Raw genomic sequence first — 144,179 nt, 5'->3', positions numbered from 1 at the left:
TTCACGTTAGGATATGTTGGATTGAACATTACTTTCTAAAGGACTTATATGTTTTTGTTTTTGTTTTTTGCTTTTATCCTCATCCATCTGTTTGACTGTTTTTGATTTGCACTGATTGTTTTTATATTTTTTCACGTGATTCACTGATTGTCACACCACTTACACTTATTACTATTTCAACTTACACTTATTACTATTTCAACTTAGATCATATTAGGTCACACCAATTGTGTGTTTGTGGGACACACACGAGATTTCCATTTTTATTTTTACCGCTAACAAGGTTTAGCATCTTTTTCACTACCTCGAGCGAGGTTTAGCATTTTTCTTTTTTGCATCACCACTACACATCACATTTTCTAAATAATCTCTGGGTTGATCGTTACAGCTTTACCTAAGAACACACAGAGATTGTTTGGTTTAGCCCCTAACGAGGCGACCCTCACCTGTAGCAAGGTGACAGAGGATCAACGATCCCATTTAGAAGGGGGATCGGTCCGCTGAGGCGTTACTAGAAACCGAAGTTTTTTACCAATTGTTTTTATTGTATTCATTTATTTTAAGAATGTTTGTTTGACTGTAACATGGATCCATGCTTGTATTATTAAATTGTTATTTTTTTATAAGTACTTTGAATATCAGTATCTTATTAGCTCTAGACCCAGCCTATTAGGCGCTTTGGTTCTTTTACTCAAATATAAATAAATCACTATTAGACTTGTCATAACTTTTCACAAAAATGTATCACCGTTTATTAGGTTTTCAGCAATATAGGGGATTTGATGCTGTGTTTGAACTGCCTCTGCACAGAGCTGTCTGGTTTCAGACCTTAATCAAATGTTTGGGCAAGTTATCAACCACAACCCGACTAATTACTATATGGTTTAGAGTCAATAGCTTATTAGAACTGTTGCATCTATTTGCAAGTGAATTAAAAAATAGTTAGGCGTTAGAAAAAATTAACATCCCTCCCTTAACATGTTTCGCCGTTTGGTGTATCCCCTTGTGGATTAGGTATATTGATGATATCCTATTCTTATGGGAGGGATCAGAATCTGAATTAAATGCATTTCTAAACCAACTGAATAATAACAATATGAATATTAAACTCACGTATCAGAAAAGTCTTACTGATATTTCTTTTTTAGACCTACAAATTCACAAAGAAACCAATGGATATTTGAGTACAGATGTATTTAAAAAAGAAACAGCCGGGGGGCGGAGCTTGGAGCCGCACTAAGATGGAGCTGTAACCTAAGAGCTCCGTAACATACTGCTCAAATTTACTACTGTAGAAATCAAACGAAGCTTTCATACTCTAGGAGTTAATCACTGAGGGAGAGGTGACCACGGAACATGAAGGCTGACAGGTGATTCAAGCATTTGCAAACCGCACGGCACCTGAAATCAACTGCAGCGGTGAGGTGTGAGCCACCCTCTTGGCCATGAGGCGCAACTCCCGACACACAGGAGAAACCAGCAGGCAAGCTGACTAAGCTGCAGGAGGTACAAATGCACCAGATATATTAGACATAAGGATATGCTCCGACATACAAGTAAGCAACATCGGGTCTCCCTGGTCACGACTACATGAACATAAAAATGTTGAAGGGAGGGTGAAACACCAGGAGGAAAAAAACCTAACAGGGGTGTGTATGATAATATGCCGCAGGTCAGTGAGGAGTCACATATAACAACATTAAAATAGAGATGCTACACACAAAGCTTATTCCACGTAGCTAATAGCAGATAACCCATCTTATAAGAACACAAGTTACTTTTAAAAATGGAACTGTTGATTCTTGTTCCTCTCTCTCCTGAAGATGATTCAAGCAGAAAACTGATGATATATTAAGCCAATATGATTCCCACAGCAAAAACTACGATATCATAAAAAAGTACTAAAAGAAAGTTACGCTGCAATACTACAAATACACACAATAAGGGGACAAAGGAGAGGGACACATTGATGGAAATACAATATAACTAAAAGTAGAAAATCACACAGATCTTCAGCATAACTGTTCAAAAGACCTGATTTATTGGGAGGGAAAAACAAAAAAAAAGGAAATAAAGAATTTACCTATATAAGTCACATTTCTATGCTATCTCTAGTTTGAATGTTAAGTTGGTTGCTGAACTCTAATCTATAGAGGTGCATATAAACAGAGATCCCAGGAGTTATACTAAACCTGGTTGTGAAAATATTATTAAAGAGGCAACTGTCTGGAGGCTTAATTGCATCACAACAGCAAAGCAATATTTACACGCCAAATCCTAATATCCAACATACACACCCCTTGCCACAAACGCACTCAAAAGCGCTAGCCACAAGCCAACATATACCTCAAATCTACACAGCAAGCGTTGTACCCTGCCACTTATCAAATCACGCCAAATATGTCGGCCAGGAAACAAAATAAATCCTCTCAAGGGCCCAAAACACCGGCAGCTGCCTTGGTTTTTCAAACCAGTAAGGGGAGAAAAATGACAGAAAACACCAGCAGTATCATAGAAGAAGATGTAGATTCAGAAACAGATTCTCAGATTAATGAAGATGAAACTACCCCCATCACGAGAGCTGATCTCAGGACCCTGGTGTCCAAACAGGACATTAACAAGAACTTTGACAAGCTTTGGGACAAATTTGATTCATTTCAGAATATGGTCACCAACAGCCTCACAGAAATTAAGCAAGACATCACAGAACTAGACTCTAGAGTGGCTACGTTAGAGGAATCAGAAACCGCATAACAGAAGATTTAACTACCCTTAACCACAGTCTAACCACACAGCAACAAGAAATGAATGACATCCAAGATAAGTTGGAAGATCTCGAAAATAGAAGCCGAAGATGCAATCTACGGCTGAAGGGAATCCCAGAAGCGGTGTCTGCAGACGAGTTACCCAACTATCTACACCAACTTTTTCAAGCAATCACAGGGGAGGTAGATGATGGAAAATTTCAACTGGAAAGAGCCCCCAGAGCTTTAAGGGCTAAGCCAAAAGAAGACGCACCACCGAGAGATGTGGTTATCAAATTCTTCACATTCCCAGAAAAGGAGGCAATCCTCGCAGCTGCAAGGAAAAACCCTACATTTAAATTTCAGGGAACAGTAATTCAATTTTTTCAGGACCTCTGTGTCAAAACGTTTCAGAGAAGAAGCCACTTGAAACCGCTTACTACACTCCTGAGGAAACACCAAATAGTGTACCAATGGGGATTCCCCTTCAATCTACATATCCTACACAAGGGCAGAACGCTAAGCCTTAAAGACCCAACAGAGATTCCAGCAATCTGCAACAGTCTCCAAATAGAAACGCCAGAATTGCCACAGATGAAAAATGGGACAGAGACACCACAACAATCTTCGAGATCAGGACAGCCTCAGAGGCAAAAGTGGATGAAAGTGACGAAGAGGAAAGCCAAGAAATGAAGACCAGCACTATACAGCTCACCACAAGGTGTGTTATATTTGTTCTGAAACTGATAAAGAGAGCAGAGAGAGATGCTACTTTTTGCTCGCTCTCCTCTATCTTAAGCCGGAAGGTGGAGATGCATTGGTATGTATCGGTGCTGCCCTCAACTTCACTTATTAGAGACTAAGATAAGGGATTACCTAGGTAAGGATGCAGAACATAAGACTGATGTTCCAGATGAAAGTAACTGAACATTAATAGCTGATAGACACGGCAAACCAGGTCTAGATAACGAAAAATATGTTTAGTATGATAATTCAAAATACTCTTCTTTGCTTGAAAAAGGCTACCTAGCAGTAGGGGCATAACATACTCACTTGTTGTTCATAGGTGAGGGGGGGAGGGGGGAGGGGATTTTCTTTTTTGTTATGATGAGAAGGTTATTGTCTATTGACAAATTTGTTTTTGTTTTTCATGCCTGTTCTCTAACACTAATATACCTGCTCACCCGAGTGGGGCGGATATTGAAGCACATATACGCAATGTCTCTGGTTCGATGTAATGAATATGACGGCAGAGCTGGGGGGGGAGCCCTCACTTCAGAATTGTAAGTAATGACAGGTGACATAAGACTTGTTTCACACAATGTACGGGGCCTCAACACAGACCTTAAACGCAGAATGGCTCTGAACCAATACTCTAAGCTAAAGGCTAACGTTATCTATCTACAAGAAACACATTTCACTAAGGGAGAAGTACCAAAGTATTGGTCAAAAAGCTATACCCAACACTATCATTCCACCACTGATACAAAAAAAAGGGGGGTGTCAATCCTTTTGCATCACTCTTTGGGTTTTGTAGTGGAACAGACAATTGAAGACCCAGAGGGAAGGTTCCTGATTCTGAGAGGAAGGTTAAGGGATAAACAAATAATTTTAGGCAACATATATGCCCCAAATGAGACACAAATCTCCTTCTTTTCTCACATCGCTTACTTATTGACTCAATGGTCACAAGCTAGGATCTTATTAGGGGGAGATTTTAATATATCAATGTATACATTTCAGGGCACAGACAGGCTAAAGCTAACTCAGAAGCAGATGAGACACAACTCACTGGTTAAAAAGATTAAGGAGACCCTTTTATCACACAACTTAATAGATTCCTGGGACACTTTATATGGTAAAACCACAGACTACACCTACTACTCTCACGCACACAAGACCTACTCCAAATTAGACTATGTATATTTGAGTCAGATATGGATCCCAGACTTGATATCCTCTACCATACACGCATGCGCTTGGTCGGACCATTCCATAGTCCAAATACACATCAAAGAGACATTCCATGTTAGCTCAGCACGCTCTTGGAACTACGACCCTTATGTATTACAAAACCCAACTGTACACAATTCCATAACTTTAGCTTTATATGAATATTGGGAATTAAATGTAGGATCCACCTCCAACTAAATTAATACCTGGACAGCACACAAACCCTTTATTCGGGGATTACTCATTAAAGAGAAATCGGCCATTACCAAAGCAAATAGACAGCGAATTGACTCTCTTCAGACCCAGATAGACACACTTACTAAACTACATCAACAGAACTTAGCGACAGAAGTCTTTCAGGAATTACAGACTAAAAGATCAGAATTAGCAACTATCATGAACAAAGCAGCGGTTAGAGCAGCACATAGGCTGAAAGCACAATACTTCCTCTATTCTAATAAACCTGACAGATTCTTGGCTCATAAGCTTAGAGAAAAGACTAAATCCTTTGCAATACCATATCTTCTGAAAACAGACGGCACAAGCACCTCGAATCCTCAGGAAATAGTGGAAAGTTTTGCTCAATATTATGCACAATTATATGACGGAGAAAAAACGGCACATAATGACCACACTAAGCAAATGACGTGCAAATTTTTAGCGCGAAACTCAAACCCATAGATGACAATGTCAGAGACGAATTGAATGCGAAGGTGTCTGCCAGGGAGGTACTTAACGCTATCAGAGACCTGAAGCCTGGAAAGGCAGCAGGTCCTGATGGGTTCCCAGGAGAATATTACCAACTTTTTAAGGCTACCTTAATCCCACACATAGTGACACTTTGCAACGACATATTACAAGGCAAGGAAATCCCAGACGAAATTCTTCAAGCTAAGATAGTGGTGATCCCTAAACCGGGAAGGAACCCAAAATTGTGCCAAAATTATAGACCCATATCATTAATTAACCAAGATATAAAGATATTCACGAAAATTTTAGCAAACCGGCTTAAAATACACCTACCTGGCCTGGTTCATCCGGATCAGGTGGGATTCATTTTGGAAAGAGAAGCCCCAGACAATACTAGACGTATGATCTCCCTGGTGGATTACTTAAACAAAACACGGACGCCTTCTCTGGTCCTATCTCTGGACACGGAGAAGGCGTTCGATAGGATAGACTGGGACTTTATGTTTGAGGTTCTAGACCGACTGGGATTTAGGGGCCCATTTATACAGGCTATTAGAAGCATATATTCACACCCCACAGCACACATCAGAGCGGCAGGCTATCAATCCAAACTTATTAATATACGAAATGGTACAAGACAAGGCTGTCCTCTGTCACCACTCTTGTTTGCGCTCTGCATAGAGCCGTTGGCAGTGTCAATCCGTTTAGCTCCAGAGGTGCATGGCGTTAGGATAGGGGAGGAAGAATTCAAAATATCTCTATTTGCTGACGATGTCCTTCTCACCCTGACAACACCGTTAACATCTCTCCCACATTTATATCAAATACTCCAAGACTACTCTGACATTTCAGGATACAAAATCAACTTAGACAAGAGCAAAGCATTACCTATCGCACTCCCAAATCACACAAAAAAATTAATTTACACTAACTTCGCACTTAAATGGGTAAAAGAGGCAATGAAATACCTAGGAATTAAACTATCAAGTGATATGACAGAACTATACTATATAAATTGAACTATGTTCCACTATACAAAACAATCAGGCAGGTGATAAAAACATGGAAAGCCGGTGGTTTTTCGTGGTATGGTCGATTATCGGCTGTTAAAATGAATACTCTCCCAAGACTTCTATAACTATTCAGGACCTTACCAATCAAAATCCCTTTAGTAGACCTCAATAGACTACAGACTGACTTGATTGGCTTTATAAGGGGCAGTAAGAAAGCTAGAATTCCTTCCCATACATTACTTCGCCATAGGCAACTGGGAGGGGTATGGGTTCCCAATCTCATAAACTACTACCAGGCAGCGAGACTAGCGCAGACCACTTTACTAGGCAAGAAACCAAATGACCTTAGATGGGTACGAGTAGAGACACTGATGGCAGGCTGCAAACACTCAGATGATGTTCTCTGGGAGAAACCGGGACATATTTTTAATAAGCCACAGGCTTCTAAACTAACAGGAGAGATGATGGCACTATGGAGTTCGCTATCTACCTCTCTAAATCTACTACCAACAGACTCACTGAAGAGACCAATTAGGACTCTTATGCACCAAGACTTCCACAATCAGATGGGAAAATGGGAGAACAAAGGACTCTACAGAGTGGCGGACTTCTTACATAAAGGTAAAATAGTTACATTCCAACAACTGCAAGAAAAATTACAACCAGAAAGGCTACATTGGTTTTTATACCTACAAATAGCATCAGCCATACCAAAAGCTATAACTCGCAATGCCAGACAAAATCTGACTACACTAGAAAGATACTCCAAATCGAGTATTAGACACAAAAAACTTATTTCTCACATATACATCTCAATACAGATGGCCAAAAACATTTCTAAGACTCCATTAATGGAAAAATGGGAATTAGGCACAAATAGGATCCAATCCAAAGAAGATTGGGAAGAAACCTTCTATACTGCAGGGAAGGGTCTGATCAGTGCAGACTTTAAAGAGAATTGTATTAAAACCACCTTCAGATGGTATCTTACACCAGTAATTACATCGCACTATAATCAGAAGGGCAACAAAAATTGCTATAGAGGGTGTACAGAGACGGGGACTTATATACACATGTGGTGGGAATGCCCCCAGATACAACTGGTATGGTCTAAGCTATCTACACTACTAAGTGATGTTCTGTCTGCAAATATAAACTTGACAATGTCCCAAGCGTTATTGAACGAACATATTAAACCCTTTAACAAAGCCATCAACACATTTATACGCACACTATGCACAGCTACTAGGATATGTGTGGCCAGATACTGGAAGATAGGGATCCCCACATGGGGAGAAATAATAGAGAAGATCAAAGCCACATATAAGTTGTCCGAATCAGCCTCCTTTATACAAGCAAACCATGACCAATTCCTAAAGATATGGAATTACTGGATCCTGAAGGGATATTAAAACATTACTGATAAAGAACTAAAACACACAGACATTAAAGAACACAGACATTAAATTAAAGTTACAAGGGGACATAGGGCACTGACTGTTTATGAGAGACCCTTGTATAACAAAGAGGGGGGCTTCCTCCCTGGATCTACGGCAGGAGATTGAATGAGACAGGCAAGTTACAGTTAAAGTTTATGTTTTGTTTTGTTGTTTAATATTTATTGTTATTATATACAGTTGGGGGGGGTAAGAGGTTCAATTTATGTATTGGAGAGCTATAAAGGGAGGGAGATGGTCGTAATGTTACAAAGACTTTTTTGCTTCTTGGATGATATACACTCCTCTCGCTTTTGGAAGCTATAATAATATATGCAGACATACAGACATACGGAATACTCGGGTTGAAGCTTTGCTAAAATTTTATTTTCGCAATTTTGACATCACATGAACTCAAGCCTACCAGGCAAGGAACTGAAGATTTCTTTTTGAGAGGTGGGAGGGACAAGGGATCTTACCTGAATGAATAATATGTGATGTAAATTTTATATGTTCTGCAATAAAAATAATTTCAACTAAAAAAGAAACAGCCACTAATAATGTACTCCATTCAACCAGTGCTCACGCGCCCAATACAACTAAATCTCTACCAATTTCTAAGAATGAAACGCAACTGCTCTAATGATAAATTTGTTTAAATTAAGAGCATCTGAATTGCAAATAAGGCTAATCGCAAGAGGTTATAGTAAAATATCGATTCAAAAAGCCAAAAGAAAAGCTTTCAAAACCCCCAGGTCAGATTTATTGAAGGTCCGAAACAAAAATCCTGATAACAAAACTAGATTGGTACTAACATATAATGACCAATCCAAGCAGATTGTCAAATATAATTCAACAAAATTGGCACATATTACAAGCAGACCCACAATTAAAGGACCAAATTGGATCAAGAATAGAAATCAGCTACAGAAGATCCAGAAATTTGAGAGAGATCTTGAGTCCAAGTAATTTTGTGAAAAATTGAAAAAACTAAGAACTACAGAACAAGGTTCTTTTCCTTGTGGAAGCTGCCCAACCTGTCCAATATGATTAAAAAGAAAAAAACAATCACAGACAGATTTGAAAAACAACACCAAATTAAAACCTACATAAGCAATAATACGGTTGGAGTTATTTATGCTCTCCAGTGCAAGTATCCCTGTACCTACATTGGAATGACGACCAGAAAATTACATACAAGAATTATGGAACACCTTCGAAATATACGTAATGCTCCCCAAGATCTGTCTAAAAACAAAAAAATCACGTCTGTAGACTCACACTTTTATCAAAATCCCTAATCTAAAACATCCGAATTAGAATGTTATGGTGTACAAAAAATATCTTTGGGCTTAAGAGGAGGAGATCTGGAGAAAGCATTATTAAAAGCTGAAACCAGATGGATTCACCTTATGGATTGTGTAAATCCAAAAGGTTTAAATGAGCAGAATAATTATTCAATGTTTATTCAAAAGAAGTTGAGGCGAACCAGAATTAGAGTGGAAGTCTGTCACTTATGCTTAAAATGTAAAAAATTTGATTATTTTGAACATAATTTATGACGTGTTTTTCTAAATCATGCACATTTAGAATAATCATAACCTTGAGTCATAAATGAGTAACTAAATATAAATTATCTAACCATAAAAGTACCAATGGAATAGATAACCTTTGAACAAAACTGATTTTAACAAATACATATATTTCTATACTTAATATGAAAATTACGTTTTTTTAGACTCAATTGTTCAACACTCTTAATTCTCATTTGGTCCTTAATAGATACAAGAATCCTAATCTCAAAGTATTTTTAATATTACCTACATATGTAGGTACAATATCTCAACATGAGGACTAATATAAACATTGTATCACAACTAAGACCTTTTGTTTAATATAGAAATTCCTACAACATAAAGGTTACAAAGATCTAGGAACCATTTGATAAAAATAGATTCTATATATATTTCTTCACACTAAACTTATTTCATATCACTCTTACAACTTTGGTTATCACATTATGGTCTTCACTGTTTTAATTTGCAGTTAATTTTTAACGCACATAAATCACCTGTTTATACCACGATTGTCCATCACTTACATATGTCCTAATATGTCATCACATCTAATTCATTATGGAATATAATAACAAAAGAAACCCCTATTTAAGAAAATTATCACATCTTTTATTCCAGTATTCACATCACTTAATTTCCTTTACCCACTCCAGAATTTGATTTTTTTGGTGAACTTCTGGATATCACACCATTTTTCTCACTCTTTGAGACATTTTTACACCCCTCTCAATGAATCCATGTACTTTGATTTCCTTATCAATCCATTATTTAGCTTTATTGTAAATATTATATCACAGTATACAAAGAGAGCTACTTAACTAACATTCTAATAAACCATCTGAAAAACTCAATATGTAATAACTAGATTGACTTCCAAAACATAAATATTTCTTAAAGTTCGAATTTCTAGACAGAGTGAATAGAATTTTTGTTGTAATAATGTCTATATATAAACAATAAATAAACAAGAAGATTCTGCAGATGTCAACAACTGATAAGCACCCTGGATGAATTTATCTTTCTCCCCCTCCTTTTGTATGTACTTATTAACAACAAAGATAAATAACCAAAATACAGAGATTAGAACAATTCAATAATAGTGTTATTGTGAAACAACACTTTAAACTTGGTTAAATAACGTTTATAAGAAAACGTAAAATAATTAGATATGTACACACATCTAATTCTGCCAGATTTCTAATTCCACTCTTAAGGTCAGACGTATCTGAATGCCAATCAAACCTAAAATGATAGGGATTGGCTAAAGATGATATTTGGGGTGGAGTAAAGGTGATATACACCCGCAGACGTCGGCCCGCGTCACCTTTTGAAAAAGCCGATACACCAAACGGCGAAACATGTTGATTTTTTCTAACGCCATACTCTTTTTTAATTCACTTGCAAATAGATGCGACAGTTCTAATAAGCTATTGACTCTAAACCATATAGTAATTAGTCGGGTTGTGGTTGATAACTTGCTCAAACATTTGATTAAGGTCTGAAACCAGACAGCTCTGTGCAGAGAGAGTTCAAACACAACAGTCTCTTAGCGGGAAAATCAAATCCCCTATATCGCCAAAAACCTAATAAACGGTGATACATATTTGTGAAAAGTTATGACAAGTCTTATAGTGATTTATTTATAACTTATCTATCTAGATTAAGAAACCTTTGTAACGTTTTAACATAAACAATGTTAATATTGTAACAGTAACCGCTATACAACATTATTTATTTGCAAAGCATTACTTGATCCGTTATACAAACTGATCTTTAATACAAACACTTGTTTATAATAGCGATAATCTCTATGCAAAGCATATTAATTAATGTAGATTTGTGGACCGGCTTAAACATATGAAATTAACCTAAGTTTAGATGCCGCTTTCATAATCGCTATAGAGCTACATTAGATCTTCCGACTTTGTTACATTTGATACACAGGAATCCACTGAAGTATATACATAGTCTGTATTTAAGATACTACCATCACCAGTACAATCGTTATATAGCGATATCAAATTATCTGATCTTGATAGAATTGCTATACAGAAATCTACCCAAGTACACACTCAGTTTGCATTAAGATATTAATATCATTAATATAAATCGCCATACAGTGATATTAGATCATCTGACTCTGTCAGACTCAATACACGGTATTCAACCAATGTATATACACAGTTTGCATCAAAGATATTAACATCTTCAACATCATCTTTACATAGCGTCATTAGATCATTATTATCAACGTTACAAATTAAACAACTTTTCACAAACACTATAATAGCCATACTGACGATATATTATAATTCTCTAATCTTTTTTTTTTCAAGAAAATTTTTATTGAGTTAAATGATACAGAGAATACAACAAAAGAAACATTTTTAGACAGTTTCGCAGTGACAAAATAAATGGCTGAAATAACAGGAGTGACCAATAGTTGAGAATATCTAAGCATTCAACGACGGATGGTGGTCATCTGAAAAACAAATGATGTCATATCCTCTGAGCTTTACAAAATATTCTACAGTTTTCCTTTATTTTATTACTATTATGGGCACAATATAATATAAGTTTAAGCAGATAAGAGGCCAGACCAGAAGGTTCTGGTGAAGAGAAGTGAAAGGGGAGAGGTCTAGGAGGGAGAGAGGAAAAAATAAATAAAAAAAAGGGACAAAGGGGGGGGGGGGGGCTCATGACATACGATTGGGTGGGGGGGAGAACATGCAGAGGCTTAGGCAGGAAGTAGATCGGACGAACCAACACTATATGGTTTTATTCCAGTATGCCAACATAAGCTCATGTTGGTCGAGTTTGTGAGTTTTTAAGTAGTGATATCTCTCAAGCGACAGCAACTCATGCACCTGATGCCACCACTCTTGTTTGGTGGGAACCGTTTGTGATTTCCAATACTTTGGTATAATTTTCTTAGCAGCCGTCAGCATCAGGAGCAACAGCGCTTGTTTGCCCTGGCCAACTATTCGAGGCAAGGAACAGAATAACAGGATTTCCGGAATTGAAGTACCCAATACTTCAGATATTGCTTGAAATACTGCTGTCCAGTATTCTGTCAGGTGAGGGCAGTCCCTCCACATATCGAGGAGGGAGCCCACCTCCCCACACCCCCGCCAATAGGTGTTAGTCGTTCTGGGGAACATTTTGCATAATCTCGCTGTCGTCAAATACCAGCGGGTGACAAGTTTTAGATGCATTTCTTGTATCTTAGCTGATACTGAGGAGCGCTTAATAAGTCTAAAAGCCCTCATCCATGTCTCAGCGTCCAGGTCATGGTTTATCTCCCGCTGCCAGGATACCACATATGAGGGGAGAGAGGCAATAGTAGGTATGACCATAATTTTTTTTTTTTTTTTTTGAAAATATTTTTATTGAAGACAAAGTATTAATCATACATTTCACAGCATTTAAAAAAAAAATGAAAAGGTAAATAGTTGTTACAATAGTAAAATGCAGTATAATAAAGATTGTACATTCAGTCCTCTTTTTCTTTTTATGCTTCTGTATAATTTTTAAAACATATCTGAAACTCAGTAGTAATGTCCACAGGATATTTGTAGAAGTAAAGATAATAACTAACTGATGTCAACATTAATCAATCTCGTTAAGAACAAATGCTAAAGCCATATCACGCTTGTACAGTTGGCATACAACAATGTTAGTCTAGTTGGCTTGAGAGTATGCCTGTTACTAACACTTGTGTCCTTCAAAGTTAAAATTATATAAAGGTTTATTAAAAGCTCAGGTGGTGTTGTGTTTTGGCAGACGATTTCTCATCTTGGTAAGGTTTCTGCTCTATTTGATTTGTTCCCTATATTGTGTCCATTCCAGCAACATGTATTCATGGATATCTATGGTCCCCCTCTGCATGTGGTGATACCTCTCTAGTTGTATCAGAGTATCTACTTGTTTTTTCCACTCTGTTATGTTTGGAACAGCCTTTGTTTTCCATTTTTGTGGTATGAGTAGTTTTGCGCTGTTGAGCATGACCAACAGTAAGGCTCTTAGCGCCTTGTTCTCAATTCTAGGGAGGGAGAGATAAAGGAGTATTTTAGGGTCGTTTGGGATTGTCTTCCCCACTGCTCTGGAGATGTGTGTGAGAATCTCTACCCAATAGGTGTCTAGGTCAGGGCAGCTCCACCAAATGTGTGCCCTCCTCCCCACAGCCTCTCCAGCACTTCCCATTCACTGTTTTGTATATGTGTTGTAGCCTGCTGGGTGTAAGATACCATCTCGAAAGAAACTTATAACTAGACTCCTGTATCCTAGCTGAAATTGAGGCCTTTTTCGTGTCTTCAAATACCCTCCACCACTCTTGGGGTGTAATATCAATGTTTAGCTCCCTCTCCCACGACTTGGTGTATGAGGGGAGCGTGTGTTTGTCTGGAGTGAGGAGTGTTCTGTAGAGAAGGGATATGGCATGTCTAGTGGGGGTGTCCCGTGAGCACAATGTTTCAAATGTTGTCAGTTGTCTGGTGAGTTGTTCCCTGTGTTGGTGTGTGTTAAGAAAATGAGACAATTGAGCATGTGAATACCAGTTCATACCTCTATCCTCGAGTGTTTCCCATATTTCTGTCAATGGTTTGAGCTTTTTGCCCGAGAGTATGGTCAAAAGTGACCTCCCTTTTATTGGCGTCCCTCTCTCCCTGCATGGTTGTCTGAGGTTCCATGGTAATTCCGGGTTGCTGCATATAGGAGTCAGGGGGGAATTTATAGAAGATATGTTCGTTGAGGTGTTAAGTAGTTTATCCCACGTGTTGTAAAATGCAGACAATAGTGGGTATTCTGTCACTGCTCTGTGTCTATTGCTCGCACTCAGCCAAGCTGACATGCCTGCATTATCGGTTTCCATAATGTCACAGTCCAGTTGCACCCAGCATTTCTGTGTGTCATTTTGGCACCACTCAAGGAGCCGTTGCAGGTTGATAGCCTGCTTGTATACAGTCAGGTTGGGTACTCCAAGTCCTCCCCTATCCCTTGGGTAGTACATTGTGTGTTTTGCTATTCTGGGTCTGATCTCTCCCCAGATGTATCTTTTTCAATATGCGCCTGAAGTTTGTCTAGGAAGCCTAGGGGGAGTGGCACAGGAGTGGTCTGCAGTATGTATAGGATTCTAGGTAGGATGTTCATTTTTATGACATTAATCCGGCCTAGCCAGGATATTTTTTTATTTTTCCAGCTAGAGAGATCTGCCACGATGGCGCTCTCAAGTGATTTATAATTACTTTGAAATATTATCTGTGGGTCTGAGGATATGTAGATTCCCAGGTATTTCATTTTTTCTCGTTGTCTTCTAAGGGGGCAGTTACATAGCAGCTTATTTAGTATTTCTGGGTCGTAAGTAATGTTGAGTATTTCAGATTTTTTAAGGTTCAAGTGGAAGTTAGATATCTTCCCATACTCTTCAAATATATTTAGGGCTTCAGGCAATGCGGTGTCTATGTTGGTGAGGATGAGCATAATGTCATCAGCGTATAGGGCTACCTTATATTCTGTGTCACCCACTGTAAGGCCTGTAACTTGCGTGCACTCCCGCAATTTTTGGGCGAGCACTTCTACTGAAAGGGCAAATAAGACTGGGGATAGGGGGCAACCCTGACGGGTTCCATTGCGAATTATGAATTTATCTGACATGAGATTGTTTACCTTGACCTGAGCTGTAGGTGCTTCATATAACGCAAAAATTTGGTGTATAAAGGTGTCACTGAATCCCATGTGTCTAAGTGTTGCTCTGAGGAACTGCCAGTGGACCCTGTCAAAGGCTTTTTCAGCGTCTGTGGACCCAAGGACCACTGGCAGCTCTTGTTGTTGGGCATGTGTGGTCAATTGCAAGATTTTTAGAGTATTGTCCTTAGCCTCTCTTCCCGGCACGAATCCCACCTGGTCAGGGTGTACTAATTTGGGTAGAAATTTGTTAATTCTCGTGGCCAGGATCTTTGCATAGATCTTTATGTCCGAATTGAGAAGTGAAATAGGGCGGAAATTTTCGGGTCTGTCTGGTGTTTTGCCTGGCTTAGGGAGTACCGTGATGTGTGCCATGAGCATATGTCCTGAAAAACCTCCTTCTGTTAATAATGAGTTAAAAAGTGAGGTGAGTGGGGAAAGAACATGATGTAAGTATGTTTTATAGTATTTTATCCCCAAGCCATCTGGGCCCGGGCTTTTCCCATTTGGCATGCTTTTAATCGCTTGTTTTACCTCCTCCGTAGTAATTGGTAATTCTAATGATTCAGTTTCCTCTAATTCGAGAGTGGGAAGGTGTATTCCAGATAAAAACTTTTCTATGTCTGACTGGGTGTTTAGGTTTTCAATGTTATATAGATTCTCATAATATCTCCTCAATGTCTCTGCAATGTTCTTGCTATCTTTGTGAATGTGCCCATTGGCGTCTCTGATGTGATATATGTGTGACCCTAGTTGTTTACGCCTGAGAGCTCTTGCCAAAGATGTTCCCACCTTATCATTTATATCAAAATATTTTGTTTCAGAAATATAGATTGCTGTTGATACTTTTGGAGGAGGTGATTGTGTAAGTCATTTCTCGCCTGGGTGAGTGACTCCTGTATTTTGCTTGAGGACGGCTCTCTTTTATGCTCTTTTTCCCAATACCTAATTTGGGCCAAGGTGGAGTTCAGAAATTGCCTGTTTGACCTTTTTTCCCTAGCTTTGTATTTTATAAATTCCCCCCGTATAACGCACTTATGTGCCTCCCATGATGTAGTGTTGGATGTGTCTGCTGCATTGTTCTCTCTGAAGTAGTGTCCTAGTGTATTGTCTATTTCCGTCTTGATTAATGGGTGATCAAGCATCTGTTCGTCTAGTCTCTATGTGTACTGTAGATCCAGTTTGTCAGGCCAGTCAAGTGTGCATTGCACCGGTGCATGGTCCGACCATGTTAGTGAGAGTACTTTAGAGTCAATGATCTTTGCCAGTCCAATTTGGTCAGTCATGAGGTAATCAATCCTAGTGTATATCTGGTGTGGGTGCGAATAAAATGTGTAATCCCTTGTGTCTGGGTTCGCTGTCCTCCAAATGTCATGTAACCTTAACAGTCTGAGCTGTGTGTTAGCTGCCTTAATAACTTTGGCGGGGGTGCTGTATTTACCGCTGGAAGTGTCTCTAGAGGGATCCAGGGGTAGATTTAGGTCGCCCCCCAGGAGCAATGTGCCCCTGGAGAGTTCTAACAGTTTGTATACCAACTGTTTGAGCAGTAGGTGTTGCTCCTGGTTTGGGAGGTACACGCAGACCAGAGTGACTGGTTGACCATACAAGAGTCCCATTACTATGATGTACCTCCCCCCCTTGTCTTTTTCTACGTGGGACGGCTGAAATGTGACTGAATTTCTGATAAATATGCCCTCTCCGCCTTTCTTTGAGTCTCCTGAGGCTAAAAAGGATGTTTTATATCTGTTGTTAATTAGTTTAGGTTCTCGGCCTTTCTTAAAGTGTGTTTCCTGGACAAAAATAATGTCTCCTGAGTCTCTGTGCAGTTGACTAAAAGCTATTGATCTTTTCATGGGACTATTTAAGCCTTTGGCGTTTATGGTAATCAATGTGAGATGTCTAGTCTGCATTGTAATGTCTCCACCCGTCCAAAGTGATATAAGAGAGGGTCAGGGCTTTCCCAAGTCTACCAGAGGTGACCAAGAGGGTGTGTATACCTTTATGTGATTGGTGATGTCAGATTATAGGGTCTGTGATTATGTGATCTGTTTCTCTATAATTCCCAAGAGGGGTGATATAAACGTTCAGAAACCTTGTGCAAAAAACAGAGATGCAAACATCAACAGTGCCTGTCGTATTACAGATAAACAGTTAAACCTATTCAAAATTTTCCACTTATTAATACAGTATATTGGTAACAGTGAAATATAACAAGTGTTCTCCTAAACAGTGAGGTAAGTATCCCAACCATCAAGCCCAATACAAAAAACATTAAGAAATATATACATTATACGACCTGTGTCTTTGTCAGATTATTAAAAGTCACATCTGCCGGGAGAAATCATTCTTTTAAGTAATGTCCCTTGAGTTTCTTCTGAGATCCACATCCCCCCCTTTTGGATTTGCGTCGTCTTCTGGGGTGCTAGCTGATGTGGAAGCTCCCTCATCCGGAGTTGCTGTAATGGATGCTTGGGGTGTTGTTCTTAAGCCAGGTGGTGCAATGGATATCTGTAGAGCCTTGCAAAATCGCTGTAGATCTTCTGGTGTCTTATATATTACTGTGGTGTCTCCTCTTGAAGCTATGATGCTCACTGGGAATCCCCAGCGGTATATAATATTTTGATCTCGGAGCACAGAGGTTATGAAATGGAGTTCCCTCCGTTTTTGCAAAGTCGCTGGGCTGAGATCTGCAAAAATTTGTATTTTAAAGCCTGCATGTGTTATGTTTTGTTTTTGTCTGGAGCATTTTAAGATTTCTTCTCTGTCCTTATGATGCAGCAGTTTAAGCACTATGTCTCTGGGTGGGGCTTTGGGGGGTGGTTTGGCCCTTAGTGCCCTATGGGCTCTCTCTATTGGTACCTCTGGTGCGTTGTTGTCCCCCTTTACTGTTCTAAAAAGGTTCTGCAAACATCCCTCCAATGCCACTGATAATATGGTTTCAGGAATTCCCCGGATGCGAAGGTTATTCCTTCTCCCTCTGTTATCCAAGTCCTCTACTTTTTCCAATAAATGATCAATTGTTTCCCCCTGGTCATATACCAGGCGGGAGAGGTGCTGGACATCATTATAAGTTGTATTGTGGCTCTCTTCTAGTACTGATACTCTTTTAGTCACTTTTAGTATGTCTTTTTTCATGTCTCCATACCATCCTTTGACCTCTGTCATCATTTCTTTTATATCTTCTTTAGTGCAAAGTAATTTTAAGTCCCCTTTGGTGAGGTTTGTCGAGTCTGATAAAGTGCAGGGTTGTGTATGAGAAGTCTCTCCTGCATTGGGGCTATTATTTAAATCCAGTGTAGGGGTTACTGGTGTTGCTTCTGCTGGCTTCAAATATTGTTGCATTGTTTTTATGTTTGTATGGCCCTCTGGCTTGCTAGGCCTGCGTCCTGGCATGATATGTTAGACTAGGTATGTTTTGTTTTTTATTTATTTATTAGCTTATTTTATTTTCTTCCCTCTGCAGTATGGTTTATTTATAGTTCAGCAATCCGTTTTGGGTAGCGTGCTTTACTTTTATAATGATAATGTGTCCTGTGTGTCTCTTATCCCCTTTTTACACCAGTCAATATTTATTGAATATGCCCATTTGTCAGGCACATGGAAGGGCTGGGTGTTCTGTCAGTAAGGGGCTGCACGTCTGCTGTGCCTCCCGTTGTCAGTGCATACCTCTGGGCTGTAGCGGAGTGTCAATTGCCTGTCCTGCAGGCTGGCTGGAGCCTGGAGATGTGTGGTTTGATTCGATGCTAGGCGCGGTTTGCCTTTCCGCGCTGTGGCGCCTGCATCGAGTTATAGGCCAAGCTGAGGTCTGTTTAGATGGCGTCCCCCAAAGTGTGCGTAGGCGGTATTTCTTCCTCCCAATATCGGGTATGCTTGTCGGGTTGTATATTGACCCCCGGCAGAAGGTCCTTAAGCTGTGTTAATCGGCCGTAATGATCAGGGCTGATGCGTTGGGCCTAGGAGCTTGTTTAATGTGCGGCCATCTCTCAAAGCGGCCAAGCTCCGCCCCCCGGTATGACCATAATTTTGTATAGTTTGGAGATTAAGTGTCTGGGATGGTGAGGTTGTATGCAAAGTTTCTCAAAGTATGTTGATTCTCTTCCAACGTTATGTCTGTTCTTATGATGTGAGATAAAATGAACTAATTGGTTATAATGGAGCCAGGAGGAAAATATTCCCCCATGAGTCTCCGCAAGGGACCTTTGTGTTTTCAGTTTGCCTTCTTCCAAAACGAACTGCATGGAGCCCGTTCTAAGGGGGTATGGGGTCGGTATTCTACTTTTCAATCTGTGGAAGGGAAGGTCCACGTTCTCCAAAAGCGGGGAGAGCGGGCCAGACTTAGAGGAGATGTGAGTGCTGATGGATAAAAGCTTGTCCCACTCAGATAGAATATGTGCCGTAATAAGGTATGTCTGGGTCTCTGTTGATGAGGTGTCCATGCCAGAGTTGCTACATTATTCATTTTAAGGATGTCCCTGTCCAAATGGACCCATATCTTATTGTCAGTGTTGTGTGCCCACTCCACCACATGCCTAAGTATAATTGCTTGCTTGTAACCCAGTAGGTTCAGGACACCCAACCCCCCATTGTCTCTAGGTAAGTATTGGGTTTTCTTTGGCACTCTAGGTCTTGTCCCCGCCCAAATTAACTGCTCTATAATCTTTTGGAGTTGGGTAATAAAATTATCATGAAGCGGTATGGGTAAGGCCTGCATAACGTATAAAACTCGGGGAAGGATGTTCATTTTTATAACCCCTATCCTGCCTAACCAGGACAGGTGTTTGTTTCTCCAAGAAGAGAGGTCACGTGAAATGTTGTTTTTTTAGGGTGCTATAATTGTGTTTGAATAGCTCTTGGGTGTTGGAGGACAGTTGGATACCCAAGTATTTCAGTTTGCTATGAGCAAGGGGAACCTTATACATATCTTTGACGTCTTGTAAGACTTTGGGGGAGGTATTAATATTTAAGATTTCAGATTTTGAGATGTTGAGTTTGAAGTTAGACACCAAACCATAGGCGTTCAGCTCTGACAACAGCTCAGGGACAGAGCTCTCTGCATCTGTTAGGGAAAAGAGGATATCGTCAACGTATAATGCTTGTTTATGCTCTGTGTGCCCTATCTTGATGCCTTTAATATTATTGTTGTTTCTGATTTTTTGGGTTAGATTTTCGATGGAGATGGCGAAGAGAAGAGGGGATAGGGGGCAGCTCTGACGTGTACCATTTTTAATAGAAAAAGGCTCTGATAGAGTGTTATTAACCCTGACTCTCGAATTTGGGTTGGAATATAAAGCTAGGGTCATGTTTAGGAAGGGCTCCGGGATCCCCATCTCAACCATGGCCCGACGCAGAACAGACCAACGAACCCTGTCGAAGGCCTTCTCCGCGTCGGACGAGAAGAGAACCATGGGTATGCCTGATGCTTTGGCAATGTTAATCAGGTGGATAGTTTTAATAACATTATCCCTAGCTTCCCGGCCTGGGATGAAGCCGACTTGGTCGCAGGATATTAAACTAGGAAGATACTTATTTAATCTGTTAGACAAAACCTTGGCAAGAATTTTCATATCCGTGTTGATGAGAGACTAAAGTTCTCAGGGCGTGTGGCTGGTTTACCTTGTTTGGGGATTACAGTGATGTGTGCCTCTAATAGGTTTCTAGTCAAGGAGGGGTTATCTCTTAAGTTATTAAATAAAGGTAGGAGGTGAGGGGACAAAACGTCTGACAATTTTTTGTAATACTCTATTGTGTAGCCATCCGGCCCAGGGCTCTTCCCTGAAGGGAAATCTTTAATCGCTTGTCGTATTTAATCTAGTGTGATAGGGGATGCCAAATGGGCCTCTCCCTCTTTGCTTAGTGTTGGCAAGCCTAAGCCGAGAAAGTATTTATCAAGTTGATTTCCTGAAGCTACAAGTGGATCCTCCCCCATTGGCATGTCTTCAGGGTTCGGAATATTATATAGCATGTTGTAGTAGTGTCTGAAGGCGGATGCAATGTGTTTATTACTCTTGATTAGGTGACCGTCTGAGGATTGTATGTTATGAATGTAGGAAGATAGCTGTTTCCTCCGCAAGCACCTGGCTAATAGCCTACCCGGCTTATCCCCTCCCTCATAATAGTGTTGCCTTAAGTAGAGTGCATTGCGTTGGTGGACTGTCGTTAGGTGAGTTTTGAGATCTACTCTGGCTTTGAGGAGGTCGTTTTGAGGTTGTAGTTATTTGGGTCTTGTTTGTGAGCTTTCTCAAGTGTGCCTATTCTGTCTAAGAGTTGAGAATCCTTCTCTCTAGCCTGTCTGAGAATCTTAGCCTTCCGCTTAATGAACATGCCACGCATAACAGTTTTATGCGCTTTCCTTTCACACTGCCGGGATGTAGTTGAATTGCCATTGAGCGTGAAATACTCTGTGAGGTCCCTTTCTGTTTCTGCGAGCGCAATGGGATTATCTAGAAGGGAATCATCAAGCCTACAAATTTTGGTTGTGATAGGGAGATCTGGCCATAAAATAGAACAGGTTACTGGGGCATGGTCAGTCCATGTTATCTGGCCAATCTCCCAGTGATTGGCAAGGGAGAGTCCGTTAGCATATGGCTACCCAATCTAGAAAACTCCCTTGAGGCTATTGATCTCTTACCAGGACTGTTAAGTCCTTTAACATTAAGTGTTGTCAGTTGCAGAGAGTGATGTTGAAATCTGCTGGGCCTGCCCTCCATATCCTATGGTCAAGGGGAAAAAAAAAAAGGGGGGGAGGGGAAAGAAAGAGGGATAAGACGAAGAAGGATGAAGAGAGATTAGGAAACGAAGGTTAGAAGGGGAGGAGTGTTAGGGAGATAAAAGGTCCTAGTAAAGGTTGTGCAACTAGAGTGTGCAAGAGAAGAGTAAGAGAAGGAGAAGTGCGAGAGGAATATTCTTGTCTATAGCACAAGAGTTAAAGAGAGGAGAAGAAATACTTGAGGAAAGTATCTCCCTCACCGGCTAAAATAAATATCGTCTGTTTTACTTTTTTTTTTTTAAATCCAAGTGACATGATGGGGGGGGGGGGTAGGGGGGGAAAGGAAGGATGGGGTATAGGAGAGGGGGGGAAGGAAGGGGCAACTGATAGATAGGAAGCGAAAGGGAACATTTTGGAGGGGGGTGGTAATAGGGGTATAGTAACACTAACTCTTTACGCCATAGTATTTCTTTACCATCCCCCACAACCCTCAACTCCCAAAACAACTTAATCTAACATAATCTCCAAGGAGCTCAGTAAACACATAACATATTAAACAAACAGAAATATTAGCATATTCAAATGTAAGGACTAATTGCAAAGAACTGTAACATATAAGAGCATTAGGATTGTGCTCTCTGGGAACATCAATAAAACAGAAACTCCCACTGGCGAGGAGGAAGCTGGAAGGCACTATACATTGAGATATAAGATAATGTTCAATGAAGGGATATAAGGAGCACAATGTCCCGGAATTGCAGTTCCTGTGAGAAAGTCTCTCTCTCTCTCCTCAAAAAAATGTAAATATAAAAAGACTGTGCACATTTAGTTAATGGAAGTAAATTGAAAAGTTCTTTAAAATAGCATGCTCTATCTGAATAATGAAAGTTTAATTTTGATTGAGTGTCCCTTTAATGAACTACAATGAGTTATTTTTTCTATATTTTGTGCATAGTGGAGGATTTTAAACTCGTCTTTTATCGCCCCCTAATTTAAAATGTTGTTTTACATATATATATATATATATATATATATATCAAAATAACAAGAGTATTGCATTGAGCAATGATACTTACTTTACATTTATACTGTAAGATGACAAGCTTTCGGAAGAGTTCCTTCCTTTATCAAGTCAAAAGCAATACTGACCAATTCAATGGAATTTACAGATTGTATCTTAAAACACAGAATAGCTAAGAAGACAGTGCAGGGAGAAAAGGAGGTGTCATAAAAATCATGAGGGGGGCTTAGGTAACAGGCAGACAGTCTCCAGTGTAGGAGAACAGACAGGGGAAATATATAGCTTTACATAGAGCATATCCTGACATAAAGTTATAACATTGAATCAATATCTATAAAGATGTGAAATTGTATATACAGGGGGAATACAAAAGTTAAAAAAAGACAAAAGTGTGGACATAGGCTTACCTGTGTACCTATGTATAAAGAATGTGGAATATACAATGTAATTGACTAAATGAAAGTACATTACAAAAAATTTTGATAATGTGTTAAGAATCCAGAGTCCACATTCAGTCCAGAATGAAACAGGTTAAAGAGCATTATCATTTTCATTTCAAAGGTTTTTCTTTCCATGGTGTTTTTGAAGTTGCCTCTGAGAATTTTGATTTTGAGATTTTGAATGGAGTGGTCAGGTTGGGTGAAATGGTGACCAACAGGGGTGCAGTATTTTGTTTCACAGTGGTTTTTGATTGAGTGTCTGTGTAAGTTCATTCGAAGGTGCAGTTTTTGGCTTGTTTCTCCAATATACCATCCCATTTCACATGCAGTGCAATGTATCATGTATACCACATTTGCAGATATACATGAATATGCCCCTTTAATGTTATAAGATTTATTATTGTGATTTGCTGTGCTGCTTTCACAGACATGTAAAATATATATATATATATATATATATATATATATATATATATATATATATACATACAGAAAGAAGTGCACTCACAGGAATGAACAACTGGCTCAGTACCATTGTTAGCCTGTTCTATGGCGATTTACCACCTGGGTGCAGCTTTTTAGCCCAGTAATGCTTTTCACAGAGAAGAACTTTCCTGTAGTATATCAGTCTGATCCCACCTATTACGGTCAGTCCAGCGCCGAAATACCAGGCAATTCCTCTTTGAACAAGGAACACAGCAACCCCAGATGATTGTTTCGGCCTTCATTGGGCCTCGTCAGTGAGGTGTAGCCATATTCCTCTAAGCACACTGAGCAAGGAGTCCATGTCTGGTTGCCCCTTTTTCCCATAGGGAGACTAAATACATACAGAAAGAAGTGCATTCACAGGAACAAACAACTGGCTCAATACCATTGTTAGCCTGTTCTATGGCAATTTACCACCTGGGTGCAGCTTTTTAGCCCAGTAATGCTTTTCACAGAGAAGAACTTTCCTGTAGTATATCAGTCTGATCCCGCCTATTACGGTCAGTCCAGCTCTGAAATACCAGGCAATTCCTCTTTGAACAAGGAACACAGCAACCCCAGACAATCGTTTCGGCCTTCATTGGGCCTCGTCAGTGAGGTGTAGCTATATTCCTCTAAGCACATCTTAAGAAGAGGCAGCCAAGGAGTTAAATGTTAGATGACAGGGCTGGTAGTAGGAGGAAAATAATGTTAAGATTACTGCAGAAACTGATCTAGTGCATATTTGCCAGTCATATTGGCAGGAGAGCTACATTTGCCTGCCCTGCACCCGACAACTACATGAGCCGCAGACTCACCCCCCTCTCCCTCCCTCCTTCATTCTCTTACCTTTGAGCATGCAGGAAACAAGGAAGGAGGGAGTAGTATGTAGCCAGTAAATCTTTAGAGCAGAGGATTATCAGTGACAGTGCCTTCCGGTCACACTAGTAACCCTTGTGCACTCTGATCCCCCTCCCACCTCAGTCCGGGGCGGCTGCCTGTGTGTCACACTGCTCTCAGGACAGACTTCCCTGCTCAGCAACTTCTCTGCCTCTGCTGCTTCTCCCAGCGTGGTAACTTTAAGACTAAGTTGCGTTGCAGGCGCAGGGAGCCATCGAGAGCCAGGAGGGGGCGTAACAATCGGCGATATGAAAGACTGATAGAATTTCATAGAAACAAACAATTTAATAAACAATACATTTAATTCACGTAATACAATATTCCTAATACATGTTTTAAGTCCCTCCCTCTCTGACTGTCCCTCACTGTCATGATCCATCCATAATCACGCTTCAGGGAGGCAGATAATCTGATTTTATCTGGCTGAGTCGGCAGCGCTCTCAGTGCGCCTCCCTGCTATTGTGCCCTAAGGCGATTGCCTTTACTGCCTTATACCAAATACCGGCCCTGCACACACACACACACACACACACACACACACACATATTTATTTTTATATATATATATATATATATATATATATATATATATATATATATATATACATATATATACATATATACACATACATATACATGTTTAGACATGTATCTGTATGTATCTCTATGTAAAAGTACTTTTGAGGCTTTTTTTCTAACACCAGAGATCTCATATCTTTGAGCCCTTATAACTTTTTTGTGCAATATTTTTTTTAAATAATTTTTATTAGACAGTGTTAATATGAGTGTAACTGTAATTTGTAATGTTTTTTTAAGTGTTTTGTGCAACCTATTAGTTTCAGAAAATAGTTAACTCACAGCTCTGAGATCGCAGTAAGAATTGAATCATAAAATGCGATTGCGTTAGCACAATCACTATTTTGCTCAACTTGTAATATCAGCGGAATTAAAATGGCTCGCAAAAACACAATATCACTAGCGCATAACCGTTTACGCCTCACTTGTTATCTAGCCCTATGTTTTTTAATTAGTCGCAAATTAGAAAACTGTAAAGGTGACCCCTTTTATTGTAATTTTATTTAGTTAGTTAATATTTTATGATTGGCTCTATTTAAAAAAACAAAACAGAAATTGTGCTCATAAAATAATAGATTTGTGTTTTATAGAAATTCACATCTTATTGCTGAATTATAAAGGATGAAGCAAACACATGAGCGCAATCGCAATTTATGTTATAGTGATTACTGCAACTTCAGAGCTCTGGGAAACTGTTTCATGAGTCAAAAAAGTGGCACAAAACACATCAACAATACATTTATAAGTACAGTTAAACTCATAATAACACTATTTTTAAAAAAAATTGCAATAAAAAGTTATAAGGGCTCAAAGATATGAGATGTCATGAGATGTCACGTGTTAGAAAAAAAGTGCTTTTCTTCCTAAATGGAAAGAGTCCACAGCTCCATTCATTACTTTTGGGAAATAAGAACCTGGCCACCAGGAGGAGGCAAAGACACCACAGCCAAAGGCTTAAATACTCATCCCACTTCCCTCATCCCCCAGTCATTCTTTGCCTTTCTTCTTTGGAGGTTGGCAGAGAAGTGTCAGAAGTTTTACTGGACTTTTAGGATCTAGGGCTGGTTCGGGTTCTCCAATTCCAGGAAACTTAGGCTATGACCTTTGGTCTGGCTAGTTAACCTGATTACAGTTGTCCAGGTATTCCGAGTACTATTACTCCTTGGGCTTCCCTTGTGCTTAATGATCGGTTCCCCTGGTCTGCTTGCTGAAAGGGCCTAGGGGTTCGCTGTGTCACCTTTGCAGCTCTTGCACCTTGTAGGTGTGCTAGCCAGCTACCTTTTAGGGGGATTCCTTCCGGATCATTTGCATTGGAGATTTAATCTCTCGTTTAAGCCTGTGGATTGTGTCCTGTGGGCAGGTGCTCTATCCTTCCAGCTCCCCTCTTGGGGGGTTTTATCTCCTCCTTGCGGAAGTGTGTTCCCTATCTAAAGGCTTCTCCTGGATTCAGGAGGTTGGGACAGAGGGTTTAACCTTGTCGGAGAGAGGTATGCTCTTTGGGTTGTTCTGTCCATCTGGAGAGTTACAGACTCTGCCTTGAGTTCAGTTGGGCCTTTAGCTAGATCTCTAGGTCTATGGCCTTGTTGACTGTCTCCTTCTGGTGTTTCGGATAGGCACCCGAGCACTGTTGGAATGACTGTGCCATTCTTCCGCTCGTTCCTTTGAGCTGGGTGGGGGTTCCTTTGAGCTGAATGCAGCTGTGGACTCTTTCCATTTAGGAAGAAAAACATAAATTTTGCTTACCTGATAATTTTATTTTCTTCCGATGGAAAGAGTCCACAGCTCCCCACCCGTCTTTTTCATGTGGGGCGTCCTTATTTTTATTCTTCTGGCACCTTTCACCCTGATATTTCTTCTACTGTTCCTTGTTCTTCTGCAGAATGACTGGGGGATGAGGGAAGTGGGATGAGTATTTAAGCCTTTGGCTGGGGTGTCTTTGCCTCCTCCTGGTGGCCAGGTTCTTATTTCCCACAAGTAATGAATGCAGCTGTGGACTCTTTCCATCGGAAGAAAAGAAAATGATCAGGTAAGCATAATTTATATTTTTACATAGGGATCCATATGAACACTTGTATAAATATAGATATGTATATAAATATATGCATGTATTTCTATACATATGTATATATGTTTTTATGTGTGTATATATGTATTTACATATATATATATATATATATATATATATATATATAGAGAGAGAGAGAGAGATAAATACAGACATACAGATTTATAGAAATACATAGAAATACATAAATATATCTCATTGCATCCTGCATTCGTTTTTGTGCGAGCTGTAAGCTGTTATTTTTTTGTTCAAAATGAGGCTCCATTAAAGTCTATGGGGAATAGGATCCTGCATTTGTAACTATACAAAGTTTTTTTTCTGCGTGAGGATGTGACTGTGAGAGAGCAAACAGTTTACCTGTGACCTGTAATACATGTGCAATGGTAAAAAAAAAAAAAAGTTGAACACAGACAAAGCACTTGCGGGAGCACAAATTTGCGTTCCTCTCATAATCTAACCCAAAGTGCATTGTATAGGTTTTTATTTGGCTTTAACCCATTGAGTGCTAAGTAACTTCCCACCTGGCTGCTAAGCTGTATTTTTTTTTTTCTTCAGATCCCCAAGACTTATACCGTTGGAAAGTTTAGGCAATTACCTTTCTAGCGGTGGGTCTTGGGGGGTCTGTAGCTGCTTAGATGCCTGAGATACAGGCTTCTAAGCAGCATGCCCCCATTTCCCTATACTGTCCATTGTAATTTTTCAATAAAGTTGCGCGGTGTCGTCATCACATCATTGTACGTGACATCACTGCGCAAAACGTGAAGCCAGGGTGGGAGTCGATAGGAGCCCCCAGATTGCCCTCAAGGTGGGTGAGTGGTAGCGATGGCTCTGAGTCATCATTAGGACTCAAAGGGTTAAAATGACTGATATGGGGACTTTTTAAAAAGCCATCTCTTTCTCATTTCAGTAGAATTTTTTGGGCTGTTTACACAACATATTTCTAATATGAACGTTTTGTGCAGCTCAGTTCATTGGTTAATAAAACTCAATAGTTTTCTTATTTAAAAAAAAGTTTATAATTAAACTCAAATCACACAATTTAAATAATGAAAAAGATTAAACAGTCATCTAAATAATCATTTATAATTGTGATTAAATGGAGGAATATAGATATTAAATATGACTGTAATAAAAATAGCATGAAATTATTAGCTGCATGTGTTATAAATTAGCAGCCTTGGGTAAGCGAATAGGCTGTATTCAGACACATTAGGGACGCTACTGACTTGGGGGCCGATTTATTAATGTGCAGATGGACATGATCCACTGTAGCCTTTATCATTGTACAAGCATTTCACTAGAAATGCTTGTTCAATGCCGCCCCCTGCAGATTTGTGGCCAATTGGCCGCTAGCAGGGGGTGTCAATCAACCTGATTGTATGCGATTGGGCTGATTGCTGCCCGCTGCCTCAGAGGTGGCGGACGAGTTAAAGGGACACTGAACCCAATTATTTTCTTTTGTGATTCAGTTAGAGCATGACATTTTAAGAATCTTTCTAATTTACTGGGTTCAGTGTCCCTTTAAGGAGCAGCGGTCTTAAGACCGCTGCTTCTTAACTCTTGTTTCCGGTGAGCCTGAAGGCTAGTGCAGAAAAAGATTTGCAACAAACAAATGATTAATGTTCTGTTTAGCAACTTGTAAAAGTAAATGTCCCTTTAAGCAGGTTTGCAACAAACAAATGTTAATGTTCTTTTTAGCAGCTTATAAAAGTAAATGTCCCTTTAAGCAGGTTTGCAACAAACAAATGTTAATGTTCTCTTTAGCAGCTTGTAAAAGTAAATGTCCCTTTAAGCAGGTTTGCAACAAACAAATGTTAATGTTCTCTTTAGCAGCTTGTAAAAGTAAATGTCCCTTTAAGCAGGTTTGCAACAAACAAATGCTCACTTTAGGCAGGACTGAAGCAAGATTAGAGACTGTAGAAGACTCAGACAGGCAAAGGAAAATATATCCAGGAGTGTTTGAGGGTCAAGGCATAAGCAAGGTCAGGCAGGAAATAGTCGGTATCCAGGAGTCAGAAGAGGAATAAGGAAAGCAAGGTCAGGCAGGTTCAGAATAAGTACTCACAGCACCGGAGTTAATCAGACAAACGGGCCCTGAGAAGATCTCCGCCGTGGTTTAAAAGGCAGGAGCGATGACGTCATCAGAGGGAGTGTCGGAGACGCGTCACGTTGCTATGCAATGTGACGTCATTCACAGAGAGAAGATCCGGGAGCCGCGGTGACACTGCGATGAACGGAAGGATTGTGACAGCACCCCTCCCCTCAAGGACCCCTCCGAGGGACAGGACAAGGCCTAGTATGGTGAGACTTGTGGAAGGCCTTCATCAAGTCAGGAGCGTTCACTTGATGAGCCGGCTCCCAGGATCGTTCCGTGACTGGATAACCTTTCCAATGAATGAGATAATACAATTTCTTGCCACGGAGTTTGGAATCTAGAATGTGGCTGACCTCAAATTCAGGGTGTCCATGAACAAAAAGAGGTGGAGGCTTGGAAATAGGTTTAGAATACCTATTAGACAACATAGGTTTCAGGGGAGAGAGGTGGAATACAGGATGGACTTTGAGAGTCTTGGGTAAAGCTACCCGGTAAGCAGTGGAACACACTTGACTCAGTATTCAGAAAAGACCCACATATCGTGGTCCCAATTTGGTAGAAGGTTGTTTGAGGCGAAGGTGACGTGAAGAAATCCAAACCTTATCACCAGGACGATACTTGGGAGCCTTCTTCCGTCGAAGATCTGAAAAGAACTTGTAACGTTTAGAAGCTTTAGAAAGAATAAGATGTATAATCCGCCAATGATGAGTCAATCTTCGGGCAGAAAGATCAGAAGCATGATTTTCTGTGGAAGAAGTATGCAAAGGAAATGTTCTGGGTTGATATCCATAGGTCGCATGAAAAGGAGAGGTCTGAAGAGAGGAATTATACCGAGCGTTATGAGCCAATTCTGCTAATGGGAGATAAGAAGTCCAGTTAGAGTGAAAATGATCCACATAATGTCTAAGATATGTTTCAAGGCACTGGTTTACCCACTGGATTCAGGAGAGAGAGGTGGAATACAGGATGGACTTTGAGCGTCTTGGGTAAAGCTACCCGGTAAGCAGTGGAACACACTTGACTCAGTATTTGGAAAGGACCCACATATCGTGGTCCCAATTTGGTAGAAGGTTGTTTGAGGCGAAGGTGACGTGAAGAAATCCAAACCTTATCACCAGGAGGATACTTGGGAGCCTTCTTCCGTTGAAGATCTGAAAAGAACTTGTAACGTTTAGAAGCTTTAGAAAGAATAAGATGTATACTCCGCCAATGATGAGTTAATCTTTGGGCAGAAATATCAGAAGCATGATTTTCTGTGGAAGAAGTATGCAAAGGAAATGTTCTGGGTTGATATCCATAGGCCGCATGAAAAGGAGAGGTCTGAAGAGAGGAATTATACCGAGCGTTATGAGCCAATTCTGCTAATGGGAGATAAGAAGTCCAGTTAGAGTGAAAATGATCCACATAATGTCTAAGATATGTTTCAAGGCACTGGTTTACCCTTTCGGTCTGGCCATTTGATTGTGGATGATGTGAAGTAGACAAAGAAATTGTTGTTCCAAAGTGTTTACAAAGTGATCTCCAAAACCGGGAAACAAACTGTACCCCTCTATCTGAAACAATATCCAGAGGAAATCCATGTATTCTCACAATATGCAAAATAAAAAGTTCAGAAAGTCTTTTGGCAGACGGTAAACCGGGTAAGGGAATAAAATGAGCAGTTTTAGAGAACCTGTCGACCACCACCCAAATAATGTTGTTTCCAGCTGAAAGAGGAAGGTTGGTAATAAAGTCCATGGATACATGAGTCCAAGGTTGATGAGGTATGGGAAACGGTTGAAGCAAACCAGAAGGAAATTGATGAGGAGTCTTGTTAGTGGCACATTGTGTGCAAACTGAGACATAATCTTTAACATCTTTAGAGAGAGTGGGCCACCAGACATGTTGTTTGAGATTTCGAGCGGTGTTACTGACGCCAGGATGTCCAGAGAGGGGACTATCATGAGCCCAATATAGGATCTTGGAACGAAGACGTTCAGGAACAAAGAGTAGACCATCAGGAGGTTTACAAGACAAAGGAAGGTTCTTTTGAGCAGACTGTAAATCTTTTAACCAAGAAGTTGATAACTGGGCTATGACTTCATGAGGTTGGAGAATGGTACCTGACTCAGGAACTGAAGTATCTTGAAATTGTCTGGAAAGGGCGTCAGCTTTAATATTTTTTGAACCGGGTATATAAGACAAATTGTAGTGAAAACGTGAGAAGAATAAAGACCAACGTGCTTGCCTGGAATTCAATCGTTTGGCCGTTTGGAGATAAAGAATGTTTTTATGATCTGTGACTATGGAAAACGGCAAAGAAGTACCCTCCAGCCAATGCCTCCATTCGTCAAGGGCCATTTTAATGGCAAGCAACTCTTTATTGCCTACGTCATAGTTTAATTCAGAAGGAGTGAACTTTTTGGAGAAGACTCCAACAGGATGGATTTTTCCAGTATCAGGTATTCGTTGGGAAAGAACAGCCCCAGCAGCAACAGAGGAAGCATCGACTTCCAAGATGAATTGAAAATCTGGATTTGGGTGACTGAGAATAGGTGCAGAAGAAAAAGCTTCTTTGAGAGACTCAAAAGCCTCAACAGCCTCAGGAGGCCATTCTTTACAATTTTGCCCCTTTCTAGTGAGAGAAGTAAGAGGAGAAGTAATAGTCGCAAAATTTTTGATGAATTTCCTGTAATAGCTGGCGAAGCCCAGAAAACGTTGCAGAGCTTTCAGAGAATCAGGTCTAGGCCAATCCAAAATGGCAGAAAGTTTAGTAGGATACATTTCAAATCCAGATTCAGATATTACATAACCCAGAAAGGGTATGGATTTTTGATGGAATGAACATTTCTCCAGCTTAGCAAACATCTCTTAAACATTGAAGTACCCTCTTGACGTGGTGCACATGATCTTGGTGGTTTTGAGAAAAAATCAGGATATCGTCAAGGTATATAATGACAAAGATATTCAAAAAATCACGAAAAATCTCATTCACAAAATGTTTAAAAACCGCAGGAGCATTACATAGCCCAAAAGGCATGACCAGATACTCGTAATGCCCAAATCGAGTGTTAAAAGCTGTCTTCCATTCATCACCCTTGCGCATACAGATAAGATTGTATGCACCACGTAGATCTAGTTTGGTAAATATTGTGGATCCTTGAAGATAAGTAAACAATTCAGGAATAAGGGGTAGAGGATAACTGTTCTTGATGGTGATTTGATTTAGTCATAATATAGTTTAGGGAGAATGGGGGGATGTTGGCATTTAAGCCAAGTGTAGAATTATACACTCATGAATAGAATAAATAATAGAAAATTAAATTAACACTTTATTTAACAGATATTCAAAAACAAACATTACCATAGGTAGATACTATAGTTCAAAAAGAGTCTGGGTATAATTCCTTCCAGTCCCCACAGATGTGATTTAATCAATACAGTATCTATCTACAATTAAAAAAGATACTATAAAGGCCATAAAGAAACGTGGGAATTCCACTACCAGTTTCTGTGAGTCAATTGCCTTTGAATAGCATCTATATTAAAATAAGGGCTATAGAGTCTGTAATGGCGTGTGATTTTAATCAACTAGTATTAGGAAACACGAAAAAAGTAGGATGCTTAATGATTCACAATCAATCCATTCACAACAGTATTCACACTGTCTGTAAAGCTGTGCGCTCAAAGGCTACCTCCTACCTGCGTACCGCTCTGATTTAACAGTCGGCCGATTTCTGACTAAATTCCCTATATACAATGTCTATATGTCACACACATATCACAGCATACATCTATTAGGTACATTACTACCGGTCATTTCCATTATCAACAATTGTATCCAGAGCGAATATAACTTAAACAAAGCCGCTCGTGTATGCTGTATAGTTTCTAGCAACCACGCCTTTGGCGGGCGGAGTCTGTTTGGGCGTGGTTGCTAGAAACTATACAGCATACACGAGCGGCTTTGTTTAAGTTATATCCGCTCTGGATACAATTGTTGCTAAATTTTGGGATAACTTTGCAGCTCCTATTGGGGCACATGCTAGACATAAGAATATTTGCTGCAATTAGTAAAACTAAATGACTGCTTTATAGTTACCTCTCTTTCACATATTTATAGCTCCAATTTGTATCCATTACAAACAGGGTCACCTCTTTTTACTGATATAGACTAAGAGGATAATGGAAATGACCGGTAGTAATGTACCTAATAGATGTATGCTGTGATATGTGTGTGACATATCGACATTGTATATAGGGAATTTAGTCAGAAATCGGCCGACTCTGTTAAATAAGAGCGGTACGCAGGTAGGAGGTCGCCTTTGAGCGCACAGCTTTACAGACAGTGTGAATACTGTTGTGAATGGATTGATTGTGAATCATTAAGCATCCTACTTTTTTCGTGTTTCCTAATACTAGTTGATTAAAATCACACGCCATTACAGACTCTATAGCCCTTATTTTAATATAGATGCTATTCAAAGGCAATTGACTCACAGAAACTGGTAGTGGAATTCCCACGTTTCTTTATGGCCTTTATAGTATCTTTTTTAATTGTAGATAGATACTGTATTGATTAAATCACATCTGTGGGGACTGGAAGGAATTATACCCAGACTCTTTTTGAACTATAGTATCTACCTATGGTAATGTTTGTTTTTGCATATCTGTTAAATAAAGTGTTAATTTAATTTTCTATTATTTATTCTGATTTGATTTAGTCCTCTGTAATCAATACAGGGTTGCAGTCCGCCATGCTTCTTTCCTACAAAAAAGAAACCAGCCCCTACAGGAGAAGAGGAGGGTCGAATAAATCCTCTAGCCAGATTGTCTTTAATATATACTTCCAAAGCCACGTTTTCGGGTCTAGAAAGTGGACATGACTTGCCTCAAGGATAAGTAGCCCCAGGAAGAAGATCAATGGGGCAATCAAAAGGACGGTGAGGAGGAAGACGTTCAGCCTCTTTCTTGGAGAAAACATCCACAAAGTCATGATAAGGCATAGGTAGAGAGTCAGGAGTTTCGGTAGTGAGAGCAATAGTAAGTGGTAACTTAGTGATCTTTTGAAGACAATTAGTCTGGCATGTTGATCCCCAGGAGGTGAGTTCACCATAAATCCAAGAAAAAGTAGGATTATGTAATTGGAGCCAGGGAAGTCCCAAGATTATGGGAAATTGAGGAGTAGAAATGACGTCAAAACATATTGTCTCAGAATGAAGAATTCCAACAGAAAGAAGTAAAGGTTTAGTAGCAAACTGAATGTATCCGGAACCCAAAGGATCTCCACTATCCATAGAGACAGAAATAGAATACTTTTTCTTTAATAAGGGTATTGTGTGAGTAGACACGAACGTGGAGTCAATGAACACTCCTCCAGCACCAGAGTCAATAAGAGCTTGGGTATGTATCTTACTATGTCCAAATTGAAGGGTTACTGGAACAAATAATTTCTTGTATAGGGAATGACTACTCTTTTGGCCTAACTCAGTTCCCTGGACAAAAGTTAAGCCCTGGCTTTTACTGGCCTGATAGGACAATCCATTAATAAATGCCCTTTAAGGCCACAGTACAAACACAGGCCAAGAGAACGTCTTCTCAAGCGTTCAGTCTCTGTTAATTTTATGCTTCCCTCTTCCATAGGTTCAGCTTAATCAGGAGTAGGAGAGGCAGGAGTTACTGGATTAGAAAAACGAGGAGCCAAACGAAAAGGAATTCTAGTTGAAGACCTCTGAGTTCTATCCCTTTCTTGTTGGCATTCACGAAAATCTGGCATCGAGACTGATACAAAGATTTATTAAGGCTTCTAGGGATTCTGGAAATTCCCTATTTACTTTACGGAAAGCGGCTCTAAGTGCTCCCTGATTCCAAGTAGTTTCAGAAGCAAGAGTGCGGAACTCAATAGCATATTGAGAAACTGGTTGACTACCTTGTCGTAGATCTAAGAGAGTAAATTCAGAAGCGGAAGTTCTTCCAGGTTTATCAAATACATTTGAAAATACAGAGAGAAAAGCATCTACATCCAGTAGTATAGGATCATTCTTTTCTAGCAAAGGTGATACCCAAGCCAAAGCTTTTCCTTTCATTAAGGAAATGAGGAATGTAATTCTAGAAGAGGGAGTAGCAAAAAGAGTAGGGCTATTTTGGAAATGGAGACGGCATTGATTCAGAAAACCCCTACAGTCTTCAGGATTCCCATCATACTTATCTGGAAGAGGTATCCTGGGACTCAGTTGTACTTGAGACTGGTTGTTAGGAATCGAAGGAGGTAATGCCTCAATAGGATTAGGATTGGGAGGTGTAGGAGCAACCAAGCTCTGTAATAATGCAGTTATTTGATCAAGCTTAGAGTCCAGGGATTGCAAGTGGGTAGCATGAGATCCCAGTAGTTGTCCCTGGTGGGCCACGGCCATGGATAATTCAGTGGGGTCCATTTATGGCCGTTTGTAATGTCAGCCATTTAGGAATCAGTCCAGGGTTTAACCCAACTGCTAGTGTGAAAAGTAAAACACACGCTAGCACACTGAGAAATAACCAGGACGTGACCCACTCAGGAAACAAATAAGGTAGGATACAAAAATAATAAATGTTCTTTTAAGCAGGATAGCAACAAAAGAGTTAGCGTCCCTTTAAGTAGAATTGATTCCAACAGACAACAAAGTTCCTTTAAGCAGGTTTGAAGTAAATGAAAAGAAATGTCCCTTTAAGCAGATTTGCAACAAACAAATGATTAATGTTCTCTTTAGCAACTTGTAAAAGTAAATGTCCCTTTAAGCAGGTTTGCACAAACAAATGATAATCTTCTTTTTAGCAGCTTGTAAAAGTAAATGTCCCTTTAAGCAGGTTTGCAACAAACAAATGTTAATGTTCTCTTTAGCAGCTTGTGAAAGTAAATGTCCCTTTAAGCAGGTTTGCAACAAACAAATGTTAATGTTCTCTTTAGCAGCTTGTGAAAGTAAATGTCCCTTTAAGCAGGTTTGCAACAAACAAATGTTAATGTTCTTTTTAGCAGCTTGTAAAAGTGAATTTCCCTTTAAGCAGGTTTGCAACAAACAAATGCTCACTTTAGGCAGGACTGAAGCAAGATTAGAGACTGTAGAAGACTCAGACAGGCAAAGGAAAATATATCCAGGAGTGTTTGAGGGTCAAGGCATAAGCAAGGTCAGGCAGGAAATAGTCGGTATCCAGGAGTCAGAAGAGGAATAAGGAAAGCAAGGTCAGGCAGGTTCAGAATAAGTACTCACAGCACCGGAGTTAATCAGACAAACGGGCCCTGAGAAGATCTCCGCCGTGGTTTAAAAGGCAGGAGCGACGACGACATCAAAGGGAGTGTCAGAGACGCGTCACGTTGCTAGGCAACGTGACGTCATTCACAGAAAGAAGATCCAGCACTTGCGGTGACACGGCGATGAACGGAAGGATCGTGACAGGGGGCGTCCCTATGAAGCTAGGCAAGCCCACCAGACCCCGATCACATCCAGAAATCGCTGTTGGCTTCAGGACAGCCAAATGGCTATGACGTTGATTCTGTCCTCACGGTGCTAAAGCCCAGCGCCGCTTGGACGGAATACAAGGCAATAACGGCGCTAAAAGGTTAATTTTAAATATATAAAGTGAAGGACAAATTATAGGAGCGACAAATAGGCTAAAGGTGATAATCACGGCTGGTAGACTCACTCTGTCATTTGTTTTTTGCACATGTTCTTTATTTATTTCACAGGTGACACATCCAAATCCTTAGGATGCCTTAGGATGATCAGGATATCGATCAAGATTTCCCATCTCAACTCCAGGACTTTTTTATTAATATTTTTTGGGAGCACCAAAAACATTATTTAGTTTATTTTTGATCACTTTTTGGCCATTTAATTTTATATTTTTATTATTATTGTTTTTGCTATATATATATATATATATATATATATATATATATATATATATATATATATATATATATATAATTTTTTTTTTCTGTGTATACACTTTAGTGCACTAGTAGCACTTGCTATATGATATAGCACTTGTTAATTTGTTATACATTTGACTCTTGTCATCTGTTTCACATTTTTGTACTGCCTCACAACTTTATGTACTGTATCATTTATATTGCTACTTAAGAGCAACACTATCTGCTCACTATTACTTTTTAACAGATTTCCAGTCGGTCCTCTTGTTAGATTGTTAGATGTTTAGATCACTATGTGATTAATTTACTGGTTTTCCTATTAGTATTGTAGCATACACTTCTGTTATAGCTACACTTGTCAGATTTTAATTGTTTTAATAATATCTATTTTGGTATTAAATTGAGTTTTAATCCGTTTTTATTCAAATTTTTTACAATTTTTTTATATATATCTTGGTTCACTAGTCCCGATCTAGCCGTGATTATCACCTTTAGCCTATTTGGCGCTCCTATAATTTGTCCTTCACTTCAGTTATTTAATGGTACCTTAGTTAGGAGGTTCCTACATAGTGAGCTTGGTGTTATTCCAGGTGCAGCCGATAACAATTTGTCTATTTTAATTTTCAATATATGCAGCTTTACAGTCATTTAACATTTTAAATTTTTTTTTTTTTTTTACTATTTTCTTATTTTTAAAAATAAAAAAATAATAGATTAAGCAATTTATAACAAACACACAACTCTGCAGGTCTGTTACTTTAGAAATTAGTGTTAAATATTTAATTTTAGGCTTTTCCAAAGTATGGATTTATCTTTAAAAAAAAAAAGTTAGAGCAATATGGTTTGGGTTCTGGATTTGCTGGATGATGGATTGCAGGAAGACATTATCGATCAAGATACTTTTGATTATCTTTGTTAACTCACCTGTCATTCCAATCTTCCATCACCTCCCCAAGGTTCATAAATCCTTGGAGGAGGTGAGGGGAAGGCCTATAGTATCTGGAATAGGCTCTCTTTTTGAGAGAATGTCAGGTTGGGTCGAGTCATTGCTGCAACCCATCGTCCAGCAATTACCGTCTTCCCTTAAAGATACTACACACCTATTAACTTGTTTACAAAAGATAACATGGAGCAGTGAATGCTCTTGGCTGACAGTAGATGTTGTTGGGCTTTATTCCTGTATCCCCCACCATTTTGGTTTAGAAGCAGTCAAATACTCTCTTGATCTGTATAGTAATTATGATTCAAAATTGAAAAAATATAGGTCTAGATTTAGAGTTCGGCGGTAGCCGTCAAAACCAGCGTTAGAGGCTCCTAACGCTGGTTTTGGGCGCCCGCTGGTATTTGGAGTCAGTGATTAAAGGGTCTAACGCTCACTTTTCAGCCGCGACTTTTCCATACCGCAGATCCCCCTACGCCATTTGCGTAGCCTATCTTTTCAATGGGATCTTTCTAACGCCGGTATTTAGAGTCGTTTCTGAAGTGAGCGTTAGAGCTCTAACGACAAGATTCCAGCCGCCTGAAAATAGCAGGAGTTAAGAGCTTTCTGGCTAACGCCGGTTTATAAAGCTCTTAACTACTGTACCCTAAAGTACACTAACACCCATAAACTACCTATGTACTCCTAAACCGAGGTCCCCCCACATCGCCGCCACTCGATTAAAATTTTTAACCCCTAATCTGCCGACCGCCACCTACGTTATACTTATGTACCCCTAATCTGCTGCCCCTAACCCCGCCGACCCCTATATTATATTTATTAACCCCTAACTTGCCCCCCACAACGTCGCCGCAAGCTACTTAAAATAATTAACCCCTAATCTTCCGACCGCAAATCGCCGCCACCTACGTTATCCCTATGTACCCCTAATCTGCTGCCCCTAACATCGCCGACCCCTATGTTATATTTATTAACCCCTAATCTGCCCCCCACAACGTCGCCTCCACCTGCCTACACTTATTAACCCCTAATCTGCCGAGCGGACCTGAGCGCTACTATAATAAATGTATTAACCCCTAATCCGCCTCACTAACCCTATCATAAATAGTATTAACCCCTAATCTGCCCTCCCTAACATCGCCGACACCTACCTTCAATTATTAACCCCTAATCTGCCGACCGGAGCTCACCGCTATTCTAATAAATGTATTAACCCCTAAAGCTAAGTCTAACCCTAACACTAACACCCCCCTAACTTAAATATAATTTACATCTAACGAAATTAATTAACTCTTATTAAATAAATTATTCCTATTTAAAGCTAAATACTTACCTGTACAATAAATCCTAATATAGCTACAATATAAATTACATTTATATTATAGCTATTTTAGGATTAATATTTATTTTACAGGCAACTTTGTAATTATTTTAACCAGGTACAATAGCTATTAAATAGTTAAGAACTATTTAATAGTTACCTAGTTAAAATAATTACAAATTTACCTGTAAAATAAATCCTAACCTAAGTTATAATTAAACCTAACACTACCCTATCAATAAAATAATTAAATAAACTACCTACAATTACCTACAATTAACCTAACACTACACTATCAATAAATTAATTAAACACAATTGCTACAAATAAATACAATTAAATAAACTATCTAAAGTACAAAAAATAAAAAAGAACTAAGTTACAGAAAATAAAAAAATATTTACAAACATAAGAAAAATATTACAACAATTTTAAACTAATTACACCTACTCTAAGCCCCCTAATAAAATAACAAAGACCCCCAAAATAAAAAATTCCCTACCCTATTCTAAAATACAAAAATTACAAGCTCTTTTACCTTACCAGCCCTGAACAGGGCCCTTTGCGGGGCATGCCCCAAGAAGTTCAGCTCTTTTGCCTGTAAAAGAAAACATACAATACCCCCCCCAACATTACAACCCACCACCCACATACCCCTAATCTAACCCAAACCCCCCTTAAATAAACCTAACACTAATCCCCTGAAGATCTTCCTACCTTGTCTTCACCATACCAGGTTCACCGATCCGTCCTGGCTCCAAGATCTTCATCCAACCCAAGCGGGGGTTGGCGATCCATAATCCGGTGCTGAAGAGGTCCAGAAGAGGCTCCAAAGTCTTCATCCTATCCGGCAAGAAGAGGACATCCGGACCGGCAAACATCTTCTCCAAGCCGCATCTTCTATCTTCTTCCATCCGGTGCGGAGCGGGTCCATCTTGAAGCAGGCGACGCGGATCCATCCTCTTCTTCCGATGTCTCCCGACGAATGACGGTTCCTTTAAGGGACGTCATCCAAGATGGCGTCCCTCGAATTCCGATTGGCTGATAGGATTCTATCAGCCAATCGGAATTAAGGTAGGAATTTTCTGATTGGCTGATGGAATCAGCCAATCAGAATCAAGTTCAATCCGATTGGCTGATCCAATCAGCCAATCAGATTGAGCTCGCATTCTATTGGCTGTTCCGATCAGCCAATAGAATGCGAGCTCAATCTGATTGGCTGATTGGATCGGCCAATCGGATTGAACTAGATTCTGATTGGCTGATTCCATCAGCCAATCAGAAAATTCCTACCTTAATTCCGATTGGCTGATAGAATCCTATCAGCCAATCGGAATTCGAGGGACGCCATCTTGGATGACGTCCCTTAAAGGAACCGTCATTCGTCGGGAGACATCGGAAGAAGAGGATGGATCCGCGTCGCCTGCTTCAAGATGGACCCGCTCCGCACCGGATGGAAGAAGATAGAAGATGCGGCTTGGAGAAGATGTTTGCCGGTCCGGATGTCCTCTTCTTGCCGGATAGGATGAAGACTTTGGAGCCTCTTCTGGACCTCTTCAGCACCGGATTATGGATCGCCAACCCCCGCTTGGGTTGGATGAAGATCTTGGAGCCAGGACGGATCGGTGAACCTGGTATGGTGAAGACAAGGTAGGAAGATCTTCAGGGGATTAGTGTTAGGTTTATTTAAGGGGGGTTTGGGTTAGATTAGGGGTATGTGGGTGGTGGGTTGTAATGTTGGGGGGGGGTATTGTATGTTTTCTTTTACAGGCAAAAGAGCTGAACTTCTTGGGGCATGCCCCGCAAAGGGCCCTGTTCAGGGCTGGTAAGGTAAAAGAGCTTGTAATTTTTGTATTTTAGAATAGGGTAGGGAATTTTTTATTTTGGGGGTCTTTGTTATTTTATTAGGGGGCTTAGAGTAGGTGTAATTAGTTTAAAATTGTTGTAATATTTTTCTTATGTTTGTAAATATTTTTTTATTTTCTGTAACTTAGTTCTTTTTTATTTTTTGTACTTTAGATAGTTTATTTAATTGTATTTATTTGTAGCAATTGTGTTTAATTAATTTATTGATAGTGTAGTGTTAGGTTAATTGTAGGTAATTGTAGGTAGTTTATTTAATTATTTTATTGATAGGGTAGTGTTAGGTTTAATTATAACTTAGGTTAGGATTTATTTTACAGGTAAATTTGTAATTATTTTAACTAGGTAACTATTAAATAGTTCTTAACTATTTAATAGCTATTGTACCTGGTTAAAATAATTACAAAGTTGCCTGTAAAATAAATATTAATCCTAAAATAGCTATAATATAAATGTAATTTATATTGTAGCTATATTATGATTTATTTTACAGGTAAGTATTTAGCTTTAAATAGGAATAAGTTATTTAATAAGAGTTAATTTATTTCGTTAGATGTAAATTATATTTAAGTTAGGGGGGTGTTAGTGTTAGGGTTAGACTTAGCTTTAGGGGTTAATACATTTATTAGAATAGCGGTGAGCTCCGGTCGGCAGATTAGGGGTTAATAATTGAAGGTAGGTGTCGGCGATGTTAGGGAGGGCAGATTAGGGGTTAATACTATTTATGATAGGGTTAGTGAGGCGGATTAGGGGTTAATACATTTATTATAGTAGCGCTCAGGTCCGCTCGGCAGATTAGGGGTTAATAAGTGTAGGTAGGTGTCGGCGACGTTGTGGGGGGGCAGATTAGGGGTTAATAAATATAACATAGGGGTCGGCGATGTTAGGGCAGCAGATTAGGGGTACATAGGGATAACGTAGGTGGCGGCGGTTTACGGAGCGGCAGATTAGGGGTTAAAAGTGTAATGCAGGGGTCAGCGATAGCGGGGGCGGCAGATTAGGGGTTAATAAGTGTAAGGTTAGGGGTGTTTAGACTCGGGGTACATGTTAGGGTGTTAGGTGCAGACGTAGGAAGTGTTTCCCCATAGGAAACAATGGGGCTGCGTTAGGAGCTGAACGCTGCTTTTTTGCAGGTGTTAGGTTTTTTTTCAGCTCAAACAGCCCCATTGTTTCCTATGGGAGAATCGTGCACGAGCACGTTTTTGAGGCCGGCCGCGTCCGTAAGCAACTCTGGTATCGAGAGTTGCATTTGCGGTAAAAATGCTCTACGCTCCTTTTTTGGAGCCTAACGCAGCATTTGTTTGAACTCTCGATACCAGAGTTAAATTTATGGTGCGGCCAGAAAAAAACCCGCGGAGCGTTAACAGTCCTTTTACCGCCGAACTCTAAATCTAGGCCATAGTTTGTAAACCTTGGATTTTCTTTTGGCTCATAATTATTTCAAATTCGGTGATTCTTTTTTTTCTCCAAAGGCATGGGACCACCATGGGTGCTAAATTTGCCCCCGCCTATGCAAATTTGTTCATGGACTGGTGGGAAAGGACCCACGTCTTTGGAGAACAAAATCCTTGCAAGCACTGTATACGATCATATAAAAGATATATAGACGACCTTCTTTTTGTATGGTCAGGAATCGAACATGAAATGGAGGATTTTATTATTTATTTGAACAGTAACCATGTAAATTTACAGTTCACATTTACTTTTGATAAATTTAAGATTCCCTACTTGGACCTATATTTGATAGGTGAACCCACCTTTTCACGAGTCACAACCGCACTTTACAGAAAACCAATAGCATGAAATACAATTCTCCATGCGAGGTCCTGTCACCCCAAGCATACAGGATTTGGGGTGGCCAAGGGACAATTTATAAGGCTAAAAAGAAATTGCTCTTCAGACAGTGATTTCTTAAAAGAATCTGATGTTTTGAAACAACAGTTTCAAGAAAGAGGTTATTCCAACAAGGTGATCAATAGAGCCTTTTTAGAAGTTAATAGACTAGACAGAGGAAATATGTTGCAGCATGGTAGGAATCAAAACAATACAGGGTTTGATAATCTCAAACCTAATTTTATTACAATTTATAGTCCCCAGTTTAGAGAAATTTGTGCCATTATCAATAAACATCTCCCGGTTTGAACTGGTGAGGATAGCCTTAAAGATTTGGCTAAAGATGGCCTAAACTGTATCTCCAGAAAGGGCCATACAATTGGTAAAATGGTAGCTCCCAGCATGTTGAAGAAAATGATAGTGACAGGCAGCAGTTGGTTACAAATAAAAGGACATTATAAGTGTCATTTCTCAAGTTGTATAGCTTGTAGTCATACAAATGTTACTGATAGATTCCAGTCCAAAATTACACAGAGGGTCTTCCTCTCATCGAGTTGTACCAATTGTCGCACTAAATATGTAATTTACCTAGCTGAATGTGTACAATGTAATAAGCAATACGTAGGGTGTACCTCACGAGAGGCACGCTCACGTATCAGAGAACACCTTAACAACATTGATAAGGAAATTGATGTGTCTGATTTGGTACATCATTTTATATTTGAGCACAACAAATTGGTTATTAGCTTTAGGTGGCAGGTGATTGAAAGGATATTGCATACCCCCCGGGGGGGGGGGGGGGGTTGACAGAATGCATAAACTCTTGCACAGAGAAGCATTCTGGATATTCACCCTACAAACTAGATGCCCTAAGGGCTTTAATGCAGTTGGGGATATCATTAACTATTGGCAACACAGATGAGTATAAAGAAAGTAAAGTCATTGTAAGTGGATGAAGCATATGAGACTCCTGTATGAATCCTTTTTGCCACATCTGTCCAGACTATAACCTTTTTGATGATGGATTACAAGTACACTTTCATTTGTTAAGTTTAAACACAGGTATTTAGAATGTGCATTGAATTTTCTCTCTCTATATATAGACACATTTTCTAAGCCTTTGCTCTCCATCCTAATGTTAAGGGAGGTCTTTATGACAGCTATCTCATTACGAATGTAAATTTCTAAGAGTGTTTTTCAAGTATATAATAAAAAAGTATAACTATTTTTTACCGGAGCTCGCTGGATTTCTTGTCTGTTTCACAATAAAACTAGGGCTCTATTTATCATTCATTTTAGAATTACGACTTTCAATTCTCCTATGAACTCGCCGCATCTCGCCCTTTCAAAGGCGCACATGTGCGCCAATATTTATCATTAAACCGGTAGTATTTTAACGCTGATTTCCATTGTTGAGATGCGGCGGATTATTGATAAATCTCGCCGCAATTTTTTAGAATGCGCCTTATTTATCATTAAAACAGCTTTCAATGTCGATTATTTCGAGCCAATAATGTTAATATCAATATTTTTTTTTTTTTTTTTATCCTTTGTTTTTTAATAACTAATATATTAATACTTTTATAAAAAATTTTAATCCATTTGAATATAATCTGCCTTGCATTACATCAATATTTAATTGACTGCATTACATCCTCAATATTTAATTGACATATATTCATTTTGTTTTTAAAATATTGATTTGTAATATATATATATATATATATATATATATATGCATGTATATGTTTTTAGCTCATAGCTGACATGATGCAAGCCCCCTTGGCATGACCCACATGACTATTGCAAAAGTGTTTCTAGGGACAGTAAACTATTGCCATTGGACCTTTATTAATATGAATACAATTTTAAATTTATTTTCTCGTGAAATGTCTTTTTGGTAAATAATCTTATTTTAAACTAAACATAGTTTGGTTCATATGCTAATTTCATGGCTGCCTCTTATCACAGGCTTTTGAAATATCTTTTCAAAAGAGTTTGAAATTACACGTTGGCCATATAGATAACACTCTGTTCAGGCACTGGGGTTACTACACAATGCTAATGCAAGAGAATAGATAATAATCAGTCATAGTCATTTCATCAGGGGGCTGGAAGAAGTCCAAGGTAACCACAGATTAAAAAAAAAAGTGTATTAGTATAACTGAGTTGGTAATGCTAAACAGTAAACTCACTAATAAAGTGAATATCAATCTTTTGAAAACAATAAAACATTTTTATAGTAGACTGTCCCTTATTCAATCTCATACATTGTTATATTGATTTCAGTGTTATGTTTATAATAATTTATCTGGACACCAATACACGTTTAAACATAAATATTAATTTTTTATCACAAAAAATAAAAAGTTTTTTGGTCACATTATGAAAAATAAAAATTTATTGTTACATTTTTTCTATTTTAAGGCGCATTTCATGCAAACTTCAATAGTTTTCTTTAAGTCCTTTTTCAGCTTTCTTTAATACCTCCAATAACTGTTTCTTGTTAATTAATATGTTTTGATCTTCAGGTACTGTATAAAATAAAGAATAAGGTTATTCTTATGTATTTTAAAATCCATATATAAACACATGTCTGATATACTCACCCCAGTCATAATTTATGGTATCAGAGGAATCATTTGAACTATTTTCCTCATGGACCTCTCTGTCCACCTCTTCTTCTTGCATCACTGTGTAAAATGTAATTTTATATTTTACTCCCATTGTGTATCTTAAAAATAATTCAGTATCCTTTTTTTTAAAAAAATTTTTATCTCTCCCTCCCTCCCTCTCTATCTATATATATAAATAGATAGATAGATAGAGAGATATAGATAGAAATATATTTTTATCTAGATATATAAATATACAACTGTAATATTTATCTCTCTCTCTCTCTCTCTCTCTCTCTCTCTCTCTCTCTCTCTCTCTCTCTATATATATATATATATATATATATATATATATATATATATACAGGGAGTGCAGAATTATTAGGCAAGTTGTATTTTTGAGGATTAATTTTATTATTGAACAACAACCATGTTCTCAATGAACCCAAAAAACTCATTAATATCAAAGCTGAATAGTTTTGGAAGTAATTTTTAGTCTGTTGTTAGTTATAGCTATTTTAGGGGGATATCTGTGTGTGCAGGTGACTATTACTGTGCATAATTATTAGGCAACTTAACAAAAAACAAATATATACCCATTTCAATTATTTATTTTTACCAGTGAAACCAATATAACATCTCAACATTCACAAATATACATTTCTGACATTCAAAAACAAAACAAAAACAAATCAGTGACCAATATAGCCACCTTTCTTTGCAAGGACACTTAAAAGCCTGCCATCCATGGATTCTGTTAGTGTTTTGATCTGTTCACCATCAACATTGCGTGCAGCAGCAACCACAGCCTCCCAGACACTGTTCAGAGAGGTGTACTGTTTTCCCTCCTTGTAAATCTCACATTTGATGATGGACTACAGGTTCTCAATGGGGTTCAGATCAGGTGAACAAGGAGGCCATGTCATTAGATTTTCTTCTTTTATACCCTTTCTTGCCAGCCACGCTGTGGAGTACTTGGACGCGTGTGATGGAGCATTGTCCTGCATGAAAATCATGTTTTTCTTGAAAGATGCAGACTTCTTCCTGTACCACTGCTTGAAGAAGGTGTCTTCCAGAAACTGGCAGTAGGACTGGGAGTTGAGCTTGACTCCATCCTCAACCCGAAAAGGCCCCACAAGCTCATCTTTGATGATACCAGCCCAAACCAGTACTCCACCTCCACCTTGCTGGCATCTGAGTAGGACTGGAGCTCTCTGCCCTTTACCAATCCAGCCACGGGCCCATCCATCTGGCCCATCAAGACTCACTCTAATTTCATCAGTCCATAAAACCTTAGAAAAATCAGTCTTGAGATATTTCTTGGCCCAGTCTTGACATTTCAGCTTGTGTGTCTTGTTCAGTGGTGGTCGTCTTTCAGCCTTTCTTACCTTGGCCATGTCTCTGAGTATTGCACACCTTGTGCTTTTGGGCACTCCAGTGATGTTGCAGCTCTGAAATATGGCCAAACTGGTGGCAAGTGGCATCTTGGCAGCTGCACGCTTGACTTTTCTCAGTTCATGGGCAGTTATTTTGCGCCTTGGTTTTTCCACACGCTTCTTGCGACCCTGTTGACTATTTTGAATGAAACGCTTGATTGTTCGATGATCACGCTTCAGAAGCTTTGCAATTTTAAGAGTGCTGCATCCCTCTGCAAGATATCTCACTATTTTTGACTTTTCTGAGCCTGTCAAGTCCTTCTTTTGACCCATTTTGCCAAAGGAAAGGAAGTTGCCTAATAATTATGCACACCTGATATAGGGTGTTGATGTCATTAGACCACACCCCTTCTCATTACAGAGATGCACATCACCTAATATGCTTAATTGGTAGTAGGCTTTCGAGCCTATACAGCTTGGAGTAAGACAACATGCATAAAGAGGATGATGTGGTCAAAATACTCATTTGCCTAATAATTCTGCACACAGTGTATATATATATATATATATATATATATATATATATATATATATATTTAACATTTAATCCAAATAAATCTTTAAGTACAATATTCGGTTTTTAATAGAATTATTTTTCTATATTATTACTTACTATCTTCTAAATCTTCTTCCTGCACAAGCACTTGTCTTATTTCATAATCTTGTGCCACTTCTTCTCTCTCCTCATTACTAATATTTCCCTCTCCATCTTGATGGTAATTCTCCACCTGAATTTCTGCTTCATCTAAATGTATACCAAAACAAAGGTTTACAGTTAAATGTAATTATATTTTTATTATAAATGCAATAACAAGTAATAAAATTATGTTAACCTTCCAAATTTGGATTCTGAAGTTCTTCTTCCTCATTTGACTCATTTTCAATAATAGGCCTTTCCCTACGTTGTTGCCTTCTTATTACTTAAACACAAAAAGGGTTCATTTTATTTTAAACATTGTATCGATCTATATATAATTCAATTATTACAATTTATAAATACCTGTGTTATCATTCCCCTCCCTGTCCATAAACACTCTTGGCAAGGGGTCAGATTCTCCACCAGAACTTGAGGATTTTTCATCAATTGGACAGAGATATCTCGGTGCTCTACGTTTTTTAACTATTTCAAAATGTAAAAAAATAAGTTGAAATTTTTAGATTATATAATGTAAAATCATATGTAATCCACAATTTTATAGAAAAGAGAAATTATTATTTTGTACATATCTTTTTTAAACAGACCATATTTCCAATGTTAGAAATAGATTAGATAATCTTGCAAAAATTTTATTTTATTTTATCTAATTGCCTTTAAATATTTAGATTATAGGATGTGCACAACACACATAATTCTTTTGTTTTACAAACATCAAAACAAAGTTGGCTTATAATTCAGTATAAATAGATAAAAGAAAGAATCAGACATATTTAAAAACCATGTCATTCTTCAAGGGAGACGGTGTCTACTGTTGAATCCAAAGAATTACATCACTATCTCTTTTTAAACTTGTAAAGTTGAGAACCCAAACAATGTAAGTTAATTAACTTTAGAAACAACACTCAAGATAACTGTGAAAGTAAAATTCTATTAAAATGTGTTAGCCAATCACAATAGACCAATGTGCAGCCATCAATCACCAGACTCTGAGCATATCTAGAAATGCTTTTCTCTAAGTGATTTCAAGAGATACAATAAAATTATATAACACAAGTAAATTTGATAGTTTTAGAAAATAAATGTTTTTTCCAATGCACATGCTATGAAATTGTTAAAACTACAAATGTAATACAAAAATGTATGTGTAACATACATTTTAAAAAATAATTCTGGAATATGTCTAAGTCTTACATTTGCGCAGGTAACACCGGATAAGTGTCCTCAATTTAGATTGTCTCCGGTACAAATCATTGTAGCGTTTTAGGCATTGCTTTCTCGTTCTCCTCTGTCCAGATATACGCCTCACTCTTCTTACCATTTCACAGCGAATATTATTTCTCCTATCCTGGTCCAAGGTGTAAATTCCCCTTCTTTTTTTAGGAAAATATTTTTCCATTGTATATGAAATTATCAATAGTTCACCAATCGAGAATTTCCTAGATCTTGCTGTGCTGATTTCTATTTCTAGGGTGTACCCAAGTAACAGAACTAATTTCTATATAAAAATGCGCAATTACGCGTAATAAAATAATGCAATATTCTAAATTAATATTGATATAGATTTTTATTTGTGTATGTTTCAATATGTATTATAAACTTTTTGTAACTTTTATTTACATCCTAAGCTTTATAATCTTTATTGTATCAATTGTCTCTACTATTGTCTATGCAAACAGTAACTTTTTACGCTATTGCAACAAATTTATTCTTTAATGCTAGTATATATAACAATTGTTACTTTTACAGACAAAAATAACGTAATAAGAATTTATATAAATATTTATTCAAATTACAATATTTATACATAACCGAACACATGACCGTAAATCATTCAAAATTTTTTTTATTTTGAAATACTAATGCGACATAGGGATCTTTCTAGAAAAATAAAGTTCACGCCCTTTTTTCTCAACCTTCATGGACAAATTCTTTAAATGCGCTTGTAACGTTAAGTTAACTTTTGTTAAATTGTGGATACCATTTTGCGCACTTTAACTACTCAATTTTAAGATGGCATCAGTGCAAGCCGGAAAGACAAAAAGTGGGAGAAGTGTCATGTTCACCCATCGTCAAAATTGTATTTTGGTGGAACAAGTGGTGGAACATTATGAAGAAATTATTGGCTAAAAGGCAAGAACTGTTAACCCACAGCGAAAGCGGGCAATATGGACCCAAATTAGCACATCTGTGTCTTCCGAAGGTAGCTTTCCTAAGGATGTAAGGGCATGTCAGAAGAGGGTTAACGACATCAGAAAGAACATAAAAAAAAAGGTATGCCAAGCAAAACAATCGGCTAAAGCAACAGGTGGAGGACCAGGATACAGGGCGGAATTGACTGATTTCGAACAAATTCTCTATGCCAGGATGGGTGATGCAGTTGTGGTCGGCCTGGATGTTCCTGCAGACACAATGGACTTTAGAGGTAAATATTTTTTTTAATTATTTCTTTGGTGTGTGTGGGGGGGTGTTCTTACATTTGTAGGTATATTGTGAATTGATAAATTTTTATTTACATATACAGAACAACATGAGGATGTCTGTGTGGAAGAGGAGGTCAATGCACAGGAGGACCAACCTTTTGTTCATGAAACCACATCTCAGGAACCTCAACCTTCAACTTCCCAAGCAAATAGAGATAGAGAAGAAAGCGCATGTAAGCAATATAAAAAATAAATTATGTGTATATCGTATCGTGAGTTTGTCCGAGGCTGTCAAGTGCTGTAGAGATAGAAAGATGGATAACACAGGAGGGAAGAGAGATAGATTGGAGGGGATAGAGATAGAAGGTGAGAGAGATAGAGATCTCAAAAGAGAGATGTGGGTGATCGAGAGAAAAAGAAAATGGTAGATAGAGAGAGAAAAGAGACTTTGCAGATAGAAAGAGAGACAAGTGTTTGGAGATTGAGATCGCAAAACATAGGGTTAGAGGGGTGGGTGTTGTATAGAGCAATGGGTGTGACTACTGTAATACCAGAAATTGCCCTTTTGAAAGTGCATAATGACTAGCTTATTATGGGCTTCTAAAAAGCAATATTAAGCCAAAAATAATAAAATAAACATATATATAATATCATATAAATATAATGAACATTGTAACGGAATTTAATTTGTAATCAATCAAACAATGTTTGCATGGGTATTGAAATTCTTCGATGTTTGTATGGGTATTGAAAATATTCTATTTTGATATACATATTTTTATTAACAAAGATAATTGAATGTACTTTGCGAAATTAATTTAATGATTTCTTTGTTTACCAATATGATGAATTTAAATTAGATAAGATTATAGATCAAAGTAAATAAGGCTGCTTAGAATCTAAATGTTATCAATTTTGCGACATTTAAGGTTAATACCTGTGGCTCAAAACAAATTTGTTGTTCAATGATTGGAAATCTTTTCAAAGAACTGTTAAGTTATGTAAAATTGAGTATCAACAATAATGTTTTTATACAAACCAATTAAATTTTGTTTGTCAATCAACCAAAAAATAATTTACACTAGTTTGACCTCAATGATAATTTACATTTTGCCAGTGCTATAGCATTTTAACGTAACAAACACAATAAATTTAAATTATCAATTTGTTAAAAGTGTTATTGATTTTATGTTTTTGGATTCTATCATTACTATCAAATTACATGGTGCTTGATGCATAAATACCCTAAAATTGTTATCAATAACAATAATTTTTTAATGAACGCATGTGTACATAGAAATCTCAAAAATTTAAAATATAAGACAATAATTGTAATTTTGCTAACCCTTTTTTTTCTCAACAGGTGTTAGAGCATTGCTCCAAACTATGCAAGATAGTTCAATTGCATTATATGATGGTATATATATGTTTATAATAAAATAAACATATATATAATATCATATAAATATAATGAACATTGTAACGGAATTTAATTTGTAATCAATCAAACAATGTTTGCATGGGTATTGAAATTCTTCGATGTTTGTATGGGTATTGAAAATATTCTATTTTGATATACATATTTTTATTAACAAAGATAATTGAATGTACTTTGCGAAATTAATTTAATGATTTCTTTGTTTACCAATATGATGAATTTAAATTAGATAAGATTATAGATCAAAGTAAATAAGGCTGCTTAGAATCTAAATGTTATCAATTTTGCGACATTTAAGGTTAATACCTATGGCTCAAAACAAATTTGTTGTTCAATGATTGGAAATCTTTTCAAAGAACTGTTAAGTTATGTAAAATTGAGTATCAACAATAATGTTTTTATACAAACCAATTAAATTTTGTTTGTCAATCAACCAAAAAATAATTTACACTAGTTTGACCTCAATGATAATTTACATTTTGCCAGTGCTATAGCATTTTAACGTAACAAACACAATAAATTTAAATTATCAATTTGTTAAAAGTGTTATTGATTTTATGTTTTTGGATTCTATCATTACTATCAAATTACATGGTGCTTGATGCATAAATACCCTAAAATTGTTATCAATAACAATAATTTTTTAATGAACGCATGTGTACATAGAAATCTCAAAAATTTAAAATATAAGACAATAATTGTAATTTTGCTAACCCTTTTTTTTCTCAACAGGTGTTAGAGCATTGCTCCAAACTATGCAAGATAGTTCAATTGCATTATATGATGGTATGTATGGAAATTTTAGATTTTAAAGGTTAGATATGGTTGTTTTTATCTTTTTTTTTTTTTAAACTTTTTATTTTTGTTTTTGAAGAAGAACAGGTCGAATTGACACTGGAACCACTAGTCGAGGACACCATCAATCAAGACGATGATGATGATGAAACCCAAATACATGGTCACACACAGGAGGGACCAACACCACCTGATTTAAATACACCTGCTGCGAGTCCAATGGTCAACGAATCTGACATTGAGGAAACAGCCGAAGAAGTGAGACAACCTCCAATTACAGAGCGAACCAATGACATACAGGCACTGACAGATATGGCATCATCATTTAGACATGAACAAAGTGCTTTTTTTAAGGAACTAATTGAGTTACAGAAAGAAAGGAACAATATTCTGAAACGTGATTCAGAAATAAAAAGTGATTATTATAAATTTTTTTTTAGAAATTATGAATCGTAGATCTCAGAATTGATACACATAATCCCAAAAATTCAGTGTATATTTTTTGGTTTTTCAATGTTGTTGTCCTTTACATTTATTTAAGCTTTGTTTGTTTGAAAGTTTGTATTATTTAATATTTATATATAGTTTGGTTTGGTTATATTTTCATTAAAGATATTTATCCCTTAATAAAATAAAAGATTTTTGATAAATAAGCAAAATTTTTATTTTTTCAAATGGGTGGAGTTAACTTTAATATCACTACACATAAAAAATAGTAAAAGGCTTATGTACAGTTCTTATAAAAGAATTCAAACTCCGGGTGATGACATGTATTCTGAAAAAAAAAGAAAAATAAATATTAGTAATTCAAATACAGAAAATTTAATAAAATAATACACAATGCTAAATAGTTTGCAATAATACTTACATGAAAAATATCTTTCAATTATTTCCAATCGATTTTGTACACCTGCCCTTGTGGTGTGTCTGCCTATAATGTCTTGAGGGATATAAGTGTCATCTGTGGGATCATTGGGACACTCCTCCTCTAAATTGCCTTGGGAAATTGCAATGTTGTGCAACATGCATGCAACTAGAATTATATCATTACATTTTTCTGGCGAATATTGAAGTGCTCCTTCAGACCTATCCAAAACTCTGAAACGCATTTTTAAAACCCCAAAAGTTCTTTCGATAGCACTTCTTGTGCTACGGTGGGATTCATTAAATTTAATTTCTCCTCGGGTATGAGGCATTGGGACAGGTGTCAACAGTCAAGTTCGGCACGGATAACCACTATCACCTATTTTTTAAAATGAAAAATTGATTAGAGATTATAAATAAGTTAAACATTACAATTAATCATAATTCATATATATATTTATGACATGTGATATGTAAAATTAATGTATAAAGTACAAATCCAAATAATTTTTTTTTACAGAGAACTGATTGCATTATAATTAGATTATATTAAAATAAATTCATATTTACCTAATAGCCAACCGTGTGGCATGTTGCCCTGTTCAAAAGCAGAAAATAATGCAGATTTATTTCAGGATGTGGAAATCATGACATGATCCAGGAAATCCAGATCGAACAGCCCAAATTCTAAGGTTTGCATCACACACAGCCTGTATGTTTAGGGAATTAAAGCTTTTCCTGTTCCTATATTGCTCCTCCCTTAGGGATGGTGGTCTAAGAGCAATATGGGTGCAATCTATAGCACCAAGAACATTGGGCATACCGGCTACTTGGTAAAAGGTGGACTTCACTGTATGCCATTCATGCACATTCCTAGGAACATAAATAAATTTGGAAAGATGCTTTAGAATTGCTTTTAAAACGATAGTTAAATGGCAGCAAAATGAAGGCTGACTCATGCCCACAACATCACTGGATACAGCCTGAAAAGATCCGGTTGCCAAAAAATGCAAAACTGAGAGTAATTTCAAAAGTCCAGGTATTGCCCTTGTTCTTCTGGTTTGGGGATCAATGTCATTTTTAATCAGAGAATATAGATTCAGTATGCTTTCTCGGTTTATCCTGAATTTGCGCTTAATTTCGCGATCGGATAATGCCTCAAGTCCACAACGGGGCAAAAACAATCTAGGAACTCTTTGCCGTCTCCGGAACATATTTCGATAATTTTCACGATTTTCCTGGGACTGAGCAAGAGAAATAGCGGCCAAAATAAAAAAAACTCCATCTTCTATGAAGAAAATATGGGAGTAAATTCAAAGTTCTCCTACTTGGTTATGGAGTATTTTCACGGTCGGATTTATAGGAGAATTATAGGTTCTCCTTTGGTGCAAAATAATGATAAATATGATTTTTGGCGATTCGTTGGGAGTATTTCTAAAAATACGACCGAAATACATTGTTTTTTGGCTGTATTTGGCGCACCTGTGCGCCTTGGCGAGAGCGAAAAACTGGTCGCATTTTTAGGTCGTATTACAGCTTTTTTTGGGAGTAAAATGTGTTGATAAATCGGAGAATAAATCCGACAGAGTAATTATAGGCGCAAAAGTAGGAGAATTATGATGATAAATAGAGCCCCTAATAGTTACATTGTAGCTAGCTTAGGATTTATTTTTATTTTACAGGCAACTTTGTAATTATTTTAACTAGGTAGAATAGTTATTAACTATTTAATAGCTACCTAGTTAAAATTAAAGACAACCTGTAAAATAAAACCTAACCTAAGTTACAATTACATCTAACACTACACTATAATTAAATTAATTCCCTAAATTAACTACAATTAAATACAATTATCTAAAGTATGAAAAAACCCCAGAAATCCTGCAATCGTGCACGCGGTTGCGAGATTTCAATTATGGGATTGGGTAAAGGGGGCGTCCCTATGAAGCTAGGCAAGCCCACCAGACCCTGATCACATCCAGAAAGCGCTGTTGGCTTCAGGACAGCCAGACGGCTATGACATTGATTCTCTCCTAACGGCGCTAAAGCCCAGCGCCGTTTGGACGGAATACAAGGCAATAACGGTGCTAAAAGGTTAATTTTAAATATATAAAGTGAAGGACAAATTATAGGAGCGACAAATAGGCTAAAGGTGATAATCACGGCTGGTGGACTCACTCTGTCATTTGTTTTTTGCACATGTTCTTTATTTATTTCACAGGTGACACATCCAGATTCTTAGGATGATCGGCACCACATAGGATATTGATCAAGATTTCCCATCTCAACTCCAGGACTTTTTTATTAATATTTTTTGGGAGCACCAAAAAACATTATTAGGTTATTTTTGATCACTTTTTGACCATTTTTTATTATTATTATTATTGATTTTATATATATATGTTTAGATTGTTAGATGTTTAGATTAGATGATAGCGTATCTGTCTGAAGACATTAAAAAACAAGGTCCTACTTCACCTTCAGGATTCGACATTATTCCAGCAGTTACTCCTAACAGATAGGTATAGGCACTTGGGCAGTATGATTAATAGCGGAAACTTTGAATAACAAATGAAGGGGGATAAGGCGGGAGGAGAGGGAGAGTGGTATAGAATCTGTTTTTTCTTTTTTTTTTTTTCTTCTTCTTTTTTTCTCTCCTTGTTTGTCTTGTTTTGTAATGTAAGAATTGTATAAAATTCCTCCATTGAGTGCTGGTTGGATTTGCATATCAACAAAGGATATGTTTCACTTATTACTGTATCGTTTGTTATGTGAAGAGATTTGTTTCTTATCTTTTGATATCAAGCCCTGCGTGGTGTGTTCTTCTGTATCTTTTGCACTCAATGTTGGTTAATAAAAACAAATTAAAAAAAAAAAAAAGATGTTTAGATCACTATCTGCTAGATTACGAGTTTTGTCGATAAAGACTCGCGTTGCTAACGAACCTTTTTTTTTCCAGTGCTCACTTTCAACAACACTGGTATTACAAGTTTTCTGAATGGCTGTGTTAGCCTCAGAAAAGGGAGCGTTGAGCAAATTTAGCTCCACATCTCACTGTAATACCAGCGTTGCTTACGGTAGTGGTAAGCTGGCTAAAACGTGCTCGTGCATGATTTCCCCATAAGAAACAATGGGGCTGAGACAGCTTAAAAAAACCTAACACCTGAAAAAAAGCAGCGTTCAGCTTCTAACGCAGCCCCATTGTTTCCTATGGGAAAGTAAAAATAATGTCTACACCTAACACCCTAACATGAACCCCGAGTCTAAACACCCCTAACCTTACACTTATTAACCCCTAATCTGCCGCCCCCGACATCGCTGACACCTGCATTATATTATTAACCCCTAATCTGCCGCTCCGGACACCGCCGCCACCTACATTATACCTATGAACCCCTAATCTGCTGCCCCTAACATCGTCGACACCTACATTATATTTATTAACCCCTAATCTGCCACCCCAACGTCGCCACAATCTACCTACAATTATTAACCCCTAATCTTCTGCCCCCAACATCGCCGCCACTATAACTAAATGTATTAACCCCTAAACCTAATTCTAACCATAACACCCCCCTATCTTAAATATAATTTAAATACATCTAAATAAAATTACTTTAATTAAATAAATTAATCCTATTTAAAACTAAAGACTTACCTATAAAATAAACCCTAATATAGCTACAATATAACTAATAGTTACATTATAGCTATTTTAGGATTTATCTTTATTTAACAGGCAACTTTGTATTTATTTTAACTAGGTACAATAGTTATTAAATAGTTATTAACTATTTAATAGATACCTAGTTAAAATAAGTAAAAAATTACCTGTAAAATAAATCCTAACCTAAGTTACAATTACACCTAACACTACACTATCATTAAACTAATTCCCTAAACTACCTACAATTAATTACAATTACATTAAATAAACTAAATTACGAAGAAAAAACCCACTAAATTACAGAAAATAAAAAAAAAATAACAAGAATTTTAAACTAATTACACCTAATCTAATCCCCCTAATAAAATAAAAAAGCCCCCCAAAATAATAAAATTCCCTACCCTATACTAAATTACAAATAGCCCTTAAAAGGGCCTTTTGCGGGGCATTGCCCCAAAGTAATCAGCTCTTTTACCTGTAAAAAAAATACAATCCCCCCCCAACATTACAATCCACCACCCACACACCCCTACTCTAAAACCCACCCAATCTCCCCTTAAAAAACCTAACATTAACCCCCTGAAGATCACCCTATCTTGAGCCATCTTCACCCAGCTGGGCACAAGTGGTCCTCCATACGGCAGAAGTCTTCATCCGATCGGGGCAGAAGAGGTCCTCCAGACAGCAGAAGGCTTCATCCAGGCTGCATCTTCTATCTTCATCTTCCAGCGCGGAGCGGGTCCATCTTCTATCCAGCCGACGTGGAGCATCCTCTTCAATCGAAGTCCTAACGAAGAATGAAGGTTCATTTAAATGATGTCATCCAAGATGGCGTCCCTCGAATTCCGATTGGCTGATAGGATTCTATCAGCCAATCGGAATTAAGGTAGGAAAAATCTGATCGGAATTAAGGTAGGAAAAATCTGATTGGCTGATGCTATCAACCAATCGGATTGAAGATTGCGAGGTCAATCCTATTGGCTGATTGGATCAGCCAATCGGATTGAAGATCGGATTTTTCCTACCTTAATTCCGATTGGCTGACAGAATCCTATCAGCCAATCGGAATTTGAGGGACGCCATCTTGGATGATGTCATTTAAAGGAATCTTCATTCTTCGTTAGGACTTCGTTAGGACTTCGATTGAAGAGAATGCTCCGCGTTGACTGGATGGAATATGGAGCCGCTCCGTGCCGGAAGGATGAAGATAGAAGATGCTGCCTGGATGAAGCCTTCTGCCGTCTGGAGGACCTCTTCTGCCCCGATTGGATGAAGACTTTTGCCGTATGAAGGACCACTTGTGCCCAGCTGGGGAAGACGGCTCAAGGTAGGGTGATCTTCAGGGGGTTAGTATTAGGTTTTTTTAAGGGGGAATTGGGTGGGTTTTAGAGTAGGGGTGTGTGGGTGGTGGATTGTAATGTTGGGGGGATTGTATTTTTTTTTACAGGTAATTTAGTGGGTTTTTTTCTTCGTAATTTAGTTTATTTAATGTAATTGTAATTAATTGTAGGTAGTTTAGGGAATTAGTTTAATGATCGTGTAGTGTTAGGTGTAATTGTAACTTAGGTTAGGATTTATTTTACAGGTAATTTTGTACTTATTTTAGCTAGGTAGTTATTAAATAGTTAATAACTGTTTAATAACTATTGTACCTAGTTAAAATAAATACAAAGTTGCCTGTAAAATAAATATAAATCCTAAGCTAGCTACAATGTAATTATTAGTTATATTGTAGCTATCTTAGGGTTTATTTTATCGGTAAGTATTTAGTTTTAAATAGGAATCCTTTATTTAATTGTAGTAAATTTCAATTATATTTAAGTTAGGGGGGGTTAGACTTAGGGTTAGACTTAGGTTTAGGGGTTAATAAATTTATTATAGTAGCGGCGATGTTAGGGTCGGCAGATTAGGGGTTAAAAAATGTAGATAGGTGTTGGCGATGTTAGGGACGGCAGATTAGGGGTTAATAAAATGTAACTAGTGTTGGGAGAGGGGCGGTTTAGGGGTTAATACATTTATTAAAGTGGTGGCGATGTCCGGTCGGCAGATTAGGGGTTAAATAATTTTATTATAGGGTTTGCAATGTGGGGGGGCCTCAGTTTAGGGGTTCATAAGAAGTTTATGGGTGTTAGTGTACTTTTTAGCACTTTAGTTAAGAGTCTTATGTTCCGGCGTTAGCCCATAAAACTCTTAACTGACTTTTAAATGCGGTAGAAGTTTTGACAGGAGAGGGTCTAACGCTCACTTCTTCCAAGACTTGTAATATCGGCATTAGGAAAATCCCATTACAAAGATAGGATACGCAATTGACGTAAGGGGATTTGCGGTATGGAAAAATCTCGAAAGAAAAGTGAGCGGTACACCTGTACCTGCCAAACTTGTAATACCAGCGGGCGTTAAAAAGCAGCGTTAGGGCCCCTTAACGCTGCTTTTTAAGGCTAAAGCCAAACTCGTAATCTAGCCGTATGTGATTAGTTTACTGGTTTTCCTATTAGTATTGTAGCATACACTTCTGTTATAGCTACACTTGTCAGATTTTAATTGTTTTAATAATATCTATTTTGGTATTAAATTGAGTTTTAATCCATTTTTAGTTTTTATTCTAATTTGTTAATATATATCTTGCTTCACTAGTCCCGATCTAGCCGTGATTATCACTTTTAGCCTATTTGGCGCTCCTATAATTTGTCCTTCACTTTAGTTATTTAATGGTACCTTAGTTAGGAGGTTCCTACATAGTGAGCTTGGTGTTATTCCAGGCGCAGCCGATAACAATTTGTCTATTTTAATTTTCAATATATGCAGCTTTACGGTCATTTAACATTTTAAATGTATTTTTTTTTTTTTTTTTACTATTTTCTTATTTTTAAAAATATATAAAAAACGATGAAGCAATTTATAACAAACACACAACTCTGCAGGTCTGTTACTTTAGAAATTAGTGTAAAATATTTAATTTTAGGCTTTTCCAAAGTATGGATTTATCTTAAAAAAAGTTAGAGCAATATGGTTTGTGTACATGTATATAAGTATATATTATATGTATGGAAATAAATGTTATATATCTGCTGCGGCCTTCTTTTAAATACAAAAAGTAACACAGTGACTAATTATAAAAACTCACAGTTAGTTGCAGAGTACAGCAATTTATATGTGTAGAATAAAACATAGTCAGAAGAAATATAATTTAGAAATATTAGAAAAAGAAACATTAGATTATACAGTTAGTGAACAAATAATTAAAGGGTTAAATTATTAGTATTGAAATACTCAGCATTGTATCTCATGTATCTAATAACAGGTTAATATTATACATCTGTTTGCAACTAAATTATGTTAAAATAACAATTTCCATCACTAAAAACATAATATAATGCTGTATCCTGATGTTTTTTAGGACACAACAGAAACATTTCTCACATTTTAAATAAACAGTTTGTTTCCTCCTTACTTATCCATATGATAATAACACCCTGAGGGGGAGGCAGGAACTCTGTATTCATGTGACACCAGAGGAGACAATAGACATATATATGAGAACAAAAGTCCAGGTGTGACCCTCTCATTGTCTCCCAACTGACAAATTGTACTCATGTGAGTCACACAGAGAAAGGTGACACTCCCACATTAGTATAAATATCTGTGTAACACTCAGTGATATCACAGGAGGAACCAGAGAGACTTCATACTTACAAAGCTTCTGCTAAACGGTAATATGCACAACCTGACATAAATCTTTATTAACAGCCTCACACTGTTGTGTTTTATATAATGATCAGAAAATATTCACCGAGATTACAAGTTTTGCGTTAGGAGGGGTGCGGTGCTAATGAGCAGTTTTCCCTCACCGCTCACCTACAGGCAACGCTGTTATTATAGGCTTTTAGAAACCCGGCGTTAGCCGCAGAAAAGTGAGCAGAGAGCAAAATTTTGCTCCACATCTCACCTCAATACCAGCGCTGCTTACGTTAGCGGTGAGCAGGTAAAACGTGCTCGTGCACAATTTCCCCATAGGAGTCAATGGGGGAGAGCCGGCTGAAAAAAAACCTAACACCTGTAAAAAAAGCAGCGTTCAGTTCCTAACACAGCCCCATTGATTCCTATGGGGAAAAACTTTTATGTCTACACCTAACACCCTAACATGAACCCCGAGTCTAAACACCCATAATCTTACACTTATTAACCACTAATCCGCCACCCCTGACATCGCTGACACCTGCATTATATTATTAACCCCTAATCTGCCGCTCCGGACACCACTGCCACCTACATTCTACTTATTAGCCCCTAATCTGCTGCCCCCAACATCGCCCCGACACCTACATTATATTTATTAACCCCTAATCTGCCACACCCAATGTTGCTGCCACCTACATACACTTATTAACCCCTAATCTGCTGCCCCCAATGTCGCCACCACTATAATAAAGTTCTTAACCCCTAAACCTAAATCTAACCCTAACCCTAACACCCCCTAACTTAAATATAATTTAAATAAATCTAAATAAAATAACAATTAACTAAATTATTCCTATTTAAAACTAAATACCTGTAAAATAAACCCTAAGCTAGCTACAATATAACTAATAGTTATCAAAAGAAGGTGGTCTTCAGTGGTTCAGAAGGGGAAAACTCTGAGACGGATTCATCTTTTACAGGAACCTCCTATGGTTCAACATGTTCTTCCTCTCCCTCTTCTGTCACTTCCTCTCTTTCCCCTCCGTCTTCCTCTACTTTTTTACAGGGAGCGCCGAGGGACAAATCGGAGATTACAACACCAGGGTGGGACCCAAAACGAGACAGATGTACCATGCAGAATTGGAAGAAGAAAGAGATGGAGGAAACAAAGGAGTAGGAAAAACAAGGAAGAAGAAGGGAGTTGATTTAAACATAATTAACCTGTCTCAGCATAATCTCAGTACTGATGAGAAAAAGGTTTTAGCAAAAGGTCTAGGGTTTGCTCCTACATCCAACTTTTCTTATTTCAACACCCTACTTGATCTTAACAAATTTATCAGGAAATTGGCCCTTAAACGTTATTTCTCTCTCACTAGAGATCCAGCTGAAAATGCCTCACAAGAACCAGTGAATTCACTTATTCCATCTTTTACAGAGAATACACATTTATTGTTTAGTGAGGCTTGTTCAGTAGTACAGTTAGCTGATCTCTATAGCGGCGAGAGAAACGTAACAACATCTTCTGACCTTTCAAAACCTGTCAAGATAAAGTCTGATTTCTATCCAGTGCAGTTCAGGGGCTCACATCTTAATGCATATCAGAGATTAGTTCAGGAAGATATTTCACAGCAAAATAGCATGCATGACGAACATGCTGCCCCCCAAAATCTTAGTCGCAAGGAGAGGCTAGCAGTCAAGTCTCTCATGGATAATGAACAGATTGTTATCCGCAACTCGGATAAGGGGGACAGCATTGTTGTCCTTGACAAGGAGGCCTATTTCAATGAGGCAGTTTCACAATTATCTGACACCAGAGTATACCAGAAACTTACAGGTAATCCCACTATTCATTACAAGAATGATTTAGTTAAATTGTTAAAGGAAGATGTACAATTAGGTGTCTTTAAGGAAACAGACATTGAGAATTTGGTCCCCAGTAATCCCCTTATTCCTATTTTCTACCATGTCCCCAAGGTTCATAAGGACCCCACTAATCCTCCGGGGAGACCCATTGTCTCTGGAGTGGGGTCTCTTTTTGAACCCTTGGGGACATGGCTAGATGGCATCTTACAACCTCTGGCGATTAAAAAGCTGTCTTACCTCAGGGATAGCTCCCACCTTATACATACTATTCAATCCATAGTCTGGGAACCTCAATATACCTGGCTGGTAGTGGACATCAGCTCACTGTACACCTCTATACCACAACACCTTGGTATAGAAGCTGTGGAAGTTTTTCTGGACAGAGAACTCACCCTAGAGCACGAAATAAAAAAATACATTGGTGATATTTTAAGATTCGCATTATCTCACAACTACTTCATGTTTGAAGGTGTGTTCTACAGACAAATTTGAGGAACGGCCATGGGGGCAAAATTTGCCCCAGCGTTCGCAAACTTGTATGTCTCTTGGTGGGAGCTAACGTATGTATACAGTGTTCTTAATCCCTGGTTAGAGGACATACTACTATTTGTTAGGTATATTGATGACTTCTTGATCATCTTTAAAAGACCTGTTGATGAGGTTTTATTCAAGAGGTTTCTAGGCTTCTTGGATAACAATTTCATGAACCTTAAGTTCACAGGTAATTTCAGCCAAACAGAGGTCAACTACCTTGACCTTACTCTATTTAGTAGTGGCAACAAAGTATTCACAAAAACATATTGCAAACCTAGTGCAGGTAACACAATACTGCTTGCCACTTCTCAACATCCAAGCCTTCTCATTAAAGCCGTCCCCAGAGGACAATTCATAAGGTTGAAAAGGAATACTCAGTCCTTAGACACTTATGAAAAACAATCTCTAGATCTCAAAAATAGATTAATTGCCAGAGGTTATAATGAGTCAGCTCTTGAAAAGTGTAAAGTGGAGATTAAAACATTTGATATCAACACACAAAAGTCTTGCGATAAATCTTTCAATCAAGCGGTTGTTTTCACTACCGAATATAGCAGCCAATATGATAAGATAGCCAAAATTCTTAAAAAACATTTACACGTTCTACAAGGAGACACTATCCTAGCACCCTTAATCAAGGATTGTCGATTTGTGGCCAAAAAGCCAAAAACTCTGGCACATAGTCTTTCACCCAGCCATGTTACTAGAACACGCCCTACGGCACACGATGGCTTAGTAGACATGGAAATTTCAAATGCCTCAGTAGAAACTGCGGCATGTGTTCCTCGGTCACAATGGGCAACCATTTTGAAAGTAGTATCACACATAAGAGATATACCACCAATTTTTATGCAAATTGTGGCACAACCTTTGCCGTGTACCTACTTACATGCAATTTATGCCATCGCCAATATGTTGGTCAGACCTCTAGAGAGGTCAGACGGAGGTTTGGTGAACACCTAAGGGACACCAAGAACTATGTCAAGGAATCTGCTATTGCAAATCACTTTAATGGAGAGCATTTTACTAATATAGCAAATTTATCAATCAGCATTATTGACATAGCTCTTGTGCCACTTAGGGGCGGTAATAGGTACACCATTCTGCAAAGAAAGGAGATCTATTGGATCTTGCAACTTCAAACTAGAAGCCCGATGGGTATTAATAGAGAATGTGATATTGACTACTTCATTAATGATACATAGCTTCTACTCATTGAGGTCCATTTTGAATGTAGTTCATATGACATATTTTTGTTATCAATTGACTAACCTTCAAGGTATACCATATTTACGCTTGTTCTTTAGTGATAATACAGCTGACAGTGCCCATGTCCAAAATATATTGTAGTAATCTTTTATAAAGATCATATCTTTTTTATGAATCATTTCAATATATGTATATTTTTTCATTATAAGTATATTAGTAAGGGCTTTTTTCAATAGCATCTATTATCACTAATCAGGCATATGTCTAAGGTTCATTAATATGTCATATATACCTTTCTGTTATGTCTTTTTCTCAAAAGTTTTCTTACAATTTTTCTATAAGGTTTTTCTTACAATGTCTTTGTTATTATTGTCAATTTTTTTAAGATTTAACATTGGTTAGATTTTTTTGTCAGAGCTCACATACTTTTTTGTATATCAGTCCGTTAAGATTCTGCTTGTACAAATTTTTCTGTTTGCTATATCACAAGCATACATCTGTTTTAGGCCTGTTCCTGCTTTGGCACAGGACGCATAGGGTTAATTCCCTCTTTTAACTTGCCGCCTGCATGTGTATTTATAGCACCTATGATCCACCTGTACTGTGTCTATGAGTAAGTGCCTGTAGGGGGCGCGAAACGCATCAGACAGTCACCTGTGCACCACCTTAACCTGTTTGTGAGTCACCTTTACCTAGGTCCCTACTTTTTGGATTGGTATTTACCGTTTTTATTTCAAATAAACTGGGATTTTTATATGCAACAAAACCTGGTCTGCAGTGCCTGTCATTCTTCACTCTCACTATCTATCGGGTGCTGTGATTCGGCACTATCCGGCTACGGCACTCCAAGGGCAGCACAAACGGCCTTACAGTACACTTCCGGTCTTGACGGATTGAGGTAGCATTTGTGCTGGAGCAGTAGGATCCTACACCTCTCTTCCAATAACTAATAGTTTCATTGTAGCTAGCTTAGGATTTATTTTTATTTTACAGGCAACTTTGTATTTATTTTAACTAGGTAGAATAGTTATTAAATAGTTAATAACTATTTAATAGCTACCTAGTTAAAATAAAGACAAATTTACCTGTAAAATAAAACCTAACCTAAGTTAAAATTACATCTAACACTACACTATAATTAAATTAATTCCCTAAATTAACTACAAATAAATACAATTAAATACAATTATCTAAAGTACGAAAAACCCCCACTAAATTACAGAAAATAATAAAATAATTACAAGTTTTTTAAACTAATTACACCTAATCTAATCCCCCTAATAAAATAAAAAAGCCCCCCAAAATATTAAAAAGCCCCACCCTATACTAAATTACAAATAACCCTTAAAAGGGCCTTTTGCGGGGCATTGCCCCAAAGTAATCAGCTCTTTTACCTGTACAAAAAGTACAATACCCCCCGAACATTAAAACCCACCACTCACACACCCAACCCTACTATAAAACCCACCCAATACCCCCTTAATAAAACCTAACACTAACCCCTTGAAGATCACCCTACCTTGAGAAGTCTTCACCCAACCGGGCTGAAGTCCTCAACGAAGCCGGGTGAAGTGGTCCTCCAGATGGGCATAAGACTTGATCCAAGTTGGGAAGAAGAGGTCCTCCAGGCGGCATCTTCTATCTTCATCCATCCGGAGCGGAGCGGCTCCATCTTCAAGCATCCAACGCAGAGCATCCTCTTCAAACAAAGTCCAACTGAAGAATAAAGGTTCCTTTAAATGACATCATCCAAGATGGCATCCCTTGAATTCCGATGGGCTGATAGAATTCTATCAGCCAATCGGAATTAAGGTAGAAAAAATCCTATTGGCTGATGCAATCAGCCAATATGATTGAGCTTGCATTCTATTGGCTGATCCAATCAGCCAATAGAATGACAACTCAATCCTGGCTGGCATTCTATTGGCTGATTGGCTGTATGTCCCTTACATTTTGTTTCCCTTAAAATAACAAGAAACCCCAAATTTTTTTTTATCATTTAAAAAGAACATAGAATTTTCAACAACTTTACAACTAACTTCTATTATGATATTTTCTTAATTCTTTAGGTATTCTTTACTGAAGCAACTGTAAGGCACTACTGGGAGCTAGCTGAGCACATAAGGCGAGCCAATGACAAGATAATTGTATGTGCCATTAATCAGCAGCTAGCACACCATAGTGCATTATATGCTTTGTCACAAAGGTCCCTAACAGAATAAAGCAGATTTGATAATAGAAGGAAATTGGAAAGTTGTTTAAATTTGAATAATAAAAGGTTAATTGTGACTTTGCTGTCCCTTTAATGTGTTTCTAATGACTTGTTTTACCGGTGTATAAAATAGTATAAAGTGTATGGGAAATTTCACCTTTAGCTTTATTTTTATGTAAAATAACTGTTTGCTGTTTGTAATTTATTTTCATTATTAAATTGTACACAGCCTTTTAAATGATCCGAGGCTCCGGCTCCTACTTAGCATATGCAGGAGATCACATTATATAAAAATATGTGTCTGTTATTGGCTGATAGCTGTCACATGGTACAGGAGTCTGTTATTGGCTGATAGCTGTAACATGGTACAGGTGCAGAACATTTATCAGAAAACAATCTATTGCTCTTTTAAAAATCATTCGGCTAGATTTAGAGTTCTGCGGCCAAAGGGGTGCGTTAGCTACACATGTATTTTTTCCCCCGCACCTTTTAAATACCGCTGGTATTTAGAGTTCACAGAAGGGCTGCGTTAGGCTCCAAAAAGGGAGCGTAGATCATAATTTACCGCCACTGCAACTCTCAATACCAGCAGTGCTTACGGACGTGGCCAGCTTCAAAAACGTGCTCGTGCACGATTCCCCCATAGAAAACAATGGGGCAGTTTGGGCTGAAAAAAACCTAACACCTGCAAAAAAGCAGCGTTCAGCTCCTAACGCAGCCCCATTGTTTCCTATGGGGAAACACTTCCTAAGTCTGCACCTAACACCCTAACATGTACCCCGAGTCTAAACACCACTAACCTTACACTTATTAACCCCTAATCTGCCGCCCCCGCTATCGCTGACCCCTACATATTATTTTTAACCCCTAATCTTCCGCTCCGTACACCGCCGCAACCTACGTTATCCCTATGTACCCCTAACCTGCTGCCCCTAACACCGCCAACCCCTATATTATATTTATTAACCCCTAATCTGCCGCCCCCAATGTCGCCGCCACCTACCTACAATTATTAACCCCTAATCTGCCGACCGGACCTCACCGCTACTATAATAAATGTATTAACCCCTAATCCGCCTCACTCCCACCTCAAAAACCCTATAATAAATAGTATTAACCCCTAATCTGCCCTCCCTAACATTGCCGACACCTAACTTCAAGTATTAACCCCTAATCTGCCGACCGGACCTCACCGCTACTCTAATAAATGTATTAACCCCTAAAGCTAAGTCTAACCCTAACACTAACACCCCCCCTAAATTAAATATAATTTTAATCTAACGAAATAAAATAAATCTTATTAAATAAATTAATCCTATTTAAAGCTAAATACTTACCTGTAAAATAAACCCTAATATAGATACAATATAAATAATAATTATATTGTAGCTATTTTAGGATTAATATTTATTTTACAGGCAACTTTGTATTTATTTTAACCAGGTACAATAGCTATTAAATAGTTAATAACTATTTAATAGTTACCTAGTTAAAATAATTACAAAATTACCTGTAAAATAAATCCTAACCTAAGCTACAATTAAACCTAACACTACACTATCAATAAATAAATTAAATAAACTATCTACAATTATCTACAATTAAATCAACTAAACTAAATTACAAAAAAAACAAACACTAAATTACAAAAAATAAAAAAGATTACAAGAATTTTAAACTAATTACACCTACTCTAAGCCCCCTAAAAAAATAACAAAGCCCCCCAAAATAAAAAAATGCCCTACCCTATTCTAAAATAAAAATTGTAAAGCTCTTTTACCTTACCAGCCCTTAAAAGGGCCTTTTGCGGGGCATGCCCCAAAGAATTCTGCTCTTTTGCCTGTAAAAAAAAACATACAATACCCCCCCAACATTACAACCCACCACCCACATACCCCTAATCTAACCCAAACGCCCCTTAAATAAACCTAACACTAAGCCCCTGAAGATCTCCCTACCTTGTCTTCACCACGCCGGGTATCACCGATCCGTCCAGAAGAGGGTCCGAAGTCTTCATTCTATCCGGCAAGAAGAGATCCTCCAGAGGGTCCAAAGTCTTCATCCTATCTGGGCAGAAGAGGAGATCCAGACCGGCAAACATCTTCATCCAGACGGCATCTTCTATCTTCTTCCAGCCGGCGCAGAGCGGGACCATCTTCAAGCAGCCGACGCGGAGCCATCCTTCTTCACCAACGGACTAACGATGAATGAAGGTTCCTTTAAATGACGTCATCCAAGATGGCGTCCCTCGAATTCCGATTGGCTGATAGGATTCTATCAGCCAATCGGAATTAAGGTAGGAAAAATCTGATTGGCTGATTCAATCAGCCAATCAGATTCAAGTTCAATCCGATTGGCTGATTGGATCAGCCAATCAGATTGAGCTTGCATTCTATTGGCTGTTCCGATCAGCCAATAGAATGCGAGCTCAATCTGATTGGCTGATTGGATCAGATATTTCCTACCTTAATTCTGATTGTCTGATAGAATCAGCCAATCGGAATTCGAGGGATGCCATCTCGGATGATGTCCCTTAAAGGAACCTTCATTCGTCGTTAGTCCGTTGGTGAAGAAGGATGGCTCCGTGTCGGCTGCTTGAAGATGGTCGCGCTCCGCGCCGGATGGAAGAAGATAGAAGATGCCGCCTGGATGAAGATGTTTGCCGGTCCGGATCTCCTCTTCTGCCCAGATAGGATGAAGACTTTGGACCCTCTGGAGGAGCTCTTCTTGCCGGATAGGATGAAGACTTCGGACCCTCTTCTGGACGGATCGGTGATACCCGGCGTGGTGAAGACAAGGTAGGGAGATCTTCAGGGGCTTAGTGTTAGGTTTATTTAAGGGGGGTTTGGGTTAGATTAGGGGTATGCGGGTGGTGGGTTGTAATGTTGGGGTGGTATTGTATGTTTTTTTTTACAGGCAAAAGAGCTGTTTTCTTTGGGGCATGCCCCGCAAAAGGCCCTTTTAAGGGCTGGTAAGGTAAAAGAGCTTTACAATTTTTATTTTAGAATAGGGTAGGGCATTTTTTTATTTTGGGGGGCTTTGTTATTTTTTTAGGGGGCTTAGAGTAGGTGTAATTAGTTTAAAATTCTTGTAATCTTTTTTTATTTTTTGTAATTTAGTTTAGTTGATATAATTGTAGATAATTGTAGATAGTTTATTTAATTTATTTATTGATAGTGTAGTGTTAGGTTTAATTGTAACTTAGGTTAGGATTTATTTTACAGGTAATTGGGTAATTATTTTAACTAGGTAACTATTAAATAGTCATTAACTATTTAATAGCTATTGTACCTGGTTAAAATAAATACAAAGTTGCCTGTAAAATAAATATTAATCCTAAAATAGCTACAATATAATTATTATTTATATTGTAGCTATATTAGGGTTTATTTTACAGGTAAGTATTTAGCTTTAAATAGGAATAATTTATTTAATAAGATTTTTTTTATTTCGTTAGATTAAAATTATATTTAATTTAGGGGGGTGTTAGGGTTAGGGTTAGACTTAGCTTTAGGGGTTAATACATTTATTAGAGTAGCAGTGAGGTCTGGTTGGCAGATTAGGGGTTAATAATTGTAGGTAGGTAGCAGCGACGTTGGGGGGGGGCAGATTAGGGGTACATAGGGATAATGTAGGTGGCGGCGGTGTGCGGTCGGCAGATTAGGGGTTAAAATTTTTAATAGAGTGGCGGCGATGTGGGGGGTCTTGTCGTTAGATTTCTAACGCTCACTTCAGCCAAGACTCTAAATACCAGCGTTAGAAAGATCCCATTGAAAAGATAGGATACGCAATTGGCGTAGGGGGATCTGTGGTATGGAAAAGTCGCGGCTGGAAAGTGAGCGTTAGACCCTTTCCTGGCTGACTCTAAATAACAGCGGGCGGTAAAAACCAGCGTTGGGACCCCCTAACGCTGGTTTGGACGGCTAACGCAGAACTCTAAATCTAGGCAATTGTAAGTGCTAATTTCATTGTATTTTTATTATGCATCTGTGGTTTTGTAATTCTATATTTTATAATCCTTTTAAATGGACTGAATTTGCCAGAAGAACATCTCTCATTATATTATCACTCTATGCAAACAAAAAAAATCTTTCTTTTCTTAACTCTATCCAAGAAAACAATTGAAAACAATTGAAATTAACATTTTAGAGAACATTATCCACACGCACCTTGTTTAATGCAGCCCTATTACTTGTTTTCATCAGTAATTTAGTTTACTATGATGTAGTAATGTTTACATTCTATGTCATGATTTTTTAATTTGTGATTTACAGATAAATAAATTTAAAAATAGAAAATTGAATACATTTTTGAGTATAAAACATAATCCTTTTTTATTTAGATGTATTATATTATAAATTAATAATCATTCTTTTTTTCTTTATTCCATTTCTTTTCATGTAGACAAACACGTCAATAGTTCATATCTATCCTTTACTACAGTCTTAGACACCAATGACTGTTCACAAACATTGGGGATTTCACAGCAGATATTTAAAGGAGATGGTGAATTGGCAGGAACTGGGCAGCAATCACTATGTACAGAGAGTAATTTAGTTATCAAACAAAAGGAAAACATTTATGCCTTATCTAGTGAAATTATTATCCCTGAAGATAAACTACACACATTTACTGAGTTTTCAAAACATATTAAAGAAGGGAAAAGTCTACAGTCTAGCAAAATGATTCATACAAAGGAAAAACCTTTTCAAAGTACAGAGTGTGAGAAAAGCTTTAGATGGAAGTCTCCTCTACTAGAACACCACAAAATTCACACAGGTGAGAAACCACACACATGTACTGAGTGCGGCAAATGTTTTACACAAATGGATAATCTGAAAACTCATAAAAAGATTCACACAGGAGAAAATCCTTTTACATGTACAGAGTGTAGAAAAAGTTTTACACAAAAGAGTGATTTGAAAAAGCATGAAAGGATTCACACAGGAGAGAAGCCTTTCAAATTTAAAGAGTGTGGAAAAAGTTTTATACAAAAGAGTCATCTGAAAGAGCATGAAAGGATTCACACAGGAGAAAAGCCTTTCACATGTAAAGAGTGTGGAAAAAGTTTTACACAAAAGAGTAATCTGAAAAAGCATGAAAGGATTCACACAGGAGAAAAGCCTTTCACATGTACAGAGTGTAAAAAAAGTTTTACACAAAAGAGTAATCTGAAAAAGCATGAAATGATTCACACAGGAGAAAAGCTTTTTACATGTACAGTGTGTGGAAAAAGTTTTATAGAAAAGAGTCATCTGAAAACTCATGAAAGGATTCACACAGGGGAAAGCCTTTCACATGTACAGAGTGTGGAAAAAGTTTTACACAAATAATTTGTCTGAAAACTCATGAAAGGATTCACACAGGAGAAAACTTTTTCATGTGTACAGAGTGTGGAAAAAACATTTTTTCCACTTTCTAAACATGTGAAAGGTTTCTTCCCTTGTGAATCCTTTTCAGGAGCTTTCAGATGACTTGTGTATAAAAACACACGAGTCATCTGAAAACTCATGAAAGGATTCATAAGGGAAGAAACCTTTCACATGTTTAGAAAGTGGAAAAAAGGTTTTATATTGAAATCATATATCACAAAACACCAAATATTTACACACAAATATACTTTATAAACACAGTGTGCAAACCTTTTTACAATTATCGTAAAGAGGACAAGCTCTCTAAATGGAAGCATAAAAAAGGATGATATTGTAAATAATACTTTCTAAATCCCAGTTATAAAAGCCCCAGATTGGAAGTGCTCTCCTGCTGTCCTTTGTTCCTCTATATATGTGCGCCTCAGTTTCTCTCAAATCAATGTAATATAATCCAAACACCACACAAGAATATACAAATCTGTCCTCATACTGACCAGTTTACACAACCATTCACCACCATAGCACCCCCAGTGTTGTTTATTAATATGCCAGTGTTAGAAGTTGTATGTTTGATTTACATAGGGGATACAATAATTACATTTACAGAATAAATGAGTCTTTATATGAATAGAGTGATAGACAATTATATAAACAATAACTTCAGTCTCAAATGATTGACATCTGGGAGATATATTTAATGTGCATATCATGTGGATAAACCTTTTCTTATAGCAATAGATGCTTAGCATTGTACATGTTATATACCAGAGGAATTACTGAGGGGAAACTGATTTTATTTAATGAGACACAATATCAGTAACCGGTACATACGTGGTCATAATCAGTTTAATTTAAATGGCTACTATAACCTACATGTATACTGGGTATGTAATATGTGTGTCATGTTAGTTAGAAACTTGGAAAGATAGATAGAGATAGGCTGAATCTTCCGATTTCGGAGGAGGAAGTAAGGCAGACGATAAACCAGTTAAAAAGTAATAAGGCACCGGGCCCTGATATGTTACCAGCCGAATTCTATAAAATGTTATCCGCTGAGATTACGCCCACCCTCACCAACCTTTTTAACAGCTACTTTTTAAAAGGGGAAATGCATTCTAAATATTTTGCGGCATCCTCTATCACATTAATTCTGAAAAAAGGTCGAGATCCGGAAAACCCTGGATCTTATAGACCGATATCACTGTTAAACAGTGACTATAAGATTCTAACCACTATAGCAGCTAACACACTTAAAAAAATTCTACATAAAATTATCCATATTGACCAAGTAGGTTTCATGACTGGACGTAACCCAGCTAGAAATATCCGAAAAGTACTTATCACCCTAGATCAATGCTTTCAAGAGGCTAAACAAAACCTAAGTAAAGATATGCCAGACCAAGCTGTATTGGCGATAGATGCTGAAAAAGCCTTCGATGCCATAACCTGGGATCACCTATTCACAGCACTAGAGAAGTTCGGAGTGCAAGGAAATATTGAATCTTTTATAAAACTCATATATAGGAATCCGACATCCAATCTAATTATTAATAATGAAACTACACCAGATATTACGCTTAAAAAAGGCACAAGACAAGGGTGCCCATTATCACCCTTGCTTTTTAATCTGTCAATAGAACCATTAGCCATCAGGTTAAGGAAAGAATTAGAAGGTATCAAAACTTTCCAACAGAAGATAGTACTATCGCTATTTGCAGATGACCTTTTACTATTTATCTCAGATACCTCAAAGAGTATTAAGCAACTCTTAAAGATTATAAGGCACTTTAGTTCATTTTCAGGGTATAAAGTGAATGTAGACAAATCAGAAATTATGTGGCTTCGAGGCGTAAACCAGAACCACAAAGGATGTCCCTTTAGAGAAGTAGATCAGATCAAGTATCTAGGTCTAATCATTACTAAAAACCCGAAACATTGGTATGATAAGAATATTACCCCATGCCTGGATAAATGTAATGCAGACTGTAAAAGATGGAGAGAGCTGCCTATTAATATTACAGCTAGAGTGACGCTAATTAAAACAATAATCTTCCCTCGTATATTATATCTCATGCAGAATATCCCCATTATAGTTAAACAGAAAGATCGTGTTAGATTCAATAAGATGTGCAGTAATTTTATATGGGCAGGAGGTAAAATAAGATGCTCAGCAGAAATATTAGCTCTCCCATTCAAAGCTGGGGGATTAGCGTTACCTAACCTTCAACTATATAATTTAGCTGCTGTAGTGAAATATGCCATGGATTGGATTATTGAGGGGGACTTTGTGACATGTGGAGCTTTAGAGGCAGATATATGTGCCCCATATGTGCCCAAAGCACTCCTACATTGTGAGATAAAAAATCTCCCAAAAGGAATCTTGCAGAGGTTAACGTTTAATAATGTAATAGTGGCCTGGCATAAACTAGGTAAATTAATAGGAGTTAATATGTGCATATCCAGATATCTGCCGATCTTAGGGAATCCGAAATTCAATTTAGGATGTAGTGGATATGGAGTCTTTCATAGATGGCGCAGGAAGGGCATCATCAATCTGGTACAGCTTGAGGATAATGCAATACATATAATCAAATCTTTTGAAGAATTAAGTAGGGAATATCAGCTGCCCAAGACAGACTTTTTTGCCTATCTACAAATCAGGCATTTCTACAATGAACAACAAGCCAGGCATGGGAAAGATTGGTCCCTAGGAGGGCTAGATAAAGTGATTAGAATTTTTGCACAGAAGAAATATGCAATTAGGCTGATTTATAATTTCCAAATGGAGCATAAAATAGAAACACAATTACAGATACTGGAAAGCAAATGGAGGAGACTATATCCTCTACAAACAAGGGCAGAACTATCAGATAGTCTTAGGATAGTAGTAAAGACAACTAAGGTTACTACCTGGAGAGAGTCACATTTTAAGATAATTAATCAGTTATATATAACCCCTAATAAAATAGCAAGATGGTATAAAAATATGGAGATAGTTTGCTATAAATGTAGTGCTAAAGACGCAGACTTGGAACATTGTCTTTACAGCTGCCCAAAAATCTGCCAATTCTGGCAACAGATATTATATTGGCTTAATAAGTGGTTAGACCAAAAACTTCAAATAAATAGTAAAATGGTGCTCCTCTTATACAAGGGAATAGACTGGCACGAGAACCCTTACTTGATCAACACAGCACTCCTTCAAGGGAGAGCACTGATACTAGCTAATTGGAAATCATCAAAAGCACCCAGTGTTAGGCAATTTGTAAAAGAGATGATGAACCAAATGATACTGGAGCAATATGAGATTTGTAGCGATGCAGAGAAACCTATCAAGAGGTTCTTTCGTAAATGGCTGAAAATAATTGGAGCCCAGCCACTAAGTACTCAACTCCAAATTATCAAACCTTTAATTAGATCTAACACAGTCAAAGCCTGGATAATTAATAATGAGCTACCAAATAACTGGAGTAGGCTTTTATAAAATACCCCGTAAGATACATCTCTCTAGACTCCATGGGCTTATACCTCTACCCTCGGTCACGCCAGAAACAAATCTGAGGATATGCATGAAAGGGTTGCCAAGCATCCTTCTGCAAGTTCTCACTGTATTTATTTTAGTGTTTCTTTTTTTTTCCTTTTTTTTTCTTTTTTTTTTCTTTTCTCTTGCTCGTTTGTTGTCCCCCAGATTGCTAAATGGCGCAACAAAAGGGGAATTTCAAGAATGTTGATTATAAGTGAACTTGTTAGGAAAATCAAGGATTAAGGATTATGGAAACTGTGCAACATAGATACTGAATGTCCTTGTCCTTATATATTTGTAATTGTAAGCATATAAAACAATAAAAAGACTTAAAAAAAAAAAAAACAAACACACGAGTCATCTGAAAACTCATGAAAGGATTCATAAGGGAAGAAACCTTTCACATGTTTAGAAAGTGGAAAAAAGGTTTTATATTGAAATCATATATCACAAAACACCAAATATTTACACACAAATATACTTTATAAACACAGTGTGCAAACCTTTTTACAATTATCGTAAAGAGGACAAGCTCTCTAAATGGAAGCATAAAAAAGGATGATATTGTAAATAATACTTTCTAAATCCCAGTTATAAAAGCCCCAGATTGGAAGTGCTCTCCTGCTGTCCTTTGTTCCTCTATATATGTGCGCCTCAGTTTCTCTCAAATCAATGTAATATAATCCAAACACCACACAGGAATATACAAATCTGTCCTCATACTGACCAGTTTACACAACCATTCACCACCATAGCACCCCCAGTGTTGTTTATTAATATGCCAGTGTTAGAAGTTGTATGTTTGATTTACATAGGGGATACAATAATTACATTTACAGAATAAATGAGTCTTTATATGAATAGAGTGATAGACAATTATATAAACAATAACTTCAGTCTCAAATGATTGACATCTGGGAGATATATTTAATGTGCATATCATGTGGATAAACCTTTTCTTATAGCAATAGATGCTTAGCATTGTACATGTTATATACCAGAGGAATTACTGAGGGGAAACTGATTTTATTTAATGAGACACAATATCAGTAACCGGTACATACGTGGTCATAATCAGTTTAATTTAAATGGCTACTATAACCTACATGTATACTGGGTATGTAATATGTGTGTCATGTTAGTTAGAAGCCACAAGAACTGATAATAGCACATACTGTATATATAAAGGGAACATTATATGTCTGATAAATCCCTTTGTATCAAGAGCACAAGCGTTAGGTATATTTATACCATTGTGTGCATATATCATGTAATGCTGCTGTTTACTATATAATGATATACAATGTTTTTTCATGCAAATAAAAAGTGATTGTAATCCAGACCAGTATTTTGTGTTTTCTGTATAATTAAAAACCCAATATCACAGAATAATTAGGAAAACAACATCAAAGACAGAAGCCAAATCTGACAGTGAAAGTTAAACGCTGATAATTCAGATAGAGCAGCAATTTTACCCAACTTTACAATTTACTTCTATTATCTAATTTGCTTTGTTCTTTTGGTATCTTTTATTATAGAGTAAACCTGGGAGGCTGATATTATATGAGCTTAGGGGCGTGCACGTGTATTTGAAGTTATTTGAAATGTCATGTTCTATCCAATCCATTTAAGTTTAATTTTGACGTTACTGACCTTTTAACAGTACATAAATCAATATCAAATTAACCCCCCGATTTACACCAATGCAGATTATTAATCACCATCAAGACTTTATATGCAGACATTTTCTGTTACTTAAAGGGATAGGAAATTACACTTTCATGATTCAGATAGAATGTGCAATTTTATGATTTAATTTTACTTCTGTTAACAAACTTATATACTACTGAGAGCTGACTGGTGGCTATAAACATGTGTCTCTTGTCATTGGCTCACCAGATATGCTCAGCTAGCTCCCAATAGTTAATTGCTGCTCTATAGCTGACTTTGCAGGAGTTACATGTACAGTCTACACCTTAGTCATCTTAAAGTCTTACCTTAGAATAAGCTGCAAATAGCCTCCTGCACCTTTTCTATATCATGCAGTAGGAACAGTAAAACAGTTATTTTAAAATGAATATTGTCTCTGGTCACTTTGAAATGGCTGCTAAGCTCAGCCCACTGATGACATCATGATCTTGGCTGCATTTAGGCACTCTGCTGAATACCAATGACAGTCTGTTTAATCCAACTAGTGAGCCTTTTGTGATTGGATGCCATATGCAGCCCAGATCATGATGTCATCAGTGGGCTGAGTTTGGCAGCCATTTCAAAGTGGCCAGAAACAATATTTTTTTTACTGTTCCTGCTGCATGATATAGAAAAGGTGCAGGAGGCTATTTGCATCTTAATCTAAGGTAAGATGACAAAGGTCTAGACTGTCCCTTTAAATAAAATACATAGTTATATTACAATCAGTGGTACAATAATAAACTGATCTAATATATTTAAACATTATTACACCTCTAAATCCCTTTAATTAATATCAGAGATCATTAATATAAATATATTATATTATCCCAAAATAAAAATATCTGAATTTAATAAAATATGGCTGTGGAAGACCTACAAGAGCCAGTGAGACTACAAATTGCAGTGTAAGCTTGGATTATAAACAACAACAAAAAATTGTAGGCAGTTAAGAACCATCTTGCATCACATTCTGTAATGGGACCTGCATCGAAGCCACACACTAGCCTGACTGCATCGATAGCCTAACGACAAGGAGTATGAATGCGGCGATGGCAAGCACCTACCCAGAGATGTCTTACACAGAGATCTGTGCTCCGTGTCGTCGCCATTACAGAACATCAGCGGGTCACACCAGATGTACATCGGCCGCCATTACGGCCTCCACAAATCACTGCACCGCATAACCACATGGCCGACACAGGGGACAAAGACGATCAGCTGAAGGAGCCTGCAGAGGAATCCTGGCGCAGCTTAAAAGCCCAGCTGCAGTGTACTATTAGCGATCGCTGATTGCTACGCATAGAGAGCCACCTAACAAAGCGGCACATTGACACCGGGTGAGATATTTGTTGATTAAAAACACCCACCACACAGATTATTCCCCTACAAATCTGGGCCCTTAAGTTAATGGTGACCTATACCTACTAATTTACTCCGGAGTCATAGTGAGAACACTGGAAAGGGTACTCCCAAATATTAGTTTATACAGGCTCCTGGAGTGCGAAGATTATAACACTATATCTACCTATATTGACACTTGTCATATCCTACTCATAAAGGATCACATAATACTCTCAGGCACTACTTAGGTACAATAATCTTAGGGAAAGAACCCTCAGAATTTGGAGGTAAATAATAACGTCTTGGATTCATATCTAAGGCGACATCTCACAACTTTTTCCCACTGGTAGCCCGACGCAATGACATCCAGAAGACTAAAACAAGATAAGCTCCTCAAACCATCCTCAGGGAAAACGGCTAATATATCCTCTTATATGCAACCACCTGACCCACCTGAAATGAGAAATAAACAGCTTTCTATGGAGCTCCAGACCACTAATATATCTAATTCACAATATGAAGACACAAACCTTACTACAACTATCCTTCATGATTTGCCATCTAAACAGGACATTGCTGATATTGTTTGTACCTGCATAAGAGAGGAACTTGCGGGTATGAAACAAGATATTCATATGCTAGGGTTCCAAGTGGAATCTTTAGAAACTAACCAAGATGAGATAAAAGAAGATGTGCAAACTCTAACGGATCAAGTAACTTCACACTAGGAAACCATTTCCTTGCTACAAGAGAAATTAGAAGATTTGGAGAATCAGAGCCAACGTAAAAACATAAGGATTAGAGAGTTCCTGAGAGTGTTCTCCCCTGTGATTTTCCAGTTTATCTACAGTCTCTATTTCAACAAATCAAAGAATCCTCATGCACTACAGATATCCAATGGGTACGTGCTCATAGGTCTCTCAGACCTAGACCTCCTGACACAGCACCCCCAAGGGACATCATCATTTGCTTTAAAAACTTTCTTGAAAAAGAGATGCTCCTGAACCAGTCAAGAAAACGACAGCCGATTAGATTTCGTGGTAATGTTTTGCAATTTTATCAGGACTTGGCTTCCCAAACATTACAACGTAGAAAAGTGTTCAACCCCTTAACTACACTTCTCCAAAATAAAAAAATTCAATTTCGATGGGGTTTCCCCACCCAGGTCTGGGTACTCAGAAATAACACTTGCTTGATATGCAGATCTCCAGAAGATATTGTCTCTTTCTGCAAGTCACTAGGGATAGATCCTCCACTTGATACTACAACACAGCATCAATCTGCATCTCCACTACCAAGAAGTAATAAAGACCCATCCACTCCTTAGAAGATTGCTAATGGTAAACAAGTCAGAAGACCAACCTTGTCACAGACATTAAATAATAATCCAAAAGCTTTGCCCCCATCCCTGCAAAGTCAAGACATTGCAACTTATAAAGACTCAACCCAATGAACCTGCTGGGGACTCACTACTCTGGACTGAAACCTTGCTAAGTATATATAAAGTAACTTTGTGCACATGGTTCCTAGTGATTCTATAGTAATTGACATAAGTTCATTATGACTAAGGGAAAGGATTACATTTTAGACAGAAACCTTCTACATGTCTATAAGAATATAGTGAATGTTTTAACCTGAATTATATGGGTTAGTACACAATATTTGAGCTAATATAGATAGGACTAGCAATACCCATTTCATTAATAATTATTGACCTCCATAATACCTGATAGAGGTGGGTGAAAGTGAATACATAATATGGCTCTAATAGAGGTAAACCGACTATTTATGGGCTCCATATAGTAATCACCTGCTTCAGACATATAGCTAACACCGTAGATGACCCCAAAAAAAAAAGTTAGAGTACTTTATATAATGATATATAATAATTAAAAATAGATACCTATACCACAACTGGTGGATTTTGGAGTTTGTTGAATTAAGTTTTGGTCATAGATTGATTGTTATTTAACTTTGAATATTATCTGTTTACTACAGCTATATAGCGTATATTGTATATAATAATTGGGATAGATAACTTTACATATATATTTGGGGCTAGCTATACTTGTTCCCCACCAAGATTGCTCTCAAAGATGACCTATATTAGGAAGAGAGCCAACTGTTTGTTTAATTTGTTTAGTTTGTTTTTTTGTTTCTTACAATATTACTGAAAAGAATGTTATGTTGTTACTTGTTATGTTATCACTTTAGTGAAACTCCAATATCCGTAATTATGTTTGCAATCACATACACAATACTCGAATCCTATACCAACATGTGCCTTATTCATCAAATACATCCCAAACTTTTACATTTTTCTGATGTTGCGATTAAATCGTGACTCAGCCACACAATTGACCCTCCTGACCCAAAATGTTAAGGAATTTAACTTGCCACAAAAGAGATCAAAAGCCTTGTCTGATTTAGCGATACACCATATAGATATACTTTCCTCCAAGAAACACATTTTAAAATGCATAATATACCCAAATATTTTGGGAAATCCTTTACCACACATTTTCACAGTTCAGGTCTGAACAAAAAAAAATGGTGTGAGTATCTTAATACACAAATCCACTCCATTTGCACTCAGCAGAAAAGTCACAGATAAAGAAGGACGGTTTTTGGGTCTATCAGGTCTATTATATGGAAGACCCATAACACTCATAAACATATATGCCCCTAATACCAACCAACTCCCCTTCTTCCGTCACATGTTTACAAAAATATTAAATCTAGCTAAAGGCCCAATTTTTCTGTCCAGTGATTTTAATGTTCCCACGCAACCTCATATAGATAGCACTAATGCCAATATTCAAATACCCCGTAAACTCTCCAGGGCTATTTGGAAAGGAATGAAAGATATGAATTTCTACGATACTTGGAGATTTATACACCATAACAAAAAAGACTATACTTTCTTCTCTCACCCTAATAAGTCTTACAGTAGACTAGATTACATTCTCACAAATCAGAGTGGCCTCTCCTATATAAATAGATGCGACATCATTCCTACTTTTTGGTCAGACGACTGGTCTGTTCAACTTAAATTCACTTGGCCTAACACTCCCCTCACCCCATACCAGTGGAAACTTGATTTTAGCCTGCTAGAACACCCAGATTCGATCTCCAAGCTAACTAAAACTATAGAGGAATACTTCAACCTTAATACACACTCGATCGATAATTAATACACAATATGGGAGGCGCACAAGTGCGTACTCCGTGGTGAATTAATTAAATAAAAGCATTTCATACACAGACCTATCGTAAATGATACCAAGACTTGACGACTCAATATACTCAGTTAGAACATGCACATAAGAAATCTCCATCAGATGCCAACATACTGAAAAATATTCAAGCAATCCAAGAAGAGTTAGATAACTTTCGGGATATTGAATACCAATCACAATGCAAAAAAAAAAAAATAGTATGTTCTATTTCGAAAACAACAGAGCAGGTAAACTCCTGGCCAGAGCGTTAAAGAAAAAAAGATTTAAATCATACATATATGAACTTCATAATTCTCAGGGGAGACCATTGCAAACCACCCCAGAAATAGTACAGTCCTTCCATAAATACTACACTTCTTTATATAACCTCAAAAAAGATGACCCCACATCAGATTACCTAATCAGAATGACAGACTATATAAAAAAATTCCCACTGCCAATGCTAACCGACAAACAAAAAGAACAAATCAGTAAACAAGTATCTCCTCAAGAAATTCTATCTGCTATCAAAACCTTAAAAATAGGAAAAAGCCCTGGCCCTGATGGCTTTACAGCCAAATATTACCGGACATTTTTGTCCGTCTTAATACCTCATCTTAAAACGATGTTTAATCAAGCAACAGACGATAACCCATTCCCATCTTCAATGCTAGAGGCACAAGTAGTAGTGCTGCCAAAACTGGGCAAATCCCCCAATACTCCTGCTAATTTCCGCCCCATTTCCCTTCTAAACCTCGATATTAAACTCTTTGCAAAAATCATAGCCTTTAGAATAAATTCAGTCTTACCCTCACTTATACATACTAATCAGGCCGGCTTCACGTCCTTAAGAGAAGCTAGAGACAATACCACTAAAATATTAGACCTTATGAAATGTGCATCTAACCAAAAAATCCCTTCCATGTTCCTATCCAAGGCCTTTGATAGGTTAGACTGGTCTTTTTTGAAACATACAATGCACATATTCGGCTTCCCTCGAGAACTAATAGGAAAAATCTTCACCCTCTATAACAACCCACAGGCCAAAATCAAATTGAATGACTCTGTATCCTCCCCTTTTAAAATTACAAATGGAACAAGACAACGTTGTCCCCTTTCACCCCTTCTGTTCGTAATGGCGATGGAAGTGCTTGCCTCACGTATTAGAAATAATATCAATATCCAAGGATTCAATAGCCTATAAGATAACACTATATGCGGACGATATCTTTTTAACACTAACAGAACCAGAAAAATCACTACCCCCTCTGATGCAAACATTACAACTGTATGGAACCTACTCCAATTTTAAGATAAACATCACAAAATCTGAATTGCTGGCCACTCATTTACATTTAGATGTATTAAAAAATATCCAACAACAATTTAGCTTCCACATACAACCCAAAGCCTAAACTACAAGACTATTAAAATTACAATTCAAGCCATTCTTAGTTCTTGGAACCATAAGCCTCTCTCTTGGCTTGGGAAAATTAACGCTGTCAAAATGATCAATCTCCCTAAAATATTATATTTCTTGCAAACCCTCCCGGTGCCCCTTCCGGAACACCTGATATTTTCCTTACAAAAACAGATTAATTCCTTTATATGGTCACACAAACGACCTTGTATTGCCACTTCCACCTTATACCGTCCCAAAGAGATAGAAGGGATTGGAGCCCCTAACTTGTTGCGCTATAGACATGCTGTTTTCTTAACAAGGATTGTGGACTGGTGCAAGCAAGCGATAAACAAGGAGTGGATTCAGTTAGAACAATCACTTTCCGATAATCATTACCTATGCGGGAATTGTTGGATCCCAACGTAAGCTATCAAACACAACACCTAAGATAGTAAATGAAACTTTTAAACAATGGGATAAATTACTTAAGAAATATCCCTCAATTTCCACCATACACTGCCCTCTGACACCGATAAGTAAAAACTCACCGTTTTCTCATTAATATAGGCCACTCATCAAACTTATCCTATTCCTTCCATAAAAAGTTCAATCCCACACCACCTCTTATACAAAGATAAAGAAATACAGTCTCAGCAGGCTATTTGTGATATTCTAGGGATGAATTTCCAAAACTGGTTTAACTACACACAATTGAAACATTATCTATCGACACATCCTTCAAAACCTCAGTTTAAGCGGCAACTCTCAAACTTTGAAACAATATGTCTCCACCCTCAAACCCAAAAAGGAATCTTATCTTTAACATATAAATTACTATAATATATATCTAATTCTTCCCTCCCCACATTCGTGACTAAATGGGAATATGACCTCGAACTCCATATAGATCCATCTGAATGGAATGTTATCTTTCAACAAATGACAAAAGCTTCCTCATCTATTTCAATGACGGAAATGAATATCAAACTGCTAAGCAGGTGGTATTATACACCCACTCGATTACATCACTTATTCCCTGGCACAACTGCCATATGCTGGAGGGGTTGCCAGGAGACAGCAACTTTTACACATTTGGTGGACTTGCCCAATAGTCAAGTCTTATTGGCTCTCCCTCAAACCTGAGATTGAAAAGGCTTTGGGCATATCCCTCCCGTTAACCCCTTGGGTTTTTCTCTTTAACAAATTTCCAAAACTTACATGTAAATTAAAGCAAACACTCCTTACTGTCATGATTAAATTGGCAAAAAAACTAATTCCATTAAATTGGAAAAAAATGAACCTGCCATCTCCTACATCATGGAAAACTAAAGTAACTCACTTTCTCCACTTAGAGAAATATCACTACACACACACCAGGCGAGTGGAAGAATTTCATAATATACTTTTCCTATGGGAAGAATACCTAAACAGTCAGTCATAACTCAATCTCTTCCACATTTTTAATAGTTAACTATATGGTTACTATTTCCATACTCACTCTCTCTAAACCCGATACTTTCAATGAATATGGACAACACAGAGAAATAAAGATAGTCAGGAGGATGTCAATTTATTTACAGATAATTTATTTACTTCTATAGCAGATGTTTGGTTTTCTTAATCTAACCCAATAATAATTGCTAATCTCGAATTTGAAATAATTGTATCCTGATATAATGTAAAAGCTGCCTGTGATAAATCTTGTTTCTTTTTGTATCACGTTGTTTACATGACTGGTATTACATTTCCCACTACGTTTGGGAACTTATTTGTACTTTCAGTTTTATTATCAATAAAGCTTTAAAAACCAAAAAATAAATAAATAAATAATTGTATCATTGCAATATTATTGTAACGATCAATGTTATTTGAATGTTTTTCTTTCATGTTTGAAATTGTACATCTTGGAAATATCTCAATAAAAGATGAAAAAAAAAGGGACAGTAAACAGCTTGAGATTGTATTATAAACTGACTAATTATTCCTAGGAAAACAACTTTACCATATACTTTCATTGTCTAATAGTATTGTTATATCAATTTGTTCCGATATAGACAAATTGAAATCCTGCGATTGTGCACGCGGTCGTGAGATTTCAATTATGAGATCAGGTAAGGGGGGGTGTACCTATGAAGCAAGGCAAGCCCACCAGACCCCGATCACATCCAGAAAGCGCTGTTGGCTTAGGGACAGCCAAACGACTATGACGTTGATTCTGTCCTAACGGCGCTAAAGCCCAGCGCCGTTTGGACGGAATACAAAGCAATAACGGTGCTAAAAGGTTAATTTTAAATATATGCAGCTTTACAGTCATTTAACATTTTAAATGTATTTGTTTTTACTATTTTCTTATTTTTGAAAATAAAAAATAATAGATGAAGCAATTTATAACAAACACACAACTCTGCAGGTCTGTTACTTTAGAAAAAAGTGTAAAATATTTAATTTTAGGCTTTTCCAAAGTTTGGATTTATCTTAAAAAAAGTTAAAGCAATATGGTTTGTGTACATGTATATAAGTATATATTATATGTATGGGAATAAATGTTATATATCTGCTGCTGGCTTCTTTTAAATACAAAAGGTAATACAATGGCAAATTACAAAAACTCAGTTAGTTGCAGAGTACAGTAATTTATATGTGTAGAATAAAATATAGTCAGAAGAAATATAATTTATGATAGAAAGATTAGAAAAAGAAACATTAGATTACACAGTTAGTGAACAAACAATAAAATGGTTAAAATATTAGTATTGAAATACTCAGCATTGTATTTCATATGTATCTAATAACATGCTAATATTATACATCTGTTTGCAAATAAATTATGTTAAAATAACAATTTCCATCAGTAAAACATAATATAATGCTGTATCCTGATATTTTTTAGGACACAACAGAAACCTCTCTCACATTTAAATAAACAGTTTGTTTCCTCCTTACTTATCCATATGATAATCACACCCTGAAGGGGAGGCAGGGACTCTGTATTCATGTGACATCAGAGGGGACAATAGACATCTATATGAGAACAAAAGTCCAGGTGTGACACTCTCATTGTCTCCCAACTGACAAGTTGTACTCATGTGAGTCACACAGAGAAAGGTGACCATCCCACATTAGTATAAATATCTGTGTAACACTCAGTGATATCACAGGAGGAACCAGAGAGACTTCGTACTTACAACTTACAGAGCTTCTGCTAAACGGTAATGTGCAAATCCTGACATAAATCTTTATTAACAGCCTCACACTGTTGTGTTTTATATAATGATGAGAAAATATTGTTCTGTATTTTGTTATGATAAACATAAAATATTTCACTTCATATAGGAAACTGAGTTTATATAAAAAAAACTCAACTGTATTTAATTTGTTTTCTGTATTTTTCATGCAGTGTTAATGAATATAACATTAAGTTCTTTCATTTAAAAAGCCCAATTTAATACATAATGATTTACAGCAGTTTGTAGCAGAACCAAACCATATGTTCAAGCTTGAGGAGGTCTGTCCAATAATACACTTGTGGGGGCTGTTCCTGTTATCCAATGAGCAACAGATTCTTAAGTATTAGTCAACCAGAATCCTATATTTCTCTATAGGTTTATAATTAACTGTAGAGCCCAGATAAACCATTTTCATTTAATATTAGTCTGAAGCTGCTATTTGCTCCAGTAATAAATATCACTTATGGCTCTGTTGTATCAGTCTTATCACATATACTGATCTAATTATAAATATCTTGTGATCTGCATATTATTTTATTTCTAATGAGGTTATTTTATAATACATTTCTTATTTCTTTTAGCTGGACCTGTTTATCATCAGAACGTTTATCCCACTGATCTGTGACTGATTCTTGTTGTTAGTAAAGACCTTAGTAAGTGTATTCTGCACCTTCACATGATCACAGACTTAAAGGGGCAGTGTCCTGTACATTTGGTTTCCCCTTAAAATAACAAGAAACCCCAAATGTTTTTCATCATTTAAATAGAACATATAATTTTAAACAACTTTCCAACTGATTCTATTATGATATTTTCTTAATTCTATATGCATTCTTTACTGAAGCAACTGAAATGCACTACTGGTAGCTAGCTGAGCACATAAGGTGAGCCAATGGCAAAAGGCTTGTATGTGCCACTAATCAGCAGCTAGTGCACCATAGTGCATTATATGCTTTGACACAAAGGTCCCCAAGGGAATAAAGCAGATTTGATAATAGAAGGAAATTGGAAAGTTGTTTAAATTTGATTCATAAACGTGAAATTGTGACTTTGCTGTCCCTTTAATGTGTTTCTAATGACTTGTTTTACCGGTGTATAAAATAGTATAAAGTGTATAGGAAATTTCACCTTTAGGTTTAGTTTTTATGTAAAATAACTGTTTGCTGTTTGTAATTTATTTTCATTATTAAATTGTACACAGCCTTTTAAATGACCTGAGGCAGCGGCTCCTACTTAGCATATGCAGGAGTTCACATTATATAAAAATATGAGTCTGTTATTGGCTGATAGCTGTCACATGGTACAGGTGCAGAACATTTATCAGAAAACAATCTACTGCTCTTTTAAATTGCATAGTAAGTTTTATTGCATTGTATTTTTATTATGCATCTGTGGTTTTGTAATTCTTTATTTTATGATCCTTTTAAATAGACTGAATTTGCCAAAAGAACATCTCTCATTATATTATCACTCTATGTAAACCAAAAAAAATCTTTCTTTTCTTAACTCTATCCAAGAAAACAATTGAAATTAACATTTTAGAGAACATTATCCGCATGCACCTTGTTTAATGGGTCTATTACTTGTTTTCATTAGTAATTTAGTTTACTATGATGTAGTAATGTTTACATTCTATGGCATGCTTTTTTAATTTGTGATTTACAGGTAAATTTAAAAATAAAAAACTGAAGACATGTTTGAGTATAAAATATAATCTTTTTTATTTAGATGTATTATATTATAAATGAATAAACATTCTTATTTTTCTTTATTCCATTTCTTTTCATGTAGACAAACACGTCAATAGTTCATATCTATCCTTTACTACAGTCTTAGACACCAATGACTATTCACAAACATTGGGGATATCACAGCAGATATTTAAAGAAGATGGTGAATTGGCAGGAAAAGGGCAGCAATCACTATGTACAGAGAGTAATTTAGTCATCAAACAAGAGGACAACATTTATGCCTTATCTAGTGAAATTATTATCCCTGAGGATAAACTACAAATATTTACTGAGTTTTCAAAACATATTAAAGAAAGGAAAAGTCTACAGTCTAGCAAAATGATTCATACAAAGGAGAAACCTTTTCAATGTACAGAGTGTGAGAAAAGCTTTAGATGGAAGTCTCCTCTACTAGAACACTACAGAATTCACACAGGTGAGAAACCACACACATGTACTGAGTGCGGCAAATGTTTTACACAAATTAATCAGCTGAAAACTCATGAAAGGGGCCACACAGGAGAAAAGCCTTTCACATGTACAGAGTGCGGCAAATGTTTTACACTAATGAATTATCTGAAAACTCATAAAAAGATTCACACAGGAGAAAAGCCTTTCACATGTACTGAGTGTGGAAAAAGTTTTACACAAAAGAGTGATCTGAAAAAGCATGAACGGATTCACACAGGAGAAAAGCCTTTCACATGTACAGAGTGTGGAAAAAGTTTTACACGAAAGAGTGATCTGAAAAAGCATGAAAGGATTCATACAGAGGAAAAGCCTTTCACATGTACAGAGTGTGGGAAAAGTTTTACACAAAAGAGTAATCTGAAAAAGCATGAAATGATTCACACAGGAGAAAAGCCTTTTACATGTACAGAATGTGGAAAAAGTTTTACACAAATGAGTAGTCTGAAATATCATAAAATGATTCACACAGGAGAAAAGCCTTTCACATGTACAGAGTGTGGAAAAAGTTTTCCAGAAAAAGGTCATCTGAAAACTCATGAAAGGAGTCACACAGGAGAAAAGCCTTTCACGTGTACAGAGTGTGGAAAAATTTTTATGCACATGAGTCATCTGAAGTATCATGAAATGATTCACACAGGAGAAAAGCCTTTCACATGTATAGAGTGTGGAAAATGTTTTACACAAAAGAGGGATCTTAAAAAGCATGAAAAGATTCACACAGGAGAAAAGCCTTTCACATGTACAGAGTGTGGAAAAAGTTTTACAGAAAAAAGTCATCTGAAAACTCATGAAAGGATTCACACAGGAGAAAAGCCTTTCATGTGTACAGAGTGTGGGAAAAGTTTTACACGAATGGGTAATCTGAAAACTCATGAAAGTATTCACACAGGAGAAAAGCCGTTCACATGTAAAGAGTGTGGAAAAAGTTTTACAGAAAAGAGTCATCTGAAAACTCATGAAAGGAGTTACACAGGAGAAAAGCCGTTCACATGTACAGAGTGTGGAAAAAGTTTTCCAGAAAAGAGTCATCTGAAAACTCATGAAATAATTTAAACAGGAGAAAACCTTTTCACATGTACAGAGTGTGGAAAAAGTTTTATACACATGAGTCATCTGAAATATCATGACAGGATTCACACTGGATAAAAGACTTTTGCATATACAGAGTGTGGAAAAAGTTTTACACAAATAAATAGTCTGAAAACACATGAAAGGATTCACACAGGTGAAAACTTTTTCACGTGTACAGAGTGTGGAAAAAGTTTTACATATGAGTACTCTGAAAACTCATGAAAGGATTCACAAGGGAAGCATAATTTATGTTTTTACATAGGGATCCATATGAACACTTGTATAAAAATAGATATGTATAAATATATGCATGTATTTCTATACATATGTATATATGTATTTATATGTGTGTATATATGTATTTACAGACATATATATATATATATATATATACAGATTAATACATATATACATATATATAGAAATACATAAATATATCTCATTGCATCCTGCATTCGTTCTTGTGCGAGCTGTCAGCTGCTATTTTTTTGTTCAAAATGAGGCTGCATTAAAGTCTATGGGGGAATAAGATCCTGCGTTTGTAACTATACAATGGGGCCTATCTGTCAAGCTCCGAATGGAGCTTGATGCCCTGTGTTTCTGGCGAGCCTACAGGCTCGCCAGAAACAGCCGTTATGATGCAGCGGTCACAAAGACCGCTGCTCCATAACCTGTCCGCCTCCTCTGAGTTTTAATCCATTTTCTAATTTTTTACAATTTGTTTATATATCTTGGTTCACTAGTCCCGATCTAGCCGTGATTATCACCTTTAGCCTATTTGGCGCTCCTATAATTTGTCCTTCACTTTAGTTATTTAATGGTACCTTAGTTAGGAGGTTCCTACATAGTGAGCTTGGTGTTATTCCAGGTGCAGCCGATAACAATTTGTCTATTTTAATTTTAAATATATGCAGCTTTACAATCATTTAACATTTTAAATGTATTTTTTTTTTTACTATTTTCTTATTTTTAAAAATAATAAAATAAATGATGAAGCAATTTATAACAAACACACAACTCTGCAGGTCTGTTACTTTAGAAATTAGTGTAAAATATTTAATTTTAGGCTTTTCCAAAGTATGGATTTAACTTTAAAAAAAAAGTTAGAGCAATATGGTTTGTGTACATGTATATAAGTGTATATTATATGTATGGAAATAAATGTTATATATCTGCTGCTGGCTTCTTTTAAATACAAAAGGTAATACAGTGACTAATTACAAAAACTCAGTTAGTTGTAGAGTACAGCAATTTATATGTGTAGAATAAAATATAGTCAGAAAAATAATTATAATTTAGAAAGATTAGAAAAAGAAACATAGATTATACAGTTAGTGAACAAACAATTAAATGGTTAAATTATTAGTATTGAAATACTCAGCATTGTATCTCACATGTATCTAATAACATGCTAATATTATACATCTGTTTGCAACTAAGTTCTGTTAAAATAACAATTTCCATCAATAAAAACATAATATAATGCTGTATCCTGATGTTTTTTAGGACACAACAGAAACATTTCTCACATTTTAAATAAACAGTTTGTTTCCTCCTTACTTATCCATATGATAATCACACCCTGAGGGGGAGGCAGGGACTCTGTATTCATGTGACACCAGAGGGGACAACAGACATCTATATGAGAACAAAAGTCCAGGTGTGACCCTCTCATTGTCTACCAACTGACAAGTTGTACTCATGTGAGTCACACAGAGAAAGGTGACACTACCACATTAGTATAAATATCTGTGTAACAGTCAGTGATATCACAGGAGGAACCAGAGAGACTTCATACTTACAGAGCTTCTGCTAAATGGCAATATGCACAACCTGACATAAATCTTTATTAACAGCCTCACACTGTTGTGTTTTATATAATGATGAGAAAATATTCACCTAGATTATAAATTTTGCGTTAGGAGGGGTGCGGTGCTAACAAGCAGTTTTCCCTCACCGCTCACCTACAGACAACACTGGTATTACGGGTTTTTAGAAACCCGGCGTTAGCCGCAGAAAAGTGAGCAGAGAGCAAAATTTTGCTCCACATCTCACCTCAATACCAGCCCTGCTTACGTTAGCGGTGAGCAGGTAAAACATGCTTGTGCACGATTTCCCATAGGAATCAATGGGGGAGAGCCGGCTGAAAAAAAATCTAACACCTGCAAAATAGCAGTGTTCAGCTCCTAACGCAGCCCAATTGATTCCTATGGCGAAATACTTTTATGTCTACACCTAACACCCGAACATGAACCCCAGAGTTTAAACACCCCTAATATTACACTTATTAACCCCTAATCTGCCACCCCCAACATCGCTGACACCTGCTTTATATTATTAACCCCTAATCTGCTGCTCCGGACACCGCCGCCACCTACATTATACTTATTAACCCCTAATCTGCTGCCCCCAACATCGCCGACACCTACATTATATTTATTAACCCCTAATCTACCGCCTCCAATGTCGCCGCCACCTACCTACACTTATTAACCCCTAATCTGCTGCCCCCAACGTTGCCACCACTATAAAAAAGTTCTTAACCCCTAAACATAAGTCTAACCCTAACCCTAACAACCCCTAACTTAAATATAATTTAAATAAATCTAAATAAAATAACAACAATTAACTAAATTATTCCTATTTAAATCTAAATACTTACCTGTAGAATAAACCCTAAGCTAACTACAATATAACTAATAGTTACATTGTAGCTATCTTAGGATTTATTTTTATTTTACAGAAAACTTTGTATTTATTTATTTTTTTTTTTAAATATTTTTTATTGAGGTTCAAATCAAGGCGTACAAACAGTATTTGTCAATAAGTGATACAACCAGAAACATAAATTCACTGTGTACAACCAGAATAAACAGAAAAGTATATCAGATATTCATATGACAAATTACACATGCACTACAATGGATAGTTACCTAATAGACTATATACCCTCTAGGTGACAGATGAGGCCACTCTTGGACCTCTCAATATTGCAGTGAATGCAAAATAATAGTGGGTAATCTCAGATAAAGAGACCACTCTTGTGCCCAGATAGTAAACCTCATTTTATGTTTATATAACCTATCTACAGTTCAAACATGTAATATATGTTATAATACACATATGACTAGTAATATTATACCAGGTTTGAAGGATTCCCCATGCTAAAGTGAACCAGCCACTCAAGGGCCGCAAAATGCTGCGTGATAATAGAAGGGGGAGTATGGGGACCGAAAATAAAGGGGTCGCTTGTGGACCCATTATCTAGGATTAGCCAACATAGATGGGAAGGAACCATCTTAGGGGTATTGAAACGTATCCAAATGAAACAGAGATTTGGATGCAGTATCTCTAACAGGTTCATAAGAAACGCATACAATGAGGGCACAAATGAGCTTCTAAATCTACAAAGTGGAAAATTCGCAATGCATATACAAAAGTACTGTAATATTTCTAAAGTCCATTAACCAAAAAAGATAGCTAAGTGGTGAAGCAGTGCAACACAGTATATAATCTTGCCTACGTGTAGTTGTCTACTGGTACTGCTACTATAAGGGTAAAATTAGGCAATAAGAACATATGTAGAGAATTGTAATATTCTATTGCTATACTGTACCATACCTTCTGGGTTATAGAGGTTTGCGACTAAATGGGGATAGCAATTAACTAAACTATGACCATTGTGAGATAGGAGTACATCGTCTGACTGTGCATGAACTAAGTAGTAAGTAGTAGTAAGTAGCCTACGTTGCGAATATAGGGTAGTCCACTGAGCTGCAAAACATAGAGTTATATAATCTGAATTTTCCAAGCAGCCATTAAGATTACTGTAAAGTTAGTAAAAGGGTTGTAACAGTAGAAAATGTCCAGAATCTATAACAAGTGTAACTTAGGTTAAGTGGAAATAAAGCTTAAACTGGACGGTAACTATTATGGGTACACCAAATAGCGCCTGTCTGTGTGGGAGCTTACTCCAATAGCAGGTATATTTCAATGAAAACAAAGTAGAAGACATCTTACAATATGGGCATAAGATGACACACCAGTCTGTTAACAGTATACACAGTGGTGTTGGATGACACTGGCAGACATTAGAGGCACTAAATATAAAGATAACCAGGTGTATTATTATAACATGGGATATTAACTTCCCACATCTGACTTACCCTAGACTGGATGTGGTCAAGGCATGAACTATACTGTGCCTGTTGCAAATTAACAGTATTACCTCTAACTGTGTGCAAACCCACTCCATTCAAAGAAGCATATCACGTTTAACTGTTAGAAACAGTATTATATACTTCCAGCCGGCCATTAGGGTTACTGTATGTAAGCATAAAATGGGTAAATATAGTAGTGTAACATATCTACTGCTCTTAACAAGTGTTAACTAAGATTAAACAGTGAGCTGGGCTATTTAACACATAACAGTCTACTAAGGAAGGCAGACAAAAATGTACAATAACATATAGAAAGGTGTCAGACAAGAAGTCCTCATGAGTACCACAGCATAAATATCTATTACAGCATTTGTGCTACAGGAAATGTCACTGCGAAATTAAAGCAGATTCATAAGCAGGGCTGCAGAGCTTCAGACCTCCGCAGCCCACTCCCTGGCGTGTGTCATGTAAAGGGCTCCACTGGTTAGAGTTCTGTGCGCAAGGAGCAAATGTTCCGTGTCAATTCAGTTCAGTTCAGTCTGCCGCTCCAGAGATAACGCAGCATATTAAAGGGGACTTCCGCTGCAGTCTGCATTAGTGGGAAAAACTAGTATAGGTATAAACCCTAAGCATAATAAAAAAAATTCCCCAGCACACAGAAGTGTAGATTGATTTTAGCAGCGGAGTCTCAGATTTAACTGTCCATCATCAGATATCAGTTGTAATATCGCTGGATATGAAACAAACATTGAGCAACAAGTTCTCAATACATAGCAAGCTATTGCTCTCTTTAAAGTGTTATTATGTGTGGTATTACCTCTTCATCCTAGGTCTAATATCTCACTTTAGCCCACACCTTGTCTAATAGTACCGCCGCCATTAACTGATAGGAAACACAAACAGTTGAGCATATCTGTAACTGCAAGCTGCGAAATCTCTCCTCACACATCAATGAAACAACGTCTCAAGCCGGTGTTTCAATCTGCCTAGGTCCGTATTAGGAGGTAATCAGTCCGGGTACAACTAACAGTCATCCTATCCCAGGAGGGGACCACCTCATACAGCAAAACGGCAGGCGCCCAAGGCGCACTTTGCATTACCCTGCTCCATTGCCGACATCTTAGATCTATTTTCACAACCAACAGTTGCACTGTGTCACCACAAATTGCCCTCTTAGCTAGCCCCTTCTCATCAGTAACAGCCCGGAGCTGTGGTTCCTTAAGGGCAGGATCACTCTTCTGTATGGCAGGCCCCTCACATTCCAAGTCAGGCGTCTCAAAGAAATGCGCATCCAGGTCAGGAGAAACATCCCAGATCACATAACCATGCTCTATGCTAGGTCCAGCCATGCTCTTCGCCTGTACCTCGTTCAGTGCAGCACAGTTATGGTCGTGCACTGTAAGAATACCAATCACCTCACTCCTCAGAATTAGCTCAAATCTTTTAACCTGAAGATCCAGCTTGCGCTGCAGATCTTCACCCCATGCTACCACGTCCACCATGTTAGTAGCGGTGTCTGGGTTCTCTAAATCTCCCATTAATAGTCATGAACCATCAGAGAAATGGATGTAGAACAAAGGTGTATAGCAATAATCGTATCTATGTACGTTTTGACCCAGAGGTCTGGGGGGGGGAATACATGTGGCAGCCCCAGTCACGCCGTTCACTATCTGCAAGTCAATGAGGGCCTTGATCGCAGAAGCTGTTGTGCGTGGCTCACTTGAAGAACATAGGTCAGGGTGTCAATTTTCTGCTCCTGAGCTATCGATGTAGTAAGTGAACAATTGTAGCTTCCAAGTATAACAGTCCCAGCAAAATAAATCTTCCTAGGTGCAGCTAAAAAAGCACAATTAATGAAATATTAATGAAATATATGCAGGAGCTTCACCAAGACACGTCCTGCCGCTCCAAGCATAGGCTCCGCCCCAACTTTGTATTTATTTTAACTAGGTAGAATAGTTATTAAAGCGTTATTAACTATTTAATAGCTACTTAGTTAAAATAAAGACACATTTACCTGAAAAATAAAACCTAACATAAGTTACATTTACATCTAACACTACACTATAATTAAATTAATCCCCTAAATGAACTACAATTAAATACAATTAAATACAATTATCTAAAGTATGAAACCCCCACTAAATTACATAAAATAAAATAATTACAAGTTTTTTAAACTAATTACATCTAATCTAATCCCCCTAATAAAATAAAAAAGCCTCACAAAATAATAAAAAGCCCTAAACTATGCTAAATTACAAATAGCCCTTAAAAGGGCCTTTTGCGGGGCATTGCCCCAAAGTAATCATCTCTTTTACCTGTAAAAAAAAATACGAATATAGTGAATGTTTTAACCTGAATTATATGGGTTAGTACACAATATTTGAGCTAATATAGATAGGACTAGCAATACCCATTTCATTAATAATTATTGACCTCCATAATACCTGATAGAGGTGGGTGAAAGTGAATACATAATATGGCTCTAATAGAGGTAAACCGACTATTTATGGGCTCCATATAGTAATCACCTGCTTCAGACATATAGCTAACACCGTAGATGACCCCAAAAAAAAAAGTTAGAGTACTTTATATAATGATATATAATAATTAAAAATAGATACCTATACCACAACTGGTGGATTTTGGAGTTTGTTGAATTAAGTTTTGGTCATAGATTGATTGTTATTAAACTTTGAATATTATCTGTTTACTACAGCTATATAGCGTATATTGTATATAATAATTGGGATAGATAACTTTACATATATATTTGGGGCTAGCTATACTTGTTCCCCCCCAAGATTGCTCTCAAAGATGACCTATATTAGGAAGAGAGCCAACTGTTTGTTTAATTTGTTTAGTTTGTTTTTTTGTTTCTTACAATATTACTGAAAAGAATGTTATGTTGTTACTTGTTATGTTATCACTTTAGTGAAACTCCAATATCCGTAATTATGTTTGCAATCACATACACAATACTCGAATCCTATACCAACATGTGCCTTATTCATCAAATACATCCCAAACTTTTACATTTTTCTGATGTTGCGATTAAATCGTGACTCAGCCACACAATTGACCCTCCTGACCCAAAATGTTAAGGAATTTAACTTGCCACAAAAGAGATCAAAAGCCTTGTCTGATTTAGCGATACACCATATAGATATACTTTCCTCCAAGAAACACATTTTAAAATGCATAATATACCCAAATATTTTGGGAAATCCTTTACCACACATTTTCACAGTTCAGGTCTGAACAAAAAAAAATGGTGTGAGTATCTTAATACACAAATCCACTCCATTTGCACTCAGCAGAAAAGTCACAGATAAAGAAGGACGGTTTTTGGGTCTATCAGGTCTATTATATGGAAGACCCATAACACTCATAAACATATATGCCCCTAATACCAACCAACTCCCCTTCTTCCGTCACATGTTTACAAAAATATTAAATCTAGCTAAAGGCCCAATTTTTCTGTCCAGTGATTTTAATGTTCCCACGCAACCTCATATAGATAGCACTAATGCCAATATTCAAATACCCCGTAAACTCTCCAGGGCTATTTGGAAAGGAATGAAAGATATGAATTTCTACGATACTTGGAGATTTATACACCATAACAAAAAAGACTATACTTTCTTCTCTCACCCTAATAAGTCTTACAGTAGACTAGATTACATTCTCACAAATCAGAGTGGCCTCTCCTATATAAATAGATGCGACATCATTCCTACTTTTTGGTCAGACGACTGGTCTGTTCAACTTAAATTCACTTGGCCTAACACTCCCCTCACCCCATACCAGTGGAAACTTGATTTTAGCCTGCTAGAACACCCAGATTCGATCTCCAAGCTAACTAAAACTATAGAGGAATACTTCAACCTTAATACACACTCGATCGATAATTAATACACAATATGGGAGGCGCACAAGTGCGTACTCCGTGGTGAATTAATTAAATAAAAGCATTTCATACACAGACCTATCGTAAATGATACCAAGACTTGACGACTCAATATACTCAGTTAGAACATGCACATAAGAAATCTCCATCAGATGCCAACATACTGAAAAATATTCAAGCAATCCAAGAAGAGTTAGATAACTTTCGGGATATTGAATACCAATCACAATGCAAAAAAAAAAAAATAGTATGTTCTATTTCGAAAACAACAGAGCAGGTAAACTCCTGGCCAGAGCGTTAAAGAAAAAAAGATTTAAATCATACATATATGAACTTCATAATTCTCAGGGGAGACCATTGCAAACCACCCCAGAAATAGTACAGTCCTTCCATAAATACTACACTTCTTTATATAACCTCAAAAAAGATGACCCCACATCAGATTACCTAATCAGAATGACAGACTATATAAAAAAATTCCCACTGCCAATGCTAACCGACAAACAAAAAGAACAAATCAGTAAACAAGTATCTCCTCAAGAAATTCTATCTGCTATCAAAACCTTAAAAATAGGAAAAAGCCCTGGCCCTGATGGCTTTACAGCCAAATATTACCGGACATTTTTGTCCGTCTTAATACCTCATCTTAAAACGATGTTTAATCAAGCAACAGACGATAACCCATTCCCATCTTCAATGCTAGAGGCACAAGTAGTAGTGCTGCCAAAACTGGGCAAATCCCCCAATACTCCTGCTAATTTCCGCCCCATTTCCCTTCTAAACCTCGATATTACACTCTTTGCAAAAATCATAGCCTTTAGAATAAATTCAGTCTTACCCTCACTTATACATACTAAGCAGGCCGGCTTCACGTCCTTAAGAGAAGCTAGAGACAATACCACTAAAATATTAGACCTTATGAAATGTGCATCTAACCAAAAAATCCCTTCCATGTTCCTATCCAAGGCCTTTGATAGGTTAGACTGGTCTTTTTTGAAACATACAATGCACATATTCGGCTTCCCTCGAGAACTAATAGGAAAAATCTTCACCCTCTATAACAACCCACAGGCCAAAATCAAATTGAATGACTCTGTATCCTCCCCTTTTAAAATTACAAATGGAACAAGACAACGTTGTCCCCTTTCACCCCTTCTGTTCGTAATGGCGATGGAAGTGCTTGCCTCACGTATTAGAAATAATATCAATATCCAAGGATTCAATAGCCTATAAGATAACACTATATGCGGACGATATCTTTTTAACACTAACAGAACCAGAAAAATCACTACCCCCTCTGATGCAAACATTACAACTGTATGGAACCTACTCCAATTTTAAGATAAACATCACAAAATCTGAATTGCTGGCCACTCATTTACATTTAGATGTATTAAAAAATATCCAACAACAATTTAGCTTCCACATACAACCCAAAGCCTAAACTACAAGACTATTAAAATTACAATTCAAGCCATTCTTAGTTCTTGGAACCATAAGCCTCTCTCTTGGCTTGGGAAAATTAACGCTGTCAAAATGATCAATCTCCCTAAAATATTATATTTCTTGCAAACCCTCCCGGTGCCCCTTCCGGAACACCTGATATTTTCCTTACAAAAACAGATTAATTCCTTTATATGGTCACACAAACGACCTTGTATTGCCACTTCCACCTTATACCGTCCCAAAGAGATAGAAGGGATTGGAGCCCCTAACTTGTTGCGCTATAGACATGCTGTTTTCTTAACAAGGATTGTGGACTGGTGCAAGCAAGCGATAAACAAGGAGTGGATTCAGTTAGAACAATCACTTTCCGATAATCATTACCTATGCGGGAATTGTTGGATCCCAACGTAAGCTATCAAACACAACACCTAAGATAGTAAATGAAACTTTTAAACAATGGGATAAATTACTTAAGAAATATCCCTCAATTTCCACCATACACTGCCCTCTGACACCGATAAGTAAAAACTCACCGTTTTCTCATTAATATAGGCCACTCATCAAACTTATCCTATTCCTTCCATAAAAAGTTCAATCCCACACCACCTCTTATACAAAGATAAAGAAATACAGTCTCAGCAGGCTATTTGTGATATTCTAGGGATGAATTTCCAAAACTGGTTTAACTACACACAATTGAAACATTATCTATCGACACATCCTTCAAAACCTCAGTTTAAGCGGCAACTCTCAAACTTTGAAACAATATGTCTCCACCCTCAAACCCAAAAAGGAATCTTATCTTTAACATATAAATTACTATAATATATATCTAATTCTTCCCTCCCCACATTCGTGACTAAATGGGAATATGACCTCGAACTCCATATAGATCCATCTGAATGGAATGTTATCTTTCAACAAATGACAAAAGCTTCCTCATCTATTTCAATGACGGAAATGAATATCAAACTGCTAAGCAGGTGGTATTATACACCCACTCGATTACATCACTTATTCCCTGGCACAACTGCCATATGCTGGAGGGGTTGCCAGGAGACAGCAACTTTTACACATTTGGTGGACTTGCCCAATAGTCAAGTCTTATTGGCTCTCCCTCAAACCTGAGATTGAAAAGGCTTTGGGCATATCCCTCCCGTTAACCCCTTGGGTTTTTCTCTTTAACAAATTTCCAAAACTTACATGTAAATTAAAGCAAACACTCCTTACTGTTATGATTAAATTGGCAAAAAAACTAATTCCATTAAATTGGAAAAAAATGAACCTGCCATCTCCTACATCATGGAAAACTAAAGTAACTCACTTTCTCCACTTAGAGAAATATCACTACACACACACCAGGCGAGTGGAAGAATTTCATAATATACTTTTCCTATGGGAAGAATACCTAAACAGTCAGTCATAACTCAATCTCTTCCACATTTTTAATAGTTAACTATATGGTTACTATTTCCATACTCACTCTCTCTAAACCCGATACTTTCAATGAATATGGACAACACAGAGAAATAAAGATAGTCAGGAGGATGTCAATTTATTTACAGATAATTTATTTACTTCTATAGCAGATGTTTGGTTTTCTTAATCTAACCCAATAATAATTGCTAATCTCGAATTTGAAATAATTGTATCCTGATATAATGTAAAAGCTGCCTGTGATAAATCTTGTTTCGTTTTGTATCACGTTGCTTACATGACTGGTATTACATTTCCCACTACGTTTGGGAACTTATTTGTACTTTCAGTTTTATTATCAATAAAGCTTTAAAAACCAAAAAATAAATAAATAAATAATTGTATCATTGCAATATTATTGTAACGATCAATGTTATTTGAATGTTTTTCTTTCATGTTTGAAATTGTACATCTTGGAAATATCTCAATAAAAGATGAAAAAAAAAAGGGACAGTAAACAGCTTGAGATTGTATTATAAACTGACTAATTATTCCTAGGAAAACAACTTTACCATATACTTTCATTGTCTAATAGTATTGTTATATCAATTTGTTCCGATATAGACAAATTGAAATCCTGCGATTGTGCACGCGGTCGTGAGATTTCAATTATGAGATCAGGTAAGGGGGGGTGTACCTATGAAGCAAGGCAAGCCCACCAGACCCCGATCACATCCAGAAAGCGCTGTTGGCTTAGGGACAGCCAAACGACTATGACGTTGATTCTGTCCTAACGGCGCTAAAGCCCAGCGCCGTTTGGACGGAATACAAAGCAATAACGGTGCTAAAAGGTTAATTTTAAATATATGCAGCTTTACAGTCATTTAACATTTTAAATGTATTTGTTTTTACTATTTTCTTATTTTTGAAAATAAAAAATAATAGATGAAGCAATTTATAACAAACACACAACTCTGCAGGTCTGTTACTTTAGAAAAAAGTGTAAAATATTTAATTTTAGGCTTTTCCAAAGTTTGGATTTATCTTAAAAAAAGTTAAAGCAATATGGTTTGTGTACATGTATATAAGTATATATTATATGTATGGGAATAAATGTTATATATCTGCTGCTGGCTTCTTTTAAATACAAAAGGTAATACAATGGCAAATTACAAAAACTCAGTTAGTTGCAGAGTACAGTAATTTATATGTGTAGAATAAAATATAGTCAGAAGAAATATAATTTATGATAGAAAGATTAGAAAAAGAAACATTAGATTACACAGTTAGTGAACAAACAATAAAATGGTTAAAATATTAGTATTGAAATACTCAGCATTGTATTTCATATGTATCTAATAACATGCTAATATTATACATCTGTTTGCAAATAAATTATGTTAAAATAACAATTTCCATCAGTAAAACATAATATAATGCTGTATCCTGATATTTTTTAGGACACAACAGAAACCTCTCTCACATTTAAATAAACAGTTTGTTTCCTCCTTACTTATCCATATGATAATCACACCCTGAAGGGGAGGCAGGGACTCTGTATTCATGTGACATCAGAGGGGACAATAGACATCTATATGAGAACAAAAGTCCAGGTGTGACACTCTCATTGTCTCCCAACTGACAAGTTGTACTCATGTGAGTCACACAGAGAAAGGTGACCATCCCACATTAGTATAAATATCTGTGTAACACTCAGTGATATCACAGGAGGAACCAGAGAGACTTCGTACTTACAACTTACAGAGCTTCTGCTAAACGGTAATGTGCAAATCCTGACATAAATCTTTATTAACAGCCTCACACTGTTGTGTTTTATATAATGATGAGAAAATATTGTTCTGTATTTTGTTATGATAAACATAAAATATTTCACTTCATATAGGAAACTGAGTTTATATAAAAAAAACTCAACTGTATTTAATTTGTTTTCTGTATTTTTCATGCAGTGTTAATGAATATAACATTAAGTTCTTTCATTTAAAAAGCCCAATTTAATACATAATGATTTACAGCAGTTTGTAGCAGAACCAAACCATATGTTCAAGCTTGAGGAGGTCTGTCCAATAATACACTTGTGGGGGCTGTTCCTGTTATCCAATGAGCAACAGATTCTTAAGTATTAGTCAACCAGAATCCTATATTTCTCTATAGGTTTATAATTAACTGTAGAGCCCAGATAAACCATTTTCATTTAATATTAGTCTGAAGCTGCTATTTGCTCCAGTAATAAATATCACTTATGGCTCTGTTGTATCAGTCTTATCACATATACTGATCTAATTATAAATATCTTGTGATCTGCATATTATTTTATTTCTAATGAGGTTATTTTATAATACATTTCTTATTTCTTTTAGCTGGACCTGTTTATCATCAGAACGTTTATCCCACTGATCTGTGACTGATTCTTGTTGTTAGTAAAGACCTTAGTAAGTGTATTCTGCACCTTCACATGATCACAGACTTAAAGGGGCAGTGTCCTGTACATTTGGTTTCCCCTTAAAATAACAAGAAACCCCAAATGTTTTTCATCATTTAAATAGAACATATAATTTTAAACAACTTTCCAACTGATTCTATTATGATATTTTCTTAATTCTATATGCATTCTTTACTGAAGCAACTGAAATGCACTACTGGTAGCTAGCTGAGCACATAAGGTGAGCCAATGGCAAAAGGCTTGTATGTGCCACTAATCAGCAGCTAGCGCACCATAGTGCATTATATGCTTTGACACAAAGGTCCCCAAGGGAATAAAGCAGATTTGATAATAGAAGGAAATTGGAAAGTTGTTTAAATTTGATTCATAAACGTGAAATTGTGACTTTGCTGTCCCTTTAATGTGTTTCTAATGACTTGTTTTACCGGTGTATAAAATAGTATAAAGTGTATAGGAAATTTCACCTTTAGGTTTAGTTTTTATGTAAAATAACTGTTTGCTGTTTGTAATTTATTTTCATTATTAAATTGTACACAGCCTTTTAAATGACCTGAGGCAGCGGCTCCTACTTAGCATATGCAGGAGTTCACATTATATAAAAATATGAGTCTGTTATTGGCTGATAGCTGTCACATGGTACAGGTGCAGAACATTTATCAGAAAACAATCTACTGCTCTTTTAAATTGCATAGTAAGTTTTATTGCATTGTATTTTTATTATGCATCTGTGGTTTTGTAATTCTTTATTTTATGATCCTTTTAAATAGACTGAATTTGCCAAAAGAACATCTCTCATTATATTATCACTCTATGTAAACCAAAAAAAATCTTTCTTTTCTTAACTCTATCCAAGAAAACAATTGAAATTAACATTTTAGAGAACATTATCCGCATGCACCTTGTTTAATGGGTCTATTACTTGTTTTCATTAGTAATTTAGTTTACTATGATGTAGTAATGTTTACATTCTATGGCATGCTTTTTTAATTTGTGATTTACAGGTAAATTTAAAAATAAAAAACTGAAGACATGTTTGAGTATAAAATATAATCTTTTTTATTTAGATGTATTATATTATAAATGAATAAACATTCTTATTTTTCTTTATTCCATTTCTTTTCATGTAGACAAACACGTCAATAGTTCATATCTATCCTTTACTACAGTCTTAGACACCAATGACTATTCACAAACATTGGGGATATCACAGCAGATATTTAAAGAAGATGGTGAATTGGCAGGAAAAGGGCAGCAATCACTATGTACAGAGAGTAATTTAGTCATCAAACAAGAGGACAACATTTATGCCTTATCTAGTGAAATTATTATCCCTGAGGATAAACTACAAATATTTACTGAGTTTTCAAAACATATTAAAGAAAGGAAAAGTCTACAGTCTAGCAAAATGATTCATACAAAGGAGAAACCTTTTCAATGTACAGAGTGTGAGAAAAGCTTTAGATGGAAGTCTCCTCTACTAGAACACTACAGAATTCACACAGGTGAGAAACCACACACATGTACTGAGTGCGGCAAATGTTTTACACAAATTAATCAGCTGAAAACTCATGAAAGGGGCCACACAGGAGAAAAGCCTTTCACATGTACAGAGTGCGGCAAATGTTTTACACTAATGAATTATCTGAAAACTCATAAAAAGATTCACACAGGAGAAAAGCCTTTCACATGTACTGAGTGTGGAAAAAGTTTTACACAAAAGAGTGATCTGAAAAAGCATGAACGGATTCACACAGGAGAAAAGCCTTTCACATGTACAGAGTGTGGAAAAAGTTTTACACAAAAGAGTGATCTGAAAAAGCATGAAAGGATTCATACAGAGGAAAAGCCTTTCACATGTACAGAGTGTGGGAAAAGTTTTACACAAAAGAGTAATCTGAAAAAGCATGAAATGATTCACACAGGAGAAAAGCCTTTTACATGTACAGAATGTGGAAATAGTTTTACACAAATGAGTAGTCTGAAATATCATAAAATGATTCACACAGGAGAAAAGCCTTTCACATGTACAGAGTGTGGAAAAAGTTTTCCAGAAAAAGGTCATCTGAAAACTCATGAAAGGAGTCACACAGGAGAAAAGCCTTTCACGTGTACAGAGTGTGGAAAAATTTTTATGCACATGAGTCATCTGAAGTATCATGAAATGATTCACACAGGAGAAAAGCCTTTCACATGTATAGAGTGTGGAAAATGTTTTACACAAAAGAGGGATCTTAAAAAGCATGAAAAGATTCACACAGGAGAAAAGCCTTTCACATGTACAGAGTGTGGAAAAAGTTTTACAGAAAAAAGTCATCTGAAAACTCATGAAAGGAGTCACACAGGAGAAAAGCCTTTCATGTGTACAGAGTGTGGGAAAAGTTTTACACGAATGGGTAATCTGAAAACTCATGAAAGTATTCACACAGGAGAAAAGCCGTTCACATGTAAAGAGTGTGGAAAAAGTTTTCCAGAAAAGAGTCATCTGAAAACTCATGAAATAATTTAAACAGGAGAAAACCTTTTCACATGTACAGAGTGTGGAAAAAGTTTTATACACATGAGTCATCTGAAATATCATGACAGGATTCACACTGGATAAAAGACTTTTGCATATACAGAGTGTGGAAAAAGTTTTACACAAATAAATAGTCTGAAAACACATGAAAGGATTCACACAGGTGAAAACTTTTTCACGTGTACAGAGTGTGGAAAAAGTTTTACATATGAGTACTCTGAAAACTCATGAAAGGATTCACAAGGGAAGCATAATTTATGTTTTTACATAGGGATCCATATGAACACTTGTATAAAAATAGATATGTATAAATATATGCATGTATTTCTATACATATGTATATATGTATTTATATGTGTGTATATATGTATTTACAGACATATATATATATATATATATATATACAGATTAATACATATATACATATATATAGAAATACATAAATATATCTCATTGCATCCTGCATTCGTTCTTGTGCGAGCTGTCAGCTGCTATTTTTTTGTTCAAAATGAGGCTGCATTAAAGTCTATGGGGGAATAAGATCCTGCGTTTGTAACTATACAATGGGGCCTATCTGTCAAGCTCCGAATGGAGCTTGATGCCCTGTGTTTCTGGCGAGCCTACAGGCTCGCCAGAAACAGCCGTTATGATGCAGCGGTCACAAAGACCGCTGCTCCATAACCTGTCCGCCTCCTCTGAGTTTTAATCCATTTTCTAATTTTTTACAATTTGTTTATATATCTTGGTTCACTAGTCCCGATCTAGCCGTGATTATCACCTTTAGCCTATTTGGCGCTCCTATAATTTGTCCTTCACTTTAGTTATTTAATGGTACCTTAGTTAGGAGGTTCCTACATAGTGAGCTTGGTGTTATTCCAGGTGCAGCCGATAACAATTTGTCTATTTTAATTTTAAATATATGCAGCTTTACAATCATTTAACATTTTAAATGTATTTTTTTTTTACTATTTTCTTATTTTTAAAAATAATAAAATAAATGATGAAGCAATTTATAACAAACACACAACTCTGCAGGTCTGTTACTTTAGAAATTAGTGTAAAATATTTAATTTTAGGCTTTTCCAAAGTATGGATTTAACTTTAAAAAAAAAGTTAGAGCAATATGGTTTGTGTACATGTATATAAGTGTATATTATATGTATGGAAATAAATGTTATATATCTGCTGCTGGCTTCTTTTAAATACAAAAGGTAATACAGTGACTAATTACAAAAACTCAGTTAGTTGTAGAGTACAGCAATTTATATGTGTAGAATAAAATATAGTCAGAAAAATAATTATAATTTAGAAAGATTAGAAAAAGAAACATAGATTATACAGTTAGTGAACAAACAATTAAATGGTTAAATTATTAGTATTGAAATACTCAGCATTGTATCTCACATGTATCTAATAACATGCTAATATTATACATCTGTTTGCAACTAAGTTCTGTTAAAATAACAATTTCCATCAATAAAAACATAATATAATGCTGTATCCTGATGTTTTTTAGGACACAACAGAAACATTTCTCACATTTTAAATAAACAGTTTGTTTCCTCCTTACTTATCCATATGATAATCACACCCTGAGGGGGAGGCAGGGACTCTGTATTCATGTGACACCAGAGGGGACAACAGACATCTATATGAGAACAAAAGTCCAGGTGTGACCCTCTCATTGTCTACCAACTGACAAGTTGTACTCATGTGAGTCACACAGAGAAAGGTGACACTACCACATTAGTATAAATATCTGTGTAACACTCAGTGATATCACAGGAGGAACCAGAGAGACTTCATACTTACAGAGCTTCTGCTAAATGGCAATATGCACAACCTGACATAAATCTTTATTAACAGCCTCACACTGTTGTGTTTTATATAATGATGAGAAAATATTCACCTAGATTATAAATTTTGCGTTAGGAGGGGTGCGGTGCTAACAAGCAGTTTTCCCTCACCGCTCACCTACAGACAACACTGGTATTACGGGTTTTTAGAAACCCGGCGTTAGCCGCAGAAAAGTGAGCAGAGAGCAAAATTTTGCTCCACATCTCACCTCAATACCAGCCCTGCTTACGTTAGCGGTGAGCAGGTAAAACATGCTTGTGCACGATTTCCCATAGGAATCAATGGGGGAGAGCCGGCTGAAAAAAAATCTAACACCTGCAAAATAGCAGTGTTCAGCTCCTAACGCAGCCCAATTGATTCCTATGGCGAAATACTTTTATGTCTACACCTAACACCCGAACATGAACCCCAGAGTTTAAACACCCCTAATATTACACTTATTAACCCCTAATCTGCCACCCCCAACATCGCTGACACCTGCTTTATATTATTAACCCCTAATCTGCTGCTCCGGACACCGCCGCCACCTACATTATACTTATTAACCCCTAATCTGCTGCCCCCAACATCGCCGACACCTACATTATATTTATTAACCCCTAATCTACCGCCTCCAATGTCGCCGCCACCTACCTACACTTATTAACCCCTAATCTGCTGCCCCCAACGTTGCCACCACTATAAAAAAGTTCTTAACCCCTAAACATAAGTCTAACCCTAACCCTAACAACCCCTAACTTAAATATAATTTAAATAAATCTAAATAAAATAACAACAATTAACTAAATTATTCCTATTTAAATCTAAATACTTACCTGTAGAATAAACCCTAAGCTAACTACAATATAACTAATAGTTACATTGTAGCTAGCTTAGGATTTATTTTTATTTTACAGAAAACTTTGTATTTATTTATTTTTTTTTTTAAATATTTTTTATTGAGGTTCAAATCAAGGCATACAAACAGTATTTGTCAATAAGTGATACAACCAGAAACATAAATTCACTGTGTACAACCAGAATAAACAGAAAAGTATATCAGATATTCATATGACAAATTACACATGCACTACAATGGATAGTTACCTAATAGACTATATACCCTCTAGGTGACAGATGAGGCCACTCTTGGACCTCTCAATATTGCAGTGAATGCAAAATAATAGTGGGTAATCTCAGATAAAGAGACCACTCTTGTGCCCAGATAGTAAACCTCATTTTATGTTTATATAACCTATCTACAGTTCAAACATGTAATATATGTTATAATACACATATGACTAGTAATATTATACCAGGTTTGAAGGATTCCCCATGCTAAAGTGAACCAGCCACTCAAGGGCCGCAAAATGCTGCGTGATAATAGAAGGGGGAGTATGGGGACCGAAAATAAAGGGGTCGCTTGTGGACCCATTATCTAGGATTAGCCAACATAGATGGGAAGGAACCATCTTAGGGGTATTGAAACGTATCCAAATGAAACAGAGATTTGGATGCAGTATCTCTAACAGGTTCATAAGAAACGCATACAATGAGGGCACAAATGAGCTTCTAAATCTACAAAGTGGAAAATTCGCAATGCATATACAAAAGTACTGTAATATTTCTAAAGTCCATTAACCAAAAAAGATAGCTAAGTGGTGAAGCAGTGCAACACAGTATATAATCTTGCCTACGTGTAGTTGTCTACTGGTACTGCTACTATAAGGGTAAAATTAGGCAATAAGAACATATGTAGAGAATTGTAATATTCTATTGCTATACTGTACCATACCTTCTGGGTTATAGAGGTTTGCGACTAAATGGGGATAGCAATTAACTAAACTATGACCATTGTGAGATAGGAGTACATCGTCTGACTGTGCATGAACTAATTCACACAGAGGAGATATTTTGACTAAGTGGTGTAGTAAGTAGCCTACGTTGCGAATATAGGGTAGTCCACTGAGCTGCAAAACATAGAGTTATATAATCTGAATTTTCCAAGCAGCCATTAAGATTACTGTAAAGTTAGTAAAAGGGTTGTAACAGTAGAAAATGTCCAGAATCTATAACAAGTGTAACTTAGGTTAAGTGGAAATAAAGCTTAAACTGGACGGTAACTATTATGGGTACACCAAATAGCGTCTGTCTGTGTGGGAGCTTACTCCAATAGCAGGTATATTTCAATGAAAACAAAGTAGAAGACATCTTACAATATGGGCATAAGATGACACACCAGTCTGTTAACAGTATACACAGTGGTGTTGGATGACACTGGCAGACATTAGAGGCACTAAATATAAAGATAACCAGGTGTATTATTATAACATGGGATATTAACTTCCCACATCTGACTTACCCTAGACTGGATGTGGTCAAGGCATGAACTATACTGTGCCTGTTGCAAATTAACAGTATTACCTCTAACTGTGTGCAAACCCACTCCATTCAAAGAAGCATATCACGTTTAACTGTTAGAAACAGTATTATATACTTCCAGCCGGCCATTAGGGTTACTGTATGTAAGCATAAAATGGGTAAATATAGTAGTGTAACATATCTACTGCTCTTAACAAGTGTTAACTAAGATTAAACAGTGAGCTGGGCTATTTAACACATAACAGTCTACTAAGGAAGGCAGACAAAAATGTACAATAACATATAGAAAGGTGTCAGACAAGAAGTCCTCATGAGTACCACAGCATAAATATCTATTACAGCATTTGTGCTACAGGAAATGTCACTGCGAAATTAAAGCAGATTCATAAGCAGGGCTGCAGAGCTTCAGACCTCCGCAGCCCACTCCCTGGCGTGTGTCATGTAAAGGGCTCCACTGGTTAGAGTTCTGTGCGCAAGGAGCAAATGTTCCGTGTCAATTCAGTTCAGTTCAGTCTGCCGCTCCAGAGATAACGCAGCATATTAAAGGGGACTTCCGCTGCAGTCTGCATTAGTGGGAAAAACTAGTATAGGTATAAACCCTAAGCATAATAAAAAAAATTCCCCAGCACACAGAAGTGTAGATTGATTTTAGCAGCGGAGTCTCAGATTTAACTGTCCATCATCAGATATCAGTTGTAATATCGCTGGATATGAAACAAACATTGAGCAACAAGTTCTCAATACATAGCAAGCTATTGCTCTCTTTAAAGTGTTATTATGTGTGGTATTACCTCTTCATCCTAGGTCTAATATCTCACTTTAGCCCACACCTTGTCTAATAGTACCGCCGCCATTAACTGATAGGAAACACAAACAGTTGAGCATATCTGTAACTGCAAGCTGCGAAATCTCTCCTCACACATCAATGAAACAACGTCTCAAGCCGGTGTTTCAATCTGCCTAGGTCTGTATTAGGAGGTAATCAGTCCGGGTACAACTAACAGTCATCCTATCCCAACTCGTGGGCCATCCGAGGAGGGGACCACCTCATACAGCAAAACGGCAGGCGCCCAAGGCGCACTTTGCATTACCCTGCTCCATTGCCGACATCTTAGATCTATTTTCACAACCAACAGTTGCACTGTGTCACCACAAATTGCCCTCTTAGCTAGCCCCTTCTCATCAGTAACAGCCCGGAGCTGTGGTTCCTTAAGGGCAGGATCACTCTTCTGTATGGCAGGCCCCTCACATTCCAAGTCAGGCGTCTCAAAGAAATGCGCATCCAGGTCAGGAGAAACATCCCAGATCACATAACCATTCTCTATGCTAGGTCCAGCCATGCTCTTCGCCTGTACCTCGTTCAGTGCAGCACAGTTATGGTCGTGCACTGTAAGAATACCAATCACCTCACTCCTCAGAATTAGCTCAAATCTTTTAACCTGAAGATCCAGCTTGCGCTGCAGATCTTCACCCCATGCTACCACGTCCACCATGTTAGTAGCGGTGTCTGGGTTCTCTAAATCTCCCATTAATAGTCATGAACCATCAGAGAAATGGATGTAGAACAAAGGTGTATAGCAATAATCGTATCTATGTACGTTTTGACCCAGAGGTCTGGGGGGGGGAATACATGTGGCAGCCCCAGTCACGCCGTTCACTATCTGCAAGTCAATGAGGGCCTTGATCGCAGAAGCTGTTGTGCGTGGCTCACTTGAAGAACATAGGTCAGGGTGTCAATTTTCTGCTCCTGAGCTATCGATGTAGTAAGTGAACAATTGTAGCTTCCAAGTATAACAGTCCCAGCAAAATAAATCTTCCTAGGTGCAGCTAAAAAAGCACAATTAATGAAATATTAATGAAATATATGCAGGAGCTTCACCAAGACACGTCCTGCCGCTCCAAGCATAGGCTCCGCCCCAACTTTGTATTTATTTTAACTAGGTAGAATAGTTATTAAAGCGTTATTAACTATTTAATAGCTACTTAGTTAAAATAAAGACACATTTACCTGAAAAATAAAACCTAACATAAGTTACATTTACATCTAACACTACACTATAATTAAATTAATCCCCTAAATGAACTACAATTAAATACAATTAAATACAATTATCTAAAGTATGAAACCCCACTAAATTACATAAAATAAAATAATTACAAGTTTTTTAAACTAATTACATCTAATCTAATCCCCCTAATAAAATAAAAAAGCCTCACAAAATAATAAAAAGCCCTAAACTATGCTAAATTACAAATAGCCCTTAAAAGGGCCTTTTGCGGGGCATTGCCCCAAAGTAATCATCTCTTTTACCTGTAAAAAAAAATACAATACCCCCCAACATTAAAACCCACCACCCATGCACCCAACCCTACTCTAAAACCCACCCAATACCCCCTTAATAAAACCTAACACTAACCCCTTGAAGATCACCCTACCTTGAGAAGTCTTCACCCAAGCGGGCTGAAGTCCTCAACGCAATCAGCCAATAGGATTGAGCTTGCATTCTATTGGCTGATCCAATCTTTTTCCTACCTTAATTCTGATTGGCTGATAGAATTCTATAATCTATTCTATAATCTTCAATGACGTCATTTAAAGGAACCTTCATTTTTCAGATGAACTTCGTTTGAACTGTTGGATGTCTTGAAGATGGAGCCGTTCCGCGCCGGATGGATGAAGATAGAAGATGCCACCTGGATGAAGACTTCTGCCCGTCTGGAGGACCTCTTCTTCCCGGCTTGGATGAAGACTTCTGCCCGTCTGGAGGACCACTTTGCCCGGCTTCGTTGAGGACTTCGGCCCGGTTGGGTGAAGACTTCTCAAGGTAGGGTGATCTTCAAGGTGTTATTGTTAGGTTTTATTAAGGGGGTATTGAGTGGGTTTTAGAGTAGGGTTGGGTGTGTGAGTGGTGGGTTTTAATGTTGGGGGGTATTGTACTTTTTTTACAGGTAAAAGAGCTGATTACTTTGGGGCAATGCCCCGAAAAAGACCCTTTTAAGGGCTATTTGTAATTTAGTATAGGGTGGGGCTTTTTATTATTTTGGGGGCATTTTTATTTTATTAGGGGGAAACGCGTCGTGTGTGGCAGTGTAACAGTGTGATATTTTGATCTACACTTAAAACTTTCAGTAACTGTTCAAATATAACCCGGGTTATTTTATTATATTCAGGAATCAACAAAAATAATTTCACAACAATTATTCTGGGAACTGAGGTCGGAAGGACTATTGTATACCCACTTAAGACTCCCCCCTGCGTGCAAAAGCACTAAGTGCAGGGTTCTCTTTTTTGGGGAAATTTACAGCTGAGAATAGCAGATAAATTGGCTTTCCCTTTCACCGGAATACTACAGGTGACGTCAGATGCCGAGAACACTACAGAGTTACCCGCTCAAGGAAAATACCAAGCGCGAGTGAGCCAACAGCATCATAACAAGAAAGGGTAACCTACCATATATGTGTATGGAAAACACAACCTTCAACTTATAATAAATAGAGGTACACTCTCTGTCATTCAGTGTTATATGAAAGCGGTGTCTTCGATGCTTGGAAATTTTCTCTCAACGCCAACGTTGTATAAATTGCCGCTCTCTTTATTTTGCATATCAACTTCCGTTGTATTCATCTGACATCTGTCTTTTTACACAAGTTGTGAACTTTTTCTCACTTGAACAGACTGTAACAAATTGTGAACTTTTCTTCTTTGAACAGACTGTAACAAGTAACGAACAAAATAGAGAAATTGTCTCTTTACATAAGTGTCTGCAATCGGAAGGCTTCACCTGTATTACTGATCTTATGTTAGCACCTTATGATAATATATATGTAATAGGATTCTTTTTAGAATAATCTATAAATCAGCTTAGTACTATCCACACTTTTTGTTTTTAAAAATTATCTTGTATTTTAGACTGTTAAGTATATTTGTTACAGGGAGACGTCCCTTTTATTAATTGGAATAATCCTTTTTTATTTTAATAAATGTTTGATATATGATCAATTTGGTTGATACATGTTTTTAGTGTTGATATCTTTGGATTCTAGCACCTTCCCTTAAACCCTCTTTTCTTATCTAAGTGTATTCTGCACCTTCAGCTGCTGCTGTTTGTCACATGATCACAGACTTAAAGGGACAGTGTCCTGTACATTTGGTTTACCCTTAAAATAACAAGAAACCCCAAATGTTTTTCATCATTTAAATAGAACATATCATTTTAAACAACTGTCCAACAGACCTCTATTATGATATCTTCTTCTTTCTCTAGGTATCCTTTTCTAAAGCAGCAGCAATGCACTACTGGGAGCTAGCTGAACACATAAGGTGAGCCAATGACAAGAGGCTTGTATGTGTCACTAATCAGCAGCTAGCGCACCATAGTGCATTATAAGCTTAGTCACAAAGGTCCCCAACAGAATAAAGCCAATTTGATAATAGAAGGAAATTGGAAAGTTGTTTAAATTTGAATAATAAAAGGTTAATTGTGACTTTGCTGTCCCTTTAATGTGTTTCTAATGACTTGTTTTACCGGTGTATAAAATAGTGTAAAGTGCATGGGAAATTTCATCATTAGCTTTATTTTTTATATAAAATAGCTGTTTGCTGTTTGTAATTTATTTTCATTATTAAATTGTACACAGCCTTTAAATGACCTGAGGCTCCGGCTCCTACTTAGCATATGCAGGAATTCCCATTATATTAAAATATGAGTCTGTTATTGGCTGATAGCTGTCACATGGTACAGGTGCAGAACTACATTTATCAGAAAACAATCTATTGCTCTTTTAAAAATCATACGCCTAGATTTAGAGTTCTGCGGCCAAAGGGATGCGTAGCTAACGCTGGCTTTTTTCTGGCCGCACCTTTTAAATACCGCTAGTATTGAGAGTTCACAGAATGGCTGCGTTAGGCTCCAAAAAAGGAGCGTAGAGCATATTTAACGCAACTTCAACTCTCGATACCAGCGGTGCTTACGGACGTGGCCAGCTTCAAAAACGTGCTTGTGCACGATTCCCCAATAGAATGCGAGCTCAATCTGATTGGCTGATTGGATCAGCCAATCGGATTGAACTTGATTCTGATTGGCTGATTCCATCAGCCAATCAGAATATTCCTACCTTAATTCCGATTGGCTGATAGAATCCTATCAGCCAATCGGAATTCGAGGGACGCCATCTTGGATGACGTCATTTAAAGGAACAGTCATTCGGCGAGTAGGCGTCGCTTGAAGAGGATGTTCCGCGTCGGCTTGGAAGAAGATGGCTCCGCTCCGCTCCAGAAGAAAGAAGATTGAAGATGCGGCTTGATAGAAGACTTCATCCCGATGATGGACTTCCGACTTCAGCCCGATGATGGATTTCTTCAGCCGCCGCTTGGATCCAGACTTCAGCCCGAGGATGGACGTCACTCTTCAGCCCCCCGCTTGGGCTTGGATCAAGACTTCCGAGGACCGATCGGTGAACCTGGTATGGTGAAGATAAGGTAGGAAGATCTTCAGGGGCTTAGTGTTAGGTTTATTTAAGGGGGGTTTGGGTTAGATTAGGGGTATGTGGGTGGTGGGTTGTAATGTTGGGGGGGGGTATTGTATGTGTTTTTTTTACAGGCAAAAGAGCTGAATTCTTTGGGGCATGCCCCGCAAAGGGCCCTGTTCAGGGCTGGTAAGGTAAAAGAGCTTTGAACTTTTTTAATTTAGAATAGGGTAGGGCATTTTTTATTTTGGGGGGCTTTGTTATTTTATTAGGGGGCTTAGAGTAGGTGTAATTAGTTTAAAATTGTTGTAATATTTTTCTAATGTTTGTAAATATTTTTTTTTTTTTGTAACTTAGTTCTTTTTTATTTTTTGTACTTTAGTTAGTTTATTTAATTGTAGTTATTTGTAGGTATTGTATTTAATTAATTTATTGATAGTGTAGTGTTAGGTTTAATTGTAGATAATTGTAGGTATTTTATTTAATTTATTTATTGCTAGTGTAGTGTTAGGTTTAATTGTAACTTAGGTTAGGATTTATTTTACAGGTAATTTTGTAATTATTTTAACTTCTTAACTATTTAATAGCTATTGTACCTGGTTAAAATAAATACAAAGTTGCCTGTAAAATAAAAATAAATCCTAAAATAGCTATAATATAATTATAATTTATATTGTAGCTATATTAGGGTTTATTTTACAGGTAAGTATTTAGATTTAAATAGGAATAATTTATTTAATAAGAGTTAATTTATTTCGTTAGAATAAAATTATATTTAACTTAGGGGGGTCTTAGGGTTAATATTAGCTTTAGGGGTTAAAAAATTTATTAGAGTAGCGGTGAGCTCCGGTCGGCAGATTAGGGGTTAATACTTGAAGTTAGGTGTCGGCGATGTTAGGGAGGGCAGATTAGGGATGAATACTATTTATTATAGGGTTATTGAGGCGGGAGTGAGGCGGATTAGGGTTTAATAACTTTATTATAATAGCGGTGCGGTCCGCTCGGCAGATTAGGGGTTAATAAGTGTAGGCAGGTGGAGGCGACGTTGTGGGGGGCAGATTAGGGGTTAATAAATATAATATAGGGGTCGGCGGTGTTAGGGGCAGCAGATTAGGTGTACATAGCTATAATGTAGGTGGCGGCGCCTTGCGGTCGGCAGATTAGGGGTTAATTATTGTAGGTAGCTGGCGGCGACGTTGTGGGGGGCAGGTTAGGGGTTAATAAATATAATATAGGGGTAGGCGGTGTTAGGGGCAGCAGATTAGGGGTACATAAGGATAACGTAGGTGGCGGTCGGCAGATTAGGGGTTAAAAAATGTAATCGAGTGGCGGCGATATGGGGGGACCTCGGTTTAGGGGTACATAGGTAGTTTATGGGTGTTAGTGTACTTTAGAGCACAGTAGTTAAGAGCTTTATAAACCGGCGTTAGCCCAGAAAGCTCTTAACTACTGACTTTTTTCTGCGGCTGGAGTTTTGTCGTTAGATTTCTAACGCTCACTTCAGCCACGACTCTAAATACCGGAGATAGAAAGATCCCATTGAAAAGATAGGATACGCAATTGACGTAAGGGGATCTGCGGTATGGAAAAGTCGCGGCTGAAAAGTGAGCGTTAGACCCTTTAATGACTGACTCCAAATACCAGAGGGCGGTAAAAACCAGCGTTAGGAGCCTCTAACGCTGGTTTTGACGGCTACCGCCAAACTCTAAATCTAGGCCATAGTAAGTTTTATTGCATTGTATTTTTATTATGCATCTGTGGTTTGGTAATTCTTTATTTTATGATTCTTTTAAATGGACAGAATGTGCCAAAAGAACATCTCATATATTATCACTCTATGTAAACCAAAAAAAATCTTTCTTTTCTTAACTCTATCCAAGAAAACAATTGAAATTAACAGTTTAGAGAACATTATCCACACACACCTTGTTTAATGCGGCCCTATAACTTGTTTTCACCAGTGATTTAGTTTACTATGATGTAGTAATGTTTACATTCTATGTCATGCTTTTTTAATTTGTGATTTACAGGTAAATAAAAAAAACTGAAGACATTTTTTAGTATAAAACCTAATCTTTTTTATTTAGATGTATTATATTATAAATGAATAAACATTCTTATTTTTCTTTATTCCATTTCTTTTCATGTAGACTAACACATCAATAGTTCATATCTATCCTCCTAAACATTGGGGATATCACAGCAGATATTTAAAGGAGATGGTGAATTGGCAGGAACTGGGCAGCAATCACTATGTACAGAGAGTAATTTAGTCATCAAACAAGAGGACAACATTTATGCCTTATCTAGTGAAATTATTATCCCCGAGGATAAACCACACACATTTACTGAATTTTCAAAACATATTAAAGAAGGGAAAAGTCTACAGTCTAGCAAAATGATTCATACAAAGGAGAAACCTTTTCAATATACAGAATACGAGAAAAGCTTTAGATGGAAGTCTCCTCTACTAGAACACTACAGAATTCACACAGGTGAGAAACCACACACATGTACTGAGTGCGGCAAATGTTTTACACATATGAATCATCTGAAAACTCATGAAAGTAGTCACACGGGAGAAAAGCCATTCACATGTACAGAGTGTGGAAAAAGTTTTACACAAAAGAGTGATCTGAAAAAGCATGAAAGGAGTCACACAGGAAAAAAGCCTTTCACATGTACAGAGTGTGGGAAAACTTTTACACAAATAAGTACTCTGAAAACTCATGAAAGGATTCACACAGGAGAAAAGCCTTTCACATGTACAGAGTGTGGAAAAAGTTTTACACATATGAGTACTCTGAAAACTCAAGAAAGGATTCACAAGGGAAGAAACCTTTCATATGTTTAGAAAGTGGAAAGAAGTTTTTTTTATTGAAATAAGATATCACAAAACACCAAACATTTACACAAAAATAAACTTTATAAACACAGTGTACAAACCGTTTTACAATTATTGTAAAGAGGACAAACTCTCTAAATAGAAGCATCAAAAAGGATGTTATTGTAAATAATACTTTCTAAATCCCAGTTATAACAGCCCCAGATTGGAAGTCCCCTCCTGCTGTCCTTTGTTCCTCTATATATGCGCACTTCAGTTTCTCTCATATCAATGTGATAGAATAGAAATGCCACACAGGAATATACAAATCTGTCCTCATACTGACCAGTTTACACAACCATTCACCCCCAAAGCACCCCAGTGTTGTTTATTAATATGCCAGTGTTAGGAGTTGTACGTTTGTTTTACATAGGGGAGAAAACAATGTTAGAGAATTATATAAACAAGAACATCAGCCTCAAATGATTGACATCTGGGAGATATATTTAATGTGCACATCATGTGGATAAACCTTTTCTTATAGCAATAGATGCTTAGAATTGTACATGTTATATACCAGAGGAATTACTGAGGGGAAACTGATTTTATTTAATGAGATACAATATCAGTAACCGGTACATACATGGTCATAATCAGTTTAATTTAAAAGGCTACTATAACTAAAGGGGACATTATATGGCTGATAAATCCCTTTGTATCAAGAGCACAAGTGTTAGGTATATTTATACCATTGTGTGCATATATCATGTAATGCTGCTTTTTACTATATAATGATATACAATGTTTTTTCATGCAAATAAAAACATAATTTATGTAAGAACTTACCTGATAAATTCATTTCTTTCATATTAGCAAGAGTCCATGAGCTAGTGACGTATGGGATATACATTCCTACCAGGAGGGGCAAAGTTTCCCAAACCTTAAAATGCCTATAAATACACCCCTCACCACAACCACAATTCAGTTTAATGAATAGCCAAGAAGTGGGGTGATAAGAAAGGAGTGAAAGCATAAAAAAATAAGGAATTGGAATAATTGTGCTTTATACAAAAAAATCATAACCACCACAAAAAAGGGTGGGCCTCATGGACTCTTGCTAATATGAAAGAAATTAATTTATCAGGTAAGTTCTTACATAAATTATGTTTTATTTCATGTAATTAGAAAGAGTCCATGAGCTAGTGACGTATGGGATAATAAATACCCAAGATATGGAACTTCCACGCAAGAGTCACTAGAGAGGGAGGAATAAAATAAAGACAGCCAATTCCGCTGAAAAATTAATCCACTACCCAAATCAAAAAAGTTTCAATTTTTATAATGAAAAAAACTGAAATTATTAGCAGAAGAATCAAACTGAGACAGCTGCCTGAAGTACCATTCTACCAAAACTGCTTCTAAAGAAGAGAAAACATCAAAATGGTAGAACATAGTAAAAGTATGCAAAGAAGACCAAGTCATTGCTTTGCAAATCTGATCAACAGAAGCTTCATTCTTAAAAAGCCCAGGAAGTAGAAACTTACCAAGTAGAATGAGCCGTAATACTCCAAATAAGCATGATGAATCAAAAGTTTAAGCAAGATGCCAAATAAATGGCAGAAGCTTTTTGACCTTCCTAAAACCAGAAAAGATAAAACATAGACTAGAAGTCGATCTGAAATCTGAATAGCTTCAACATAGAATTTCAAAAACTCTTACCATATCCAAAGAAAGTAAGAATCTCACCAAAGAAGTCTTAGGAAAACAATAATTCCTCCCTAATGTTTGTTAGAATTTACAACTTTAGGTAAGAATTGAAATGAGGACAGCAAAAACCACCTTATCCTGATGAAAAAAATCAGAAAAAAGAGATTCAAAAGATAGAACAGATAATTCAAAAACTGTTCTAGCTGAAGAGATGTCCAAAAAGAACAATACTTTCCATGAAAGTAATTAATGTCCAGAGCAAGCATATGCTCAAATGAAAGAGCCTGAAAAACCTTCAGAACCAAATCAAGACTCCAAGGAGGAGAAATTGGCTTAATGACAGGTTTGATACAAATCAAAACCTGAACAAAATGATGAAAATCAGGAAGTAACACTGCCTTATCCTGATGAAAAATCAGAAAAGGATATTCACAAAAAAGAGAAGATAACTCAAAAACTCTTCTAGCAGAAGAAATAACCAAAAGGAACAATACTTTTCTAAGAAAGTAATTTAATGTTCAGAGAATGCATAGTTTCAAACGGAGGAGCCTGTAAAGCCCTCAGCACCAAATTGAGACTCCAAAGAGGAGAGATTGAATTAATGACAGGCTTGATACGGACCAAAGCCTGTACAAAACAATGAATATCAGGATGATTAGCAATCTTTCTGTGAAAAAAGAACAGAAAGAGTAGAGATTTGTCCTAACAAAGAACTGAAGACAAAACCTTATCCAAACCAACCTGAAAAAATAATAAAATTCTATGAATTTTAAAAGAATGCCAAGAAAAGTAGGTCTTCCAGACTCAATAATAAATCTTTCTAGAGACAGATTTACGAGTCTGAAACATAGTATTAATCAATGAGTCAGAGAAACCTCTATGACTAAAAATCAAGCGTTCAATCTCCATCCCTTCAAATTTAATGATTTGAGATCCTGATGGAAAAAATGGGCCTTGAGAAAGAAGGTCTGGTTTAAACGGAAGTGTCCAAGGTTGGCAACTGGCCATCCGAATGAGATCCGCATACCAAAACCTGAGAGGCCATGCTGGAGCCACCAGCATAACAAACAAATACTCCATAAGAATTTTGGAAATCACTTTGGAAGAAGAACTAGAGGCGGAAAAAAATAGGCAAAAAGATAATTCCAAAGAAATGTCAATGCATACACTACTTCCGCCTGAAGATCCCCGGACCTGAATAGGCCCCTGGGAAGTTCTTTATTCAGATGAGATGCCAACAGATCTATTTCTAGAAATGCTCACATCTGAAAAATTGAAAAACATATCTGGGTAAGAGAGACCATTCTCCCGGAAGTAAAGCTTGATTAACAGAGATAATCCGCTTCCCAAATATCTATACCTGGGAAAAGAACCACAGAATTTAGATAGGAGCTGGATTTAGCCCAAGCTAATATCCGAGACACTTCTGTCACAGCCTAAGGACTGATAGTCCTACCCTGATGATTGACATACACCATAGTTGTGATATTGTCTGAAAAACAATAAACGTCTCTTCTTCAAAAAGAAACTTACTGAAAAACTCTGAGAAAGCACAGAGTTCTAAAATATCAAATGGTAATCTCGCCTCCTGAGATTTCCAAACCCCTTGTGCTGACAGAGATCCTCAGACAGCCTCCCAACCAAAAAGACTCACATCTGTAGAGATCATGGTCCAGGTTGAAAGAAATGAAGAGACCTGTAGAACTAAATGATGGTGATCTTAACCACCAAATCAAGAGAGATAAATATTAGGATTCAAAGATTTAAAATGCGAAATCCTAGAATCCCTGCACCATAATTCAGCATAAAAGACTGGAAAGGTTCTTTCTATTGAAAATGAGCAAAGGGAATTGAATCCAATGCTGTGGCCATAAGACCTAAAACTTCTATGCATATATAGCAACTGAAGGAAATAATAGAGACTAAAGGTACCGACAGACGGAACCCAATAAAATTGTCCCTTGTCTGATAGAGACAAAGACAGTGACACAACCTATCTGGAAACCTAAAAAAGGTGACCCTTGTGTGAGGAATCAAGAGCTTTTGAAAAAAAGATCCTCTAACTATGTCCTGGAAGAACAAAGTGAATCATATGAGATTCCGCATCCTCAGAAAATAATCTGAATGAAAACAGAAAAATGAAAATATGCATTTATTGTATCTAATGAAAACAAATAATGCTATCACTGACCATAAAAAGGCAGAATAGTTTGAATAAAACTCCAAAACCCAGTTCCTAAAAATGGAACTGGAATAAATACCCCAGAAGATTCCAGGTCTGAGCTGCGCTTGAACCCCACGGGTGATCAGCCATGCTTCAACAGTACCCAAAATATATAGGACCGAAACACACTTAAAGAAAGTGTTAGCCTTACTGGAATAAAATCAAAGAAATTTCAAAAAAGTCTTAACCTGCCCCTTGCCAGCCAAGCTGGAATACGGCACGTACATCGCAATTTTAGGGAGCTGATTTCGAACTGAAAAATTTCCAATTAAAACATGTTACTTGGGAAAGAATTCAGGAATTCGTTCCTTAATAAGAACAACCAAACTAGTATAAGCTTAAAGTTTTAGTCTTAGAACTCAATCTTGAAGCCCAGAGTAACAGTTAAGAATTGAATCCAATTATAAAACAAATAATTGATTATCTTAGAACAAAATAAATATGGATTTTTAGAAATCACAAAATTCTTCTAGCTAAAACAGCTAAAGACATAGATTAAACCTCATTTGCGAATATATTCAATAAAATGAAGACACAAATGAAATTATTAGCATGATAGTCCAGTTAAAGGACCAGTCAATACACTGGACTTGCATAATCAATAAATGCAAAACAACAAGACAAATGCAACAGCACCTAGTCTAGTAAATTTTGTCCCTTTAACAATGCTAAAATAAATCATAATCTGATACTTTATTTTAAAGTAAACAGAAAAAATGAAGCAATTGCAACATCATCCAAATAAATCACAGGTCCAAGAAAAGTACCTGAAACTAAATAATTTTCCATAAATAAGATACAACCATCTAAAGGAAAATAAATACTATTTTGCTATAGAAACAATAGCATAATTAGTAGGAGTAGAGATAGCCCCAATAAATTGGAGAACCCTCCAAATTGAATTTAACTGCCGGCAAAGAATATAGTTTAAAACTTTTGAAGAAGGAATAAAAGAAAATTCTCAGCCTATTCCATTCCCTAGTATGAGGAATTGGAAAAAAAACATCTGAAAACACAGAAGAATAAATAAGCAGAAATAGTGTTAGCTAGTCTTGAAAAAGAACTAGTTACCTTAATATCCAAAATAATCAACACCTTTTCAACAAAGAACAAATGTACTTTCATAAAAAAATAATAAAAAAGTAGATTTGTTAGTGTCAATATCTGATGAAGAAAATTCTGAATGAGAAAAAACATCATCAGAGAAGGATAAATCAGTATGCTGTTGGTCATTTGAAACTTCAATAATTAAAAAAGAAGTTTGAAAAAGACCTAAAAATTTTATTAGAAGGCACAATGTCAGACAAAGCCTTTAAAATAGAATCAGAAAAATATTTCTTATAAATCTTCTAAATATTTCTTTTACATAAGATGTAAAAAGAATGGCAATATATAAAGCATAAATACTAATGGATTCTGCATGTAAAAGTTTATCATGATAATTTATTACAAACCATAGCTAAAGATAAACATTCATAACATTTAAAATAAATGAACTTAGCTTTGGTAGGACTGAACTCAGTCAACAGGAATCCTCTTAGATTGTTTTGAAACACGAACAGTGAAATCTTGCAATATGTAATAGAAAAAAACAATATTTAAAGCAAAATTATCAAATTCCTTAAATGACAGTTTCAGGAATGGGAAAAGAATGCAAAATAATAAGCTTCTAGAAACCAGAAGCAATAAAAAAGTGAGGTTTAAATAATGTGAGGAAAAAAAGTGAAACAAAAAATACGCCCACATTTTTTGGCGCTAAATATGACGCCCACATTATTGGCGCTAAATACAACGCCCATATATTTGGCGCCAAGTATGATGCCACATCCTCTGACGCCAGAACCGACGCCCACATTTTTTTGGCGCAAAAAAATGTCTGAATACACATGCGTCAAAAAATGACGTTTTAACAGAATACAACTTCCGGCGTCAACTACGGCGCCGGAAATGACGAAATTTTTGCGCCAAAAAAGTCAGCGCCAAGAATTACGCAATAAAAAGAAACATTTTCTGCCCCCGCAAGCCTAACAGCACACAGGGAAAAATGATCAATTGAAATTTCCAAGGTAAAGAAAAATAAATTGAATTAAAATGCATTATCCCAAATAATGAAACTGACAGTCTGGATTTTAAAGGAATACTGATTATCCTGAATCATGGCAAATATAAGTTTAAAGACATATATTTAGAACTTTACATAGAAAGTGCCCAACCATAGCTTAGAGTGTCATAATAAAATAAGACTTACTTACCCTAAGACACTCATCTACATATAGTAGATAGCCAAACCAGTACTGAAACGAGAATCAGTAGAGGTAATAGTATATATAAGAGTATATCGTCGATCTGAAAAGGGAGGTAAGAGATGAATCTCTACGACCGATAACAGAGAACCTATGAAATAGATCCCGTAGAAGGAGACCATTGTATTCAAATAGGCAATACTCTCCTCACATCCCTCTGACATTCACTGCACTCTGAGAGGAAAACCGGGCTTCAGCCTGCTGCGAAGCGCATATCAACGTAGAATCTTGCACAAACTTACTTCACCACCTCCATGGGAGGCAAAGTTTGTAAAACTGAATTGTGGGTGTGGTGAGGGGTGTATTTATAGGCATTTTAAGGTTTGGGAAACTTTGCCCCTCCTGGTAGGAATGTATATCCCATACGTCACTAGCTCATGGACTCTTGCTAATTACATGAAAGAAAAGTGATTATAATCCAGACCAGTATTTTGTGTTTTTTGTATAATTAAAAACACAATATCACAGAATAATTAGGAAAACAACATCAGACAGAAGCCAAATCTGACAGTGAAAGTTAAACACCGATAATTCAGATAAAGCAGCAATTTTACCCAACTTTCCAATTTACTTCTATTATCTAATTTGCTTTGTTCTTTTGGTAACTTTTGTTATAGAGTAAACCTAGGAGGCTGATATTATATGAGCTTAGGGGCGTGCACGTGTATTTGAAGTTGTTTGAAATGTCATGTTCTATCCAATCTATTTAAGTTTAATTTTGACGTTACTGTCCCTTTAACAGTACATAAAACAATATCAAATTAACCCCCGGCCTACACCAATCCAGATTATTAATCACCAGCAAGACTTTATACACAGACATTTTCTGTTACTTAAAGGGATAGGAAATTACACTTTCATGATTCAGATAGAATGTGTCATTTTATGATGCTTTTAATTTCACTTCTGTTAACAAACTTATGTACTACTGAGAGCTGACTTTTGGCTACACAGATGTGTCTCTTGTCATTTGCTCACCAGATATGCTCAGCTATCTCCCAGTACTTAATTGCTGCTCTATAGCTGACTTTGCAGGAGTTAAAGGGACAGTCTACACCTTGGTCATCTTAAAGTCTTACCTTAGAATAAGCTGCAAATAGCCTCCAGCACCTTTTCTATGTCATGCAGCAGGAACAGTTAAACAGTTATTTTAAAATGAATATTGTCTCTGGCCACTTTGAAATGGCTGCCACACTCAGCCCACTAATGACATCATGATCTGGTGCCAAGCTCAGCCCACTGATGACATCATGATCTGGGCTGCATCTAGGCACTCTGCTGAATAGCAATGACCGTCTGTTGAATCCAACTAGTGAGCCTTTTGTGATTGGATGCCATATGCAGCCCAGATCATGATGTCATCAGTGGGCTGAGTTTGGCAGACATTTCAAAGTGGCCAGAAACAATAATTTATTTATTGTTCCTGTTGGTTGGTATAGAAAAGGTGCAGGAGGCTATTTGCAGCTTAATCTAAGGTAAGACTTTAAGATGACCAAGGTGTATACGAGTTTTCATAAAATTAAAGGCAATAGACTGTTATATAAAGGATATGTGTTGATGATGGGTTTGTTCTATTTTTTCTCTTCTTTGATTTTTTTTTCTTCTCATTTTATCTTTATATACACGGGCAGCAACTGTTGTATTAGAATGATGTTGTATTGTCAACCTTCCCCCATCCGGGTGCCCAATGCCTTATATTTTTTGTACTTTTTCTTTTGTTGTCTTTTTTTCTGTAATGCCTTATTTATTTTGGCATATATGTTATGAAAATTCCAATAAAAATATTTAAACATAAATACATAGTTATATTACAATCAGTGGTACAATAATAAACTGATCTAATATATTATATTTAAACATTATTGCACCTTTAACCTCTAAATCCCTTTAATTAATATCAGAGATAATTAATATAAATATATTCTAGGTAATCAATATCTTGATCAATTTGTCACAATGTTATCTTCATTAAACAAGGATTAACAACAAGATAGCACAAAGCTAGATCTGATTAAAAGGGACAGTAAACACCTTGAGACTGTAGTATAAACTGACTAATTATTCCTAGGAAAACAACTTTAACATATAAAGTGCAACGTGAGAGAACGGCTACAGGGCTACAAACCTACTTAATCCAGTGAAAAAGGGGACAGCAAAAACAAAGTTTGTAAAAGTAAAAAGGCTTTATTGTGTAACACTAAAAACAAGTAGAGCCGTAGCTCAAAACAGCATACACTGACAAAAGGGGTAACAGTGCAGCACAGCAGACATGTTTCGTGTGTCCTCAGCACACTTGTTCACTGCTATCTGATTGCTGCCGCTGTTACTCCTATTTAAAGGAACAACACACATTAATAAAAAAAAAAAAAAAAAAAAAAAAAAAAAAAAATTAACCCCTTATTGTCCTATTAAATTGAGTATGTTAGGCTAAAAAATTGACAGAATGGCATAGGGTACAGAGAGGGAGTTCAAGCAGCTAGATTATAGGCACATTAGTATATTATATAACAAAAATTAACTAGAAATCCAAACTGGCTCAATTAAGAGCAACTTAAAAAGAATAAGAATGTATATACATTTGTATGTGTTCTTAAATTATGCTGCTGATGACTCATATTAGGGGTACCTTAAATAGATTTGAGGAAGGGGATACAGACACAGACAAAGTCCTAGATGTAAGAGTGCAACAAAACCAAAAGTACCCATAATCCCTAGTTACTGAGCCCTAGATTAGGTATGTTATAATTTGGTGAGCAGTTATAATACACTATTATTGGCTATATGCACTGTTGGTTTTTAGAAAAAGTATAATTATACCGGATATCACTTTAGTGTAACAAAAAAGGAAATGTAATGTTAGATAAACAGATTGACATCGCTTTCTTTATTAATGCCATATGGATATCTGGTGTTAAGTAGAAAAATCCATTGGGCTTCCTTATAGTCCAGCCTTTGGATTCTATCACCACCTCTTTTATGTGGTGGTACATGGTCAATTGCCTGTATGGACAAAAGGGCAGCATTGCCCGAGTGTTCAGATTTGAAGTGTCTGGCTACGGGAGTGAAGATATCTGGGTCTTCTATATCCCTGACATGTTCCTGGGCTCTGTCCCTAACAAGTCGTTTGGTTTTCCCGACATATTGTATGTTGCACCCCCTGCAGGTCAGCAGGTAAATCACATGATTGGATTTACAGTTAAGATTGAATCTAATATTATATGTGCGACTTGTTGAAGTTGAGGTAAAATTTGCCCCTTCCACTACGTGTCTACAGGTTTTGCACCTTTGTGTCCTACATTTGAAAAAACCAAACCTTTGTGGGAGCCAAGTACGTGTATTGGCACTAGCAAGATCGGAGGGTGCTATAATATTTCCAATAGTCTTACTCTTTCTTGCTACATATCTGCAACCCTCCGTAACTATCTGTGTCAAGTTTGTATCGGTGGCCAGAATAGGTAATGATTGTTTTATAATATCACAAATTTTGTGATATTCTAAACTGTACGGTGTACTGAACACAAGTTTGCCCTCTTTTTGTGTATTTAGTCTGGCACCACTTTGTTTGTTAGTTTTATGTTTATACACTAACAAATTATCTCTTGGAATTTTATCCACTTCTTCTTTGGTTTGCCTCAGCAAGGGTAGAGGATAGTCCCTTTGTAAGAGTCTGTGCTCTAGTATTTGACACTGAGTTTCAAAAGTTTGTTTATCTTGCCCTTAAATCCCTAAGAAACAACAAACAGATAGTGATCAAGGAATCAGATAAAGGGGGGAATGTTGTGATAATGAACCGAGATTATTACACTAAGGAAGCCTATAGACAGCTGAATGAGGAAGCGGTTTACACTAAACTAACATTTAACCCCACAAACAAATTTAAAGATAAATTAGGGGACATTCTCACCCTAGGCAAGCAAATAGGAGCCTTCACAGAATCCTTTTTTGATACGTTATTACCATCCACACCTTATACACCAATTTTTTACTTTCTGCCAAAGTTGCATAAGGATAACAAAGAGCCTCCAGGCCGACCCATTATTTCGGGGGTGGGTTCACTTCTTGAGCCCCTCTCGGAATTGGTAGATTCATATCTCCAACCTTTGGTTGTTAATTTGATGAGTTACATTAAGGACTCTACAGATGTCCTTCAGCGTTTAAATAATCTTGCATGGAAAGAGACCTATTGCTTAATGACAATTGATGTAACTGCATTATACACATCCATCCCACATCGCCAGGGGTTAGAGGCTTTGTCATATTTTTTAAATAACTTCTCTAGCTACAATAAAGATATTGTATATTTTTTACTAACGGCTGTGGAATTTCTTTTAACGCACAATTATTTTCTTTTTGAGGGACAATGCTATCTCCAGAGACGTGGCACGGCCATGGGAGCAAAGTTTGCCCCCTCCTACGCTAACCTCTATATGGGGTGGTGGGAGGCTGCCCACGTCTATGGAGATAGCAATCCCCACAAGGAACATATTATTTACTATGGTAGGTATATTGATGACCTGCTGGTGGTGTGGGATGGAGATGTGGAATCTGCCAAAGTTTTTGTCAAGGACATCAATGAAAATGATGTGAATCTTAAATTCACTTCACAGATAAGTCTTGACCATATAGAATTTTTGGATGTTGACATTATAGTCAATACAGCACAAAAAACCATTAATACCTCGGTGTATAGGAAACCCACAGGGGGGAATACTATACTAAATTATAAATCTGGCCATCCTCAACATGTCAAGAAAGCTATCCCTAAGGGACAATTTATTAGAACTAAGAGACTCTGCTCAGATAAACAAACTTTTGAAACTCAGTGTCAAATACTAGAGCACAGACTCTTACAAAGGGACTATCCTCTACCCTTGCTGAGGCAAACCAAAGAAGAAGTGGATAAAATTCCAAGAGATAATTTGTTAGTGTATAAACATAAAACTAACAAACAAAGTGGTGCCAGACTAAATACACAAAAAGAGGGCAAACTTGTGTTCAGTACACCGTACAGTTTAGAATATCACAAAATTTGTGATATTATAAAACAATCATTACCTATTCTGGCCACCGATACAAACTTGACACAGATAGTTACGGAGGGTTGCAGATATGTAGCAAGAAAGAGTAAGACTATTGGAAATATTATAGCACCCTCCGATCTTGCTAGTGCCAATACACGTACTTGGCTCCCACAAAGGTTTGGTTTTTTCAAATGTAGGACACAAAGGTGCAAAACCTGTAGACACGTAGTGGAAGGGGCAAATTTTACCTCAACTTCAACAAGTCGCACATATAATATTAGATTCAATCTTAACTGTAAATCCAATCATGTGATTTACCTGCTGACCTGCAGGGGGTGCAACATACAATATGTCGGGAAAACCAAACGACTTGTTAGGGACAGAGCCCAGGAACATGTCAGGGATATAGAAGACCCAGATATCTTCACTCCCGTAGCCAGACACTTCAAATCTGAACACTCGGGCAATGCTGCCCTTTTGTCCATACAGGCAATTGACCATGTACCACCACATAAAAGAGGTGGTGATAGAATCCAAAGGCTGGACTATAAGGAAGCCCAATGGATTTTTCTACTTAACACCAGATATCCATATGGCATTAATAAAGAAAGCGATGTCAATCTGTTTATCTAACATTACATTTCCTTTTTTGTTACACTAAAGTGATATCCGGTATAATTATACTTTTTCTAAAAACCAACAGTGCATATAGCCAATAATAGTGTATTATAACTGCTCACCAAATTATAACATACCTAATCTAGGGCTCAGTAACTAGGGATTATGGGTACTTTTGGTTTTGTTGCACTCTTACATCTAGGACTTTGTCTGTGTCTGTATCCCCTTCCTCAAATCTATTTAAGGTACCCCTAATATGAGTCATCAGCAGCATAATTTAAGAACACATACAAATGTATATACATTCTTATTCTTTTTAAGTTGCTCTTAATTGAGCCAGTTTGGATTTCTAGTTAATTTTTGTTATATAATATACTAATGTGCCTATAATCTAGCTGCTTGAACTCCCTCTCTGTACCCTATGCCATTCTGTCAATTTTTTAGCCTAACATACTCAATTTAATAGGACAATAAGGGGTTAATTTTTGTTTTTAATTAATGTGTGTTGTTCCTTTAAATAGGAGTAACAGCGGCAGCAATCAGATAGCAGTGAACAAGTGTGCTGAGGACACACGAAACATGTCTGCTGTGCTGCACTGTTACCCCTTTTGTCAGTGTATGCTGTTTTGAGCTACGGCTCTACTTGTTTTTAGTGTTACACAATAAAGCCTTTTTACTTTTACAAACTTTGTTTTTGCTGTCCCCTTTTTCACTGGATTAAGTAGGTTTGTAGCCCTGTAGCCGTTCTCTCACGTTGCACTTTGTATTCTCATCACGCCTGGACAGAGGCGTGTCGGCTGGGCTCCCTACTTCCGGATTTCTCACACAGTCTGCACGGAGGAGCGGAACGGACGTGACACACTGTTATCTCTCAGACACGCTGAAGTGACGCTGCTCAGTGAAAGGACCCCGGACCCTCGCAGGAACGGTAAGCGCCACACTAGTGGAATTTTCAACTTTAACATATACTTTCATTGTCTAATAGTATTGTTATATCAGCTGTGTGCCGGGATATTATCTGTGTGTCACAGACGTACAGTGACTAATAATGCATTAAACACATAGAAATAACTTCACTGACTCACTATTTAATGTCTAATAGTATTGTTATATCAGCTGTGTGCCGGGATATTATCTGTGTGTCACAGACGTACAGTGACTAATAATGCAATAAACACATAGAGATAACTTCACTGACTTACTATTTAATGTCTAATAGTATTGTTATATCAGCTGTGTGCCGGGATATTATCTGTGTGTCACAGACGTATAGTGACTAATAATGCAATAAACACATAGAAATAACTTCACTCACTCACTATTTAATGTCTAATAGTATTGTTATATCAGCTGTGTGCCGGGATATTATTTTTGTGTCACAAATGTACAGTGACTAATAATGCAATAAACACATAGAGGTAACTTCAATCAATTACTATTTATTGTCTAATAGTATTGTTATATCAGCTGTGTGTCGGGATATTATTTTTGTGTCACAAATGTACAGTGACTAATAATGCAATAAACACATAGAAATAACTTCACTCACTCACTATTTAATGTCTAATAGTATTGTTATATCAGCTGTGTGCCGGGATATTATCTGTGTGTCACAAACGTACAGTGACTAATAATGCAATAAACACATAGAAATAACTTCACTGACTCACTACTTAATGTCTAATAGTATTGTTATATCAGCTGTGTGCCGGGATATTATCTGTGTGTCACAGACGTACAGTGACTAATAATGCAATAAACACATAGAAATAACCTCACTGACTCACTATTTAATGTCTAATAGTATTGTTATATCAGCTGTGTGCCGGGATATTATCTGTGTGTCACAAACGTACAGTGACTAATAATGCAATAAACACATAGAAATAACTTCACTGACTCACTATTTAATGTCTAATAGTATTGTTATATCAGCTGTGTGCCGGGATATTATCTGTGTGTCACAAACGTACAGTGACTAATAATGCAATAAACACATAGAAATAACTTCACTCACTCACTATTTAATGTCTAATAATATTGTTATATCAGCTGTGTGCCGGGATATTATCTGTGTGTCACAGACGTACAGTGACTAATAATGCAATAAACGCATAGAAATAACTTCACTGACTCACTATTTAATGTCTAATAGTATTGTTATATCAGCTGTGTGCCGGGATATTATCTGTGTGTCACAAACGTACAGTGACTAATAATGCAATAAACACATAGAAATAACTTCACTGACTCACTATTCCCTTTTGCCTCCAGTTGAATTATCGATCAGTATGCAGAAAGAGCGCCCCATTCGTTTGTGCTACTAGTCATTTCCGGTCATGGCGAGTTTCCTGTGTTGCTTTAGGTTTCCTCCGGCAGCTGCACGCCAACACTTCAGTGGTACAAAGAGTCCCCACTGTTATAGTGATTCCTCTATTCACTACATATAAACAAACAGCAGGGAACAGCCCTATGGATTAAGGCGGCTTTATTAGAAAGATGCAGCATTATTGTGACCTCTTATTGTGACTTCATCAGAGACGTCTGACAAAGCACTCAATGAGCGAAACTAAGTCGTAAAACAAACCCTCTGAGGATGGACATTATGTTGTCGAATATCTAAAAGTCTCTGGGATGGCGAGATTATTTAAAGGGATTGTAAAATACAAATTAAACTTTCATGATTCAGATAGGGCAGGTAGTTTTAAACAATTTTCTAATTTACTTTTATCAACAAATGTGCTTTGTTCTCTTGGTATTCTTAGTTGAAAGGTAAACCTAGTTAGGCTCATATGCTAATTTCTAAGCCCTTGAAGGCTGCCTCTTATCTGAATGCATTTGACAGTATTTCACAGCTAGTTAATTCATGTGTTTCATATAAATAGCATTGTGCTCATGCACATGGAGTTATTAAAGAGTCAGCACTAATTGCCTGAAATGCAAGTTTGTCAAAAGAGCTGAGGGATTTGCCAAAAAAAAACCACATCACAATTTGTATCTATAAATAAAAAATACAAAGCGTAATTGTTGTGGTGTTTTCTTGTAAAATAACCTGAACATGGGTGTTCCATGAGCGTGTATGAAATTCTTTCAAATCCCAACGTATTTATCTAAACATTTCCGCCCTTCAGCTCTCACTGTTTTTCTCACAAATGAAAAGGTGGCGAGGTTGTGACAAAATACTGATAATACTTAATACACTAATAGACACCTGAATATGAAAGTATAGGTGATTGTAAGATGCGCATCTTTTTTTTCTTTTAAATTGTTTATTTTCAATATCAACAAAAAAGATAGATAATATACAGATATAAGTAAGATAATCACATTAAATAAATTCATTTGCAACGCAGGGCAGATAAATCAAATTAACATCATATTAACATGGTCTTCACCTGAGCAATGCAAGTTTCATTATGAACTAAGGGATTAAATGCCTAACAGTCGCTAGCCGCAGAGAGGGTACATTTAATAACTTACTTCTATAAATAAAAACACAACTTTTTGTGGGTACATTTTTAACCGTTACAGGTTAAATATTTATTAATTAAATAACTAACTATTGAACCAACAAGGGGTATGATGACGGCTATAACGAATGCTATAAGACAAACCCAGCACTGCAGAAGGTAAGCGGCCCAAACGGAATCTGCAGCAGAGCGGGACCTCTGCTCATGAAAAAATTGCTACTAAGGGGTTAATGAGATCACGTGACCCACCCGAAAGGGGAAGGAGGGGCACCTCACATGCACTTGAGGCTATCCACCCCTCTCACTTTTAGATTGGTCATCACTCCCCCCGTTCACCCTTTCAGCGCAACAGGGCCGCTACCTCCCGCCACCAGATTGCATCGTAATGATAACTGCGCCGCCACCAAACATATAAACCCAACCGGACTTAAAGGAGGGTTGCTATGGCCCTACGAATGTCTTTTATAGAAATATCTAGGGCAAATGTCTCTAAATGTACCCTATCCTTCCTATAAAAGTGCACCTTGTCGGCCGTAATGGATTCATGTCTGACTATGAATCCCCCATTACCCGTGACGGTTCTGCCAACTGAGGAATTTATCTTTTTCCTAACCTTATAAGCAGCGCTATGGCTAGACATGTGGCGCCACTCCAGTCTCGGAATTATGTTGGACCAAACGACCAACACCTTCGGTATCCGAGCCCGGATCCAAGCAATGTGTGCCTGCATGATTTTAATCAGTTCCAAGACCAGAATGGGGCCCAAATAGTTGCCTCCTAAGTGGATAATTATCACATGAGGTTTACCCCAGCATACTAGGGCCTCCGATATCCGTGATGGAAGTGCGGGCCAACACATCCCTCTCTCCCCTAACCATCTTACTGACACTAGGGTGGAAGGAAAGCCCAAATTCTGCTCCCCGGAAGGGCTGAACTATGAATGGAGGCTCAATGCATGTGGGGGGGCTATCTTAGACACATCAAAGCCTGCGTGAGAGGCCACCCTAGCTAGAATTCTACGAAACTGGAACAGTGAGAGGGAAGTTTCGTTGGCGTGAATTAAAAGGGGGCCCTGTTCTAGTGGTCTATGCTCTAGAAACTGGTAAACCGCAAGTACCGGGCAGCATTGCCCTTCCGACTTTGATATAGGGATCCAAGAACCTTTGCCGTCTTGATCCGTCTTTGATCTTGGCAAATAAACTAAAAGCGAATCCGGGGCGGCCCTTACGTGGCAAAATTGCATGCCTTTGTCCGTACTAGACTTGGACGGCGCCACAAGCTCACTTATCCGGAGTGCAGCCGAATAGGCTAATGCAAACGCGGCTCTGAATAATAAAAACTCATAATGAGTAGAGCAGATATGCGGCAATGCTTCCACCAGCCGCTCAAGCCGGTCGTGCGTGATGGGCTCTCTAGAGTCCTTTCATTGTGGTTGCAGCTTGCCCCAACCTTTAACAACTTGACGCACAAATTTTGAATTAGCTGGATCCGGCAAAGCGAGCGTGCGGTAGAAAAATGATAAAGCCGCTAAGCAAGAGTGAACAGCTCCCTGGCAGGTGCCCGCGTACCAAAGACTCACCAGCCAGTCACAAAGTGTGACTTGTGATGCCTCAGCAGCCTCCACATTCTGACGATGGCAAAACTCTTCCCATTCATGCCAAAGTCTCATGTAGGAGCGCCATGTGTTAGGGGCTAGTGACGCCTGCACTAAAGGGAGCAGGGCTATCCAGGACGGAGGAGCTGCCAAAGGAAACCAGGACAAGGTAAGCCTTCGGCGGCAGCCTGAGGAGCCAAACGTCTGAATGTCACCCAATCGAACCTTGATAGTGCGTCTGCTAAGACATTACTGACCCCAGGGACATGTCGCGCCTGAAACTGGATGTTAAGTTCTAGACAGCGTAATACCAGATGCCGCAACAAACAAACACAGCTGCGGATGTGGCCAAAAGACCGTTGACCGCGTGGACAACGCTGAGATTATCTGTCCAGAAATTAACCGTCCTGTTAGCAAATTGCGTTCCCCAAAGCTCAATAGCCAAAACAATACGGAAGAGCTCTAAAAGGGTAAGATTTCGGGTTAGGCCCCTAGTTTTACAGTCTACTGGCCATGGCCCCGCACTCCACTGACCCTTGAAATATGCTCCGTACCCCTTGGATCCTGCTGCATCAGTAAATAAGTGCAACAACTGACTAGAAATGGGTTCAGATCACAATAATCGAATCCCATTAAAATGCTGAAGAAAAATTTTCCAGATCTGCAGATCAGCTCTCATACCTTCAGTAACCCATATTTTTTCAGATGGTCTAACTTTGCCCATTAGCTTAGCCTCTAATCTCCGATTAAAGACCCTCCCCATCGGGATAACTCTACCCGCAAAATTAAGGAGGCCCAGCAGTGACTGTAACTGTCTAAGTGTAATCTTCACCTTGGAAACGGCCGCTTTAACCACCTCAAGCATATCCTGGACTTTACCAGAGGGCAGCCTACAGAGCTTGTCTACAGTATCGATTTCGATACCCAAAAATGTGATGCAAGTACCTGGGCCTTCAGACTTGTCTTCCGCTAAAGGGACCACAAATTGCAACATCAGGATCCTCATAGACTCCATTAGTTGCTGGCATTCGTCAGTGCCTGGCCTTCCTACTAAGAGGAAATCATCGAGGTAGTGTGCTATGTGGTCAGTGGCCGCCTGCTGGGCTAATACCCAGTGCAAGAATGTACTGAAGGTTTCAAACAATGTGCAGGCACCTGTCCACATAGAAACCCCCCTCAAACTTGCAACCCATCAAATAGAATGATGAAGGATGCAAGGGCAACAAACGAAAGGCAGATTCAATGTCCAATTTCGCCAACAAGGCACCTGGTCCCACCCTACATAAAAAAAGATTGATAACGGACAGAGCTAAGCTCCGGATCAATGGCATCATTGACCGAATAGCCTCTAGGGTGTGAGAGGTGCTGTATTAGACAAAATTTGCCCAATTCCTTCTTAGGTACCACACCTAAAGGGGATATTACCAGATTTGACAAGGGGGGAAAGGAAAAGGACCTATGACACGGCCCAAGGAAATTTCCTTTTCCAGCTTTTCCCTGACAACCTCTGGGTATTGATACGCTGATTTAAGATTACGGTAGCATCTAGAGCCCTCAATAGCCTTCGTTACTGGTATATGAAAACCAGCAGTAAAGCCATTGAAAAGAATAGATGCTGCTTGTGAGTCTGGGTACACCCTGAGCCAAGGCTCAAGAGCGTGCACCCTCACTGGCGTTTGTGCTCTTAGAAACAAGAGCGAGCTTGTTTTGTGCTCTGCCGGACGCAAAGTCCTGCTTTTTGGCACATTCAAGCCCCGCATGGGATCCACTACAGTATCTGCACATGTGTCTAAATGCGCATGAGTTACCTCTGTCCCATTTATTGTCTTGAAATGCCCAGCAGGTACCCCCCCTGCTCTTCTCTTTGGAAGCGCGAAAGGACTGGTTACCAGAGGTGTTGGCGGAGGAGGGAGACCCATGAGAGCCAAGGCGTTGCCAAAGATGCGTATCAGTGGTATCGAAGGTGAGAACTGGGTTACCAGCCATCTTCTGCCTGAATTCGGCATCATACTTTCTCCATGCCCCTTCGCCAAACTTCCTCTGGATCCAGTGTATGTTGTCATTATATTTAAGAATGGCATGACACTGGCTAGGGTATTTTTCTAAATAGCACGAGGCAAAAACCCTAAAACATATTAACCACTCTTCAAATGTTTCCAGGCGTTTGAACCTTTTAGGCCCGGTGCCATCTGCACTTGTCTCCCTCTGTCTACATGCTTCAGCCGATAATTCAAAGATGTTAACATATTTGCCCTGCTGTATCTTCCTAATAGTTTTTGGTTTTAAATGGCCGTGCAAAAAGGGAATGTAAGATGGTAAGGAATCACCATGCAGAGCAACCTTCCTTTCTGAGACTAGATTGACTGGTGGCGCTGTTCAGCTGAGGAACTGCTGTCTTGCATGGGGTCAGGTGGAGCTATTGCCAGCTGTGTCTGAGTTGTGTTCCTAACTGAACCTGACTCTAGTACCTGCCACATTCTCTTAACCATTGCGAACATGCGCTTCTGACCTTTACCCCTCAGCCCCAATGATGGGTCGCTGTCACATTCAGAGTCTGAAAGGGACGAGTCATTTAGGTCATGTCAGTCATGCGTAAATGTGGTGGACTTACCGGGAAGAGCCACTGCATTGTCCTGTAACTCCAGATGTGAAGCAGACGGACCAGGCATAGGACCACCTTCCTGCTGGTTGGAAATGGTAGGTATATCCCGCTGCATGGATGTTCCCACCTGCTCCTGAGGAGCTGCCGAAGCAACTTAGGTCCCTGGCATGTCATGCTGCTGCGGCTCCATCTGCGTTCTGTAACAGAGAGAAGAGGTAGCGAGCACTACGGACACCGGTAAAGGGAGAGTTAGTAGCCCCCAAACCTGACACATTCTGAGCACTCGCGCTGTCACACCCAGCACTTGCATCAACCCCAGACACACTAGCTCCCCCTGTTGTGTTCTGGTTGTTAGTGGCCCTGACTGAATCACTAATCACTCTTTCATGAACAGCATTCACAGACCTAGCTTGTACTTGTAATGGTGCAGATTTATTGGCACCCAACTCATTAGCATATGAACCTGATGCAACATTCATGTCTGTTACACCCACATACGAACCAGATGACCCATTCATACTGTGACTAGTGGCGCTGTTTCTGGCTGGCTGTAATGCTGTGTTCAGCGTGTTAGTAACTGCGCTACTATCTATTTGAATATGCCTTTGAACTTGTTCCAGCATGACACTAGCGTGCCCTGGAGCCTGAGCTGCAGATTTTGTAACTTGGGCGTGCATATGCATCGGGCCTAGTTGCCCTTGTGGGTGTGATGGCATAGCACTTATTTGCCCGCTTATTTGCCCGCTTGCACCTTGCCCCTGCGAATTAGCACCCAATATCAGTCCTCTACCCAAAGGGGTTAACCTATTGCCCCGGGAGGTAACGCCTCTCCTTCTCTTAATGCCTCTAGAAATTATATTGGCGGACCCTGTAGCAAGCCTAAGGCACCTGTCGCCCCCAAGAGACCCCCTGCCTGCTGCCGCTGACCTGCCGAGACCATTAGAACCTGCTTGCCGCTGCCGCACATGAGCTCCCTTGCGGCCTACTAGCCCTCCCCTGGCTGACATCCTCTTTTGGCGCTCACCTGTTCTGAGCTGAAGAGGATGCGACTGCGCCCTGCTGCTCCCGATGCTGCTGTGATCGACGGACGCATAACCAGAAGTGGATGGACACGTGACCAGAACTTCCGGTTGCGCACTTACGTCCTGGCTTGGAGGACCCGACGCAGACACAGCCTGGATTGGAGTCAGAGGACCCGAAGATGACATTGCAGCCACGATGGACGCCAGGAATGACGAGACAGCCGATGCAGCTGACGGAGGTATCGCGTTGAACGAGGCTTCAGGTAAGACCGCCGGGTGGCTGGGGGCTGCAAATGGGGGCATACCGGCGAGTGGGGGCAATGTGAAGCCACCGGAATGGACAACAGGTGTACGTTGGGTACCACCTAGGCCTTGCTCGTAAGGTAGGCCCAAACCGGGCCCTGAGTGCACCATGCGGCCTAGTCCTTGAACGTTAGGTAGGCCTAAACCGGGCCCTGAGTGCGCCATGCAGCCTAGGGGTGAGGCCAAGCCATCGCTAGGTGTAGCGTGGGCATCAGGCCCTGGGGGCAAATTGTGGCCCACTGGCAAGGCCAAAGGAGTATGAGTGGTACGGGCATCAGGCCCTGGGGGCAAATTGTGGCCTACCGGAAAGGCCGGAGGGCTAGCTAGATGGGCCTGCGTCTGAGCGGTGGTGAAAGGCCCTGGGGTTAACACTCGGGCCGGGCGTGAGGCCGCAGCCTGATTATCAGTGTGGGCCTGTGAAGTAGCAGCCTGGGCCAAAGCATTAATTTCGAGGTTGGTAGCTGGGGACCTCTCTGAGGTAGGCCTAGAAACTGGAGAAGCCAAGCCCTCCGAGTAGCCCGAAACCTGAGTAGTTTCTTGACCATGTGGCCTGACCAAAGGGAGACTAAGAGTTTGAGGCCTAGCAACCGGAGTAGCTACTTCAACTCCTAAATTACCCTCAGGGCCACTCCTAGTGACTATTTGCTCTAAAGGCAGCTGGTCTTGAGCTTGGAAACAGGCCGATGTCTCATCAGGCCTAGCCATTGCAACTGATGCATAGGCCGAATGATCTCCGTCACTAGGGTTATGTATATCATCCCTACAAACTGTGTGTCTGATCTGCTTTTGGGTAGCACTAGGCCTCGCCTCTTGAGTGTATTGTGTAGGTGGTATAATATCATCTAGCTCCTCAATACTATCTAGTGCACTTATCTGTTTTTTCTGCTTTTCAGATCCAGGCTTCCTGAACACCAACTCGTGGAAACGCTGTGGAGGGAGTTTGGAACGTCTGGATCGCTGCATTGTTCAAAGAAATTGAGAATTACCCTGAACAATAACAGAAAGAACTTGTCTGCACCGGATTCCAGGAAGAAGAGGGCCAGGAAGCTGAAATTCCCCACTTTTAAGGTGAGTAGTGGGCTCCTCCCCTCCATGCAACATTGTTGCCAATATCCTCCCTAGCCAGCCCTCTTCTCCTATCTCTCCCTACGGCCTTAACCCTTAGCTTGCTCCAGGCCCAATTGTGCCCTACACTGCCTTTATCTATGTAAAGAAAACGATTTAAATTAAATAACTTCATTTACTACGCAGGGCGATAAAGCAAATTATCATCAGGCTAACATTGTCTGCACATGAACAGTGCGAGTTACATTATAATATTATACGTATCATTTAAACCTTAGCTATAAGTCTTGTTATTAACATCTCATTTTGTTGTTTGTTTTAGTTTAACCCCCCCCCCAACCCTTCTCTAACCTGATGGTGAGGAGAGAAAAAAACACTATATCATTCTCACTCCCATAACTCCATCTCATCCCTGCTGCATCTATTTATTCCTTATGCATTATGGTTTAATCTTAAGAGTTCTCATTATTTTGGTTCTCCCATTGTTCTAGCATTATTGAGGACCTAAAAGGATTTAGGATTTGATTTTTTTTCCATTTCAGATAGAGCAGTAATATAAGTTCCATATTTAATTAAGAATCTTGTTATTGTTTTTTCCCCAGAGTCACGTAAATTCATTTAAAAAAAAAACGGGGGATTTTGGGTGCATTGACATCTTTCCCTCCTTTAAATATTCAATAAGATTATGCCCTAAAATTATAGTAAGGTTAATTCATCTAGTCTTAGACCCATACCCCTGCCCATTGCAAAGAAATATATCTATATTTGTAAGGTTAATTTCCGTCTTACAGATTTTTCTCAGCCAGTGTTGTATTATAAGTCAAAATTCTTTAATTTTTGGGCATTTAAAGACTAAGTGGCCTATTTAACAATGTCTGTCCGACATGACATGCTGTAGCGTATCATGTCCGACAGACATCGCTGAATACGGACAGCATATGCTGTCGGCATTCAGCATTGCACAAGCAGATCTAGTGAACTGTTTGTGCAATGTCACCCCCTGCAGATTCACGGCCAGGGGGGTCAATCAATCCCGTCTCTGATCGGTTTTATTTCTCTCCGCTGCTCAGAGTAGGTGTATCAGTCTTAAGACCACTGCTTCTTAACTGCTGTTTCCGGCTAGCCCTTGATAAATCGGCCCCATAGTGACTTAAATTTACCCCCATGAGGCTGCATTTTGTGCATCTGGCATCTGTTCCACCATTTATTTAACAGGTACGGTGTCTGATATATTTGATATAGCAATTTTAGTTGTGACTCTCTTCTGTCTAGAGATGGAGTTGCTCTCTCAACTCTTATTAAGCTTTTTTTAACTAATGATTCCAATACCCCCCTTAAACCATAGTTTCTACATTTCTGTGCAATATTAAGAGTATTTTTTTCCCCTCAGTAAACAAACATATACAGATAGGATATTTTATAGTTCCCTAAGGAGTATATATTAATAATATCTCCTAATTTATCCCATTTCCATGCAGAGGTATTTTCCTTAATTAATCTTGCACAGAAATGTTTAACCTGAAGGAATGCGAAATACACGAATAGCAAATTCATAGTTTTGTTGCATTGTATTGTTAGTATGCATCTGTTGATTTTATAATGCTATACTTTATTATCTTTTTACATGGGCTGAGCTTGCTGGGGGAAAATATCTAATTTTGTTATCACTCTATGTAAACACAAAGGGCTAGATTACAAGTGAGGTGCAAATGGTTTTGCGTTAGCAAAATCGCCTTTTCGCAAGCCATTTTCAATACACTGATATTACAAATCAGCAAATAGAATGAAAGCTTTTTCCTTTCATCCTATTGGCTGATTTGAATTAAAAGATTCAAATCAACCAATAGGAATGAAAAGGTACCCCCATATAAAAGGGGTACCTCACATTCACTATTCAGTGTGCAGCTGGGGACCGCATGAGGAGCAGCTCCCTATTACTGCTCTGAAGAGGAGGACCACCGCCATCACCGCCTACCTTTCAGGGCAATAGGTAATTTAGGATTTTTAGTTAGTATTTTTTATTTTGGGGGTTAGTGGGGGTTTTTTAGAAAAATTGCTGATTGCTTTTTTCGAAAGAGCTTTATTGAAAAAGAAAGGTTTGAAGTGTACAACATAGCATCAAGAAAGATATATCTATTAAAGGGAGTCAGATCCGTACATCTGGTATAGAAATATGTATGTCTGGCTAATTCTTTAAGCTAATATGATAAGTCTGAAAATGTTCATGGGTGTTGAGGTTTGGCTATGAAGCTCCGGCTTTTAACTTTTGTTAAACTTTATTCAGATTATAAGTGCTATGGTATTTATAGAATTTAAGAAGAGATATAGAAACAAGAAAGAAGAGAGAAGACATAGATACCTTAAATAGAATATATCACAATACCTATCTTCCTGAGTATACAAATCTAATATCCGTATAGTATCTGTACAGTACTCATAGTTACAATGAAAAGTACTGTGCTTATACCGGTCCGCACCTGCATCACAGAGCCCAGATAGCCACCGTTTGAAATCAGAATGGGTCGCTTAAATACGTCTGTCCCCAGGCAAGAAGGGAGGAAGGAGGGAAGGGAGGGGGGAATGAGGAAGGGTGGGGGGAGGGCTATGAGTGCATTGTGGAGCTATCAAGTCAGAGGTACAGCAAAAAGAGAAATAGGGGCTGAAGGGGAAGGGTATATATGGCCATGTGTAAAGTGTCGTCTGTAGGCTAAATTAGCGATTCATCCAGGGGGTCCAGATGGTCCAAAAAGCATCAAGGCTTTCTGCCTGGAGGTAAACATTTCTTTCCATGCTAGCAAATGTGTCCATGAGTTTAATTACCTGTTTTATCTGTGGGGGGTCTCTCTAAGTCCAGACTCTAGCTATCTCAAGTTTGGTTGCCTCAAATTGGAAAATAGCTAGCTGCTTTTGGTGTCTGTGGATAGCTGAGGGAAAAATATTTAGTAGTGTCTGTTTGGGACTCGGTCTTAGGTCTATCTGTAGGGATGTCAGTAGCGTACCAACGTCTTCCCAGAGTGTATTAAGTTTCCGACAACTCCACTAAATGTGTAGGTCAGATCCTGTCTCCCAGCATTCCCGCCAGCATCTTGGAGAATGCGTAACCTATCATCTGGGATAGTCTTAGGGGTGTGTAGTGCCATCTCAATATCACTTTCATATAAAGCTCCAAAGAATTAGCGCAATGCAGTGTAGATTTCGCTAGTGAGATAGCGCTGGCCCACTAGCTATACAATATTTCTTCTCCCACATCTCCTCCCCAGGCCCTGAACTGCCAGGTTATGTCCCCTGTGGTCTCCTATAAGATCATGCGATAGTAGATGGAGAGTGGTTTATCCACCCTCAATCCAGAAATCCATTTTTGCTCCCATAGGTTTAAAGTTCTCAGCCCTTCCTTCGGGAAACCCCAGGAAGTCAGAAAACTATGAAGTCAGTGACATTCAAAACTCCACCAATTCAGTGGAGAAAGAATCTGAGGATATCCGTAAGGACCCATGTTTGTAAAGATCCATTATCCCATTCAACTTCCAGGATCTCCACACTGAAATATGCAACTCTGGGAGGCCTCTAAGCAAGCCTGGAATCGAATGTGCCAGAGAAGGGTGAGGGACCACATCTGTATAGTGTCTAATAGACTTCCAGCACTCCAAATTTTGGAGAATTATTCTATTATGAATACCTAGCATTTTGAGTTGGTAATCCGGAAACCAAGGGAGGTCAGCCAAGAGGACCCCCGGTGGCAAGGAAGCTTGCTCAACCTTCTGCCAACCAGTTTCAACATCTGCTAAACTCCAGAGAGAGATATGTGAAAGACGAGCCGCTTCATAATATGCAGAGATATTCAGCAATAGAACAACTCCAGCTTCAAAATGCTTTTGGAGAGTCTTCTTGGCTATTCTTTGTTTCTTGTCCCTCCAGATGTACTGCATGATTAGTGCGTTATACCTATCAAGCAGTTCTCTAGGGAGATTTAGAGGGAGACAGCAGAATAAATAGACAATCTTGGGTAAAATTAGCATTTTAACTGCAGCTATGCGTCCAAACCAGGAGACCTCTCGGAAATTCCAGAAGTTTAAAAGCTGGCGGATTTCCACAAGCAGGTGTTTATGGTTCTTGGTTCTGACTGTCTGGAGGTCAGGGTTTATGTAGATACCCAGATGTTTTAATGTGTCTTTTGACCAATTGAATTGATAT

The 144,179-nt window shown here is 37.7% G+C and overlaps 1 pseudogene; it reads left to right on the top strand.

Annotated features, from left to right (window-relative positions):
• The first annotated feature begins 71,470 nt into the window (after positions 1-71,470).
• Positions 71,471-105,464, top strand: LOC128661331 (oocyte zinc finger protein XlCOF6-like; annotated as a pseudogene).
• Positions 105,465-144,179: the final 38,715 nt, after the last annotated feature.

Source organism: Bombina bombina, chromosome 5 (assembly GCF_027579735.1).
Source record: "Bombina bombina isolate aBomBom1 chromosome 5, aBomBom1.pri, whole genome shotgun sequence".
NCBI classification, from domain to species: Eukaryota; Metazoa; Chordata; class Amphibia; order Anura; family Bombinatoridae; genus Bombina; species Bombina bombina.
The sequence above is the reverse complement of the archived record's forward strand: the minus strand, read 5'-3'. Positions and strand labels throughout refer to the sequence as shown.